The following is a 144,179-nucleotide window of genomic DNA, read 5'->3' as shown; positions in this document are numbered from 1 at the left end:
GACAGCAGACAGGGACCCTCACAGCGGTCAGCTTTCCAGGGACAGCAGCGGTCAGCGGACAAGGACCCTCACAGCAGTCAGCTTTCCAGGTAAGATGCACATTCCCCCCCCCCCCCTTTGCGTCTTATGGAGCGAATGTTGACCAGGACTCCCCCATCCCCCTCACCACTGCTGTGTTAGAATACCGGGCTGGAGTCTTGGCTCTTCTGTGGCAGAAGAGAGGAGTCCGAGTCAGTAGTGCAGCAGCCCCAAGCAGGTCCCAAAGCAGCTGCCCTGTAAAGCGGAGTTCAAGCTGAAAAAAAAAAAAAAAAAACTACAAAAACTGTAGCTGCTGACTTTTAAAATACAGCCACTTACCTGTCCCTCGGTCCAGCAGTGTTCTCACAGCCGGGTGCCACTGCGCATGCGTGAGAAGCGCTGCGCTTTGTGAATGGCCCCGTAGTTTTCTGGGACCTGTCGTGTGTCCCAGAAGACTACAGGGAGGAAGGGAGAGCAACTTACACTTCTGATCACCTAGGTGATCGCAGCGGAAGTGGGAGCGGTACCTGTCAAACTCGGGTACCTGCTCCCCCCCCCCCCGCTCCCCAAAGGTGCACAATCATGCAACATTTTACCCATATAAAATTCTTATTTTTTTCACACAAATAGAGCTTTCTTTTGGTGGTATAAATATAGTGTGATGTTGTGCTGCTAGCAGAAAACAGCAAATATTAAATAAACATCAGTCCATCATTGCTGAACAAACAAGGTGAATGAACTTAACCACTTGCCCTCCAGAGGATTTACCCCCCTTCCTGACCAGGCCATTTTTTTCCCCACAAATTGAACTTTCTTTTGCTGGTATTTGATCGCCTGTGCGTTTTTTATTTTTTGCGCTATAAAAAAAAAAGACTGACAATTTTGAGAAAAAAACAATATTTTTGACTTTTTGCTATTAAACATGTCCAATAAATTTTTTTTAAAAAAACCAAATTTCGTCATAAATATAGGCCAAAATGTATTCTGCTACATGACTTTGCTAAAAATAAATCCCAATACGTGTAAATTAATTGGTTTACGTGAAAGTTCTAGCGTTTTTACAAATGGCGGTATAGATACTGGGATTTTTTTTTTTAATTTTTACTAGTAATGACAGTGATCAGCGACTTATAGTGGGACTGCGCAACTGCAGCGGGCATTCTGACACTGGGGGTAACTGACTTGGTGTCACTGACATCCCCAGTGACACCAATACAGTGATCAGTGCTAATAAAAAGCACTGACACTGTACTAATAGCACTGGGCAGGAAGGAGATAACATGTGGGGTAATCAAAGGGTTAACTGTGTGCTGTTTTACTTTGGGCTGTGTATGTGTGCTTCACTGTAAGCACACTGCTTTGATGGCCAATCGCAGACTGAGCCTCAAGAGCTCAGCTTTCACGCCACGTACCTGATTGGCTGCCTCTCAAGCCAAACTTAGATCAAGCCCCACCCCCTTTTCCTGCCACCTATAAGCTTTGAGTAGGCGTGGCCTGTTTTCTTGCCTTAACAGCCTCGGAGTCCCTGCCCCCTCCTCAATGCTGCAGCTGATGGTGAGGAATTTCTGTATGATCACCCAAACACAACCGCCCTGTAGTTGGCCAATCGCAAATTGAGACTCAAGAGCTCAGCTTACGTGCCATGCACTTGATTGGTTGCCTCTCAAGCCGAACTTTGATCAAGCCCCGCCCCCTTTTCTTCCGCCTATCAGCTTTGAGTAGGCATGGCCTGTTTTCTTGCCTTAACAACCTCGGAGTCCCCGCCCCCTCCCCTACGATGCAGTTGATGGGAAGGAATTTATGTATGACCACTCAAACACAACCGACCTGTAGTTGGCCAATCGCAGACTGAGCTTCAAGAGCTCAGCTTTCACGCCACGTACCTGATTGGCTGCCTCTCAAGCCGAACTTAGATCAAGCCCCGCCCTTTTTTCCTGCCACCTATCAGCTTTAAGTAGGCATGGCCTATTTTTTTCTTACCTTAACAGCCTCAGAGTCCCCACCCCCTCCTCAACGCTGCAGCTGACAGGGAAGAATTTCTGTATGATCACCTGTAGTTGGCCAATCGCAGACTGAGCCTCAAGAGCTCAGCTTTCGTGCCATGCACCTGATTGGTTGCCTCTCAAGCCAAACTTAGATCAGGCCTGCCCCCTTTTCTGCCCCCTATCAACTTTGAGTAGGCATGGCACTTCCCGTGAGGCATTGCTCCTCACACATTCACATGTTCTCAGACACTTTCTGACATGTATGGACAGTACCGAACTGTACGTGTGCTGCACTGTGTATAGTGACATGCATGGCCGGTGTACTGAGCTGTGCGTGTGCTGCACTGTGTATAGTGACATGCATGGATGGTGTACTGAGCTGTACGTGTGCTGCACTGTGTATAGTGACATGCATGGACGGTGTACTGAGCTGTACGTGTGCTGCACTGGGTATAGTGACATGCATGGACAGTGTACTGAGCTGTGCGTGGGCTGCACTGTGTATAGTGACATGCATGGACAGTGTACTGAGCTGTGCGTGTGCTGCACTGTGTATAGTGACATGCATGGACAGTGTACTGAGCTGTACGTGTGCTGCACTGTGTATAGTGACATGCATGGACAGTGTACTGAGCTGTACGTGTGCTGCACTGTGTATAGTGCACAGTGTCAGAATGTCTGCCGCAGTCCCGCTATAAGACGCTGATCACCGCCCAGTCCGAATCGCTAGCTTTCACCTTCTGCAGGGAGATCCATACACGGCGGATCGGTCCCAGTCCTTTTCCCACCTCCGCAATCTCCTCCTTCATACACCCATAGACTAGGATAATCCTCCGTAGCTCCGCCTACCTGTGGAGACTTCTTGCAAGTTTATTGGTCCATCGGCCTGACACTCCATAGCGTGTTGATCCGAGCAGCGCTGGGAACCGACTGACCGCTTCAGAGCCCTGAAAAGCACTGATTGGTTGCTAGGGACTCTTTAGCAACTCATGCCACGTCCCCTACGTGCATGCGGCGTGCTTAGGTCGCGCCTGCCGACGTGGAGAGGGGCCTGGCTATAAACTGGAGTTCCACTTTCGACAGGAATCATGTGACCTCCACTCCACTTTTCTTTTTTTTTTTTTTTTTTAAACGAACTGTAATGTAACAAACAACCAATGGCTGCAGGCTGGAGCTTGACAGGAATCGTTACATTAAAGTTCATTTAAAAAAATTTCGAGTGGAGGTCACATGTTTCCTGTCAATTGGAGATCCAGTTTGCAGCCATTTTTTAACATTGAAGTTAATTAAAGAAGTGGAGTGTAGGTCACATGTTTCCTGAGGAAATTGGAGCTCCAGTATGCAGCCAAACCCCCTTGTCTAATATTCGGCTATTGGACAGCGGCGGTGCAGACATTGCCAGCTATTGGATATTATCCTGTGTCGTTGAAGGGGAGGGAGTGATGTTTGGTCACATGATCGGGCTGTCCTGCAATGGAGGGGTGATGGTGCGGGGTGTGTGTGCTGCTTGCCGTGCCGTGTAGCAGGTTACCTAACACTGGAGGATGGGGTCACCATGTGATTGTACAGTCCGCTCCCCAACCACCGTGCGTGGAGGGGTGTGCCGGCCTAGTGTACATTGCATTGGATGTGTGTGGCGTGTTCATGATTGGAGCGATTTTGCTTTCCCAGGATTCCTCTGTAGCACACGGACTAGGACAACGCCTGTTAGTTTCATGTCTCCATTCACAAAGCATCATTCAGCGTGCCGCTTCCCTATTTCCTGGCTTTGATCACTTGCCTGCCGGGCACTTTACCCCCTTCCCCTTACCAATGTTCAGCTTTCAACACCCTCATACTTTGGCAATTGTGTGGTCATGCAACACTGGACCCAAACGACTTTTTTATAATTTTTTTAGACCGAGCTTTCTTTTGGTGGTATTTATTCACCACTGGGGGGTTTATTTTTTGAAAAACTAAAAAAGACCACAAATTTTGAGGGGAAAAATTTTCTTAGTTTCTATTAAAATGTTTTGTAAACAAGTAATTTTTCTCCTTCACTGATGGGCACTGTTAGGTGGCACTGATTCAACTGTTGGGCACTATTGGCTGCACTGATGGGGCTAGAATAATCACCAGGACACGGATTATACCAGCTCTCCTCACACACTGTCAGCGGAAGGAGAGGACTACTGATAACCACCATTTCCTATTTACCCGGTGATCAGCTGTGATTGGACGCAACTGGTCGCATGGTAAAAGCATCTGTGATTGGCCCATTCCTTAGTTATGTGATCATATATGTCCAAAGGACAAAGCGATCACAGATCGTGCGCGCGGGGTGTGGTTCATGGAGGACGTCCATGGATGCCCTCCCAGAACTAGTCAACCGCGCTGTAGCTGACTTTTGGCAATAGCATGGTTGGGAACTGGTTAATATCATGCCCAGCTTTCCCTTCTATGGAAACAAAACCACTTGCCCTTCAGAAGATTTACTGCGCTACTTCAAATGACAGTTGTGCTGTCACGCAACACTGCATACAAATGGAATTTATATCCTTTTTTTCACACACCGCTTTCTTTTGGTGGTATTTGATCATCGCTGGGTTTATTTTTTTACAACTGAACAATGACTAAAATTAAAAAAGAAGGTTTTTGCTATAAAACATACCCCATAAAAAAATTTGGGGATAAAAAATTCTTAATTTAGGCCAAAATATATTTTGCTACATGTCTTTGGTTAACAAAAATCCCAATAAGTGTATATTGATTGGTTTACATGAAAGTTATAGTGTCTACAAATGGTGATATATATATATATCTTGGAGTATTAATTAACCTCTTCCTTACCACGCTATAGCCGAAAGACGGCTACAGCGCGGTTGTCTAGTTCTGGGACGACGTCCATGGATGTCATTCCAGAACACGCCCCCATACGGACACAGCTGATCATGTGATATGGTAAACGGCCAATCACAGCAGTCTTTTACCATGTGATCAGCTGTGTCCAATGACACAGTAGATCACCAGGTAAATACGGTTGTCGGTTATCGGCTGCACTTTCCTCACATTGTCACAGCATGAGGAAAGTACTGCCGATAACCGGAAAGTGAAGGCACTGATGATCAGGGCCCATCAGTGACACCCAGCAGTGACCTAGCAGTGCCACCCACCTATGCCCTGCAGTGCCGCCTATCAGTGTAGCCTGTCAATGCCTCCTATCTGTGCCACCTCATTAACGCACATCAGTGAAGCAGAATAATTACTTGTTTGCAATATTTTATAATAGAAACAAAGAAAAACGTTTTTTTCAATCTTTTTGCTCTCTGTTTGTTTATAGCGCAAAAAATAAAAACACCCAGCGGTGATTAAATACCACCAAAAAAAAGTTCTATTTGTGTGAAAAAAAAAGATAATTTCATGTGGGTACAGTGTTGCATGACCGCAAAATTGTCAAACTGTGACAACGCTGCAAGCTGAAAATTGGCCTGGGCAGGAAGGGGGCATAAGTGCCCAGTAGACAAGTGGTTAATTTTTTATACTAGTAATGGTGGCAGTCAGTGACTTTGGTGGGCATTCTGGCACTGGGTGAGAACCAACTGCCACTGACATCTCCAGTGACACTAATACAGTAATCAATGCTAATAAAAAGCACTAATACACTGGGCAGGAAGGGGTTAACATCTGGGCCAGTGGTCGGCAAGCCGCGGCTCGCGAGCCACATGCGGCTCTTTACCCAGTCTAATGCGGCTCTTCTGTGTGCCGGGCGCCTGCTCCCCTCCCTCCTCTCGGTCGGCCGCTCCCCTGCCTCCTCTCGGTTGGCAGCCCCAAAAGTCCGCGCGGACCTTTTAATCCGGCTTGCGGATGTGGCTGTCAGGATGTGTGTAGGCGGGGCAGCGTGCCGAACGTGAGGGGAGGGGAGCTAGGCTCCTCTCACAGTCCGCCCTGAAGACCCGAACGGCGCGGGAAGACAGCGAGAGGAACGCAAAAGGTAAGTGAATTGACACGGGGGACTTGGCTTACTAGAAGGGGGGGGGGGAATAGTACTGTGGGGGATGAAATACTATATGAGGGATGAATTACTTTATGAGGGATGAAATACTATATGGGGGGATGAAATACTATATGGGGGATGAATTACTATATCAGGGATGAATTACTATATGAGGGATGAAATACTATATGGGGGGATGAAATACTATATGGGGGGATGAAATACTATATGGGGGGATGAATTACTATATGAGGGATGAAATACTATATGGGGGGATGAAATACTATATGAGGGATGAAATACTATATGGGGGATGAATTACTATATGAGGGATGAATTACTGTATGAGGGATGAAATACTATATGGGGGGATGAAATACTATATGAGGGATGAAATACTATATGAGGGGATGAAATACTATATGGGGGGATGAAATACTATATGGGGGATGAAATACTATATGAGGGATGAAATACTATATGAGGGATGAAATACTATATGAGGGATGAATTACTATATGAGGGATGAAATACTATATGGGGGGATGAAATACTATATGGGGGGATGAAATACTATATGGGGGGATGAAATACTATATGAGGGATGAATTACTATATGAGGGATGAAATACTATATGGGGGGATGAAATACTATATGGGGGGATGAAATACTATATGAGGGATGAATTACTATATGGGGGGATGAAATACTATATGAGGGATGAATTACTATATGAGGGATGAAATACTATATGAGGGATGAAATACTATATGGGGGGATGAAATACTATATGAGGGATGAAATACTATATGGGGGGATGAAATACTATATGAGGGATGAAATACTATATGAGGGATGAATTACTATATGGGGGATGAAATACTATATGAGGGATGAAATACTATATGGGGGATGAAATACTATATGGGGGATGAAATACTATACGGGGGATGAAATACTATACGGGGGATGAAATACTATACGAGGGATGAAATACTATACGGGGGATGAATTGCTATGGGGGATGAATTACTATATGGGGGATGAATTACTATGGGGGATGAATTACTATATGGAGGATGAATTACTATATGGGGGATGAATTACTATATGGGGGATGAATTACTATGGGGGATGAATTACTATGGGGGATGAATTACACTATGGGGGATGAATTACACTATGGGGGATGAATTACTATATGGGGGATGAATTACTATGGGGGATGAATTACTATATGGGAGATGTATTTTCAGTTTTAAAAATGTGGCTCTCAAAATAAATTTCAATCATGGTTTTGGCGAGATTTGGCTCAGTTGAAAAAAAAGGTTGCCCACCACTGATCTGGGCAATCAAAGGGTTAGCTGTGTACTGTTTTGTGCTTACTTTGTGTTGTTTTATTAGGGGCCGTGCTGGTTTTTATCTCCCTGCTTTGATTGGGACTGTCTGTTTGCTGGATGGGGACTGTCTCTGTGCTGGATTTTTGGGGATGTCTCTGCTGGATTGGGCCACCTCTTTGCGGGATTTTAATGAAATTGCCATGTGAAGGAAGGCAGGGTAAACATTTTACCCCCTCTCCATTCCTTTACATGCCCCCTGCTCTTGTCATACACAGACTGATATTTATTGTCCTCAACATAGATGAAGCATACCAAATGAAATCCATTCATTCTAATTATTATTACCACTACTATGCACAATGGGTAAAGCTGTATATAAGTAACAAAAAGAGGGCGCACAGGCCTGGCGTATTACCTTAACCATTAGCCGCCCGGCCAATGGTCGTTTGGCGGCTTCAGATGTGTCTCTTCACTCCGGGGGCACGCCATTTGGCGTGCTCCCGCACATGCGCCGTTTGCGCTAATGCAGAGCAGCGCAGCAGTGCGATCTGTCACCGGCCGTGCACCTCGGACACGGCCGATGACAGATCCGAGATCCGGCTCCCGTTGCTGGTACCATGTGACCTGCTGTGACCAATCACAGCAAGTCACATGACAGTTGTATACAATGGATGGCTTCATTCATGATGCCATCCATTGTATACTAGTGCCTAGCTGTGAATGGTCACAGCTAATCACATGCACATGTCATGTGATTAGCTGTGACCAAATCACAGCTAAGCACAAAAAAACAAAAAAAAAAAAAGCTGAATGAATCGATTTCATTCAAGGTAAATGCTTGCTTATAGCAAAGTAATTCTTTGCCATAAGCAAATTGTGTAAAAAAAAAAAAAAAAAAAATACTGATCACTTCCCCAAAGTAGTACAATGTTACTATGGTAACATTGTACTACTTTGGTCATAGTAAAATATGAAAAAAAATCTTAAACAAATGTAATAAAAAATTAAATATAATAAAAAAAATATATATATATATTTTTTTTTTCATACTGTCACCAGTCAGTGTCCCTGTTAACCACCATGCCAGTTATATGATGACGCTGTACTGCACTGGTGACAGTATGTAAAAAAAAAAAATAGTGAAAATAATTTTTTTAATTTTTTAATTTTCCAAAAAATGACAAAAAAATACAACTTCAAAAAACTCGCCATGCCTCTTATGAAGTACGTCGGACTGTCTACTCTGCAAAAAGGGGTCATTTGTGGGATAGTTGTACTGTTCTGACATTCTTGGACCTCAAGAAATTAGATTGGCTGTCAGTACTTCAGGATTGATCAATATTCAGATCTATACCATAGTTTGTGAACTCTATAACCTTCCTACAAACTAAAAAATACATCCTAATTTGGGTTATTTTCACCAAAGACATGTAGCAGAATACATCTCGGCCTAAATTTATGAAGAACATCTATTTATTTGTAAACTTTTATAACAGAAACAAAGAAAAATGTGTTTTTTTTTTTAAATTTTTGGTCTTTTTTTGTTAATTTAGCAAAAAATAAAAACCCCAGCGGTGATTAAATACCACCAAAAGAAAGCTCTAGCTGTGTGAAGAAAATGATAAAATTTTAGTTTGGGTACAGTGTTGTATGACCGCGCAATTGTCATTCAAACTGTGAGAGCGCTGAAACCTGAAAAATGGCCTGGGCAGGAAGGTGTAAAATTGCACGGTATTGAAACGGTTAAAAATGGGGTTTATTTATAAATTGTAAAATACTCACAAGAGAAATGTAAAATCCGATCAAAATGAGAAACATGTCGCAAGGGATGCAGAGTGGTTCAGGAACCCATATGGTTGGTCTGGTGGGGGACTGTGAACCTCTGGATAGCTGGTGGCTGACGCGTTTCGAGGTTTTACCTCTTCCTCAGAGCCAGTGTGTCACAGTCCCCCACCAGACCACCCATAGGGGTTCCTGAACCACTCTGCATCCCTTGCGACATGTTTCTCATTTTGATCAGATTTTACATTTCTCTTGTGAGTGTTTAACAATTTATAAATAAATCCCATTTTTAAGGTAATGTGCCAGGCCTGTGCACCCTCTTTTTGTTTCTAATATACAGTTCTCTTTGGATTTCCCTGGTCCGTTGAGGGCAGTCCTATTCTCCGATTCATACATTCCCTGCTGATGTCACTCTCTGATGAGCCCACCCTCATGAAAGCATGACAATTCACTACACACTTTCATTTATTCTACAAATAACTGCACTGTTCTTTCACTCTGAATCCTGCTGGCAACAATGTGTTTGTTTGACTTAATTCACCCTGAGACTCTGCTCCACCACACACTTCTGTACTCTGTACTCCTGATCCTGCTGACAACAGCATTATCTAATGGCTTATATAGTTCGCCCTGTGCGTTCTGTTCCAACTATTTGTATTTTTTCCCATTGTTGTATTGAACTATGTCAGCATACTACTGCTTGATGTGTACTGATATCAAAAGGCAGTTTTGGGCCACTACAACTTGTATACTGATGTTTTTTGGTATGTTCCTTTGACCTCCCCTCCTGTTTAGTGCTAGATAGCTCAGTCCCAGCCAGTTTCTTCCATGTTCACACAGTCCAAGTTCTTCACAGAGCCAGGGTTTAGGAACATAATTGTCTTCAAAATGCAGAAAAAGCATTGTCTCCTGCCCTCTACCTAAAACACTTCATAAGGCTCTTCTCATACCATGCAGGTGCAACAGAACGCACACACATTTCCATGTGTTGTAGGTGTATTGTAACACTGAGAGATAGTATAGCAACAAAAAATTCAAAAGAAATGCATGTCTAACAAATGATGCACTGATTTGCATGTTCATGAGGGAAATAAGTATTTGATCCCCTATCATTCAGCAGGATTTCTGGCTCCCATGTGTCTTTCATACAGGTAACAAGCGGAGTTTAGAAGCAGTCTCTGAAATATGCCTCCAACTGAGACCAACAATGGGACATACAGTAATTCCTACTACTGTCATCGATAATGGGACACTATTTCTCCCATTGACACCAACAATGGGGCACTATTCCTCACACTGACACCTGTGATGGGGAACTAATCCTCCCACTGACACCAGTGATGGTGCACTATGCATCCTCCTAATACCAAAGATGTTTACTCCCAGTGACGCCAGGACAATTTCTTCTTCCAATGGCCACAGTCCGGCCCCCTAAAGTCTGGAGGACAATAAACTGGCCCTTTGTTTAGACCCTGCTCTATCCTTATTGGGATATATTCTCTGTATTTTCCTTGTTGCTTTCACATTGGTTAATAACCTGTTCCACCTAGCCTGTTAAAGTTGGGAATGTTTGCCTTTTCTTTTTTTCCCCTTTTTTTGTTTGTTAAAAATTCTGTATACGTTTTGTCCATGTGGCTGCTTTAACTAGATGATTTTGTGCCATTACGCAAGGGTATGCCATTTCTTTTTGTTTTATGCCACTAGGTGTCACTAGTGTGCCCCTGCCATCATGGTTTTCTCCATCCAGTGCAGGGAGGTCAATGGGGAATTCTCCCTGGGCAGGCCCTCTTTCGCACAGCAACATGGGGGGGGACGGCACCAATCTGGCCCCTCCTTTCAGTTCTCGGAGGGAGGTGCACATCCGCCCTCTGTTCACTATACCCCTCATTTTCTATTTTCCAGTGCATTATCTTTGGCATCACTTGAATGAAGAAGGGGCTATTTTCTCTCCAAAAACAGAAGGCCTTTTTATACAAGGAGAGATCCTTCATTAAGACACCAGCTACTGTGACCATATCCATGCCAACTTGTTTATTTGAGCTTGCTCGTAGAATACTTTTTTGCACTTTTATACAATTTTTACACTTTTGTCATTGTTGGGTGTTTTTCATCCTTCCCTTCTTATAGTGTACTAACTGACTTTATTGTACGGGATATGGTTTTTATTCACAGCAGCCCAATATTCATTTTTTAGTATATTGAGACAATGATGTGTGTTTCGCAGTCTTTCCCCTTGGATTTTCTCTTAGCCATTATCAAGTAATATAGGCACTGACCCTTTTAAGATATTATTTTGACGATTTGCTATTTTCGTAAGGTGATGAACTTAAGTTTATGTGTAAAAACTCCCTTATTTTTTTAATTGGGTATTATAATATAAAGAAATATAATTTATGTTTTGAGGTGGTGTCTTTGGCGTAATTTGGCAATGCGGGGGACCCTAGTGTGAGTTTTCAATGGCCCATTCCATCTGGTGTTTTCATCTGGTGACATCAATAGATAGCAATTTTATTCCTTGGTGGCTCCAGACAGATCAATCTACACTTTGGACAGTATGTAATGAGTATATACACAATGCAAAGATTTCAGTATTTGCATGGAATCTTCTTTTTTCATTTACTGTTACATATTGTATTTTAGAAAGGTGATCTACGTCACCACTTTTCTGCAGCTTACCCCTGATGAAAGAATTTGAGATGTTCTGAAACACGTCAGGTATCTTTCTGTCTTTGCTGAATCCAAACTGCTTCCCCATCATCCAAGGGAGGATATGTGTTAATATGTTTTGTATCAACATGTTCAATGTGTAAGATGTACTCAGCCACTATATTGAGTTTTAACTTTTCTTGTCTCTTTATTATGTAATGTCTTAACATTTGTAAAAATAAAACAGTTTTTTTTTTTATACGTATATGGAGTTGCCTAAAAATATGTTTTTGGGAATCAGCTACCTACATGGGTCTTATAGCAGGACAATGACCCAAAGCACACATCAAAAAGCACCCAGAAATCACTGCAGACAAAGTGCTGGAGATTACTGAACTGGCCAGCAATGAGTCCAGATCTCAATCCCATAGAGCACCTGTGGAGAGATCCCAGCACAGCTGTTGGGAAAAGGAACCCTTCCAATCTGAGAGACCTGGAGTAGTTGGCAAAAGAAGAGCACTCCAAAATTCCAGTAGCGAGGTGTAAGAAACTCATTGGTGGTTACAGGAAGCAATTAATTTCAGTTAATTTTCCCTAAGGAGTGTGCTACCAAATAATAAATTGAGGGTGCCAATAATTTTGTCCAGTCCATTTTTCGGGTTTTGCGTGGAATGTGTCAGATTTGGCTTTTTGTTTCTCCACTTTTTTGTGTCATACCAATACAAACAAAAGAAATAAAAATGAGAACGCATAAACATTTCTAATTTCAAACATTTTCTGGGCAAAGTGGTGCATTATCTGACAGAAATGCAGGGGTGCCAATTTTTGGCCATGACTAATACTGGCACTTTTTGTTTAAAAGATTAAATAATTTTTTGCTAGAAAAGTACTTAGAACTCCAAAACATTTTTTTTAGCAGAGAGCCTAGAGAATAAAATGGCAATCATTGAATTTTGTATGTCATGCGGTATTTGCGCAGCAGTTTTTCAAATGCAACTTTTTGCCAAAATACACTTTGGAAAATTGCAAAAAAAAAAAAAAATACAAACCTAATTTTAAAAAAATATAAAAAGACGATGTTACGCCAAGTAAATGGATACTAAACTTGTCACACTTTAAAATTGCCCGTGTATAGGCAACAAATGATGTAAATTTTATTATCCATAGGTGAAGCTTTAAAAGCCTTTACAGGTTACCAATTCCAGGGGGGTCTAGGGCTAGAATTACTGCCCGTGATCTGATGACCGCATTGATACCTCACATGAGTGGGCCAATTGCTGTTTGTGCTCATGCGGGACCAATTGTGCGCGAGCACAGGAGACGCTTTATTTTTTTTCTTCCAATTATAAATTTATTTTTACACTTTTTCTTTAATGTTTTATCACTTTTATTGCTGTCACAAGGAGTGTAAACATCCCTTGTGACATCAATAGACATGTGACAGGTACTCTTTATATGTCATCTGGGGTCAAAAAGACCCCAAATCCCTCCTCTGCACTTAAATGCATTCATAAACACTAAGACTGGCGTTTCTGAATGATTCCTTTTCTGTAATGGTGTTGTTTACATCCGGGTAACCCAGAAGTGTGATGCCATGTCATCGCTTCCAGGTTACCATAGTGGAGACCATATTAAAGCCGATTCCAGCTGCTGGTGGGACAGGAGAGCCCAACCAAGTGGTGGAAGGTGACAGGAGGTAGGGCGCGGTGATTGTTATTATGAAAGCCACCGGTTCTAAAAAAACAATACTGAGATGGCGCTTACAGCTGCAGGCATCACCCGATATACCGACTGAAACCGTAGTAGTATCAAAAAAGGTTCTTGGCCATTTTAACAAGCTCAGTCCTCTAGTCCATTTTCACATTGTAGAAGAGTGATGAATTCAGCTTTGCAGTCAAGTTGGAGAATGACTCTCAGTCTTCACGACCTTCTGGTCACATACACTATATTGCTCAAAGTATTGGGACACCCATGTTGTTCACAGACGCTCTCCATCCAATCTGACAAATCTTAAGCTATTTTGCAAAGAAGAATGGGAAAAAAATGTCACTCTCTAGCTGTGCAAAGCTGGTAGAGACATCCCCAAAAAGACTTTAGGCTGTAATTGCAGTGAAAGGTGGTTCTACAAAGTATTGACTCAGATATTTATTTGTAAAAAAATTTTAAAACCATTTATCATTTTCCTTCCACTTCACCATTATGTGCCACTTTGTGTTGGGCTAGTATATAAAATCCCAATAAAATAAATTTACATTTTTGGTTGTGTAGCAGAAGAAATTAATCCTATTTGTGACTGCTGTAACCTGCTAACTTGCATCTCCTCTGAACCCTGACACTTGCACAGTGAGAGATTTCAGCCTCTCCCTTCTCCTCTCAGACTGTAATAGAGAGCCAATCAAAAGAGCCATTAAAGGAGCCAATGACAGGGACTTTCTCAAGCAGGAGGTGCAGCTGCAAAGCATTGTGGAATATGTAGTCCTGAACAGAAATGGCCTGATAGGCTTATATAGAAATGGAACTGCAAAGACCAGCATGCTTAGTGAGAGCAGAGAGAAGGACTCCATCTTGTTTCTCCTGAGGGGGGGGGGGGGGGCAGTCAGCATGTGGCAAGGTAACAGTCTGGACCTAGCAGAGAAGTGCTTAGGGTCAATTCACAGCATGCTGAGTTATCTGCATCAGTCGGGAACATCCAAACTGAGAGATATGGAGCTACAATACAGAAGCGCTCATCGTGAGGTGACCAGAGGAGGCTGTCATTTCCAGGATGATCGTTTGGGCCTTAGTCACAGGATCTGGTGAGAGGGATTTTGCCCACCGGCAGATGACAGGAACGCTGCACACATACAGAGACATTACACTTGCCCATACTCATCAGGCAGTGGGTTGTGTAGTTGGCCCTGCTAAATAGACACAGTATTTACTATGCTATACAAATACTGCCCCAGGATTACAATTATACTTTACCATAGGAGTTTAAGTGCACCAACAAAAGTGGCTCGCTGAAGATCCCAAGATTCATCCTGTTACCAAGAGACTGACGGCACACGCATGCGTATTCAGGCCTCTATATTGCATGGTGTGTGAGGGGATAGCTGTACCTTGGAAAGTCGCTATTAAGCATCAGTTGGGTATAGTGTTTGACTAACGGGCTTGTGGTGTCGGGGGGGGGGGGGGGGGGGGGGGTTTAGAAGGGAGAAGTCTGACACACCAGAGAGTCATCCTTCTGCTCTAATCCTGCTTGGACATCATAGAGCCAAATTTATGTAAAGGGGTTTAGACCCACTTTGAGGTCACCATTTAAGTGTTTGCCTCTGCTCTTGGGGTTATTCTCAGTTGGAAGCCCCTGAAAGCAGCCTGCATGTAAAAGTGAGTGATATTGCTTTCGGTCTCAGTATTTGCTGTTCTCTTGATTCACCAAACATATACCTGTTGTCAATGTTTATTACTTCCCATAGAGGTCTTACAGTAAAGCTGATCTCTGTGTTTTATTATAAAGTGTGTGCTTTTCATTGGTCCTTGCACTTACACTATTGCCAGGTGTCAGTTCTCAGGGTTGAGAGGCGGCGTGAACAAACTTAAGCAGCCCCTTTGGGAGTATCGCTACAGTTGTAACATGACAAAATGTGGAAAATGTCAAGGGGTATGAATACTTTTTCAAGGCACTATAAGTACCTGTAATAAATAAAGAACACCCACTGGGCAACAGATATGTTTTGTATAAGTTAAAGTTGGACTTCATTGAGGGGTAGTAAACTCATGCATATTTATAATAAAAAAAAACACGCCCAGCAAGTTAAGAGCATAATGCGTTAGTATAAACCACATACTAGCACATTATGAAATACCTCAAAATGAAGCCCTCCAGCGGCACCCTGTCACCACTGCAGAGGCTTCCATCTTTACCCAGTCTTCCTTCCGAGTTCGCGGGCTGCGGCCACTTGAATGTTGGAGCTGCGATGACATCACTCCCACACTATATACAAATTACACCCCCATACTGTATACACATCCGAAAAAGGAATGTTTCGCAAGTGCTACACAAAGAAAAGAGAGAAACAAGGTTGCTGCTAGAACACTAAAAAAGACACACACACATATATATATATACATACATACATACATACACACAGTATATATATATATATATATATATATATATATATATATATACACACACACACACATATTCGCTAGGGGGGCTACAGCAACTGGACATCTAACCACCGCTGGTGGCCATCCTGAATTAATGGTCAGTCATTTTTATTCTATTGCATTACACATTCCCTTATTGGGCTCTCTGTGTGAGTGCCATCATTCGCAGTGCCTGCTTTAAAAGGTGACCCAAGATGGTGATACATACCGAGGGATTCCAGAACCTTAATGCAGATGAAACCAGATGGCGATATGGAGTGTGACCTGACCTGGGAACAGATGACCCATTAATTACCTGAGGACACAGGATTTTTCATATTGCGTGTTAAAAAAAAAAAAACCGCACTTCTGGTGAGTGCGCATTTTTTATTCACTTGGAACACATCTGTCACTCCCGGATCGGATATCCATAGACTAAGAATTGCGATCCTTTGGGATCCACACGTTTACATCTTTATTGGATAATTATCTCACTAAAATCACCACATGGTGATATTTCGTGCACCTGATGTATTATTAAGGATGCAAATATACAGTGGTATATATTTATTAAGTTACACAATATGATTCAGCGCTGCACCTATTTGTCTTGACTTTATGTACACACATCCTTTACACATACACCCCCGTAACAGTCTACATATGACAAGCAGTTAAACAGGCCGTTCATACTGGAAAACCCTCCAATGTGGCTAAATGAAAACATCACTGCAAAGAAAAGTGGGCCAAAATTCCTCCACAGCAGTGGGAAAGACTCATTGCCAGTTATTGCAAATGCTTGACTGCAGTTGCCACCAAGGGTGGCACAACCAGTTCTTTTTTTCCCTTACCAAATAAAAAAAAACATACATACACACCCTTCCCCCTCTATATACACTGACCAGCCATAACATTCTGCAAGTGGGTGGGATATATTAGGCAGCAAGCAAACATGTTATCCCTAAAGTTTGTGTTGACAGAAAGAAAAAAAAAAAAAAAAAAAAAGACAAAAAAATAGACAAGTGTAAAGATTTTAGGGACAAGGACCAAATTGTAATGACAAGGTCAGAACAGCTCCAAACTGCAGCTCTTGTGGCATGTTCCCAGGCTGAAGTGGTCAGGACCAACCAAAAGTAGGCCAAGAAAGGAGAACCGGCCAACCGGTGACAGGGTCATGGAGGTTAGGGTAAAGCTCACTGGTGGAGGTGGGGAGGGAAGGCTCATTGATGGAGTTAGGGGAGGGAAGGGCTCATTGATGGAGGTGGGGGGAGGGAAGGCTCATTGATGGAGGTGGGGGGGAGGGAAGGCTCATTGATCTAGGTGGGGGGGGGAGGGGAGGCTCATTGACACCTTTACCACCGCCCTATAGTAGAAAAACTTCTGTTACAGGGCGACAGGGGTGCGCAAAATCACGCATATATGCGATTTTGAATTTCTGGGTAGGGGCCACGCATGAGCCTTGGCTGCCAATCACCAGCTGGTGATTACTCACTGGCACCCAGTGATCGCTGAGTATTACCGATGAGATAACTGTATGTAAACAGTACAGTTCTCTCCCGTCAGCTCCTGCACACTTTGTATGCATAGCAGAGCCATACAAAGCAGTGTGGTTACAGTGTAAAGCACAGACACAGCACACAGTTAACCCTTTAATCGCCCCACAATATCCCCTTCCTGCCCAGTGTCATTAATAGTGTCAGTGCTTTTTATTGGCACTGATCACCGTATTGATGTCATTGGGGATGTCAGTGACAAAGTCAGTTCCCCCCAGTGTCAGAATGCCCACCACAGTCCCACAATAAGTCACTGATTTCCATTACTAGTAAAAACCCCCAATAAAAAATTTCCAGTAAATATACCACCATTTGTAGACGCTATAACTTTCACGTAAACCAATTAATTTACACGTATTGGGATTATTATTTATTTATTTTTTTTAAAGGAAAGACATGTAGCAGAATAAGTTTTGCCCTAAATTTGACAAAATCTTATTTTAAATTTTATTGGAAGATTAGCAAAAAGTAAATAGTTTTTCTTCTCAAAATTGTTATTTGTTTGTTTATAGCGCAAAAAGTAAAATCCGCACAGGCAATTAAATGCCACCAAAAGAAAGCTTTATTTGTGGGGGGGAAAAAAGTAAACGTCATTTGGGTGCAGCATTGCATGACCACGCAATTGTCAGTTAAAAGTAACAGCACTGCAAAACAAAAAAAAAAATAAAAAAATGGCCTGTCAGGAAGGGGGGGGGGGTAGGGTAAATCCTCTGGAGTGTAAGTAGTTAATGGAGGCAGGGAGGGAAGGCTCATTGGTGGGGGGGGGGGGGTTCATTGATGGAGGTGGGGGAAGCTCACTGAAGGAGGTGGGGAGGGATGGCTGGTCTGTGTAGTCTGATCCAATAGAAGAAGGCAGTCTGGTCTGATGAATTCCAGAATGCTTTGCAGGACCAACGAGTTCGAGGTTATGACTTGGCCTCCAAATTTTCCTTTTATCAATATAAAACAAGCATCTGTGGGATGTGGAAAAACAAGTCAAATCCATGAAGGCCCCACCTCCCAACAGAGTGGATGTAAAGCAGAGGAGTCAACCTCAATTTAATCATGGGCCTCATCAGCATTATGGTTGCCATCAAAGGGCCATCCGTGGGCTAGGTCTACTCTCCATTACATCACAGTGAACCCCCCTCTCCTTATGCTGCTGCTGGGAGTGGAGCTGGGAAGGAGAAAGTACAGGGTCTAGCAGAGGGCTGCAGTCAGTTGAATGCTGAGATCAAGGGAGGCAGAGATGAGGAGCTGCCCAGAGAGGTGCAGGAACTGTAGTTCTGTCCCCCTCTCTGCTGTGAGCTGAGGGGGGGGGGGGGGGGGGTACCGAGCCTCATTGCAACTACATGGAGAAGCCCAGGACTTTGTGGAGTTCTGTCATCCTCTGTTACCGACTGCTGAGACAAAATGAGGGATGAGATGAGGGGCATGCTGCAGCTGCAGGAGAGGTGCAAAGGCCACATGCAATGGCTTGGTGGGCTGGATTTGGCCCATGGGCATTGTGTTTGACACGTAACCTAAAGGATCAGCTGCTGCTGTCTTGGTGCTAGATACCACAACATACTTTCAGAGATCTAGTGGAGTCCATGGTGAGATTGGTTAGGAACAGGGGACCTACCCAATATTATGTGGGTCGTCATAGTGTTATGGCTGATCAGTGTAGTTGGAGTGAAGAGCTGCTGGAGGCATTGTAGCTAATGTAATGGATAATTAGAAGAGATATAGCAGTGCTGGGCAACAAGTGACCAAAGAACTGCACAATAGCAGTGTGATTACTTGCTTTGAGGCTCATTGCATTATTATGGTGGATTAACCTCTTTCCGTTTGGCCCACAGGCGGATAGGAGCAGCACCAATGCGGGTGGACATTTCTAAACATCTCCCCGCATCCATTGCCTGAGAGTGTGCAGAGGCGTGATCTGCGCCCACTGTGAACACAGAATGCTGTACCGAGCTGCTGTGGGCGATCTCAATTCCCTGTGGTTGCGGATTGTCCAATCCGCGATCACATGAACAGTAGTAAACAATGTCACTTCCTGACATTGTTGTTTGTGATCATTCAAAGAGCTCACAAGTCATAAAGACCACATGGTACAAGGCCATTCACAGCAGCCTTGTACCATGTGATGAGCTGTGACCAATCACAGCTCTCACAGTGACTCTCAATGGCTGCAGGCAAGGCAGCTGTTAGCAACCACAGGGCCCCATTACAGCCAACCTGAACAGGGCCCTTCCACCCCCCCCCCCCCCAAAAAAAGTTTACTGTGCTTCAGTTTTTGAATGAACACAGTGAGCGATCAGTACCAATCACTCATTGTGGAAACAAGGGAAAGACAAATGTGTATGAACTTTATAGGCACATACTCAACACAAGCACTTATTCAAAATCGTATTTATTTATCATATTTAAAGCATATATAAAAATTACACAAAACATTTAGGATTGTTGTGAATTGTGGAGCAGGATAAGTTCCACCCACTAACAGTACAGCTATTGGATGTTGAGGCAACGTAGGTAGTACTAGCTCAAAGACTTCCCATATATATCCCCAACTTGTGCTCCTTATCCACCATATATTCAGTGCTCTACACATTTCACGACCAACAGTTGCTTCTTCAGGAGGTTATATCATTAAAATCGCCAACGGCCGTACTTAGAGGACCCCACTGGGTGGCAACTGAAATTATATACACAATTACATATTCTACGCATGTGAAAGATGTTCTACCAAACGAACACCTGCCCTGGCACATCATAGCATTCACTCGGCACTTCAAGAAATAACAGATTCCAGCTGCAATATTCTTACACTGTCAAAACCTCCAATTTTATTGTTACATGACACAGGAGGATATATCTTATAGTCATTACAATCTGCATAATAACACCAATAATAATGTGAGCATTACAGCATGAAAGACATCATTTGACAACATCACAACACAGAATTAATAGATTACCAAAGCTATGTGAAGGTGGGAAGGAACAGATCCCATTGGAACCATACTGCACAGGGGGTCACAGGGAAGCCATAAACGTGACCAATCGATGAGCCCATATACCCTTGGCAAGAGTCCCAGCATCAGAGTGTCCTCTGTCACTAGGGGGCTCCCAATCGATCCTGTTTAAACTCCTGGCTTCTAAACCATTTTCCCGGTAGCTTTTCCGAAGTGGGTGGGCACCACACCCACTCTAGGAGGAGCTAGCAGAAAGGTTCTGTGAGGATAAACAGTCATGCCCAGCCACCATATTGAATCAACATTGTTATCTAAAAATTCACACTTTTGCTTCAGATCAGCTTCTTATCTACCCTAAACGTAAAGATTTCTAACTTCTCAAGCAAGTAGACATTTCTGAACAGGTTCTTATCTTCTAATGTGACATTACTAGATGTCATAAACACGTTCAATCCCACAAACAAGTTCTTATTCTTGCTCTAAGCAGTCTAATGTCTTGTGATTTGATGGTGACTCGGTTCCTTTAGCCTAGAGAAATGACATCAGTCCTGGCATCTGGGCAGCGATTCTTTATTGTAAAAAATTACCCAAGAACAAAAAAGGGTCCAAGGCCAAACACATTTCATAGGCATTACAAGGTCTGTTGAAGCACAAAGAAAGGGGGGGGCCTTCATGGACTAACCAGAGCTATCTGTCCACTACCTTCAACTTTCCAGAGAGGCTATATTTACATAATTGAATTGAGCCAAGAAAAAAAATAAAATGTCTGTTGGACTTAAAATTCTGTATTGTCACCCTCACAGAAAAGGATATGTCAGCATAACTCAGCCTAGTAAGTCTTCCCTTCTATACAGCCTTTTTTGGTTGAAAAATACACTATTTTTTTTACAGAAGAAAAAAAAACCGGGGTACATTCCACCCAGTTCCAAGCATACGATAAATACATTCACTCAGCAGTGTGATGCCCAACATGTGGGGAGCAAAAAATTCCGTGAACCATCACATCATGCATGACGCCGCTTACACCAAGACAGTTTGTGGCCCCCTAAGGCTCCACCAGAGTACCTAGTGGTGCAATGTCAGACGTACAGTGCCCAAGTTATACCAGTCCCACACGGCCTACATCATGCTGTAACACAACTTTAGCATGCAAAAACATTACCAAATGAACACAAAATTCAATAAGCAGCAGGTGTGATTGGGGGGGGGTAGGAGAGAGAGCTGAAGGAGAAACAGTTCACAGGCCCGTAACTTTATTGAAAAGGACAAAAGACATGCAAGGGAGAGCACGGGAAGGGGAAATGCAATCTTACAGTTTGCAACCATAATATACCATTACATTAGGATTTAACAAACTCTGATCCAGCTTGTAACCTCCTCAATCTAGGGCTTTCCAGCTTCCCCAGTGATGGGTACAAAATAAGTTAATCACTCATTGTGTTTATTCAGGAAAGAAAAGGCTTGGTAGATGTGACATTTACTGGACCCTTCCTCCGCTCTCCATCCTGAAGGATCCTGTTGTGTGCTTGCAGTTGCCGGTGGAAAGGAGAGGAGGGAAGGCAGCAGTACTGCTGGGGTGGGAGCACACAGAGGGGTACTGGGCAGCAGGGGGAAATGTATGGTACAGAGGGAGGGTGATGGGTGCAGCCAGAGGGGCAATTACTGGAAATGGTCCACTGTACGTCTATGCAGTAGCTGAAAGCCAGCAGGAGAGAGGAGAAGCTTTCAGCTGCTGCAGAGAGCCATTCATCGGTTCCAGTAATTAACCCCCCCCCCCCCCACCACCGTGCCGATCACTCTCCCTGCCCACATCTGATTCACCCAGCTGCCTGGGCCCTGTACAGGAGGACTGGTGGTACCCCCTTATCCACAGCCCTGGCTGCAGGAATGCAACCAGAGGAGACAGCATGGCTGTAAAAGCAATTACAGTGTACACAAGAAAAAAAAAAAAAAAAAAAAAAAAAAAAAAAGCTAAAAATGTAATTTGGGTATAGTGTTGCACAAGTGATTAGCATTCAAAATGTGAGCGCAAAATTGACCTGGGCAGGAAGGAAGTTAAAGTGTCCAGATTTGAAGTGGTTAAAGTGTTATTATACAGGATTTATATAGCGCCAACAGTTTGCTCAGCGCTTTACAATATAACAGGAGACAAAACAGCAACAATACAGTTCAATACAAGAGGGAAAGGAGGGCCCTGATATTTGGAACTTACAATCCAAGAGGGAGGGGCTAGTGGTACAAAAGGTAACAACTGTGGGGGATAGACTGATTGGAGAAAGAAGATTTGGTTATTAGCTGAAGGCAGGATAGGCTTCCCTTAAGAGATTAGTTTTAAGAGAAGGCCTGAAAGTGAGCAACGTAGACAGTAGTCGGATATATTGGAGTAGAGAGTTCCAGAGAAGGGGTGTTCTGTATTCGTACAGGACATCTAGCCATTGCACACAATGCAGTTTAATCCTCCAGGGAGCTTTTTTTACGTTAATAAGAGCTCACTTACATCACTATCACTGCGTTTGCAGTATATTTTTAGAATCCTTCCCCCCATTTTGTTTTCTTCTGCATTGCTTTTAAATGTTTGTATGCTTTAATGCATGTTTGCAGTGCGTTCCAGTGTGAAAACATGCAGCATGCTGTACATCTTTTAAAGGATCCAATGATGTAAACTTGGCTCATTAGAATACAATTACTCTGGAATATGCGTTTGCTTCATTTATCCACTTCCCTGCCTCCCTATAGCACAGCGGTTCTCAACCTGGGGGTCGCGACCCCTTTGGGGGTCGAACGACCATTTCCCAGGGGTCGCCTAAGACCATCGGAAAACACATATTTCTGATGGTCTTAGGAACCGAGACACCGCTGCCGTCTCCGGCGATGTGTGGGCGGGATGATATGCTGCCCCTGTCACCGCCTCCTCGCCGCTGATTGGCCACCGGAGCTGTAGCTCAGGAGAGGCACACAGGCGGCCAATCACCGGCGAGAAGGTGGAGCTTGGAGAGGAGGAGCCGAGCGGCAGCGGGCGGAGATCGAAGAAGATCGAGGGAGCTGTAGGAACGAGTGAAGAGAGAGGCCAGAGAAGGAAGACAGCTGACAGGTAAGTGCAAATTTTGCTGCTGCAGCCAGGTATGCAGGCTGTAGATGGGAGAGGGAGAGAGCGAGCCCAGGCTGGAGCAGGAGTCAGCAAGGTAAGTATCATTGGTGTCAGTGGGAGGGATAGTGCCCCATCATTTGTGTCACTGACACCAACGATGGGGCACTATTCCTCCCCCCACTGACACCAACGATGGGGCACTATTCCTCCCCCCACTGACACCAACGATGGGGCACTATTCCTCCCCCCACTGACACCAACGATGGGGCACTATTCCTCCCCCCACTGACACCAACGATGGGGCACTATTCCTCCCCCCACTGACACCAACGATGGGGCACTATTCCTCCCCCCACTGACACCAACGATGGGGCACTATTCCTCCCCCCACTGACACCAACGATGGGGCGCTATTCCTCCCCCCACTGACACCAACGATGGGGCGCTATTCCTCCCCCCACTGACACCAACGATGGGGCGCTATTCCTCCCCCCACTGACACCAACGATGGGGCGCTATTCCTCCCCCCACTGACACCAACGATGGGGCGCTATTCGTCCTCCCACTGACACCAGTGATGGGGCGCTATTCGTCCTCCCACTGACACCAGTGATGGGGCGCTAGTCCTCCCACTGACATCAGTGATGGGGCGCTAGTCCTCCCACTGACATCAGTGATGGGGCGCTAGTCCTCCCACTGACATCAGTGATGGGGCGCTAGTCCTCCCACTGACATCAGTGATGGGGCGCTAGTCCTCCCACTGACATCAGTGATGGGGCGCTAGTCCTCCCACTGACATCAGTGATGGGGCGCTAGTCCTCCCACTGCAAAATTAGATTTATGAAGTAGCAACGAAAATAATTTTATGGTTGGGGGTCACCACAACATGAGGAACTGTATTAAGGGGTCGCGGCATTAGAAAGGTTGAGAACCACTGCTATAGCAGAACTACTGCTACAGGGTGGCAGGGCTGAGCAATATCATGTACACACACACACACACACACACACACACACACACACACACTTTTGTATTTCCGGGCATGGGGCATGCAAGTGCGCAGCCATTGGTGGCTACAGCTGTCAGTCATCGGGTCCAGGATGGAGATTTCCCACTGGCACCCAGTGATTGCTAAGGAACAGTGAAAAGGGGAAGAGACCTGTATGTAAAAAAAACACAGATCTCTTCCTTGTCAGCATGAACAGGCTGCTTTGTAAATTTATGACAATTTGATTTTTAAAATTTTTTTTACTGGATAAGTTTTTTTCAAAATTGGCAGTCTTAGTTTATAATTATATATATATATATAAAAAAAAAAGTAAATTTAATTTAGGTGCAGCATTGCATGACTGCAACTTGTCAGTTAAAATAACAGCATCATATCACAACAAAATGGTCCGGTCAGAAGGGGGGGGGGGGGGGGGTGGCGGGGGCAAATCCTCTGGAAGGCAAGTGGCTAATAGCTCCAGGCCATTTCTGGCACTTGGTTTGCATTTTAAAATCAGTATTTGATGCTAGAAATAGGTCTTTAGAACACTTTTTTTTAAATCCGAGGCTCTAGAGAATTGGTGGTTTTTGCTTTTTTTTTTTTTACATCACACGTTATTTGTGCAGTGGTTTTTTGCAAAATATTTTATTGCAAAAAAAACAATACATAACCCAATTTTTTTTGCAAAATATAAAAAAGTTTAGTCCTAGTAAATCGATACCAAATATGTCATGCTTAAAATTTGCACATGCCTGTGCAACAGCAACGAATGGAGTAAATATTATTCATAGGCGATGCTTTAAAAGCCTTTACAGGTTTCCACTTTAGATTTACAGAGTGGGCCTGGTGCATGAGGGACCGACGCGTGCAATCGCCTATGCGCAAGAGCACAGGGAGAGTAATTTATTTTTAAGTCACATTTTTTAAATATTTTTACACCGTTACTTTTTTTTTTAAATCCCTTTTATTGCTGTCACAAGCAAATGTAAACATCTCCTGTGGCAGCAATAGCCACATGACAGGTACTCCGTTCTGGAGGGATCTGGGGTCTTTAAGACCGCAGATCCCTCCTTGCACTTAAAAAGCATTCAAAACTCCAAGATCAGTGTTTTTGAATGCTTTCAGAATCTTTAAAATTGTGCCGAAAGTTTCCAAGTAAACCAAAAGTGATGTCAGGTCATCACTTCCAGTTTACAATCAAAAGACATGCCAGCTGGTTGCTTAGGGCTCCTGGTGGGATGGGAGATCCCAAGAGAACGGCAGGAGGCAGCAGGAAGGAAGAGAAGTCCCCTCTCACTGCTTGTACAAGCAATTGAATGGCTAGTAGTTGTCTGTTTATTTTATTTTTTTGTCAGCTCTTTTGTACACACACAAACCTGACTGCATCTGCTGTAAACAAACCCCAACAGAAGACTCACTATTGACTTCATTGGGCGACTTTTTTTTATAACTTCCTCTAAAAAAAAAAAAAAAAAAAAAAAAAAAATTAGACTTCACCTTTGGATGTCCACTTTCCAAGAAGAGGCCATTTTGGGGGTGTTTGCACTGTTGCCCCCATCTAAGAGGATTTTTTTTTTTTTTTTTTTACCAGTCAGGGAAATGGCTCTCTTCTAAATCTCAGAACTTTCACAGAGTGAATCATAAATACCAATGTTATTTTTTCACCAAACACATTCAGAAGAATACATTAAATATATGTAGACAGATTATCGATTTCCAATATTTCATCATAGAAAGTCAGGGAAATAATTTCAGTCTCTTCCCTTTATATAGAAAAAAAATATGACATCCCACCAAGAGAAAGCTCTGTCTGTATACAATGATATCCAATGAATCAAGGTGCAGGGATATATGGTGGAGTAATTGTCCTACATAGGAATGGTCTGCTAATGGAGGAGTATTACAGGCTGGTACAGAATATATAGTATATGACCAGAAATAGGTGCTGCCCCCCCGACTGATATGTTGTGAATCCAGCCTCACAACCCCACAATAAAAACAGACTGTTTCAAAGCAGCAGAGAAATTCAAATTTTCAAACATGTCAGTCATAGTGATGGAACCACAGGTTAGGCAGCCCTTAGCACCTGCAGCTCAGATTGTGACTGACCTTTGAAGGAGGAAGCGATTGCACTTTGTCTTCAGCATTGCTCATCATTCAATGGTTCCTCACAATAAACAAACCAGAGTTCATTTTCTGGTCAGAATCTAGAAGGAACCTGCATAGCTGAGAGCCGGACTTCCAATGGAGGACCGCCAACCAGCCGCACAGCCCCTGATTAATACCTACAAAAAAAGGGGTGGGCATGGGGCAATGAGGCACCAATTCAAGAAAAAGAAAATTGGTCCTCTGACCACCAACAAAGAACCAACACAGGAGAGAGTGGGTCCCTCAGAGGACCACCAACCAGCCTCACAGCCCCAGATTAATGCCTCATAAAGGATGTGTACAGCCAATTAGGTGGGGGGGCTTGGGGAAGCTCCAGGCAGATTACTGCCCATTCAACCAAAAACCAAGAAAGACACTGATAGTAAGTATAATAGAGAAATATAATGCATGTCACCCATATCTATACACTGGGGTCACTGCTATATACACCTAGAGGGGTCACTGCATAGAGTAGGGAAATGTTAGGACCCCTGTCAGGTCCCCATTAGGGAGACTCACCCTCTCCATGTGTCCTGATCACCAATATCACCAGGATGGAAAAGTGATGGAAGATCCACCCAGGCAGGAATAGAGGGACATCTGATGGGGACAAGGCTTCTAATGACAACTGAAAACAAAATGCCTGAAGCTCCCCACCCTTCCTTTTTTTCCCCCTTTTCTAGATACCTAGGGTATCTATTTTTTCCCTCCATTATCCAGAAAATGCTATCCGGTGTGCTCCAACCGCTAGGCACTGCTGCTTGGAGGGTGGAGCAAGATGACCTTCACCTTCTGAGGTCTAGGTTTCACTCTCCACCTCCTAGTGACTCTGTACCTTCCAGTTTGTGCCATCTTGTTGGTATGTACATGTTGGCTATGTTCCCCTACATATGTCTCCCACCACAATGCAGGACATGTTTGCTGTGGAGGCTACGGCTAGTGCATGGTATTGTGCTGGAATTTAGTCTACTCTTTTAGACGTCCTTTATCTTTGTTCATGATTCACACTTTACTGTGAATGGATATTAAGCATAGTCTGTCATGTCATACGGCTATATTTTGCTGCATACCTTAAAGAATTAGAAAAAAAAAAAAAAAAAGGAAAGGAACAAGAAAAGTAAATGCTGGCACTCATCTGTGGGCTTATAAATCTTCCTTATTTGACGCCTGGGTAAAAGTCAGATGCCACAATGCAGACATGTTTCAGCCACAAGCAGCCTTTCTAATAGCAAGTTGGACAATGGGTTGGCTTCATTATTTATAACCTCCCACCTAAAAAGTGAAATCCATCCCAGGTGGATTATAAGTGATGAGCCAAACACAGTGAAAACATATTACCACACAATCCAATCAGTAGCCACATAGCATAAATATCTAAAAACAAAACGTTTTATGTCTGCCTAAGGCTAGGCTCACACCTGTGTATTTTGCAGTGTGCTTTCAGATTAGCAGAAAATGCACTACATTCCATTTAACCCCTTGGCCTCCCAGCCCTTTAAGGGTTTCAGAAGCCAGGAGGTGGGGCAGGGTTTAGGGTCATGTGACTGCCGTGACACTGTCACACGATTGGGAAAGGTCCTGATTGAAAGAGGGGATCGGGACCTTCCCGTCATTACTGGACATGTGTGCTGGGAGTGTGCAGGGCGTGCTCTCTCAGCACACATGTTCTTTTGTAATAGAACGTAAATGTGTGGCCGCTCAGCGTCTAGGCCCAGACGCCAGGAGGCCGCACATTTGCGTTCGGCCAGCGGGAAGAGGTTAACATGATTTCCTATGGGTCACGTTCATATCTGTGCGGTTTCAACAGGTGCGCTTTTATTTATTACTACTTTATGGGACATGGTGCTCGCTTATATACCCACTTTCCTTTTTCTATGAGATATTGTATCAGGTCAGAGGTGACAGGTATGATGTGTAAAGGAGATTCACAGACCTGACAGGCAGTCCAACTGTAAACTCAAAGGATTGCACATGGCAGGCTGACAGTGCTGCTGCCCCCATCTTTGCCATTCCCATCATTGTCACTGGGAGTAGTCATGTGGACTGTCATGTTCTGGACTCTCTATGGAGGCTGCAGAAGCAGAAGAATATTCCCTCTATTTCATCATAGCGTGTCTAGAACAGGGTTACTCAACCTTTTGAAGAGCGAGGGCTACTTACGTGATTTGGTAGCCAGTCGCAGGCCATAATGAAATGGTTCAGAATGTTGAAAGTTTTATTTTGAATAGCATAACGAACATTTTCCTCCTGTAGCCACTGAATGCCAGCAGGAGGGAGAAGAGGTGAAGTCATCTTTCAGAGGTTGCCAGAGAAAAAGAGTGGATCAATTTGTGTATATGCCACCCCCGCAGCCCATCCCGTCAGAGTGCAAAACAGAACGTGACAGGGAGACTGCATGGGCCCCCTGGAGCATAGGGCAGGGGTCACCATTGGGACCCCTAATGCTACAGCAATGGTTGGGTGGTGATAAAAACATGTCAACTATGGGGTTTTACTGCTCCCCAAACCACAAATGTAAACAAGCCCTTACTGTCCTGAGCCGCCTAAAAGGCTACTTTCACACTGCAGATTGTTTGCAGGTTAGCTGAGCGTTGACAGACTTCTATATCTTTCAGGTGTGGTGCATTCAGGAGTCCTGGTGCACGTTCAGAAAGCGCAGCAAACCTGCCAAATATAAGAAGTCTATGGCTCAATGCAGCCAACCCGCAGGAAAGCCTCAGGTGCACTGCACTATACCCATGGATCATTGTGAAAGCCGCCTAAAAGTTAAATTCCTTTATTAGGTACAAATATTCCCATTGCAAAAATCACACAGTGTGAGTGATACACTGACCTTTCCTTTTCCAGCTTTTGCTGGCACAGCTCTCCAGACTGCTAGAAAGGTTCTAGATGAAGCTGCCAGTGCCAGCTTGATGCACTCTGATGCTCTGGGAAGGTGGGTCAACAAACCTAGATCGTGATCAACGGGTTGCTGACCCCAGGCATGCACTTCCCTGGTTTGAGGTCGAGGGCCACAGGTTGAGAAACCATGGTCTACAACACAGCTGACCACAGGATTCATCCCCCTGCTCTGTATTGTTCAATGATATCATTTTAATGAGGCCACTACATATGTCTATAGAGCATTACCAAAGCCCTTGTACAACTGCTGAGATAAAACCAATATAGAATATTGGAATGATTATTAATTAGGACAAGTACGAGATGATGGGATTACAACACAAGCATACTAAGCAGAAAGCACAGCCTGCCTAAATGTAGCAGATTGGTGGTCTTTAATCACCAGGATCTCAGCACAGTGAGACGACATTAGGATTTCTAATAGTTTGGTGGCCACATGGTTATTTGGGGTGAAATTTTTAAATTCTCTCTGAAGAACTTTAAAAACTTACATTAGTCCTGGCACAGAAAGCCATGCACTGACAATGAACTCCCATGGCCCAGAATCCCCACATTGCCTTGTATAGAATTCCCGTAGAGAAGATAATTTCCGAACATGGATGACATTCACTTACATATGTAACTTCAATAAAATGTGTAAAATAGCAGGAATTAAAAATAGTTTTTTTTCCTAGAAAAAAAGAAAGTCCTTGGGACATTTACAGCAGTCCCATCCAGCAGTGCCATGAAGGATGACTCATACAGACTATCATTGAAAATATTCACTTTCCATAAAGAACTTGGACCAGGGGGCTTTGGGATGGTGGTGTTGGCCTCCCATTACGCCTTTCAACAGAAACTGCCCGTGAAGATCATTAAAAAGCAAATGCTACTGCAATGATCCCAGTACATGGACTACAGAGCGTCAAATACCAGTAAAATACAGAAACACTCGGTATATTACCCATCTATTTGGAACATTCCAGACAGAGGTAAGTCTTTATCTTCCAGCTTTTTCATCCTATTCTTGTACTGCACGCTCCCCTACTGACCCAGACCCCCTAAAATTACAACTTTTTGAAAACAAAAAACCTAGTATTGTGATCAAAATAGTCCAGCCATGGCAGCCTACGTATTGCTCTAGTTTTCCCAATCCCTTGAAGGAAGATTCCACATTGCACTATCTGCGGATGTTGGTGACTTTGTATAGTCTTCCACAAAGTAAAATCTTACTCATCTCTAATGTAACATTTATCTTATTTTCATACAAGCTCATCTGTTCTTTGTCTTGGAATTCCTGAGTGGAGGGGGATCTTCAGAAACTATAAAAATAAAAAAACAGCTTCAGCTCCACTTGACTGCAACATCATAAGGCAAGTCCAATGACAGGGCTGTGATGGAATCGGGGGTGGCTGACCACTGAGCACAGGCAGCGACACAGCCAGGCCCATCCATCCATATTCCTATGTACTATAGGGAGGGAAGTCACCTTTACCTTTTATTGGGCTGTAATGATTTTGAATTTATATTTTTTTCTTTTTCGCCTTCAGGATTCATCACTACTGAGATTCATTGTGGCCTGCAATTCCTGCATGCTGATGGGGGTCATGCACGGGTAAATAATGGATTAGCTGACTAACACTCACATGTTGGCTTCTGGTATATTTTATTGAATCGGGAAGCCTTTCCCCCAGAATTCCCAGTTGTGTCATCTCCTGTAAACTCATTCCATCCGCTGCAGAAGCCTCCCTGCTTATGCCATATTCTGCTTAATGTAGGATTTATACAAATACAGCAAGAGGCGTGAGCTCCTCATAATATAGAAGGTGGGTGGAGCTGGGAACCCAGAAACAGATCTTCCTGTAGTCGTATATAAAAATGAGGCGATGTCCACCCATCAATGTTCATTCTTTGTATAGATATACATTTGCATCTTGTCTCTAATAAAATGTGGGATATGCAGAGCTTACTGTTCACTTTTCTTCTTAGAGATATCAATCCTGAAAACATTCTCTAGAACCATGTCGAGCACATCAGAATTGCTTGGCTGAGATGGAAGCCTTCGGGTCGTCTCTCCCCACTTTTTTTTTCCCCAGGACTAATTTTATCAGAACACATGCTAAGGTGGAGGAGCCTAAGCATGACACTGAGCAGGAGCTCAAGGTGAGAGCTCCCAGTCACCCCCATAGTCCCTCTGAAAGGAAAAAAATGCTTGGGAGATCGTTACCGAGACCTACTCGACCCGCATTGCAGTCCCCCTGGAGGAGTGAGCGCCCCGCAGACCCCATTGTGTGGGATCTGGAGCCGAAGTGGAGGAGGAGAGTGAGATTCCTGTCAGCCAGAGAGGAGAGCTGGACCTAGCTGGAACTCATTGGGCATCGGGTGGTCACGTGGTCTGCCGAAAAGGAGAACTGGGAGGTGGATAAGCCAGGCGGCCGGCTTGTTAAACAGAGAATGGAATCACAGCTCTCTCCTCTCGTCTGGGACTGCTGAAGCCAGGGATTTGGAGGAGAACATACTCTGGGTGCCCCCCCCTAATAATTTCGATCACTAGGAGGGACGATTGAAGCCAGCAACCCCCAGGAGAAAGTATTCGACAAGTGGAAGGAGCTAAGAGGGTGAGAGCAACAGGAGTATTGGGATTTGTGCATTTTGGAATGCTGTATTGAACTGTGTTTTAAAATATGAGGGAGGGGGGGGGGGGGGGGGGGTGTTCACCTAGGGGGTCTTATGAGAAAAACAGCATTGTAGAATGCTCTTGATTATCCTTGGGAACAGCCAATAGCAGTCAAAATATAGAAGGGGGAAGATAAGAAAAAAAAAAAAAAAAAAGGGTAGTGGATACAGAGAATTCCAAAACAAGCGAAAATTTCACAAATGCTTACTAAAAACAGAAAATGTTCAAGGGTCTTGAAAATGGCGAAATTACAGAAAGATCTGGGGCAGGTGTCATCAAGCGTAGAGGACACGGAAGAAAAATTGGATAAGCATGCTCAAGTTATACTAAACTTAGAAAGAAAAAAAAAAAAAAAAAAAAACCAGTTGAAGGAAATGAGGAAGGAGTCCTTGCAAGCACATATTACAATCATACAGAAAGGAAAAGATGGAACCCAATGTTCTAGTTATAGACCTACAGTTGTGTTCAAAATAATAGCAGACAGACATCACTAACCTGATCACTGTTTTTTGGTAGAAATATTTCTACATGGCAAATAATTTACTAGCAGGTGTAGAGTAATAGAAATCCAACAGACCCAACAGTCATGACATGCATGCTGCTGATTCTGTGTAATTGAAAGGGGCATGTTCAAAATAGCAGTGTGGAGTTCTATTAGTGAGGTCATTCATGCTTTGAAAAACAGGTGGCAATTATTGCCCTTATTTGAAAGGAAGTAAGGCAGCAAATGTACATGCTGGTTACAGTGCATTTCTCTGAAATGAGGAAAATGGGTAGTTTCAGACAGACATTGTTCAGAAGAACAGTGTACCTTGATTAAAAAGTTGATTGGAGAGGGGAAAAACAAAGAAGTGCAGAAAATGATAGGCTACTCAGCTAAAATGATCGCAAATGCTTTAAAATGGCAACCAAAACCTGAAAGAAAGCGAAAAAAAGCTACCATTCGGATGGAATAGCCAAAATGGCAAGGACTCAGCCAACAATCAATGGGGAGGGGCTCTGACGTCACCACTCCCAGTCTGCTTCTATACAGCGAGTACAGCTAGTGTATGGTGCACACAAGGAGATATGCATTAAGGCTTGTTTTAATTATTAAAATGTGAGTGCAATACAATGGCTATGCAATCAAGTGTTTTATAAGGGTAAAGCACTATCTTTTGTTCTTTTTTTGGCATTATATGTGTGGAGACTCCTGGAGTGGATCTAGGAGGATTATTCCCCTTGGAGGTGAGGAGGAAATATCCATCCATCCACAGATCTGCATAGGATAGTAATGAGAGGAGAGACACCAGGTTGATAAAATCAGGAAATCACACTGTGAACACATTCAAAGAAGGTGGTGAACATCAGTGCACATTTTATCCTTTTAGGATAAACAGCTTGTTTAGCCTGTATTTTTGGGCTAAGAATGGAGGGGAGCGCATAATTGAGCTTCATATATACCGCAATCATCTATATGTTGGGAGTGAATTCACCTATTTGTACCCATCTCTCAGAAAAGGAGGATTTCACTTTATTATTGATATTGGACACATAATGTTATTACACTAAATATTTCTCTATATCCTAAAGGGATCATTCAAGTAATTTTGTGTACTGTTTGGATAATTATAAGGACTTACACTGTTTTTATAGTTTACATCCATATAGGAGCACAGCAGTTATTTGTTTTTATATAGATTCTGACACTATTTATGAGTTGGTGTGAAGTGTTTGCGAACCTATTTGTGCATTTATAATAAGGCGATTTAATTTTTATTATTTTTGATTCGGCACATTAATTTTTTTATATTTCACCTATTTAAAGAAATTCACCATATTAGCTCACGAATAATAATTAGCATTTGATTGACACAGACTCAGCCAACAATCAGCTCCAGGAAGATCAAAGAAGGTCTAAAGTTATCTGTGAGTACTGTTACAATTAGAAGACACCTATGTGAAGCTATGAAGGGGGGGGGGGGGGGGGGGGAACAAAAACAAAAACACAAAAAACACACACACACACACACACACGTGCTGAAGAGGTTTCGATTTGCCAAAGAGCACACTGACTGGCCTAAAGAGAAATGGCGCAACATTTTGTGGACTGATGAAAGAAAGATTGTTCTTTTTGGGTCTAGTGGCCGGAGACAGTTTGTCAGACGACCCCCAAACACTGAATTCAAGCCACTGTACACTGTGAAGACAGTGAAGCATGGTTGCACAAGCATCATGATATGGGGATGGTTCCCATACTACGGTGTTGGGCCTATTTATCGCATACCAGGGATCATGGATCAGTTTGAATACATCAGAATACTTGAAGAGGTCATGCTGCCTTATGCTGAAAAGGAATTGCCCTTGAAATGGGTGTTCCAACAAGACAATGACCCCAAACACCAATAAACGTGCAACATCTTGGTTCCAGACCAACAAGATTGACGTTATGGAGTGGCCAGCCCAATCCCCGGATCTTAATCCAATAGAAAACTTGTGGGGTGAAATCAAAAATGCAGTTTGAGGCAAAACCAAGAAATAGAGAAGAACTGTGGAATGTAGTCCAATCATCCTGGGCTGGAATACCTGTTCACAGGTGCCAGAAGTTGGTTGACTCCATGCAACTCAGATGTACAGCAGTTCTCAGAAACAGTGCTTCTACAACTAAATATTAAGTGATTCAAAAGGAAAGCAAAATCTTCAAACATTTCAGTTTATATAGTGAATGTGAGTTTGTCAAGAATACAAAAACACTGCTATTTTTTAACAGTCTAATATTCACTTTTCCTCAATTTTTTTTTTTTTTTTTTTTAGAGGAACAAAACACAAATTTGATATATTTTTCTTCATGTCTTCATTTGGAATAGAATGTAGTGTTCCCAATGCATTTGTGTGTATGGAAATAAAAGCTATTAGAAGGATTGAGCTTTATTCACTTTTTTCAACACACTGCTATTTTAAACACAACTGTATATTACTATTAACAACACCCTAAACTATATGCAAAAGTATTGGCAAATAGGTTGAAAACCCTAATGCCGGAATGGATTCATATTGATCAGGTGGGTTTTGTCCTGGGAAGGGAGGGTAGGGACAACAGATTAAGATCACTGCTTATTCAAAAGAAGCAAGCGAGGAAAAGTTCCGGCCCTGCTATTGTCAGTAGATGCAGAGAAGGCACTTGATAGGCTTGACTGGGGGTATATGCTGGATACGTTGGAGGTCGTGGGGATAGGTCCTAGAATGAGAGAATAGATAAGGAAACTATATAGCCAACCCTCTGCTGCAAGAAAGGTTAATTGAGAGTTATCAGAATTTTTTAGGATGTATAATGGACAAAGCAGGGATGCCCATTGTCACCTTTGCCGTTTGTATTTCTGGAATCTCTCCTAGCAATAAGGAAAAAAAGTATAGATATAAAAAAGGATGCAGATAGGAGAGGTGGAGCACAAGGTGGCAACATGCGCTGATGATATTCTGTTCTATGTGGTTAACCCCAGGATAACATTGCCTAATCTAATGAAAATTAAAGAGTATGGCGAGTTGTCAAAATTAATCCAACTAAAACTGAGATTTTAACATGAATATATCCAACAGTGAGAAGAAAAATATTAAAGAGAATTTCCCTTTTCATGGAAGGAAAAGGCGTTAAAATATCTGGGAATAAACTTAACCGCATCCTCAAAAAAAATCTATACAAAGCAAAAAATTATATCCCACTACTAAAATGAGATCAAGGATGAATTAAGGAAATTAATGTCAGGAGCATTATCTTGGATAGGACCAAAAAAATTTGATAAAAATGGTAAATTGTTCCAAAAATGTTATATAAAAATTCCACATGCTGCCTATACAGCTCCCTGAAAAGAATTTAAAAAAAAACAAACAAACACAAAAAACACACCACCATAGAATAAGCTATTAAGTTCTATGATGATGATATATGATAGTGAATCATTAGTGTACAAAATGTTGAAATTTGAAAGAGAAAAAAAAAAAAAAAAAAAGTCACTGGGTCCACAAGGATCAGAGGATGGGTAGGTACACCTGGTTGCACGGCTCCAGAGGCAAGATTCATGATGTCCTGATATTAGACTTTATTGTAATGTTTATTACGGGATATGGAGAGGCCATAAAGGGAGCTTCCCTTTCATTTAATGGAGAATTCCTCCACTGGAGCCCTGGTTGCTTTCAGGTCTCTAGGCCTATATCCAACAAAAAGTTGGGAAGGTCTGAAAGTTGCTTTTGGGTTTAATACCGATTTAACCTCAACCTCCAATACTCCCATCTCCACCTTTGTTTGAAGTCTCTTGAGCACAATTTTAGGACTCCAGGAGTCTTCATAAATCACATATGTCAGCCTAGAGTCCTTTTCTTTGCCTGGCCTTTTTCTCCCCTTATTACTGCTTTGGAGTGATAGTAAATAAGATGTTGTTGGTGTGCACAAGTTGAAGAAAATCACCAAGAATCTCATTATGCAGGTGGCAAGGATGTTCACCTCCATGATGACATAGATATGGTAAGTATACTCAGCTTTTATAGACCTTGTTAGGAGGAGTTCAGGAAACATGATTGCACATTTCTACCGGCACACATTCATGTGAGTCATAGTGATAATTTTAGCACACTGACTGCTTAGGGGAATGATCCATCTATACTTATAGCCCCCCTAAGCAGTCTTAGTGTTGTCATAAGGAAAGCAACAGCCTTTTGTGTCCCTTTAGCATTAGAAGAGTCTTAGACATTACACCATCAAAATAATAATCCTATTAGAGGATGGGTAGGGAAAGCAGCAGCCCTTATGTCCCCAAATATTACATTGCAGAGGTTGTGTATGACTTTAGTTCACATTCTATATAGTTCCTTTGAAAAGCCAACTGCACATACAGAAAATCTGGGCCATTTCACACAGTGCATAGACTAGTTTTTCTGCATTGGAAGAATGCCAGTCACCGCTCACACTGAAATGCAGCTTGGATCTGTGCTGCAAATACCTGCAATAAAAGTGCAGACATGCTGAATTTTACTGCAGCATTCCAAGCCAGATCGCTGTCACTGTACAGCACACCACACTGCTGTACAGTGGACATAAATGAAGTGTCACTTTGTACACAAATAAATTATCCCCCCCCCCAAAGGCAGCTGTGATGTGATGAAATGTGCACCACACCACTCACTACTGCCAGAACAGATGGCTGCCGGACACTGAACCACTGTGCTTTAGCGTGCGACAACTTTGTTACTGTGTGAATGGGCCCTTCGATTTCTGGAGACAGCATAGGGAACTCCCCAGGGGCTGCCATTGGTGAAGGAAAAAAAAAAAATTCTGGCAGTTGTAGAATAGATCATTTTTATACATTCATAACAATTCAGTGTTAACTCTATTGTGTTCAATTATAAACAAAATACTAAGTTTTCCTTTAAAACCTCCTATAAGCCAACAAGACAAATCCAATCAGAACACAGTAGCGGGTTTAGAAGCAAAAATCAAAGAAGCTGAAATATGCTACTGTCAGAATCCAATATTACAATGGAGAGTTCTGTTGGGCACATAGTGATTGTTCTGTGTTTCTGATCACATGGCTTCTTTACATATCCCCCTGATGAAGTCACGTGACCCGGTGACGTAACGCATAGGGGAGGGGCTCTGACATCACGACGTTGTCTTGGACACAGCACAGCACGCATAGCAGAAACTGCAGGACAGGCTGAAACTGCCTTACTCTGAAGCCCATGCTAAAAACTCTGTATGGAACTTGCAGCAGCAAATAAAGCCTTAATTTTAAAAGGATAAAGCATTATGATGGTTTTGTTGCTTCATACAATCATCCTGTGATATATTGGAGAGAAATCAGTATAGGAGGAAGGAGACCTTTCAAAGGAAAAGCGAAATATCTATCCAGCCATCAAATCCTGATCAGCAGCAGGCATAATCACTCCAGAGATCCCAGGTGGATTAAGATCGAGCATAATCATCCCATTTGCCATCAGGAATATCCTAAGCTGGATCATCCCAGCAGTCCTATAAAAAGGACAAAAAGCTAGTTTTGCCTTTTTATAAGGCAAAACCTGAGGTGAGCGCATAATAAAATCACACTGCACGTAGATTATGGGAGCGGCGTTGCACCATCATAAATTTAAATTGAAAGAGGACTATCTATGAGCACTTTATATTGTTTTTATCACTATTTACTATTGTCACCAGCACAGTATGCGGTATTTATTTATGATGTTATAAGCAGAAGATAATTGTATTTTATACACTAGATATAAGTATATCTTTTTTTTTTTTTTTTTTTTTTACTTTGGATTGTCATTTGAAATAGTGAATATTGGAATTATTTATACACAGGAGCACGGCCCAATTTATTCATTTGATTTTCTCACAAAACACTGTCTAATGAGTAGGTGTGAGTGCCAGCGAACCACAGGTGTATCATATATTGTTTTGTTTGTCAAATTAATGGTAATAGTTTAGACAAACACCATAGTAGCTCACAAGTACACTCATTTATTTCTTTACAGCTGTCGAGATCAGGACACACGGGCAAAACTAGTATGTGACAGACAACACCCATTTTTCAAGACGATTGACTGAACTGTGGTGGAACAAGGAAAGTCACCCCCAGCATTTACACCATAACTGGTAAGTATATGAATAAGGGAGGGGTCCATTTATGTTGGGGGAAGGGGAGATTTTCAGCAACATCTAAGATGAAATGTTGTACAAAATGCTCACGTTTGGTCCAGGGAACTTGTCCGAATTCTGTTTATTATTGCTGATAATTACTGTGTATGTGTACCCCCTGCCCCCCCAAAAGGTGCCAATCTTTAACAGGGAGTGGGGGACAAAGCCTTAAAGCAGAACTTCCCTTTTGGGTGGAGCTCCACTTTAATTGGCAAAATATCCAATGCACGGTCTTTATGTGAGAACCTTAAAAATCCTAGAGTGATGACTCAGGTACAATCCAATCCCCTTAGGGCAGTGGTCGGCAAATCGCAGCTTGCGAGCCACATGTGTCTTTGGCCTCTTGAGTGTGGCTCTTCTACAAAATACCACGTGCAGGCACGCACACAGTGCGATTGAAACTTTGTGGCCCATGTGCAGAAGTTGGTTTTCGGCCTGGGCGAGTCTATTTTGAAGAAGTGGCATTAGAAGTGGGGTGTTGGTCGGTCGGGCGACACGGCGCAGGCGGGCCGTGGGATACGCAGTGTGTGGGAGCCGCTCGATTCATGCACGAGTTGAGTGAGCCAGTCAGTCTCATTGTGCAGTGGTTAGTGCTAGTCGCGTCTGGAAATCGTGAGTGGGTGACAAAAAAACAAAAAAAAAAAACACAACTACTCGAAATATAAAGTTACTTGTATTTTTCCAACCAGCTGCAAATCCTACAGGTATGTGTCATCAATTTAAGAATTGTAATCATTTTGTGTTGGTGGCTTTATTATAATAAAATGAAACCTTTTTTTTGGTGCCCTGTTTGACATGGCTACAAGAAGCAAAGAAAAAACGAGACGAAAACCGTGCATTTAAAAAGTTGAACGGACCGAGACTTTCGCATTTATTCAAAACTTAAATAAAATTCCGACCAGTCTTATTTGTTAGGAAAAATTGGCGCATAACAAGAAATCAAATTTGGAGAGAGACACTTTAGAACTAAAACACGTCATTTAGTACTAAAATATCCTGTTGGTGATAGGTGGCACTGATAGGCAGCTCAGATGGGCACTGATATGTGGCATTGATGTACACTGGCACGAGGCACTGACAGGGGACACTGCTGGGGCTACACTGATCATCAGGGCCCTGATGATCAGTGTACATGTCCCCTCCGCAGAAAGCAGATTACCAGCTCTCCTCTCGAGCTGTCAGCGTGACAGATGAAATGGAGAGTACGCAAATCTTCTGCTGCATAACAAGATAGGTTGGTTATCAAGAGGAAACGTTTAGAAACATTTTGCTTCCTTAACAGAAATTAAGCATTTCTCCTTGAGAAGGTGTTCACTATCCAAAACGAACGAACGAACGATCAGTGGATCCAAAAATTTTATTTCATGGTAGACGTTACGTCTCATCTAAATCAGCTTAATTGTAAACTAGAGGGGAAAGGAAACAAAATTTTTTCGATGTTAGAAGAAGTTATTTCATTCAAAAACAAATTCATTTTGCTCAAGATTTTGAAAGAAAAAAAAAAAAAAAAAAACTTTGATTCACTTTCCAAGCCTGTTGAAACATTGCCAAGAAAATGAATTCTAATATTGATATTTGCGATTTCAAAACACCACTTTTAAATATATGAGGGAAGCTTTTCTCAACAGGTTTCAGGAATTCAGAAACAGCAAAGAGACGTTCGCCTTTGTTAAACAAAACAAAAAAAAAAGGAATTGTGGAGTTCGAAATTTGAACGTTTGTGTCGATATAGAAATATTGGAAAAAAAAAAAACAAATGTGAACTTAGTTCACAGCACACGTGATCTGCTTTGAAAGACCTGGAGAAGGAAGATGTTGATTTTTAACACCTGGAATAGTATCCCTGACTCAATCAACTAAAACAAAAAAAAAACAAAAAAAAAAAAAAAAAAAAAAAAAAAAAAACACACAACACACTAGCGTTTGCTGTTTTCCTTATTCGGGTCTACATATTTATGCAAACAATTTTCAAACATGAACCTTATCAAGCGTAAATTGAGAAGTCATCTTATTGAGGAGAACCTGGAATTGTGCCTAAAATTAAAAAACATACTAACCTGACTCACCCAAACTTTCCAAGGAGATGCAAGGCCATTGTTCACATTAGTTTTTGTCAGTCATTGTCATGATTTAATTTTATGGATATTGTAAGGAATTTAATTTTATCACTAAATATCGTTATTAAGTATGATATCAAGATTTATTCAAAACGTACCTATAGTTTAAGTCTTAAAAAAAAAAAAACTTAAAGTTTAAGTTAATTTTAGGAAACGGAGTGAAAGATGTAGTGTCAAGGACTGAGAAAGGTATGTTGAGATGGTTTGGACAGAGGATGAACGAAAGGAGATAGACGAAACAAGTATAAAGACGAGTGTGGATGGGAGAGTTGGAAGGGGTCAACCTCAGCAAACATACCTCAATCAGATTGAGGACGTTTTTAGCAAAGGCCAGCTTAGGAGTACCCAAAGTTAACAATGTACCTCCTATAGTGCAAGTTTAAAAAAAATGCAGCTCTCAAGGAATTTCAATCGTACTGTTGATATTTGGCTCTGTTGACTAATGAGTTTGCCGCACCCACTGCCTTAGGGGGATCAGGAAGGAATGGTTCTCCCCTTTGGAGAGCATCTCCCTCTGAATCACCTGAAGGTTTAGGGGACTGAAAAGGCTGCACCTCTGTATTGGAGATCGGTCATTTTTATGTTCCGATTCCTCAAAGGAGGTGTACATTATAATGCAAGAGGTGGAAGGATTCAGGAGAGCTTTACACGCAGGTCGCAGAGTTCAGGAGTGCATTACGCACAGGGATCAGGATTATGCTATGCACAGGGATCAGGGTTAAGCCCCTTCTCAACTGACCTCACCTGCACCCCACATGGAGTTCCACCATGTTCAGATAGAGATCCCCAGGTTAGCAAATTCCTGGTGGCCTAATGTATAAGGCACTGGCCTCTTAAGCTAGGGACTGTGGGATCAAGTCCCACCTGGGGGCATATCTTGCTTGTCTCATACCAGGAAGAGGGGAGGATGAAGAATTAAACCATCCAGTAGAAGGAGATCTACCACTCAGTGCTTCATGTGTCAGTCCTAGAAGTTCCCTTTCCTGATGCCTTAATATACACTACTATTGTCAATGGCTGCAATCTGAGTAATTTTGACTTGCCCATGTCTTGTACCAGGCAGGGACTGGTGTTTTACCACACTGTCAGTCGCTGGTCATAGCAAGGATGTACAGAATACAATTGCTTTCTATGTGCCCTGTTCACACTGCAGCCCAGGGCTGAGACATGCTGCATTTCATTGCAGGGTACCATACAGGATCGCATGGCACACCCCACTGCTAACCAGTGACATGAATGAAGCATCATTTCTGTGCACTTCAAAGTTTTTTTTTTTTTTAGAAAGTTGTATGATTTACTGAATAGTGCACCACACCACCCCCTGTAACAGTCAGAATTCCTCTGATCCTAATCACACCGTACAGGACAGTCATCTTATTCATACACCATGGAACGTCCCCAAGCAATGAATACCAGGATGGGAAACTAGGCAAAATGGAACTGGTCTAAGAAATACCAGGGTTATACCCCCATTTTACAGCTCTTCTGTTGAGACCAGGACACAGGCAAAGCTGGTACATGACATTAGACAGCACCCATTTTTCAAGACGACTGACTGGAGCGCGGTAGAAAAAGGAAAGTCGCCCCCAGCATTTACACCAAAACCAGTACATATATGAATAAGGGAGGGGTCCATGGATGATTGGGGGCGGGGGGGAGATTTTCAGTAACATCCAAGGTGTATTTTTGTACAGAATTTGCACGTTTGGTCACATGGTCCGGGGACTCGTCTAAATGAATTCTGTTTATTATTGGTGATAATTACTGTGTGTCAGGTGCACAGCTTAAATTTTACTTGGCGATTGTGCCAGGAACACATTTCCTGTCCTGGGGTGACAACACTGACTTACTGCATCTATGGAGAAGAAGTGTTGTCACCCTAGCCTGATTAGAACTGCAAACACCTTCACCTCTCCTTATCTCCATTACACAGAGGATTGCTTTTTAGTTCACATTAAAAAAAAAAAAACCTGAGAAAGTGGATAACACAGATCTCAGCTCAGGGCACAGAAACTTATAAGGTCACTTGATTTCTGACAGGATTAACAAGTATTTTTCTGTACCTGCAAATGTATTTAGCCTGAAAGAAGCAAAGAAAATGAATGCAGCCTCCACACCTAAAAATTATCTGGAAGAGATGACATTTCTATTCTTGGGATTGGTAATGCTTCTGACCACTAGAGGGAGCAGGGGATGAATGATCACTCTTGGGATAAGGTGCTGCACATGGGGGGGTTGGGGCCATCAAGCTGTCACCATTTTCTGTGTCAATCAGAAATATTGATGAATGTCCTTTTATCTTTCCAGACTTTGAAGGAACTGGAAGATTGTAGTATGCAGATGGAGAAATTTATGGCCGATAAAGTCCAAGGGATTCCGATAAAGGAGGACCAGAAGAACTTCAAAGACCGCAAAAAATCCTTAACGGGGAGCAGGGGACAGAGCATTAAAGCAGAACTTCCCTTTTGGCTGGAGCGCCACCTTAACCCACCCAGTTAACAGCTCTTGTCGAGACCAGGACACACAGGCAAAGCTGGTACATGACATCAGACAGCACCCACAAAGCCTTAAAGCAGAACTTCCCTTTTGGGTGGAGCTCCACTTTAAAAAGCAAAATATCCGATGCATTGTCTTGATGTGAGAACCTTACAAACACTAAACTGATAACTCAAGGATAATCCGATTGCCTTAGGGGATATGGAAGGAATTGTCCTCCCTTTTGGAGACCATCTGACCAGGTGGGGGGGCTGCCTTCCTCTGAATCATCAGAAGGTTTAGGGGTCTGAAAAGGAAGCACCTCTGAGGAATCAGAGCAGAATACTGACAGATCAATACAAAAGTGCATTATAATGCACGGGGTGGATGGATTCAGGAGTGCACGATTATGCTATGCACAGGCCTCAGGGTTAAGCCCCTTCTCAGCTCTGACCTCACCTGCAGCCCACATGGAGTTCCACCATGTTCAGATAGAGATCGCCAGGTTAACAAATCCCTGGTGGCCTAATGGATAAGGCACTAGCCTCCTAAGCCAGGGACTGTGGGCTCAAGACCCACCTGGGGTCATATCTTGCTTGTCTCTTATACCAGGAAGAGGGGAGGATGGAGAATTAAACCATCCAGAGGAAGGAGATCTACCTCTCTGTGCTTCATGCATCAGTCCTAGAAGTTCCCTTTCCTGACGCCTTAATACACAGTACTATTGTCAGTGGCTGCAATCTGAGTAATTTTGACTTTCCCATGTCTTGTACCATATTACAGAAATTACAGGTAAACTTATTCATATACCATGGGTTAAAGGTTTGGACCTTCGGATGATTGGACACTAGAAAGCTTTTCAGGACACGCCCCCCCCCTTATAACCCTACCCCACAGTTTAGTAGCAAGCCATATAGAGTAACTAAGGAATAGAATTGAAGGGTGTACTGTACTCCAAAAGGGCTAATTCACACTATAGGCAGTGACTGGTGTTTTACCACACTGTCAGTTGCTGATCATAGCAAGGACATACAGAATACAATTGCTTTCTATGTGCCCTGTTCACACTGCACTGCAGCCCAGAGCTGAGACATGCTGCATTTTATCGCAGGGTACCATACAGGATCGCATGGCACACCACACTGCTATAAATAAAGCATCATTTCTGTGCACTTCAAATAAAGTTTTTGTTGTAGAAAAAGTATGATTTACTGAAAAGGGCACCACACCGCCCCCTGTAATAGAATGCAAAGCTGATGGTGACGTGAACATCTGTTTGTTCTTTTTAAAATTCAGCCCAAGATCAGTCAGAATTTCTCTGATCCTAATCACATCGTACAGGATACAGGGATCTTATGCAAACACCATTGGACATCCCCAAGCAATGAATACCAGGGTAGCCAACAACTAGGCAAACTGAACTGGCCTAGAGAAATTGGGGCATAAGCTCTTGTAAGCAAGCCCCGTATTCACTGTGCAATGGTAGGTTCTGAAGTGGGGTGCCCCTTGTGAGGTGCCACAGAAAGGACAAACAGGGAATCTGTATAAGGTTAGTAGATTTTAGGTACACTTTGTTGGCTCTGATTAGGTCAGACAATGTAGAGCGATTTGCTTTGGATGCTTGGGAGCTGGGCACAAGATGGCAGAGCAATGTCCTCATTTTAAACTCTGAATCCACCTTTGGAAGAAAAGATAGTCTGGAGTGTAACACAACCTTGTCGTTATGAAGGATTAGGAAAGGCTCTTTACAGGAAAGAATCACCAATTCAGAAACACCTCTGACAGACATTTTAGAGACCAAAAAGGCCCATTTGCTGGCAAGAATCTCTAAGAGGATATCCCTGTTGGATTCAGAGGGGCAGTGAGAACCAAATGAAGGTCTCAGGGTGCTGCAAAGGGGGCCAATACAGAAACACCTGGAATAAAAGTTTTTACAAGAAAATGCAAAGCCAAAAAAGGTCTGACAGGATGGATAAGGCAGAAAGCAGCGCATTTAGGGTAAACTGACTACGCTCACATTGGGCTCAGGTAAGATTTCCAAGTACAGGAAGACATTTTCCTGCCTTTAGCAGGTAGGAGACTCCAACTCAAAACACTCCTCTATCCTTAAGACCTGGATTTCGAAAGCCATGCTGGTAAAGCCAGAGACTGAAGCAGGATGGAATAGAGAACCATGGGATAGCAGATCTGGCCGGTTGGGAAGAGGTCAGGGGTCGTGTGTGCCAGGTTCTTCGGGCGAAGAATGCTAGTCTCTGTACTTTCTGGAGCCGGTGAGGTAGAATGCCAAGTGAAGGGAAGGAACAAATGAACCGAAATGGAGACCCCGGGAGAACTAGAGCATCCAATGCCACAGCTAGAGGATGCCTCATTCTGGGTACACACAGAGGGAGTTTGCTGTTGTATCTGGAAGCACCACATCTAGAGTCCCCCACTTCTGATGGAACACATCTAGAAGAGAACATTCCCCCAGTCCAAGATATGCGATTGTTAATGCCAAAGAATTCCATCCTCCACTAATAAGCCCACTGACACGAAGAGCAGGTTATGCTAAAAGCTGAGAACACTTTGATTTATATTAACCCTCCCAATACCAGCATGCATCTCCATAACACTGGAGGGAAAGAAAAAAAAAAAATTGCTTTAAACCACTTCAAAACTGCCACCCCCCCCCCCTTCATGTGCAGGCCAAAATTTTCAGCTCTCAGTACTGTGGTACTTTGAACAACAATTGCAAAGACATGCAACACTGTACCCATATGAAGTACATCACTTTTTTCCCCCACACAAAGAGCTTTTTGGTGGTATTTGAGCAAACAAACAAAAACAAACCCAGTGGTGATCATTTAGCAAAAAAAAAAAACAAAACAAAACAACCCCACAAACAACCCTATTTCCGTTATACAATTCTGCAAATAAAATTGCTCTTTATAGGTTTAAGCGAAAATGTATTAAGCTCCATTTCTTTGGTGAAAATAACTAAAATAATTTTTTTAAAATATAGTTGGTAGGAAAGTTATAGAGTCCACAAACTATGATATGTATTCCTGGAAAAAAAAAAAAAGTTAAACCTGATGCAGATGACCGATCTCATTTCTTGCGGCCCCAAAATGCCAAGACAGTACAAATCCCCCACATTTGAGGACAGTACAAATACCAAATGACACTTTTGGAAAGTGGACAGGTATTTAGGAGGCATGGCAAGTTTTATGACGTTGGGAAAAAAAAAAAAAAAAAAAACCCCCACACAAGAATTTATACATTTTTTTTTCCATACTGTGACCAGAGCAATATAATGTTACCATAGTAACATTGTACTATGGGGAGGTGTTTTTTACCACACACTATGATCGCTTATAGCAGTGTATCTCACTACTATAAACAAGCATTTTTACGAAATAAAATGGATTAATTAAACATGTATTGCCATTAGCAGTGATTGGCCCTGTCTGTACCATGTGATCACTGTGACCAATCTCAGCTAGCAACACAACTGTACACAATGAATAGTATGAATCAAAGCCATTCATGGTTTACCACTGTCATGTGATCTGCTGTGGTCACAGCGATCACATGGTATTGGCAGTAGACTGTATTGTGCATCCAGTGTGTCCTGTGGACACAGCGGATGACAAATTGCACACAGAGCCTGTATGAGGTGCATTCTGGGAAGGACATCCTCCCAGAATAGGGCTCCCATCTGGCAACCCCTGGGTACCTTTCCTCACCCTCTTTTCCACTCACTATAGTTTTTTTCTGCAACTAATCTTACCCACAGAGCTTTCTCCATCCCCACACAGTTGACTCTGTACTATAGCACACAAGGAAAGCCTATAGATAGTTGCATGGCTCTTGTATGGTGTGACGGGAGTGACTTTTGGGGGTGGGGGGGGACCTCTGTATCATCTCCCCAAATCATTATGTTTAACCCACCCTGTGCCTGTTTAAGGGGTACAGGGTGTGTATGTGAATGTCTCAGTCTTGTGTATAGTTGTGTTCCTTTGTCTAGGCCACATGGCTGTCCATGGTTTGTTTGCCATGTGCTACCCCCCCTTCCCCCCCATTGTGCTGTGTCTTCCTGTCCAGCCAACTATTATGGGATGTACCGTTTGTGTATTGGTGTGGGGGTTGGTCAATGTCCTTTGCCATGTGCTTCATCCCATTGTTCTGTGTCTTGGTGGGATGGGGAGGGGTGATGATTTATTTCCTTTTCTTGGTTGTGTTTCCCCGCCCTCTGTATATATCCTGTGTTTTGTGTTAAAATAAAAAGAGTTGGCCTCCTGTTTTAAGAAGAGCTGGGTGGTGTCTATTTCCTGAGGGATTTCAAGGCTGTGGTCCGTGGATGGTGTTCGGACAGCGGAAGCTGCAGGATAACGAAATATACCCAAGTGCGGTCGGGTACCGGTTCCGTTACATATGGATTATACCTTGTACTGACTGTGCTATCCTGTCATAACAAATTGTTCTATACCTCCCTGCACATTTCCTTACATAGACCAACTCTTCAATAAATATTTTGAACATGAAAAATAAAGGTTGGGTTGCTTCTGTGTGCATCCTGGTTCCCACCTATTTTAGCAAGTGATGCCATCATAATTCATAGCAGTATCTCCAGTGTGATTTTGAGGTGTCCACAGAAATGATCCTCAGGCTGGAGGTAGCGTTGTGCTGGGGGGACACCGGGGTCCTTCTGTGCATGTCCCCTGAGGAAGAGTCTCCCCTCATTATCAGATGTGGAGATGAGGGAGTAGAGGAAGATTGAGACAAATATTCGGAATGCACTTCATTCTCTCCGCCCATCACTGCCTTCCTGACATTCCACTTTCATCTTATCCCTGGAATTAAAGGTTTAGAAAATCACAGGGTACATGATTCTAGGTCATCAATTCAATCATTGGATATTATATACAGGGATCAGAAAGTTCATCCACAGTACTGACAGGTTGATGGCTTTGTTTATAAACATAGGGTTAGCACTAAGGGTAGGGTTACTATTATGGTTAGTGTCAGCAGTACGATAATTATGGTTAGCAATAGGAGTGGGGTTACCATTAGGCTTGGCAATAGTGCTAGGAGTAGAACTAACATTAGGATGGAGTTTTAACACTAGGGGTAGGGTTACCATTAGGGCTAGTGTTAGGGATAGGATTATCATTGGGCTTTACATTAGTACTAGGAGCAATGATACATTAGAGTTAGGGTTACACATACTAGGGATAGGGTTGGTTACCATTAGGGTTAGCGTCAGCAGTAGGGTCACCATAAGCGTTAGTGTCAGCAGTAGGGTTAGTGTCAGCATTAGGGTTTGTCATGTTTCACACGACTGTCATGAGAGTTTTCTATATCTAGTCTCTGCGCCCCCCCCCCCCCCCCCCCCATTTGGTTTAGTTAATGTTGTATAGATAGCCCTCAGCCCTTCCCAGGAATGCATTGCAGCAAGCCTCATGGCATTGAGCAGAAACAAAATGATCTTTTGACCTATGGAATTTCATTGTAAGATTCTCTCAGTTTATGGAATAAACTTCACAAGATGTCACTCATTGAGTCACTGACTGTGGTATCCAACTGTTGTTGAAGTTATTGCTCTCTCATCACAACTGTAAGTTACAGAGATTGCACTATCAATGCTTAGATTGGAGAGACAGAACAGTCAAAAGATCAGTGGAATGCTTCTTATGCACCTGGCTAATCAAAAGGAACAGTGAACTGCCTTCATAGGAATCCTTGCTAGCTAGAATACACAGTGAGATGTTACATGGATACTGGATATAACAGCTATAGAGAGTGCAGCCACCTCTACACAAGTCTGTATGCCTTTAAGTATATCCCAGCATAACACTCAGTGTCAGGACAAATTGATGTGAATGTTTTACAACCGCATGTTTATACACTACCACACAACTCTTGCCTGTGAACTTATAAGAAAAAAATAAAAAAATAAATCTTCCTGCAGCCATTGCCTAGGAAACCTGCTCACCCACAGAAAAATTGATACATTTCTCTGTAAACTCTATCAACCTCTCTCCTTGCCAACATGTTTCAGGAAAGTAATATACAGTCTGGGGAAACACACAACCACAATCAGAGCTTCATCCACAGCAGGACTTAAATAAAAGAGAAATGCTTAAGAAATTCAACCTGGAAAGTGCAAGAGAATTTTAATACTGATAAAGAATTGCTGTTTAAGATTAATGACTTATGGTCTAATACTGTTAAATGCATGTCTGCTCTCTCCCAACAATCTCATGAGCCAATACAACTAGAGGGCGCTATCCAGCAATTGAATGTTGCTTATGAGAATCAAAGACTTAAATATATTGCTTTGTTAAAGCGGTACAACTCTCAAGGGTCATTGGAAGAATTAATGAGTTTTGAGGAGCTCAATATTGAGAGACAATTTAGTGGTGTGAACAAAGACAAAAAGGCAGGAGGTGAGAATAGCTCAGCTCCATGAATCCAGATCTTATCGCTCTGCGTCTACTAGATGCTCCTCAAGATCTTCCAAATCCCTACAATCAAGATCGACAGTAACTAATAAAAGCCCGTGCGGATGCTGAAAATTCAAGTAGCTTTCACCCAAAAGAAAGCAGAAAGAGGCTCATGCTGCAGAAAGAGGTTCAGGCTACGTAAGAAAGCAGAAATGGAGGCTCAGGCCACACATCAGAAAGAAAGCAGAAGTTTTGGAAAACCGACGTGAGCATGGTACAGCCATGGCAAGGTTAAGGGTCTTAGAACAAGCCACTAGTGAAAACAAAAACACAGTTCCAGACACTCAGCTGTGTCTCAGATTCTTCACACACCTCTCCAGAACGTCAACTCCCTGTCACAGCAGCCAAACTACTCCATCAAAGTCTCTTCTCTGCACCTACTGTACATAAAGACCATTTGCACTTATATCCTCCAATACATCAGACTGCAGCATCTCAGCTAGCTGCAGACACTGGTGTGTATTTAATAGACCGTCCATCATACATTGGCACCGACAGAATACCTCCTAGCAAACGCACAACTCTACAAACCAACATACCAATGGACTTTAAGCCAGTTCCGGCCCTGAAAGCCTTAACAGCAACATATGTTCCCAAATTACTCCACATAAGTACACCAACCGTCACAACCAACTCTGTTCCTCCTGCAGTCATGAGAAGGGAGGAGAACCTAAAATCGCCAGTGTCCAATACATAAACCACATCCACTTAAGAAATCATCAGCTTCAGAAAGAAAACCCTCCAAGAACATAAAAAGGAACTTTTGAAGCAATTTGGGGTTTGCTACAAATGCTGTGCCTCTACAGAACACATTGCAAAGGACTGTAAAGCAATAAATGTATAGAGTGACAGTGATGACCATGTGCAAGCTCGTCATCAATTTTAGCACAACTCTACTACGCTCACAATCTTCCTGAGGCAAAGCAAGGCGGGGAGCGCCCAGATCAAGCAGCAACTACCACCCCAGTGTTCTCTACATGCACAGAGGTCTGTGGAGAAGGATTCTGTGACAAATCCTGTGCAAAGATATGCTTGGTCTGTGTATACCCCAAAGGTCAACCTGAAAAGGCCATAAGACTGTATACTATTCTGGATGATCAGAGTAACAGATCTCTTGCAAGAACAGTTTTTTTGAACTGTTGAACATAACTGGAGATGCTCTGCCTTATACTCCGAGTACTTGTTTCGGCACTACAGAAGTCTTAGGTAGGAGAGCCAGTGGTCTTGTAGTTGCTCCTCTGAATGACAATGTGGAAATATCTTTGCCCACTATCACAGAGTGCAACCAGATTCCAAGCATCAAAGATGAGATCCCTACTCCTGAAGCCACTTTTCACCACTCTCACTTAAAGCACAAAGCCAACCAAATACCAGCCCTTGATGAAAGTGCCGATATCCTGCTGTTACTTGGTAGAGACATCCTAAGGGTGCACAAAGTTAGTCATCAAATCAACGGTCCACACAATGCACCATATGCTCAGCGTCTGGATCTAGAATGGTCATCATAGGCAATGTCTGCCTAGACAAAAACACAGGAGGTCCTACTCAGTCTCTTCCTTTAAAAACATATTTCCTGTCCAATGGACGAACAACTTGTTCTGCACAACGACCACACAAATATATTGTGAAAGACTGGGGGGGGGGGGGGGGGGGGGGGGGAGAAGAGGGAAAAAAAAAAAAAAAAAAAAAAAAAAAAAAAAAAAAAAAAAAATCGGCAACAGTGTTTGAGGTAACCACTAAAGACAATGAGTTGGCAGCTACCATAGGAGACAAAGAATTCTTGAAAACCATGAGTAAAGAGTTCTACCCAGATGATTCCAACAGTTGCACCATTTTGTACCCCAAGAAAGACTACCAAACAGGGTACATGCAGAATCAGTTTGTTTCTTTAAATCACAGTTTGAACCAGAAGCCTGAGATGAAAAAGCACTTCGTGGACTTTATGCAGAAGGTGTTTGAGAGAGATCATGCTGAGCCTGCACCTCCTCTTATGGAAGGAGAAGAATGTTGGATCTACCATGCTTTGGTGTCTACCATCCTCGCAAACCTGATCAGATTAGGGTGGTCTTGACTCAAGTGCTCGTCATGAAGGTGTCTCCTTCAATGTCAATCTTCTGACTGGACCTAACCTGAACAACCTCATAGGAGTTTTACTTCGCTTCAGACAAGAGCCAATTGCTGTTATGGCCGACATTCAGCAGATGTTCCACTGTCCGTGAAGACTACAGAAACTTCCTCAGGTTCCAATGGTACTGCAATAATGATGTCAACGATGAAGTCATAGACTATCGAATGAAGGTATATATGTTTTCGATAACAGTCCTCCTGCAGTAGCAATTTGTGGACTGAGGAAAACAGCTCAAGAAGGTGAGAAAGAATTTGGATCTGATGCAAGAGAGTTCGTCGAAAGGAATTTCTATGCAGACTGACTCAAATCTCTGCCCAAGAAGAAGCTATTGACCTTACTAGAACCTGGAACATGCTTGCCACTGCAAACTTCACAAAATCATCTCTAACAGCAGCAAGGTCATTATAGCCTTTCCTACTGATGACCATGCTGTCAGTTTGAAGAAATTCCAACTAGGATCTGACCTTTGTTACACAAGGCAGTCTTGAAATGTGAACGTGTCTTAACATTCCAAAGCAATCCAAGTATCAGCCTGTGACAAGCCCTTCACAAAGCGAGGAGTATGGTCTACACTAAACAGCATTTATGATCAGTTAGGTTTCATTACACTTTTCAGGGTAAAGATTCTGCTCAGACAACTTACTTCTGAAAAGGTCAGACTGGGATACCACCTTACTCAAGGAGAAACAAAGGTGGGAATCCTGGAAACAGTCTCTAAAAGCATTAGAATAACTCCAGATAAATCACACTTACACACAAGCATCCTTAAAGAATGCCACCAGAAGAAAGATTCATGTCTTCTCTATGCCTAAACAATGGCACTACGTTTCCACCATCCTTAACCCTGCTGACTGCAGCAGTCGTGAAGTACCTACTACTGCATTTATAAAAAGGAACTAGTACTTCTTTTGCCCAAAGAGGAAGACAAGTGATCAACCGGATTTAAAAAAGGGAGGTTAGAAGGAATTGTGCATGTTGCTGCCTTCCCCTCTGAATATGGATTTCCCTGTCTCAGCCTGGACTTTGAGACCAACATCTGCAAGTATTATGCTAAATGTTTGCATTGTTCTCTTTTGTTCCTCCCTTCCCACTTGTTTTGCAGATGTTCCTGGAAAGAATCTTCATTATTTTGGACTTGAACTAAAGTTTATTATAATAGAAATCATAGATTGACAGGGAGTGTCATGTTTCACATTACTGTCATATGCCTTTAAGAGTTTTCTTGTCTCTGCCACTCCCTTTCCTTTGGTTTAGTTAATGTTGTATAGATAGCCCTCCCCCTTTCCCAGGAATGCATTGCAGCAAGCCTCATGGCATGGAGCAGAAACAATATGATCTTTTGACTTATGGAATTTCATTGTTGTAAGGTTCTCTCAGTTTAAGAATAAACTTCACAAGAGGTCATTCTCATTAAGTCAATGACTGTGGTATTGAACTGAGGTTGAAGTTATCGCTATCACAACTAAGTTACAGAGATCACACTATCAATGCTTAGATTGGAGAGACAGAACAGGGTTACCATTAGCAGTAGAGTCACCATAAGAGATAGTGTCAGCAGCAGGGTTACCATTAGGGTTAGTGGTAGCAGTAAGGCCACCATGAGGCTTGGCATTAGTGCTAGGATCAGGGTTGCCATTAAAGATGGTGTGTTAACACAAAGGGTAAGGTCACCATTAGGATTAGTGTTAGAGTTAGTGGTAGGATTGCATTAGGGTTAGGATTATTGGGCTTAGCGTTAGTGCTGGGAGTAAAGTTACCATTAGGATAGGCGTTTTAGCACTATAGAACATTTAAGAAATTATTTTCGATCCTGCCAAAAATGCAGTGCCTCTGTAGCTTCCTGTGGACATCACTGATATCTAAAATATTATAAGCTCTCAGATAACTTCATGTGAGAATGGGAGGTGTTTGTAGTTCATATCTGAAGAACAATCGAAGGACAAAAGATACAACATAACAGGAAGATATCCAGTGTCTCAGGAGTTTTCTGGCAGAAAAAAAAAAAACAAAAAAACAAAAAACCACCACTCCTAAATATTGTACAAAATGCTCTATATGAGAGTTTGTCTGAAGGGAACTGGCATTTTTTTTTTTTTTTTAAGCCCATGCGTTAACAGAGGGAATTAAATTATTTTTAAAATCTGTTTTAACACAAATACATTACAGGGCATATGAGTCTACAGGGTGACAGAACAGAATAAATATGTACTTACAGCTGATATATAAAGTCTGCATACCCCTGTTAAAATGTCACGTTTCTGTGATGAAAAAAAAGCCAAAAAGATAAATAATTTCAGAACTTTTCACCTTTAAATGTGACCTATAAACTGTACAACTCAGTTGAACAACAAAACTGAAATCTTTAAAGTGGAGGGAAGTAAAAATACAAAACTAAAATATGATGGTTGCAAAAGTGTGCACACCGTCTTATAACCGAGGATGTAGCTGTGTTCAGAATTAAGCAATCACATTCAAAAGAATGGTTAATAGGAGTCAGTACATACCTGCTATCATTTAAAGTGCTTCTGATGAACCCCAAATAAAGTTCAGTTCTAGTAGGTCTTTCCTGACATTTTCCGGTACATGGAAGATAAAAAAAAATCAAGGATCTCTAAAACACCTGGAGAAATGGACCATATGCACAGGACAGTTAGCAAGATGTCTAGTAGAGGGCACACTAGGTGTACCCAAGCACTGCAGATATCTATTGTGTGTCTGCACTTCTATCAATCTAGAACAGGGATCTCCAAGCTATGGCCCATGGCTAGGGTCAGTGGTGTATCATCAATGTACACAGATTGAGGTCAGCACACGCTGCTTATGGTCTGTTTGACCTGATTGGGACCCTGATGTAAGGGGGGCTCTGATGGGGACCTGATGTAAGGGGGGGCTCTGATTTATAAAATGTTTGTCGCACAAATATTTGTAAAATACGTGATCTAAAATTCCCCATCCACATGTCTTGTGTGCACTGCACAGTATAACAATATAAACTCCACCAAATACTGAAAATTAAAAATTGAAATCCTGTGGAGGTAAACAAACGTCTCAACCTTCAAGGAAAAGCGAAGGAAAGTCTCAAAAAATAATTTGAACTTATTGCTTAAAGTTTTTTTTTTTTTTTTAAAAAGGTCTCCGCCTGCAGTTGGATGTGCACATAAAGCTCCACATTGTTGAAAAACACAGTCTCCATAGAGACCCGCTGCGCTCTCACCTTCCATATTTGACCGAATACCACTCAGGTCTGAAATCAGCCTTTGTAGTCCAGATGCCAGCCCTGTGGGACCCCAACATCCCCCAATCTCCTAGATCAATAATCCTCCATTCCAGGATATGCTGAGAAATAAGCAAAAACAGAGCTTCCAGTTCAAATAAATTATGAGTCTCCCCCCAACCAATAAACTCAAATACTCCACCTAAAACTGTATTCTGAGTTCTAAGGGTTCAGTATAGCTCAGGAATGTATGCATTATACATGTTACCATTATGGGGTAATAGGTCACTTTAAGATACAGACCCATCCATAACATTCTGACTGTATACAATCTACAGTATATTCTACAGGTTGTTTGAAAGTGCCAAATACATGGAAATTCTGTAAGTGCAATTTTATGTGGTTTATTCAAATAAAACAGTAGAACTCTATGATAGTTTCCTGATCATTCCTACTGCATATCTCTGTGGTGGAGAGCACAAATGGTCACCTGGTATATTGGAAGGTCCCCTTCTGTCGGGAGGATCCTAACAGAGTGGATACTCATCCCAGCCGTTCACAGGAGGCTAATCCATTGCAGGGGCTTGAGGAAGGCAAGCACCCAAAAAGCACTTATGACCCACCTAAGCACAGGGGGCAATATATTGCAGTGAAAGGTTCTGGAGGGGGAGCATGAGTGACAGCACGGAGCACAAATTACCTGCTATAGTCACCAGCTATATCACCAAGTCACCATTGTATTTAAGATGTGGAAGGAGTTTTGTAGTACCGGGACTTTATAAAGACAAACTGACATATTGGAGTTTTGGAGATTGACCTTTTGAAGGACATTCTTTAGCACAAATTTCCAGTGTGATGTATTAGGGGGAAGGTGAACTGTAGCCCCTTAAAAATGTATATATTTGCATTTTAGGTTCTTTGTCACGATTTATTTTTTTTATTTTTCATAGCGTGCTATATGGACAGCCTCACTGAGGAGGGAGGTGCATAGTAGAACGATACATTTGTTATTGATACACATTCATCTTTTTAGAGATGTGACTACACATTCACTCATTGAGGAGGGAAGTGGTGTATTGTACCACATCACACAAACTCAATCACATTTATTTTCAGAGTGGGGTTCACATCCATTTATAATAATATTTTTTTCAGTTATAGGAGTGGCAGCACAGCATTCCAATTGATTTATTATGACACCCACTTGTGTTAGTTGCTAGTAGCAGCCTACAGATCCTACGACTCCTGCTGTGCAGGGTTTCTCACTATATTATTAACCCAGGCCTTGAAATTTCTACTCGCATTTGGCAAGTGGAAATAATGTGGGGGAAAGTGTGTGCTGACACTCTGCACAAGACAGGAGACAGGCAGCAGTACACTGGGCTGTATATTATTCCACAGCGAGGGAGTGGGCAGGGCAATGAGCTCCACTGACTGACAAATTCTAGAGCAGTGGGTAGGCTCCACTTCGGTGTATGGGGACAAGATGGGTGTGACTTGGCATGCAGTGGCCACTTTGATCCCGAGAATCAGATTCCGGGACCCCAACACTTCACCCCACATGGCACTGCTGTTCCAGGAGTGGAAGGAGGGATGAGGAGCCCAGGTACTCGGGGAGAGGATGGAGGACACTCCACTCAGATGGATGACAGCCACTAACACAAGTAAGAACCTCTCCAGGGCCCCAAACTATGGATCTTTGTGCTGGCACACACCATCATTGTGTGGGGACTCAGCATTTGTATCAGTGTTTGAATTGTACCTCAAAATCGATATCGGGGGAAGAAAAAAAACAAAAAAACAAAACAAAAAAAAAAAAAAACCACCACGACAATGCCCCATCGTTGGGGTCAGTGGGAGGAATGGTGCCCCAGTGTTGGGGTCCCTATTGATGTAAAGCACTTTTCCGTTTACATTGTTGTTGTTACTATTTATTTTTGTAACTTGTGAATAAAATGTTTATTAGTGTAATTTAACCGCTTTCCTGCCACCCTATAGCAGAAATCCTGCTACAGGGCAGGATTGCACAAAATACATACACACGATTTTGCATTTCTGGGTAGGGGGCGTGCACAGGCCACATTTTCCTGATGCCATTCCTGGTACCCCAAAAAAAAGAGGTGTCTGTAGCAGACACAGAATTAGAGAGGACACCCGATTTAAGTTAACTTTTTTGTCTGAGTATAGATCTAGGCTTGTCCCAAGCAGATTTGAAACTATTTACGTTGATTGGCTCACTACCACTGCTGGAAGTTTTTTCCAAGCATCAACTACTTTCAGTAAAATACTCAGATTAGTTTTGAACTTTCCTCCAGTTAGTTTAAGGTCATGTCCCCATGTTCTTGATTTTGGTTGTGTGTTGAAAATACTGCCCTCCTGAACCTTATTCACCCCCCCCCCCTTGATGTGTTTAAAGGTTTCAATCATGTCTCCCCTTCAGACTGTACATGTTAAGTTTCTGAAGTCGCTCTTGATTGGTAACAATGGTGAAAGGTCTGGGGGATAAAACCTATCTCATCAATATTTTTGTAAGGGAGGTCTCCAGAACTAAACACAGCATTCTAAAAAAGGAGGTCTAGCTAAAGATCTATATAAGAGAATCAGGACCTCCTTCCTCCTGCTGGTTGGTGACCCTACTAGTGATACATCCTAGAATTGTATTTGCTTTCCCCACTGCCTGGCCACACGGTTTGCTCATTTTGCAATCATCTGAAAGAAGTAGCCCCAAAGCCTCCTCCTCTGAAGTGCTGGCCAACAATGTACCCCCAATGTTGTACTCAAGGGTTTCTTTTTCCCTAGGTGCATTATTTTACATTTAGAAACAACTTCAGTTTCCACTTTTTTGACCAATCTTTCAGCAATGCCAAATCATGTCCCATGTTAGGCACCTCCAAGGATATCAACCTTATTGCACACCTTTATGTCATCAGCAAAAAGACATACCTGATCACTTACAGTCAGGTCCATAAATATTGGGACATCAACACAATTCTAACATTTTTGGCTCTATACACCACCACAATGGATTTGAAACGAAACAAACAAGATGTGCTTTAACTGCAGACTGTCAGCTTTAATTTGAGGGTATTTACATCCAAATCAGGTGAACGGTGTAGGAATTACAACAGTTTGCATATGTGCCTCCCACTTGTTAAGGGACCAAAAGTAATGGGACAATTGGCTTCTCAGCTGTTCCATGGCCAGGTGTGTGTTATTCCCTCATTATCCCAATTACAATGAGCAGATAAAAGGTCCAGAGTTCATTTCAAGTGTGCTATTTGCATTTGGAATCTGTTGCTGTCAACTCTCAAGATGAGATCCAAAGAGCTGTCACTATCATTAGGCTGAAAAAACAAAACAAACCCATCAGAGAGATAGCAAAAACGTTAGGCGTGGCCAAAACAACTGTTGGAACATTCTTAAAAAGAAGGAACGCACCGGTGAGCTCAGCAACACCAAAAGACCTGGAAGACATCGGAAAACTAGTGGATGACCGAAGAATTCTTTCCCTGATGAAGAAAAAACACCCTTCACAACAGTTGGCCAGATCAAGAACACTCTCCAGGAGTTAGGTGTATGTATGTCAAAGTCAACAATCAAGAGAAGACTTCACTAGAGTGAATACAGAGGGTTCACCACAAGATGTAAATCATTGGTGAGCCTCAAAAACAGGAAGGCCAGATTAGAGTTTGCCAAACGACATCTAAAAAAAGCCTTCACAGTTCTGGAACATCCTATGGACAGATGAGACCAAGATCAACTTGTACCAGAGTGATGGGAAGAGAAGAGTATGGAGAAGGAAAGGAACGGCTCATGATCCTAAGCATACCACCTCATCAGTGAAGCATGGTGGTGGTAGTGTCATGGCGTGGGCATGTATGGCTGCCAATGGAACTGGTTCTCTTGTATTTATTGATGTGACTGCTGACAAAAGCAGCAGGATGAATTCTGAAGTGTTTTGGGCAATATTATCTGCTCATATTCAGCCAAATGCTTCACAACTCATTGGACGCCGCTTCACAGTGCAGATGGACAATGACCCAAAACATACTGCAAAAGCAACCAAAGAGTTTAAGGGAAAGAAGTGGAATGTTATGCAATGGCCAAGTAAATCACCTGACCTGAATCTGATTGAGCATGCATTTCACTTACTGAAGACAAAACTGAAGGGAAAATGCCCCAAGAACAAGCAGGAACTGAAGACAGTTGCAGTAGAGGCCTGGCAGAGCATCACCAGAGATGAAACCCAGCATCTGGTGATGTCTATGCGTTCCAGACTTTAGGCTGTAATTGACTGCAAAGGATTTGCAACCAAGTACTAAAAAGTGAAAGTTTGATTTATGATTATTCTGTCCCATTACTTTTGGTCCCTTAACAAGTGGGAGGCACATATGCAAACTGTTGTAATTCCTACACCGTTCACCTGGTTTGGATGTAAATACCCTCAAATTAAAGCTGACAGTCTGCAGTTAAAGCACATCTTGTGCGTTTAATTTCAAATCCATTGTGGCGTTTAGAGCCCTGGACCTGACTGTATATGCACAGGTAAGACCTCCGAAAATGTAACAATACACCCTACCTGTTGAAGATCCTGTCCAAAAAACAGAAAATCCTTCTGTACAGAACACACATCATTCTGGGACAAATCATTTGTGGGGCACGACAACATCAACATTGCACTGTTCACTAGCTTTTTTGACAATTATAAAAGTCGTGTTTTTTTTTTTTTCCCCTCTCTCCTAACAGTAGAACCAGGTAAACAGCTAACTTGCTTTGACACTTCACATGATTTCCTAAAGAAACACCACTTACAAACAAGAAGACGACTTCTATTTTTAGGAGCCTTATCCACAACACTTGCCTGGAATGGAACCTCAGGGTCTCAAAAGATGTTAAGTAGTCAGGAAACTGGCTATCGCATTGAGAGACCCTAAAATTGTAAGCCCAAAGTTTCTTTAAAAAAAATAAAAATAAAATAAAAGTTGATAAATTAAAAATCCAAAAATAGTTTTATCGAGTCGCTATTTTAATTGTTAACCATTGTTGTTTACTTTGCAGGAACGCCATTCAACTGCAGCATTAATCTGTTTATTCTGACAGCAACAGGGTGTGCTCTCATAATATATCTCATTATGTGCAGCACTGCTGGATGAGATGTTTTTCATCCACAGTTAAAAAAAAAAAAAAAAAAAAAAAAAAGAACATACATGTCCAAGCATGGGGGCCTGACGTGGCCAGTGGGTGGATCGCTCCTATGCTTCAGCATATATTTAAATTTTTTTTTAGATATTTCTTCATCCACATTGAACAATGTGGATAGAGAAATCTGTTTTCACGAGCTGAGCGAAATGAAAGAGCGTTTCATTAGAAACATTAGAAGTGGGTGGATGCAGGGCAGTATATTCTAAGGCTGGGTATAACACTTTTTCTGGCAAAGATTTCTTCAGCCCACAGGCTGCATTTAAACAAAAAAAAAAAAAAAAGGGAAAAAACCCATAACATATATGCCCAACAAGGACCAGCGACGCACTGGTAAGGATAGGTGATGAGTAATAGATCATAGATCATACTAACACAGACATACAAAGCCATTCATAACGCTGCCCCAGACTACCTCACCGACCAGATACCCAAATACCACCCAACACGTACTCTTTGCTCCTCACAAGACCTCCTACTTTCTAGCTCCCTGGTCTCCTCCCAAGCCCGACTGCAGGACTTCCCCCATCCTCTGGAACTCACTACCCCAATCCATCAGACTCACCTACCCTCCTCACCTTTGGCACACCCTGAAAACCCATCTCTTGAGGGAAGCCTACCCCGTCCTCACCTAACAGCCGATCTCCTCCACTCCATCCCCCACAGCCACTTCCTCCTGTACCACTACCCCCTCCCTCCTAGATTGTAAGCTCGAAAGAGCAGGGCCCTTGACCCCCTCATGTTTTGTTACTGTATTGTAACATGTTCTGTCCCCCACTATAATGTACAGCGCTGAGCAAACCTTTTAGCTCTATATGAATACTGTATAATATTACCTTTCTAGACGCCCTTCCCCCAATCATGGAGGAGCTATAGATCAGACACAATTCCCCCAATCACAGAGGATGTGTAATTCAATTTCCTATCCTCCAATCACAGACATCTATAGATCACTAACCCCTCACCCAGTTATGAGGGGGGGGGGGGAGGAATCTATGGATCAGAAACCTCTCCCCCAATCACAGGGGAGCTATAGATCAGACACCCCCTCCCCCAGTCACAGAAGATCAATAGATCACACCCCCCTCCCCCAATCACAGGATATCTAAAGATCACACCTTCCCCAACTACTTATCGAGAACCTATAGATCAGTCACCACTTCCCCAATCAAATAATCTATAGATTACATACCCCTCCTCCATTCACCAGATCCAAATATGTCCTCCTGTGGAGGATGAGCTGTGGGGAGGGAGAGGGGCAGACAATCCCCAGAAATGGCCCCCCTACCTTACCTGGTGTTCCTCCAACAGAGCCTGCAATGTACAGAGAGGAAGAGTCAGAGGATGGCTAGGACACCAGGGGGGGTTAGACATGACAGGGTGGGGGAGGAATTGACATGATGGGGTGGGGGACAGATATGATGAGGGGGAAAGGAGGACAGACATGACACAGAACACACAGCGAAGGTAGAAGAGTTCAGAAGATGACAGGAGGTGACAGAGCAATCTTCTCCCAGATCTGGATGGAGAATATTCAGGGGACATCTGTGGACCCCTCAATTCTGTGCAGAATTTGGGGTGCAGCAATCAGGTCATGCAGCTGGAAGTAGAGGGGTCAGAGTGCAGAAAGGGTCCCACAGAGGAACCACTATGGGGACCCACACAGATACCCCACAGGGGGCAGACACTATGGATAGACCCCTCCCCCATCTCTAGGAACAGATACCCCCAGAGGGATATCCATCTTTATCTACCTCTCGGGGATGGGGGGCTAACGCTCTGTAGAGATGGGGGAGGGATCAGCAGTCTCCACCCCCTGTAGGGTAAGTACCATCATTCTGCCCCTTGGGGGGGGTGTTATCTGTCCCTCTAGATGGTAAAGTAAAGGTGTCAGTAGTCTTCACCCCCTGTGGGGTAAGTACCATCATTCTGCCCCAGGGGGGAATCTGTCCCTCTAGATGGAGTAGGGATCAGTAGTCTCCACCCCGTGGGGTATTATCATTCTGCCCCCGGGGGGGGGGGGGTATCTGTTCCTCTAGATGGGGGAAGGGGTCAGTAGTCTCCACCCCCTGGGGGGTAAGTGCCATCATTTTTGCCCGTCTGTTCCTATAGACGGTGGAGGGGTCAGATTCCCCCCCGGCGATAGGCAGTGCCGTTCCCCCGATGGGGTAGGTACACAAGGGGTCGGTCGGTACCTGGGCGGCTCTTCGGCACCATCCGCTCCGCAGGAATCAGGAAGTAGAGCTCGGTATGGGGACAGACCGGGCACCGCGCGCGCACCACCTTCCATGCCGCCGCCTTCTCCCGGACGCAACTGACCTTCTACCTGGCCCAAGACGACAGCGCTGCACTTTAAGCCTCCCGCAACCTCCCCGCCGGCCAATGACAGGTGAAGGGAGGGGTTTCACTATCATTATTGTAATGCTGGGACACTGCGCTCCTCCCACCGCTGGGGGTCGCTCTGCTCTTTCTCCGCCCATTGCCTTCAGTGCAGGAAGGTGGGGAAGCGGCTTTGCTCAGGCTGTCTTTAGCCCCTCGTCTTGTGCTGTTGTCATTGGCAGCAACCGGCGCTGAGAAGTCTGGTGTCCCTCCTGTATAAGGACTACAGCTAAACTTCCGGTATGCCTTCTTCTCTGTTATCCTCCTAGTCCTGTACTGCAGCATAGAGACAGCTGGGCTACACAATGTCCTGAGTCCAGCTCCTGCCTGGGGCAGTACATGGGGGCACTACATGGGGACACTACATGGGGACTTCATCTCCTTTCTGTTGAGGAAGATTCATTTGGATCTGTATAGACACCAGTTTGTACAGTACAGGTGACAGATATGTAAAGCGATAGTAAACCATAGAAAGTGAAAAAAAAGGGTAATATCATAATAATTATTATTATACAGGATTTATATAGCGCCAACAGTTTGCTCAACACTTTATAATGTGCATCTCATACTAGCCCACTATGAATGAAGCCCTCCAGCAGCACGCTGTCACCACCCACAGGGCTTCCATCTTCACCCGGTCTTCCTTCAAGGTTTGTGGGCTCTGGCCGTCTGACTAGGCGAGCCGCGATGATGTCACTCCTGCGTGCTGGGCATGGCACAGAGCTCAGGTATGCTATTCCTTCAGAGCACATAAGTCGATGACGACTCCGGCTGCTGCTAGCTGGAACATCTCCTTTACGGTGCATGTTTACCACTTGCCCTCCAGAGGATTCCCCCCCTTCCTGACCAGGCCATTTTTTGCGATATGGCGCTGCGTTATTTTAACTGACAATTGCGCGGTCATGCAACGCTGCACCCAAATGAAAGTTACTTCCATTTTTTTCCCACGGATTGAGCTTTCTTTCGGTGGTATTAGATTACCTGTGTTTTTTTAATTTTTTGCCCTATTAAACAAAAAAATACAATTTTGAGAAAAAAACAATAATTTTGACTTTTTGCTATTAAACATGTCCAGTAAAAAAATTTTCAAAACTCAAATTTCATCATAAATTTAAGCCATGCAAAGCAGTGTGCACGAGCTGACAGGGATGAGAACTGTTTTGTTTACAAACTGTTCTCCTCCCTGTTGGAGATCCTCAGCAATCACCAGGCAGGACCCGGTGATTGACAGCCGTGGCCGCGAATGGCAGAGCAGAGCACTGGTTAAAGCTTGTAGGAGGAGTTTTCTTTCTGCTCTAGGATACAGGACCCCTGATCTCTGTCTGGACAGCGCTGATTGGCCCTGTGCTGATCACATGCACTCTCCCAAGAAAAAAAAAACCCCTCTCTAGCAATACACACCAAACTGAGCATGTGCAAAGTGACTCCACACGATATGTCTTATCAGGAGATAAGAGGGAGACACTGGAGGAAGGGGAGGATCAGAGAAGTTAGGGTCAAACAGCGTTTTTAAACATTGCAGAGGATTAACTCCTTAGGTTCCACAGTGAGTATAACAAGCGTGCTTTACTGCATATACAGATTTTACTGTTGTGGGTTTAGTAACACTTTAAAGCCTGGTTCATACTAATGAGGTTTTTTTAGTGCTTTTTGCAGAAATGCACTGCAGTCCATTAAACATGGTTTCCTATGGGACACATTCACATCTATGCTTTTTTAAGCCACTGTATTTTTGGAAATGGTCAGGGACCATTTTTAAATGCAAAACATTGCGTTTTTGGTTCAATAGACGTCAGTGGAGACACTGCAGAAAACACATGTAGTGTGTTTTTTTTTTTTTGTTTATACATTTTTGACACGGTTTGCATTTTTTATTCTGTCCAGCAACAAATTGGCCCCCCCAAAAATGCAAAATGCATCAATAAACGTGTAAAAAAAGGCGCATGCAAAACGGACAAAACGCATACTGCATTGGTGTGAAGCAGACGTTACACAGAAGATATTCTTTCCTGATGTTCCTTCACTAAAGTCAATCAGACAATATATAGAGCTGCAGAATTTATTGGGGATACAGAAAAGAACCCCGTAAACCCCAGTGCAGTCACACATTCCTTCTGCAACTAAGCAGCCAGCACTGAGACAGAACAAACTGAATACAAAAAAGCTTCCTGTTTACTCATTGATGTTGTGCAATGTAAATGATTGTGTGAATTTGTCAGAGCAACAGCTGCTTTCAAAGGTCAGGAAGCTAAACACCTGTGTGATTGGACAGCGATGGAAGCAGCCCTTCCTGGACTCACCACAGTACCAGACACTAGTTTCTGGCAGTGAACTGGATTCATTTAATCACCCCAGAACTAGCAGGATACACATAAGGCTGCTTCCATCAGAGGCTCATTACACAGGTGTTTGCATTTCAATAGATTCTGTCCAAGAAATAGGGACGTTTAAAGCAGAAACCAACATAGATCAACTTTGTTTTTACCATAATGTTCTGCTCCAGGTCTCTGAAATATTGCCATTCCACCTCCGGGTCCTGGTTTTATGGCAGTTAATCCTCACCAACCAAAATACTCCAAAAAAATATGTGCACCGCACTCCGATATCTTTCACCTTTTGACATTTTTCACCCTCTGTAGGGCTTACTCACTAACGTGTCAGAGGGCTGGTGATGGGACATCTTTTGAAATAAATGAGTGGATGATACTGAAGTGCAGGGCATAGATAACACTGTTCAACAAATTTTTATTTTTTGCCAGTTTTGGAAACAAAAGGATCCATTTCTTAATGAATTTCACATTCTGAGTTCAAATATAACAATGAAATTTGTCAATTGGCTCTAGTTTTTCTGTAAACGGAAAGTTTTCTACTATAGGCGTAATGACTACATAATGCACAATAATTATATAGATAGATGTCTTTCCACAAATATAAAGCAAGTGATATTGACTACATAACAAACCCTAATGGCATAATATATTGCATAGGATTACCAAGAAAAATTATAGCCATAAGCTAAGTTGAATCATTTTAATACTTAGGATTCTCACTAGTTTTGTCTTCAGTTTGTGTCGGTTTTGCTTCTCTTGGCTTTTCTCTTGTATTCGAGGAAAGGGCTATCTCTTACAACTGCACGTGACTACACGCTTCAGGTTCTTCCTCACTTGACTCAACCACAAAGGATTCTGGTGCTTTAGGAATTGGTAGCTCCTCTCCATGAGGAACTGGACGTATTGCCGATGGAATATTTGGATAGTGCACAGATAACATTTTCTTCTTATTTAGCCCTTTTACAATTGGAGGCACCATACAAAAGTAACAATTACTAACATGATCTGTTGGCTCTCTCCAAATCATTGGCACAGCGAAAGGCATAGATGCCTTTTTTCCATTCAACCATTGCTCCAGTGCCGTCCCACAAGAATTGCAGCATATATGTGGTGCCCAGCTCTTGTCCTGGTCTCCTATCTTGCAGCCAAAATACAAGTTGTAGGCTTTCTTAATCATTCCTGTTATCCTCCTTTTTTGTGAGATAAAAGTTATTTCACCGCAGATATAGCAGAAATTATCTGCTTTATTCACACAAGTTCGAGGCATTACTGAGTAGCCTATATAAGCATAAAACGAAATGTAAAGACGCTGTCCAACTACAATCAGCTACAGATACTACAGCTTTTATGCAGTGAAGTGATGCAATTAAAGGCTAATATTGCATCATCTCAGTATACATGCAATTTTCTTTTGGTCACCAGTATCAATTGCGCAATATGCAGCTGAAGTTGCATCATAATTTTGAATGGCTTACGTCATTAGATGGGTGAATATATCATGGAAACTAGAGCCAATCAACATTTTTTAGGGTCATTTTCGTTTTCAGCACCCCAAAATTATGTAAGATTAGCTAATTTTATGCCCAAAACTTTTTACCTGTTGAACAGTGATAATCATTGTTTAACATATAGGATCAGGTTTGGATGTTATATTGAGGTTAAGACCTCATTACTGTCAGTGGCGTCCCGAGGCAGGTAAGGGGGGTGCGCACTGCACGGGGTGACACCTACCACACGGGGTGACACCAGAGGCGCTCCACAAAAAGGTACGTTGTAAAGCAAGCCGACAATTCCCGCAGGATGGATCTGATCCATTCTACGGGGATCGTCGGCTTTCTTTAAAACTTACCTTTCTGTGGAGCGGGTCCGGTGTCAACCCGTATAACTTGCATGCTGACGATCCCTGCAGGATGGATGGGATCTGCGGATTGGGGAGTATAATGGATCGGACTCCGATCCATTATGTTCAATCCGCAGATCTGAACCATCCTGCGGGGATCGTCGGCATGCAACCTATACGGGATGACACCGGACCCGCTCCACGGAAAGATAAGTTGTAAAGAAAGCCGACGATCCCCGCAGGATGGATCAGATCCATTCTACGGGGATCGTCGGCTTTCTTTACAACTTACCTGTCTGTGGAGCGGGTCCAGTGTCAACCCGTATAAGTTGCATGCCGACGATCCCCGCAGGATGGTTGGGATCTGTGGATTGGAGAGCATAATGGATCGGACTGCGATCCATTATGTTCAATCCGCAGATCCAAACCATCCTGCGGGGATCGTTGGAGTGGGTGTCACCAAGTGTTACTGCACTGCGTGACACCAACCCTAGGGACGCCCCTGACTACTGTAATATCAAAGTGGCAGATTACGGCAATAAAATATATGGGAGATTAATTGTTTTTAAAGGTGCAGATTCCAGGGTTGTGATCCTCCAGCTACTCGATGGGTTGATGACCTGGAAAAATCAGGCAGAGAGAAGTCCAAAAGGTATGAGCTCCTGCACCTCATGCTTGTTCCAGGTCAGAGACTCACCAGGTATTAAAGACAGGGTAAGGGTTAGTTTGCACAAACAAAACCAGTCAACAGTGGCAGCTCCTGTGTTTCAATAGTGACAGTTTCCCTTTAAGAATAGCACATGATCTACATTTGTTTCCAGTGGCAGAGCTCTTTAGATCTGTTTTCTGATCTCTGATTACCATGTAATGTAATATATTTGTTTCCCAGGCACTATGTGGAAGCCCTTTATTTTCCTGTGTTCAGTGGTGTTACGCGTTCTTGGTGCTAGCATCGACCATTACCAACCCGAACAGGTTCACCTGTCCTACACTGGTAAGTACCATCCATACAGCTGGCAGATGCCAAAAATAATGCTTTAAAACCGTGCTGTGCGTGGCAATAGTCAGCCAAAGAGGTTTTGTTTAGTGCACGTTACAAAATGAGAGTTTAAAGCAACTTTTTTGCTTTGAAAATGTTTTCAAAAGGTTTCCTGCAAAAGAACACTTATTATTATTAGACACTGAAAAATAAAGAAATCCCTCACAAGAAAAAAACTACCCGGATTTTAGAGGTACCACACCAAGTTATAATAAAAACTCACATCTTTATTAAACAAATATTTATTACAAGAATATTAAAAAGGTTGTAGTTCAAAAGATCAAAACATGAGAGTACTGTTTAAAAACATATGCAGTTATGCATTATTGCAGTAGTTGAGGGTCATATTCCAACCTGGACAATAGGAATATCTCATGTAAATATCACTGATGCATTTCGCTGAACAAAGCCCACTTCCTGGCATACATTTCTAAGGTTACAAATAAAGCCACAATGAGCATCAATACAACAAGGTCAAATAGATCTTACAATCAATACAATACATATCCAATGTATATATAGTACCTGCAGTTAAAGCTCACATTACATGTAGCTTGTGCCCAGAATTAAAGAACTATAGTCGCCACAAAAAGGGTGAAACCCAACCATTAACAAAGGATTGAAGATATATGATACAAAAAGTGAACAAACAGGTATCCTATAAAAATAATAATAAAAAATGGTAGATAAAGAAATAGAGGGAGAAGGGGACTTTGAAAAAGCTTACATACTAGTATATGAGATCTCCAAACATGGAGACCCCCTTCAGGTGATGGGCTATAAAACACTAAAAAGTACTATATAATGGGGGCTTTTACATAATCATTGCTGTAATAGCCCAGGGACCTCTGATCTACACCCCTACTGCCCACATGTTATTATTATTATACAGGATGTTTATAGTGAAAGCAGTTTCTGCAGTGTTTTACAGCATGAAGGCAGCTAGCTATGGGGGCATCTGCTGCTCCGTTCACGGATCCGTGGCTTGGCCCCACTCCTCTCTCTCCTCATTGGCTGACTGGCTGTGATTGACAGCAGTGGGAGCCAATGGCTCCTGCTTGCTGTCTCAGCCAATAAGGAGGCAGAAACCCGGATCAGCCGAGGCTGTCATTCACATCGCTGGATTGCGATAAGGCTCAGGTAAGTATTAAGGGACCTGGGGGAGCTGCTGCACGCAAAAGATTTTTTACCTTCATGCATAGAATTCAACCCTAGAGCCTTTAGAGCCAGTTTAATCTCAGTATAAATACAGTTGATCTGTGAAGCCCTCAGAGGTTTGTTAGAGAACATTAATGAACAAACAGCATCATGAAGGCCAAGCAACACACCAGACAAGTCAGGGATAAAGTTGTGGAGAAGTTTAAGACAGGGTTAGGTTATAAAAAAAATATCCCAAGCTTTGAACATCTCACGGAACACTATTCAGTCCATCATCGAAAAATGGAAAGAGTATGGCACAACTGCAAACCTACCAAGACATGGCCGTCCACCTAAACTGACAGGCTGGGCAATGAGAGCAAAAATCAAAGAAGCAGCCAAGAGGCCCATGGTAACTCTGCAGGAGCTGCAGAGATCCACAGGTCAGGCAGGAGAATCTGTTCTCAGGACAACTATCAGTCATGCACTCCACAAATCTGGCCTTTATGGAAGAGTGGCAAGAAGAAAGCCATTGTTGAAAGAAAGCCATAAGAAGTCCCATTTGCAGTTTGCGAGAAGCCATGTGGGGGACACAGCAAAGATGTGGAAGAAGGTGGTGGTGGTCAGATGAGACCAAAATTGAACTTTTTGGCCTACAAGCAAAACGCTATGTGTGGTGGAAAGCTAACACTGCACATCACCCTGAACACACCATCCCCACCTTGAAACATGGCGGTGGCAGCATCATGTTGTGGGGATGCTTTTCTTCAGCAGGGACAGGGAAGCTGGTCAGAGTTGATGGGAAGATGGATGGAGCCAAATACAGGGTGATCTTAAAAGAAAACCTGTTAGTCTGCAAAAGACTTGAGACTGGGGGGGGTTCACCTTCCAGCAGGACATCAACCCTAAACATACAGCCAGAGCTACAATGTAATACAATCAAAGCATGTGCATGTGTTAGAATGGCCCAGTCAAAGTCCAGACCTAAGTCCAATTGAGAATCTGTGGCAAGACTTGGAAATTGCTGTTCAGACACTCTCCATCCAATCTGACAGAACTTGAACTATTTTGCAAAGAAGAATGGGCAAAATTTTCACTCTCTAGATGTGCAAAGCTGGTAGAGACATCCCCAAAAAGACTTGCAGCTGTAATTGCAGAGAAAGGTGGTTCTACAAAGTATTGCCTCCGGGGGGCTGAATACAAATGTACGACATACTTTTCACATATTTATTTGTAAAACAAAATTTTGAAAATCATTTATAATTTTCCTTCCACTTCACAATTATGTGCCACTTTGTGTTGGTCTATCACATAAAATCCCAATAAAATACATTTACGATTTTAGTTGTACCATGACAAAATGTGGAAAATTTCAAGGGGTATGAATACTTCTTCAAGGCACTGTATAGTCAGAGCCGTGCTGTGAGTTGAAAGTTCTGGTTTATCTGTATGGCATGCATTTATAATTATTCATATATACTGTTAATTCCACTAGTGACCCATCGACACCAACTTTATGGTTCATCTCACAATTCCGCAATTGCTAGAACTGGCAGTGGGGGAAGATTTCCTGGCCAGGGTCACAGGCTACAGTAAAGACCCAATGGTTTATCAGATCCTTCTTCACTGTAGGTAGCTGAATTAGACAACTATCCATTTAAACACAACTCTACCTCCCCAGGACTCTTACCCCTTCTTTAAACCCTCTCTTCAACAATTCTCATGTCCCCTTTCTAAGCTGACCATACACAAAGTGAATTTTGGCGGAAGGAGAAACCGCTGCTGAAACTTTTTTTTTTTTTAAACCTTAATGCATAGAATGCATTAGGGCTTGTTTACACTTGCTTCAAAATGTGGCATTGGACACGCTTTTTTAAAGCACTCTGAATACCAGTCAAAGCACCTGTCACTAAATAAAAAGGTTACCTTACAGTCTTGCTCACACATTGCATTTGCTTTGCTTCAAAAAGTATACCTCATGTTGCTTTCATGGTGCTTCAAAGCATCTCTAAAGCCTTCATAAAATCCTATGGCAAAGCTCGCTAACAGCACCTGCAGCTTTCAAGGGGCTTTTATTCAGCTTTAGCTTTGCTTTGTTTTGGGGGTATTGCAGGTATGAGATATCCCAGGATGCACTGGGAAACCAATAAGCAAACCAAAAAAATGGCATCAGCAGTCACTTCTGGTTTATGTGTATATATTGTGGGAGGGCTTGGTGCAGATGTCACATCTGGTGTGCAGCAGGGAGCAGCAGGAAAGTGAGCGGGGTCCGGACTGGAGCGGAGCAACTGGCAGACGGCGCACATAGTGAACAACATGGAAATGCTAAAGCGGAAGCCCTGGACCCTATGAATACGTGCATAGCACGGAACGCGTCAGTGTGGCTATAACAACTGGATGTCTAGCCATTGCTGGTGGCCATCCTGAATACTATATAGTCAGTGTTTTTTACTCACTTTTACTACTGTTATTTTACCGAATTAGATGGAATAAAGTTCCCTACAGAGTCACACTATGTGGTCTCCTTTATTGGCCTCTCTTTACGAGGGTCTGCTTTAAAGGTGACCCTAGAAGGTGACACGCTTCAAGGACCCCTGAACACCCCATGTAGATGTGACCAGATGGTGTATAGGATCCTGACCTGACCTTGGGAAGCAGTTGACCTGATTAATACCTGATGAGACAGGCTATATCTCACACGTGCGTTTTTGCGAGTGCGCTATTTACTTACTTCGGTTTACCATCTACCACCTAGGATCAGCTTTCCCCGCATGTTTATCTGGATCATACGGCATCCTCACGTGGGCTATTACATTTGGGACATTTATACACTGAGATCACCGAATGGTGACACCTCATTTTCTCACTATATATATATGCCTATTTTATGACATCTATTTATGTTGCATATTTCGTTTTAGCGCTGCACCTTTGTATGATTGTGGAAGGTGATCAGGGACCAGAGAGAAAGGACTGAGCAGCAAAGGATCAGCAGAGCTGGCAGACCAGAGCAAGAGATATTAGCAATGTCAATGTGGTGCGCAGCATGGGAGCAATATAGCGAGAGGTGAGCGAGGAACAGAAAGAGAGTAGGATCAGCAAACCAGAGGATCAGCAGAGCTGGGGGTTACTACTGAGCTAGGATCAGCAAAGCTGGGGGTACTACTGAATGGGGCATCAAGAGAGCTGGGATACTAATGAGCAGTGGATCTGCTGAACAAGGGTAGTAGTAAGCTGGAGATCTACTGAAGTAGGGTACCAATTCTGAACAAGGGTACTAAGCAGCTGGGGATCTGTAGAGTGGAGGTACTACTGAGCCGGAGTCCTACTGGGCCCCTTTTAAAATAAATAGAAAAATCAACACACACAGGGTATCTGCCAAGCCTCATTAAAGCTTCAAAAAGCATTACTGAAGCATCACCGTAGCATCAAAAAAACATACTAAAGGGGCTTTAATGTGTGTTGAAGTCGAAGCATGTGTAAATGAGCCCTTATTTAGTGAATGGGCTGTTGATCCCTCCTGCATAACATCATTTGAAAAATTGAAGGAGACAGACTCAATATTGTTGGCTGAACAGTGACTTCATCATTTCGGATGCAGCCGCTGCCAGGGTATTTTGTCAGTCAGTGGCATCAGTTGTCAGACTATAATAGCTGCAGCAGGAAATTTGATCACCTCACCTGTTTAGCATGGAATAGGGTAAGGTATTGGATTTTTTTTTTTTTTTACGCTCAGCCCCTAGCTGAGAGCTGGTGGGGAATATGATGCATACAAAATTTTAGACTTACATTTTTGTTTTTGTATAGTTGCACTTTGTATATAATCTATATCAATCAATTTATTTCTTACAGGCCAGCCAGCATCTATAACAGTGACCTGGACGACCTTCAGTTGGACTCCATCTATGGTAGAGTTCAGTCCTCTTCCAGGACCACCTTTATTTAACCTCACAGCTTATGGTGAGACAACCTTATTCGTGGATGGAGGACCGATGAAGCGGAAAATGTATATCCATCGGGTTACCCTGAAGAACCTGATTCCTAGCCAGAGATATGGTGAGACCTGGGCCCTTCTTAGACACCGTGGTGCTTGAGGCACTTTTGTATGATGATGCCTCTTTGTACAAGCTCTGCCCCTTGTGTCACTATTACTTAAAGCAGAGCTCCAGTTATTTGATTTTTTTTTACCATGCAGTGGGGCTGTGCCCCCGCTGCATGGATCAGCTGCTAATTTTTTTCTAGGGGTGAGGACTAAGCTTATACCTGACCCACTGATCCTGCAGAAAACTACGCTCCCCCATGGACTGTTCCTGTCTGTGGAACACGTGCATGTGGGGTGGTGGGAAGGAGCCGCAGGAGCCCGAAAGGACCGGTCTTCTGTGGGGAGATTGGACAGGGGAGGTGAGTATATCTTCGGTGTCCTCTCCCCTAAAACATATCGAACATTTAACCCGTACAGTTGCGGGCACAGCAGGATTTCTGCTAAAAAGGAAAAGTACAGCCACAGCTCTTTTGGCTGCACTTCTGTGGATCACAGGAGTGCAGTTTGTTCTGCACTCCTGTGACTCGTTTTCAGCTAATGTCACTCAGCTGCTCCAGGGTGGGGAAAGATCCCTACTTTAAAGTTGAAATCCACTCGAGTCAGGAGCAGCGCCTGGCTCAGCCTTTCAGCGATCCGCTGAGAGCCTGAGCTAGCCGATCCCTCGCTCTCCACAGCCCAGCGCTACAGTGAGCGGAGCAACTGTGAGAACTCAACAGTCATGTGATCGCTGAGTTCTCACCCTTCTCCAGCTAGGTAAGTATAATTTAAAAAAAAAATAACATTTCCCATACTTTTAAGTGTAAAAGTGCTGCACAGTTGGAAGCACCATGAGGTCTACTTTATACTTCATATAGACCACTAAATAAGGGTAATGAGAAATGGGTTCATGTTTCTTGAACCGTAAGGAGTCTTGTGACTATTTTGAACATCTCTTTTTCCCTGCAGTTCATTTTCTGAATTAAATAACAAAGGAGGCCTTAAGAAAAGCAAAATAAGGAACAAGCTATCAGAGTGTAAATTTCAAGTCTTTGTGCTGCCCCATAAAACTCTGGCCCACAAGTGTCATTATAGTAAATACAGCTGTAGTAGACACATACTCACAATCTGCCCTATTGCTGCCTTTACCCATATTCCATAGAATACATTTGCCTAAACCTTCATCAGGATCTTATATGGGTAAAATCTGTGGGGGGGACAAAAAGACAAACGTTGACCCCTCTGCTACCTGAGTGAGTAGGGCACATCTGTTTTTAAGAACATTGCCTTGCTGCCATTTATTCCATTTTTTTCTTTGTTTCTCAGTTTACCACTGTGGCAGTTCACTTGGCTGGAGTCCTCAGTTTTATTTCCGGGCCCTTCGTAATGACCCATCATGGGGCCCACACTTGGCTGTGTTTGGAGATATGGGGAATGAGAATGCGAAGTCACTATCTCGGCTCCAGAAGGAAACCCAGATGGACATGTATGACGCCATACTCCATGTGGGTAAGTAAGATTTGGGGGGTTTTCATGAAGGTGTGTGGGGAGCTGTGTCTGTAGAGTGCAGTAGACTATGAACATGGAGTGTAGCAGATTGTGAGAATAGGAATCAGTGGGCTGTACAGGGGATAATGTAGAAGAATGGGGTCAATTGTCAGGGCAGATGTAGAGAGGACTTTGAGTGTAGAGTGCAGTAGACATTTAGAGGAAAAAAAATTAATACTGATCAGGAGCAGATTTAAGCCTTCTGTGCACCTAGGACAGCTGGGACGCCATTCTCCCCCCATTCTGCAGTTGACTGTATTGTTCACGCTATAACTTTTTAAAGACTAACATCACGTTTTGGAACATGTTATGCTTTACACATGTATTTACTCTGGTCCTGGGATCCTGACAAAACTGTCAGGATTCCCCAAGATGCCTAACTGGCAGCTGGCTCAGCCTCTCAGCGCGCTGTGTGAGCCTGAGCCAGCTGCTCCCATCCCCTCCACATCCCAATGCTCCAGTGAGGGGGGCAGAGCAGAGAGCCAGTGACTAACCGTTACCGCTGTCTGCTTAGAGTGGACCCAGCAGAAGAAAACACACAGAGGCGGATTGTGGTGAACTGAGTATATATTGAAACATTTCAACAAGATACAATCAGGTCTGGTGGGGGAGCACAGCCATCTGGAGCCAAATGCAAAACTCACAGCAGTGGTCCAGAGCGATGCTGACAGTGTCTGCAAGGAGATGTGGAAGAGCGGCCTGGTTGGTCCAACCTAAATGGGAAGCTACTGTGGTGAGGAAGGCATGTCCCTGCACTTTCCCTATTCCTCTGGAACTTTTCTCTGCTGCTAAATGCTTCTTTAGCAAGTGATGAACCTGTCCCCACTCTAGCCACTTGCAGAATGCATACCAATTCAGGGGGGCAGGGACTTAAATAAGCTCTGTCCTCACCCAACATGATCATAGGCTCACTAGGGAACCAGCGTCCAATCAGACAGTTGCTCCCACAGGAAATGATAAAGGAACTATGTTCCCCAGGACATCCTTTCCCTGCTGCACTGCCGCTTTGGGTAGAGTGCCACCTACAGTGGGGAGTACAGACTGCACCTGCCTACAAGCGGTCTTTGGTCACTCAGTTCTCGATTATTGCTGCAGCCATCTACAGTAGGTGAGTATAAATGTTTTTTTTTTTCAGTTCCTGCACTTCTCTTTTAAGCTTCACAATAGGTGCCATAGGTGCCAGAATGAAGTAACTTCTGTGAGCATGCAAGGGAGTTTATCCTGGGCCAGCCAATCAAAATGGCTGAAGACCCCAGACCTAGAAGAAGACTAGGTAAGAATGTCAGTGCTAGTGACACACCAAAGAGGAAGAATGTGGAGGAGGGCACTTTAGGTGGCAAGTCTTCCACTGTATGCAAGTATGCTGTTCATATGGACCTATGCGTTCGGTTCTGCTTTAAAGCTGCAACAAGGAGAGGCTGGCCAAGCAACACACAAAGCACATATGTAAAGCACACTACTGTGCTTTGTAAATCTGTGTTTTGTGGTTTGTTTTTTTTAACAGAAGTCTGGCCATGTAAAAGGCTACACTGCTTTATATAAGCCCCAGTCTGGCCATGTAAAAGGCTACACTGCCTTATAAAAAGCCCCCAATGGCGTTGTCAGTGTAGAGTGCAGTAGAGTGTAAGTGACATGTACAATGGAGTGTCTATGACGAATATTGTCTAGTGTATTCAATAATGGGTGATGTTAATGCATATCCCGTATTATATAGAATGCTTTGTATAGTAGATCTTGTATCAGCTGTATGATTCAGTTTTCCAACGTGGGTCATGTATATGCATCAACTCTTTTTTTTTTTTTTTTTTTTTATTATCTTTCTTATGCAGGCGATTTTGCATATGATATGGATAAGGTAAAATATGTTCATGTTTTAATATTTCCCATTGCCCAGCCATTATGCAATGAACAAGCTTTTACAATTACCATCCACTATACTCTTGTTGTTTCCTGTGCTATACTTCTCTTATTGCTGTCATGTCTGTCATTTTCACCTATTTATTATTTCATGTGTGCCACAAAGGGTTAGGGTAATATGTTAATGCTTTGTAAATAAAAAAATAATAATAGCTGCATTATTAATGATAAAAAAATCAACAGTCATCTTCTTTCTTAAAGGATAATGCTCAGGTGGGTGACGAGTTTATGCGCCAGATTGAGTCAGTGGCTGCCTATGTTCCCTATATGACCTGTCCTGGAAACCATGAAGAGGCCTAGTAAGTGCGATTTCTTGTTTCCAGAAGTGACATTTAGTGAAATGCAGACCTGTCCTTTGTTTAACATGGTACTGTTTTGACTATTTGTTCTGCAGCACAAAAAATATAATTATTTTGAACAGTAAATCTTCCAATTCTTAAAACCTAGTTACACCCTTATGATTTATTAATGTAATAGAGCCAGACAGCATATACAGTAATAAATCTAAGCTTTTATACAAAACAAAAAGTTTTATTGCTAAGAAGTTGACAGATTTGGCCCAAAGGCCACATAATAGCTGATCACAAGTTATGTACATAGAGACACTAGAGTTCGTTCTGTTGCTCTTTTAAACTGATAAGCATTGTAGCAAAGGGTAAATACCCCACGCTGTATCAATTTTGGATAGTCGGACCGCCGCTCTCTCACATAAAGCATTGTCCCAGATTTCCTGCAATCCAACCCGACTCCCCTGAACAGTGCGTTAATAAACAGTGCTTCTCATGTAGTGAGACTGCTGTTGATTTATACACTGTTCAAGGCTAGAGATGCTGTCCAAAGCTCCAGATTGCTTCAGCATAGGGTATTTTAACTCTGGTTGCAATACAGCAATTGTGAGGATTCAATTAGGTCAGTAGTAACCCCCTTCTCTGCTGATCCTCCTGTCTCTTTGGTCCCCTCTCACCACCTGCTGCATTGCTCGCATGCCTCACAACATGTGACATCTGCTAGTTTCTCCTGCTCCGGTCCCCCAGCTCTGCTGATCCTCTGCTGCTCAGTCCTCTGTCTCTCTGGTCCCCACTCGCCTTCCGCTATAGTGTTCCCACATTGTATACAGTGGGGCAAAAAAGTATTTAGTCAGCCACTAATTGTGCAAGTTTTCCCACTTAAAAAGATGAGAGAGGCCTGTAATTGGCATCATAGGTAGACCTCAACTATGAGAGACAAAATGAGAAAAAAAATCCAGACAATCACATTGGCTGATTTGGAAAGAATTTATTTGCAAATTATGGTGGAAAATAAGTATTTGGTCAATATCAAAAGTTCATCTCAATACTTTGTTATATATCCTTTGGCAATGACAGAGGTCAAACGTTTCCTGTAAGTCTTCACAAGGTTGGCACACACTGTTGCTGGTATGTTGGCCCATTTCTCCATGCAGATCTCCTCTAGAGCAGTGATGTTTTGGGGCTGTTGCTGGGCAACACGGACTTTCAACTCCCTCCAAAGGTTTTCTATGGGGTTGAGATCTGGAGACTGGCTAGGCCACTCCAGGACCTTGAAATGCTTCTTACGAAGCCACACCTTCGTTGCCCCGGCGGTATGTTTGGGATCATTGTCATGTTGGAAGACTCAGCCACGTTTCAGCTTCAATGCTCTTGCTGATGGAAGGAGGTTTGCACTCAAAATCGCAGGATACATGGCCCCATTCATTCTGTCCTGTACATGGATCAGTCGTCCTGGTCCCTTTGTGGAGAAACAGCCCCAAAGCATGATGTTGCCACCCCCATGCTTTACAGTAGGTATGGTGTTCTTTGGATGCAACTCAGCATTCTCTCTCCTCCAAACACGACGAGTTGTGTTTCTACCAAACAGTTCTATTTTGGTTTCATCTGACCATATGACATTCTCCCAATCCTCTTCTGGATCATCCAAATGCTCTCTAGCAAACTTCAGATGGGCCCGCACATGTACTGGCTTAAGCAGGGGGACACGTCTGGCACTGCAGGATCTGAGTCCCTGGCGGCGTAGTGTGTTACTAATGGTAGCCTTTGTTACGTTGGTCCCAGCTCTCTGCAGGTCATTCACTAGGTCCCCCCCGTGTGGTCCTGGGATTTTTGCTCACTGTTCTTGTGATCATTTTGACCCCACGGGGTGAGATCTTGCGTGGAGCCCCAGATTGAGGGAGATTATCAGTGGTCTTGTATGTCTTCCATTTTCTAATTATTGCTCCCACAGTTGACTTGTTAACACCAAGCTGCTTGCCTATTGCAGATTCAGTCTTCCCAGCCTAGTGCAGGTCTACAAATTTGTTTCTGGTGTCCTTCGACAGCTCTTTGGTCTTCACTATAGTGGAGTTTGGAGTGTGACTGTTTGAGGTTGTGGACAGGTGTCTTTTATACTGATAAGTTCAAACAGGTGCCATTGATACAGGTAATGAGTGCAGGACAGAGGAGCCTCTTAAAGAAGAAGGTACAGGTCTGTGAGAGCCAGAAATCTTGCTTGTTTGTAGGTGACCAAATACTTATTTTCCACCATAATTTGCAAATAAATTCTTTCCAAATCAGCCAATGTGATTGTCTGGATTTTTTTTCTAATTTTGTCTCTCATAGTTGAGGTCTACCTATGATGCCAATTACAGGCCTCTCTCATCTTTTTAAGTGGGAGAACTTGCACAATTGGTGGCTGACTAAATACTTTTTTGCCCCACTGTACCATGTGCGCTGTCTGCTAGTTTCTCTGCTCCAGTCTGGACCCCGTTTACCTTCCTACTGCTCCACGCTGCACACCATAGATGTGACGTTTGCTCCAGACACTTCCAGAATATATACACATAAGAACCAGAAGTGACTTCTGATGACGTCATTCTGATTCACTTGTTGGTTTCCCAGTGCATCCTGGGATATCTCATACCAGCAATTCCCCCAAAACTAAGTGAAGCTAAAGCTGAATAGCCTCTCAAAAGCTGCAGGTGCTGTTAGTGAGCATTGTGATAGACTGTGGAGGCTTTGGAAATGCTTTGAAGCACCATGAAAGCAACATGAGGTATAATATTTGAAGTGAAGCAAACGCAATGTGTGACCAGGACTGTAAGGTAACCATTTTATTATGTGACAGGAGCTTTGATTGGCATTCAGAGTGCTTTAAAAACGAGTGTCAAATTACACATTTTGAAGCAAGTATAAAGGAGTCCTAATACATTCTATGCATTATGGTAAAAAAAATACTTTCAGCAGCTGTTTCTTGCTCCTCCCTTCCCCAAGTACTTCCCTGGGTATTGCATCGATCCAGCACTGTGCCCATCTGCAGGTCTTCTCTCCCGTCTTTCACAGGCTTGGCTGAGAGTAGCAGGAGCCATGGGCTCCTGCTGCTGTCTATCAAAGCCAGTGAAGGGGCAGAGTTGAGCCGGGCTGTGTGTGTATATAGACACACACAGCCGAGCTTTGGAGTGAGCCTGCACAATTATCACCATAGGAAGCGGTTTCCTATGGTGGCACAGGGAGAAGAGGAGGAGCCCAGATTGCCTCCGGGGGACCACAGAAGAGGAAGATCGGGGGTGTTCTACCAGTGCACAGAGCAGGTAAGTATACCATATACTGTATGTTATTTAAGAAAACTAAAATTTTTACTTTACAATCACTTTAAAAGATCTGACAATAGCCTATTAAAACAGCAGTTTTTGTCACCTTTTTGTTTTTCAGCAACTTTTCCAATTATCGCATGCGGTTCACCATGCCAGGAGACACAGAGGGCCTGTGGTACAGGTAGGGAAACACTAGGTAGAAATGACACATTGATGCATGAAATTAACATGTGACCTTAAAGAATATGTAAACCCAACATTTCATATTCCTGATATACGCCTGCAGTATTATGTACTTGTATGAAAAAAAGTCTCCTATTCTTTCTACTGTTTCCTTTGTGTGAAATGCCTGGTGATCCTGCCAGTTCCTGTGCTTTCCTATTAAAAACTCACTATACTAGGCACGAGAGCACAGTGTGGTTAGTTCTGTAGCTGTGCTGGGAACTCAGCCTGCTCTCCTCCAATGGTCAGACTACTTGTGCTGACACCCCCCCTTCCCTACACAGCCATTTAGGAAGATCAGTGTACCGCTGTTACCCCTCTCCAAGTTCTCTGTTCTCAGTTGCATAAGGAACTTAGATGGTATGTGATCACTTATAAAACAGGGGGAAAAAAGGTATATAAAAGGTTTATTTTTATCTATACACGTTTTGCCATTCATTTCTATTTTAAACTGAATTGGTTGTTTTACAAGGTGAGGCTTTACATATACTTTAACATTTATACATCATTCTCTCTCCAGCTGGGATCTTGGACCTGCTCATATTATCTCGTTCTCTACAGAGGTTTATTTCTACCTGAAATATGGCGAAGAATTGGTGGCAAAGCAGTTTAACTGGCTACAAAGGGATCTTCAGGTTAGATGCACAGTGTTGGTCTTCAGTCTCCATCCATGTCATAGATTATAGTCTTGTTTTTACAATGCGTACTTTCTGGATCATGCTTTGAGTAGACGTGTATGGATTGTTTTTGAAGAATAAAGATATCTTTTAGTGTAACTTTAAAGGCACATTCAGGTCAGATGCAATAATATTTTTCAATTTAGAACTCAACTCCAGCCACAACTTTTGATTTGTTTAGGGTGCAGCAGGGCAGAGTCTTTATTGCCATCTGTAGCCCTATTGTGCTCCTGTTCAAAACTGTGAGTGTTCGGCTACTGAACGCTGGTTTCTATGGAGAATAGTAACTTCTCATCACTAATAGCTCTCAATGCAGCCTTGACTTTACAAAATACCAATTCTTGGCCCTGATGAAGGGAGACTTTTGTAGCTCCAGAAACGTGTTGGCCATAGTGGAAATTTTCTAGTGGCTTGGTTCTTCTGTCATTTCTTATCTTTGAGTAGTGTAGTCAGTCTTCACAGCAAAGGTGAAGTACTATTACTGTTAGATGTATTACCATGATCTGGGCCAAATATCCTCTAATTAGGGCTGGATTACCGTCACTTGAGCCTGTAGGCACCCAAGCCTTTGGTGCCCAAAGCATAAATATGTGATAAATAATGTTCAACCTTCCTCTTTTTTAGGAGGCCACCAGCAAGGCTCGTCGTTCTGAGCGCCCATGGATCATAACAATGGCTCACCGTCCTATGTATTGCACCAATTTTAACAGTGATGACTGTGCCCAAGTTAACAGCACGGTGAGTGGAATATCCAAGCTTTTTAGAAGTCACAATTCCAGGAGGCCATGAACCTGGACATTTTCCTCCACCTTCCCAGATTGATTTGAGTTCAGAACATCTATCAGGTTTTTCTCTTTCAAATTATTATTGAAATGTTTTAAGGAACACAGTGTGGAACACAGTAACAGTTGTACGTTAAGTAAAGGAATCATCTCTCAGGTTTTTATTGCTGTCTGTGCCCCCATTAGGGAGATTCACCCTCTTTGTTTCCCATGTTTACTATTATTACTGAGAGGGAAAATCCCAAATTTGTGGCTGTCACCAGAACAGGAATAGAGAGGAAAACCTTCCAATGGGTACACTGGTGACAACCAAGGATTCCTTCACTTTGAAGGGACTTCCTTTCGCCTCCTGTTTTGAAGGGAAATTTCATTGAAGGGACACAGATTGGAAAAAAAATGGACAGGGGTCATAACCCTCCCTCAGTCTATCGAAAATTAAAAAGCTTTCTCTTTAGTTCTATTTTAAAGGACTATCTAAATGGTTACAAATTGAATGGATCGTTAAAGCAAGGGTACATACGGATGGAAATTCAGTAGTTTCAGCAGGGACCAGACGAATTTTGATCTGTGTGTATGTGTGGCCCTTTCTGTTTTGCCAGAAACCAGGCATTTGATCGATCCTGCTGGGAAACCTTCTTCAAACAGTGGCTTGCAGCCAATTGGTTGCAGCACTGATCAGTGTATTCTGACAGTGGAGAGTTCCCGCTTTCAGAAAACAATGTCCCGGTCAGGGTGAATCCTTCATCAACATTGCTTGTGTGGATGGAAGAATTATTTTTTTTTTTAATTCAGCCAGAAGGCTGAACAAAAAAAACAGTTTATGCATCCAGTTTTAGGTAGGACATAGTCCAAAAGAGATTTAACAGCTGAAGGTGTAACCAACTTGTTCACAACATCACATGTGTGAAAAACAATTGGCATCCAACCTATTAGCAATGGAGAAAGTCTTTTTATTTTTGTTGTGAATATTCTGACACCATGAATTTTATGGAGTACAATGTCTCAGGGCCCAATCACACCAGTGGGCTTGCATTTTTGCCTGTATAACATAATTACTCTGGAATGTGTTGTGTAAGGCTAATGCAATGCACTATTACAACACATCACAGTGTTTACTTATTTTTTTCACATCAAAGGTATCAAAAAAACACATTTAACTTTGTGAACCATTGACTTTACAGACATGCTGCATTTTTATGGAATGCACACCATTGCCCGTGTATGGTGTTATCAGGGTATAAAAAAAACAATTGTTTACTATGTGCCCTTGCGCTGAGCCTCAGTGCACCTGGTGTGAACAAGCCTTCAAAGTTTGTGTAAAAAAAGATGTATCTTAGTGAATTGAATTAGGCCTCATGCACACTGGGAGTTTAGAACTGGTTCATGTTGTTCCATTGTTTAGCTGCAGGAAGAAGGCACAGATGTTCCATTCAGCCCTGCTGCTGGCAACCTCTCAAACACTATGAGAGGATGACCACTGCTGTGGCTGGATGGGACTTTGTGATGTACAAACATTTAGGGCAGAATGTGTTAAGAATGCTAGAAGTCTGTCCCTGGGAACATGTTGCCCTAAAGGTTTGTATCACTAGGTTTCACAGTCCAGTCCCATCTAGCCACAGCAGTTGTCAGCCTCTCATAGAGTTTGTCAGGTTGCCGACCGTGGGACAAGATGGGACACCTGTGCTCTCTTCCTGCCACTGAATGCTTGATCCCCATGTGCCGGTGTTAAGTGCGCATGGGGACTTAAACAAAAGTTCTGCAGGTGCTTTGGATTATGTGGGAATTATGTTGCATATCATTATATTTCTGAGTTACCTTTTCTCTTGTACGTCATATTGTCTCCATTGCTGATAAGTTATCTTGCTGTGTGTGCTCTGTTTTTCAGACACGTACTGGGCTACCAGGAGGCCAGTATGCACTGGAGGATTTGTTCTATAAATATGGTAGGTGCCGCTTGATTTAAAACATCACCTATTTAATATAGCCTCTATAAGTGTGCTAGTATAAATCAGTCTAAAAATTACATAATTCTATAAACCAAAATGTGAATGTAAATGCAATACAATGTAAATAGTCTAACACAGTGTTTCTCAACCTTTTTTTCACTCAAGGCACCTTTTAAAATTATGGACAGTCCTAAAGGCACCCTTTAAAATCATGGACAGTCTTGAGGCACCCCATTTTAAAATGGGGTGCCTCTAGAGCAGTGGTTCTTAACCTTGTTGGAGGTACTGAACCCCACCAGTTTCATATGCGCATTCACCGAACCCTTCTTAATTGGAAAAATAAAATATGATTTTTAAAATTAAAAACATAGGTATATATTTAGGTATATATTTATACATAGGTGCACAAAATGAACAAAACCGTTAAGAACAAAGAACAAAACCATTAAAACATGATTTTCACACAAAACAAAAACATAATAATGAATATTTACTGCACGAATCATATGAGTCGGGTGTGGGTCTTCACCTCCGCCGAACCCGCGAGACTGACTCACCGAACCCCTGGGGTTCGATCGAACCCAGGTTAAGAACCACTGCTCTAGAGTCTCTAGACTGCCCAAAATGTTAAAAGGGCACCCCATTCTAAAATGTGAAAAACTATTCTAATAGTTTTATATACCGCAGCAACAGCCACACACATAGGACACCCAACATTGGAGGTGATTTATTCTTCCAAAGAAAATACACTTTTGCACACTGGTACTGACTAGTATTTCAGTGTTCCTGTTCCCCCTCAGTTTTTCTCCATCACTGAGCTAATGTGACCCCAGCTCTGATGGAGAGGGGTAGGGGAGGGTCAAGCTAGAATGCTGTGCAGGCAGCTGATATCCTCCTTATCCACTGATGATGTCACTGGTTGTCAGGCCGCCGGCTAGAAGGTCGTAATGGTGCACAATGGAAACCTCTGGCTTTGTGTAGCTAAAAGACAGGCTTGTTCCACCCACTGGATTGTATACAAGTTTGGGGCAATTTTTAGACATTTTGCCAAGGCACCCCTGAAGAAACCCCAAGGCACCCTAGGGTGCCTGGGCACCCTGGTTGAGAAAGGCTGGTCTAACATTTCTTCCAGTCATTCCACCATCAGGTTATATGAGACACCTTCAGTGCACTACTACAACCAAAGTGATTACAGTGTTACACTGCTGCTTACCAGGATGAAGGATCTCAATAACATGAGATCTACACTCGCTTGGCTATCTAACAGCTACGGTATAATTCTGGCCCAGCAACCACCAACCAATGTCCAGATGGAAAGCCAGTATACACAACACCTCTTTGGCTCCCCAACACCCAGCAATTACCAATGAGATAAAGAAGCAGGGCAAAACTCATAGTGTAGTAATAAAGGTTCCAAGTTTATTTAAATACAGAGCTGCTCACAATATACAGAACCTGCAGGCATCTGCATTAAGGACATTTGTATCTGAAAGTAGAACATCACCGTGACTCTTGCTGATGCACGTGATGACACCATGGATCAGAGGCACTGCCTCTTTGTTCTCAACAGGCATCATCAGGGAAAGGAGGCCTCCTTTTCCAGAGGTGGACTCCGGAATCACGGCACCATTTTACTTTTATTCTATGGTGTCATTCACCATTTTTACCAATCGAAATGCATTGGATTAACCTTCAGAACACTTGAATTATTTTTGGTGTCAATTCAGGAAGGTACTGGAAATGCTTCTATTTAGGTCCATGCTGACCTGATAGAAACATTTAGACTGTGACCCCCCCCTGATCTGCCTCATCTTTAAAGATTCATATTCTATATGCCATTCTGACTCTACCATCTGCACTTTATAGCAGATATTGGGATTGTTTCAGATTAGGCAAAGCTTTTGTAATCTTTAGTTATCCATTTCCTAGTGTAGTCTCATTACTGTTCTTAGCTGGCAAAGGTAGAATTTAATGTGGTCATCTACTGCTGTAGGGCCTGAAGCCTCTGTAAGGTGCCATGTTTTATGTATTTAGAGGTAACCTGGTGATGCAATTGTTGTAATGAATGGTTGTTGACTTCCTGTCAGGTTGAACAAGTCTACCTATTCCTCTCTAACCTGCTGAATGTAAGTCCATTACCAGACAAAATTTTGTTATTTTGTTATCGGTAGAGCAGGAAGGGGTATATTGCTTTCTGTGTTCTATTGGGGAAATTTCCCCTTATACCCTGTCATAGCAGGAAGTGGTGGAAAATCACTCTGATGGGACAAAAACCCTTTTTAAGAACAGCAAGGAAGAATTAAAACAATGTTTAAGGGTCAATGCACACTGGCTTAAATGACGCCATTGCTTTTGGATTAAAAAACGCAAATTTTGAGTATTTTTTTGTACTAGCATTTATCAGTTTTTAGGAGCATTTAGTGATCTTTTCTGCCAGAAAACCGCTCTCAAAAACGAAAACAGAAGGGTTTTTCTGCCTCTAAACACTGAGCTTAAAATATGCCTCTAAATGACCTAATGTGCATGGGCATATGGGATAACATTAGTTGCTTCTACAGGCAAAACGCTAAACTCCTCCAGGAGCAGTGTTTTTTTTTTTTTTAAGCCAGTGTGCATGGACCCTTTCTGTTGTCTATGGCTTCCTGTCCCAGTGACCACTGCACCCCACATTTCTTGTATAGGCATTACAGGGACAGGAAGCAGCCAAGATTATGCACCTTTCACATGCCAATGTTTGGTCAACAACTGAACTTCTTCATTACGTTTTGAAATTCTTTACGCTTTGAGCTACAGCCACAATTCATGGTTTGGCTGTTTGCTGAAAGCAGGTTTACCTGATAAAGTGGACACTGATTCCCAGTCTGCAGTGCAGGAACAGAACAGGTATGCATTTAAAGATAATCAGTTACCTGTGCCTCTACTTTCAGGGGTGGATCTGGAAATCTGGGCACATGAACATTCCTTTGAGAGGCTCTGGCCTGTGTATAACCGCAGGGTAAGTACACCAAACTTCAGTTCTGAGCCCATAGTACAGCAATTCTTAACTAGGGTTCCTCTAGAGATTGCTATAGGGTTGCTGAGCTGTGGTTGATTGACCTCCCATTTGATGGTAACTGCATAGTTCCCAGTCCAATGCCGCTTGGCAGGGCCAGTGTCATAACATGATTTTTTTTTTTTAGCTATCTGTATGGGTGGCATTCTGACCACCACTGTAAGAGGGGGGCATTCTCCCCACTTTAAGGGGCATTCTTCCCACTGACCACCAATGTAAGAAGCATTTTTATCCATTGACCACCAATGTAAGGGGCATTCTTCCGACTGACCACCAATGTAAGAGGCAATTTTACCCAATGACCACCAATACAAGGAGCATCCTTCCCCCTAACCACCAATGTAAGTGGCATCCTCCCCGCTAACTACCAATGTAAGGGGCATCCTTCCCCCTAACCACCAATGTAAGGGGCATTCCTCACAGTGACCACCAATGTAAGGGGCATTCCTCACAGTGACCACCAATGAATTATTTTATCAGGGATTCCATAAGTCCTAATAATTATTCCACAGGTTTCTCTGCAATAAAGAGGTTGTGAAAGGCATGTCAATGTACTAGGGCAGCCTATTTCATATATAGAACTAGAAAATACATTGGGCTTGATAAACTATTCGTAGCACAGAGACAGGAAAATTATGTGCAAAATTTTCATTCAAAATTTGACTTTAGATTCAGAATACTTTATTAATCCCAAAAGGAAACTATTAATTATGACATCAATTTATCTGTTATGCCATTTTTTTTTATAGCTATACCTTCATATTCTTGGTCTGATTATTTGTTTATGTCTGAAATGTTCATGAGCGATCTGATGGCTCCTCATTCATTCCCTGTGCGACCTGATCCTCAGGGGGTAAAATATATATATTTTTTTACAGTATACCGTCATATTCTTGGTCTGATTATTTGTTTGTACCTCAAATGTTCATGGGTGACCAACCTGCATACAAACTGTTTTACATGTTTTTATATTACTATATCCTTTCTGTGTATAAAACTTTAATAAACTCAGATTGAAGATAAATTATGTATTATGTATAGTGACTAAGGTTTATAAGGAGTGCTGTGCCACCTACTGCTTCATGCACTAATGCACTCATTCTACGCCCCAAAAATCTTCTCAATTATAAGTCATGCAAATTGTGACATTTCTGTGAAATCTTTCAAATATGGATTTTCCTATTTCTAATGCATATGTCGCACTCAACAGGAACATGCACTGTGAATTATTGTTTTATTTGTTCCACTGGTTAAGGATGTTGTACCGCTGATAGTTTATCAGACCCATCATGTTGCCAGTCCAGTGAAACTCCACCCAGTAAGTCACACGCTTTATCCAAGCCCCCTCAAAGTTTTGGTGGCTGTCACCTCCACGTCCAGTCGAACACAAGATAAGTTCTTCAAATAATGATTCTATCCATTTATATATTGTAGCTCCAAATATATCCAAAGAGCTTAAAGCAGAACTACAGTGTATCCGAGCGCCACAAAACAAAAGCATTATTTAATTCAGTTTTAATATTCAAAGCAAACTCACTCATCCATCAATGTCTCTCCATGCTTTATTTTGCTGAGAAATCACTTCAGAAAACAACCTCTAGCATTTCTGGCTGAGACCATCTTGAGTTAAGGCAGATGATTCATGGAGCAATTACTTCCTGGAATCCATCTGCCCTTAGCTCAGATATATAGGCAAGAGGGTGTGCTTAGCTGAGAAAACGCCTCCTCCTCTCCTGAAGACTCCTGGGATGTATGACATCATATGCCTAGGCATGGAACCTAGAAAGTAACTAAGGAAATGTAAAAAACTGCTTAAAACAGGTACATATGATATACAGTACATTCCTATGTTTTTACTAATGCTAGCAGCATAAAGATTTAAAATAGTCAATGTTGCTTGAGAGAGTGAAGTTCCACTTTAACAGACTATTTAGATCAGGTTGTTACTCCTGCCGTATTAATCAAAAAACATTCTAGGATCAATATTAAAGTGAGCCTTCACTTGAATGTAAAAGTACCGTCTCAAAAGTACCGTACAAAAGTAGCATCCCAGGAGGCTGCAGGACCAGTCTCACTGCGCGATGCAATCTCACACATGCACAGTGAGGAGCCAGCTGTGCTCCATCAGGAAGTCACAACCTGCTCCCATATCCAAGATGGTGGAGCCGGGAACCAACAGCAGTGAGAATTGTCTACAGTACTGGACTCCATGGACTGGTAAATACCTTATTTTTAAAAGTGAGCAACTATATGGGTGGGTGTGCCCAAAGTTGATCATTTGCAGATAATCACTCCATGAGCACGACCGTGAACAGCTGGGGGAGCTGTCAGCCTCCTATTGCTTTCAATGGGGCTACTCTGTCACAGCTTATCATCGGGAACCCCCCCCAATAGATCTCCCACTTCTAAACGCAGATGGTCCTATTTGCAAGGGTGAATGGAACCCTAGACCTCTTGCATGCAAAGAAATGGAACCTTTCTGTTTTGCCCATTGCAGCTATTCCAGCTGTCATTTTGCTGTTGCAGGTTAGAAATGTTAACATCCAGTTGGTTGTTGTGGGTGACACAGATTCCTCTGGTTTCTGCATAAATTATCCAGTGAATACAAAAGATCTAATTCTGGTGTATTTTTGGTTGCAGGTGTATAATGGATCCATTGATGCCCCATACACCAATCCCCGGGCTCCTGTCCACATAACCACAGGATCTGCTGTGAGTAAAATATAGACATGATAATGACAAATACATTACTAATATATTGTAGGAATACAGCAGTAAACGTCCCATACACTCAATAGCAATTTATTTTTTATTAGGCTTCAATTACATATATAAAAGCTACAGATGTTTTACACACTTCCTGCCTTTAAAGTGACACTAAATTATATCCTTCCTCTCCAAAACTAACCCATACTCATCCACTACTTAAAGGGGGCTTGTAGTCTATTTTTTTTATTATTTCATTTTTTACTGTGTTTTTCTGCCTCCTTGCAATGTCCTATGTGAGCCCTTGAACCTCTCATTTTCCTCCTCACCTAGTTTGGAGTGGGTAGTGCACGTTAGTGGTCATGTGCACTGCTCTAAGTACAATACAAATCCCAGAGAATATAGACCATTCTGAGGGCAAGCAAGGGAAGGTGGCTATATTCTTACATACAGTGGAACAAAAGTAGCCACCCTCTAATATTCACAGCAGCAGAAAAAAAAGGAATTGGGGATTTGTGCAGGGATATATTTCCAGTTTTCTGAAAATTCCCTTTTCAGTGGGCCTAATCAGAGGAAAGAATCAAAGTACCACACATGCACCACAGTCAGGACTGGTAGCTGCATACAGTCTGCTTGAACCTGGATGGGTGGATGTATTACTTTTAGGGCTCATTTGCATTGCTTTAAAATCTGGCAACTAGCAGATGGCACACATGGTACGCAATGTGGGAATGTTATAAGGGAAGGTGAGTGGGGACTGGAAAGAGAGGACTGAGCGATGGAGGATCAGCAGAGCTGGGGGTTACTATTGAGTGGAGGATCAGCAGAGCTGGGGGTTACTATTGAGTGGAGGATCAGCAGAGCTGAGGGTTACTATTGAGTGGGGGATCAGCAGAGCTGGGGGTTACTACTGAGTGGGGTATTAGCAGAGCTGAGGGTTACCAATGAGTGGGAGATCAGCAGAGCTTGGGGTTACTACTGAGTGAGGCATCAACAGAGCTAGGGGTAACTACTGAACGGTGTTTTAGAAGAGCTGGGAGTAACTACTGAGTGGGGCATCAGCAGAGCTGGGATCTGCTGAATGAGGGTACCAATGAGCTGGGGATCTGCTAAGCAGGGGTATTCCTGAGCTTGGAGTACTACTGAGCTGAGATTCACAGTCTGGTTTAAGGTTAGATGTTTAGTGTAGAATGGATGAGGCGAGCAAACTGGCAAACTTTACAAGGCATTCAAGAGAATCTCCATAAACCATGTTAATGCATCATGCTGTGTATTTGTTCACGGTTTTCATCCAAGGGCTGTAATGAGAGGCTTGATCCATTCTTTCCTCTACACCGGGAGTGGAGTGCAGTAAGGATTGAAGATTATGGCTATACTCGGATCCACGTTGCCAATAAGACTCACATACACATTCAACAAGTGTCCGATGATCAGGTATGTGCATGTGTTAGTGTTTCTACATGGGGGTACAAATGATGGGCTCTACATGAAGTGATCATAACAACTAAAGACGTACAAGATGCATAAACCAATCCTACTTGACATAGCAGCCTACATTACCATTTATGACCCACTTCTCTGCCATTTTCTATAAGACCACTGGGGGACGTGGAGTCATTGAGACTGAAGCATGATGTCTTTGTAGCACTTTTGCTGAGGTTTATAATAAAATTAGATCTTCTTAAAGCATAAAAATGTTAATATATTGCATCTTACCTTCTTTTTAAAGTTTCTTTTGCTGTATTTCCACCTTTAATAGCACACTTCCTGCCCCTGGGTAGCTCTAGCACTTCTTCACTATATCATTGAAGGTTGCCACCCTGAACTCCTGATATGGACTACAACCATGTCCTTATCTCTTCATCTCAATAGCATGGGGGGCAGGGCTATTGGTAGTTTTCAAAAGATAACTAGAACAGAAGTTAACCTTCAGAAAGTGACAAAGGACCAGCAAGATTGACAAGTATTTTCTGTACTTGTTGAAAGTGTCACTAGCTGCAAAAAAAGATGCCTAATACAGCCACCACCTATATTAATGTCTGTTAGGCTGTTATATGTTACATTTTGTTACAAGCGTAATTAAACTCGAATTTTTGAAAAATCACTGACAAGCAGGACTTTTATAGCAATAGAAGAGACTCGCAGCTTCCGTTCTCTTTCTTTCTCGCAATCCGAGCAGAAGCCCCCCCTCCCCCTTTGCCCTCAGTCTTACGGGACACATCACAGGTTTCAGGAGGCTGCAGGACCATACACAAAGCACAGCGCAGCTCTCGCACATGTGCAGGGGGAAGCCAACTGTGAAGCTGCAAGGAGTCACAGCTGGCTTCCCGTAGTGAACATGCTGACGCCTTGGACCCAAACTAAAATTAAGTGGACAGGCCCATTCTGTAGAGAGGGTCCTCACTTCTCTCCAAGTGTACACTATTGGCCACAGAGGCTCTGGCATTTGACCATTTAATGACAAGGTGCATAGCTTAGGCCTGGTTCACACCTATGCATAATGCAGTGTTTCTCAACTCCAGTCCTCATGGACCCCCAACAGGTCATGTTTTCAGGATTTCCCTCAGATGAAACAGCTGTGGTAATTACTAAGGCAGTGAAACTGATCAAATCACCTGTGCAAAATAATGGAAATCCTGAAAACATGACCTGGTGGGGGTCCATGAGGACTGGAGTTCAGAAACACTGGCATAATGCAATATGCTGTGGAAAAAACGTCCCTGAACCTTTCCAAAAACGCAGTGGCTGAAAACACATAGATGTGAATATGTCCCATAGGAAACCATGTTCAATGGACTGTAGTGCATTTTTGCAAAAAGCACTAAAAAATGCATAGGTGTGAACCAGGCCTTGGTACCCATTCGGACAGGGCTTAATCCTGACTGGTGGCACATCAAGGCTCTGTATTCGCCAGGTACAAGGGAAACCAGATTAAGATTTAGAGATGGTAAAAGGCTAATGCTACCTTTTGCAACATGTTACATGTCACACCCATGTTGCTAAGCAAACTTCCCCAAAAGAATGCATTGGTTCTCTCACCCCACAGCAGCTGTCATTTTGTAAATAGGCTCCACCCACACAGACACTTGATTAATTCACAGAGATCTGTGAATTAATGAAATACAAGTCCCATGTGCCACTGTAGCAGACAAACTTGTAGTTTTTAATGGAACACGAGTGCAGTGATCGCTGTACTCTTAGTCCATTGACTCTTCCTCCAGCTTTCCAATTGACAGACTGTACCTTGGTATGGACAGGAAGCTGGGGAAAGAGCCTATGGGAACCTGGCGTTGCACCCTCAATCCACTGGTCACAGGTGCAATGAACTTAGCCTTTAAAAGGACATATGGGAATTTTCATTGCTCACCTGATTTTCAAGGTGTGGGCTTTCATTCTAAGGCCACATTCACAGTTGCGAATGGGGCCGGCACCAATTACATGCGAGAACCCCAGAAGGGGTTCCCCACAATTAGCTGGGGGAGGCAGCTCCATTGAAAGCAATGGAAGCCTAACAGCTTCCGCAGCTAATGGTGGCATGGAGCGGCCACCTGCAAGTGATTGGTGTTGGATGCAGACAGTCTGCAGTGGGGTTCTCGTATATAATCAGTCCCACTCTCAAGTGTAAATGTGGCTTTATGCTTGTGTAGGCTCCAATCACACTTATGCAGTTTGCTTTTTGTCTATTTTGCAGTGCTTATTGCTGTTTGTTTTGTGTTTTTCTACACACGTTTTAACCGTGTTATGCATTTTTGTTCATTTTTTTTTTTTGCTGGGCAGAATCGAAACACACAAAAATGCATTACCACGCATTTCAGCAGATTCTCTATTGAAATCTATTTTAGCAAAAATGCTGCTTTTTGCTTAAAAAAAAAAGTCTGTGACCCTTTCCAAAAAAGCAGCAGCAGTTTAAAAAAGCGTAGATGTGAGCATGTTCCATAGGAAACCATGTTAAGTGGACTGTACTACGTTTCTGCAAAAAGCAATAAAAAACACATTGGTGTGAATGGAGCCTAAGTCACTGAACTGCAGCAATCTAGTGTGTATGTGAGATTGAGACACTTGATATGCACGTTTATTTCTAATATGCAGCTAATTAGGCAGAGATAAATATGACAGCCCCTGGGCCACAAATTAGCAGTGACAGATTGTGTATCCCTGTCTTGATACGTTTCTTTTGAACAATATTAGTTTTTCATGTTAAAGTTGTTGTAAACCCTAATATATATAATTTTAGTTGCATGTAATCTTTTTCTGTTTTCCCCTAGGATGGAGAGATCGTGGATGATATATGGCTGATTAAAGACAAGAGCTAAAAATACAGAGATTTCTGGCTAATAGCAAACCAGACAAGGCTCTAAATACAAATCCAGCCTTCTAAATCCCTGATGTCCAACCTGCGGCCATTTGGGACTAGGGCCCTCAGGGGACCCTGCAGACTTTAGTCTGTATTTATCTTACCTAGATGCTTCTTAAGGGCCAATTCACACTGACTTGCGCTATAATTTATGGAAAATGCATGTCCATTTCTATCACGTTTTAACATGCACTGACCTTTGTTGACATGCATACACAGCGTTATGGTGTGAATAGTACAAATTGGAAACCATTGTTTTTCAGATGTTCTTCCATTGATCTGTGTTTTACAGCTGCTCTAAAATGTAGATCAACGCACTGGTGTGAAGGCCCCCAAGCCAGTGAAGGAAAAATATTCTGTATACCAGCTTCTAGTAGTTAAATGATTTTTTTTCTTTTATAATGGATCTTGCTGGGAGAAATTCCAAATGTGGCTTAAAAGAGAAGTATGGCCAAAGTTTTTCTGGCCATACTTCTCTCCTGGGTCACAGAAGTGCATTTATTTCTGCATTCCTGTGATCCAGTTTCAGCTCACATCACAGAGCCCGCTCAGTCTCTGGATGTATCCCAACATTATTGTCAGAATCCACCCAGGTAACTGACCGGCTGCTGGCTCAGCCTTTCAGCGTGCTGCTGAGAGCCTGGGACAGCTGCTCCCACCCCCTCCACACCCTGGCGCTCCAGAGAGCACCGGGGGGGGGGGGGCAGAGCAGAAAGCGATGACTGACAGTCATTGCTCTCTGCTTAGTGAAGACTGAGAACTGAGTGATCAGCAATCATGTGATTGCTCAGTTCTCAGTCTTACAGATGGCAGGAGACAGCTTCAGCATCGGATCGATGCTGCAGCCATCAAGGCAAACATGTATGTTTGAGTTTTCCAATCCCACACTCCTTGAAATAATTTTTAAGATGGCTGCAGGAAACAGAAATGGGGAAGCAATGAAGCTGTAATAGCATTGATCTCTAGTCTCACATAATGTCTCCACGCTGTGAATGTCTCCTGAAGCATATCCCCAGTCTCCAACAACTCCCATAGAATGCAGGCAGTCTTTGACCATCTCCTGTTGCATGTATGCAGTCCTAAAGGTCTTCAAAGCATTACATTCACTAAATATTGGGTGGTGATGTTTGGGATCATACTTGAGGCCCTCTGTACCAAGAAAATTAACCATCACTGTTCTATATCAATCAGTGTGATTCATCCCCAGAATGATGTCTCTTACTTTCTACCTCTCAGGAACGATCACATATGCTATGTGTACTAAACTCGTACAAAAAAAAATAAATATATATATATATATTTGTGTTCAAAATAGCAGTATGTTGAAAAAAGTGAATAAAGCTCTTTGCTCTTTTGCAAATTGTAACCTCTTCAGCACGTCTTTTTTCCAACAGTGGGACTTTGCGGGGGCTTCTTGCAGATAGCTTGGCTTCACATAGGTGTCTTCTATTTGTAACAGTACTCACAGGGAACTTTACACCTTCTTTGATCTTCCTGGAGCTGATTGTTGGCTATTGCCATTTTGGCTATTCTTCTATCCATTCGAATGGTAGTTTTTCGCTTTCTTCCACGTCTTTCAGGTTTTGGTTGCCATTTTAAAGCATTTGCAATCATTTTAGCTGAGCAGCCTATCATTTTCTGCACTTCTTTATATGTTTTCCCCTCTCCAATTAACTTTTTAATCAAGGTACGCTGTTCTTCTGAACAATGTCTGGAACGACCCGTTTTCCTCAGAATTTCAGAGAGAAATGCACTGTAACCAGCATGTACAACATTTGCTGCCTTCCTTCCTTAAATATGGGCAATAATTGGAACCTGTTTTTCAAAGAATGAGTGACCTCACTAATAGAACTCCACACTGCTATTATTTTGAACATGCCCCTTTCAATTAGTGATTCAATTACACAGAATCAGCAGCATGCATGTCATGACTGTTGGGTCTGTTGGATTTCTATTACTCTACTACACCTGCTAGTAAATTATTTGCCATGTAGAAATATCATTTCTACCAAAAACAGTGATTGATCAGGTTAGTGATGTCTGACTGCTAATATTATGAACACAACTGTATATATATATATTTTAGTAATCTCAGACTGGAAGCACTATAAGCCACCGAGAACATCAACATACTGTAGGACTTGTACACTTGGTTGGGATCAGGTTAGCAGTTTTATTTTTCTGCAAAGAAGAGAGAATGCTATGATCAGTATTCGCAGCTCAAGGAGTGTCTGGGTCAACTAAACCAGCAGGATCTGTTTCCGTTGGCAGAAACCCCAGTTGTCATTGCAGGCCTACTTTATGGATGAAACAGACAGTCAATGCCTTAATAAACTATTTAAAGGGGATTTCCACAAACTGGAATATCCCTCTGTGCCTGGGACCCCTCCCTGTAGTAACACAGCGGGCCCTATTTATAAAGAACTGGCCAGTTACTATTTTTACTGATTGCCTGGTAATTCACCACCAAAATTGTAAGGTATTTAAAAAGCAGCGGCCATAGCTCTGGTGAATTTATTTAAAAAAAGAAAAAAAAAAGAGGAAACTGTGAAAAATAAATAAACTAAGCAGATTCTAAAAATGTATTATGCAGATGATAGCTAGATGGATTCATATATTTATGGAAGTTATAAACTTAATGTTTTTTTTTTTTTTACTTTTTATCATGATTACATAATTGGTTTAAATGATTTTATCTTCTTGATCCCCAGCTTTAATTCCCAAATCCATTGTTGGGTACCGGAGGAAAAGCTAGATACCAGGAGGCGAAACCTACTATACAAAAGGCCTCGTCCTCTTAACTCCCACCCACCTGGAGCAAGATCCCTTCATACTTTTCAACAGTTCCTTCTAATAGTGGCCAAAAAAAGCTTTGATAAATTATGGATTTCTTCCGATAGAAATAATTTATCTATAGTTGATTGATATGCTATATGCAGAGAAGTGGATTTTGATCAACATTTATTTATTTTAGTTAAGGTGCAATCATAACTTATGATCACAAGTTCTCACATCTCATCTCTGTTTCCACCGTGTAATCTCATTACCGGATCAATTGAGTTACGATCAAAGTAATTCACAGTGCTGCCGATCGATAGAAAGCAATCGATAATTTTTGAGTTTGATTGAATTCAATCTAAATTGATCATAAGGGAAGGTATGACTATCCAATTGTTTGTGGATTCAATCATTTTTATCGAATCGCACATCGTTTGGATAGTGAAATGGAAACGTCTGTGTCCACCATAGGAGCTAACTGGCCACTGAGGCTCTCACACTGGTTTGTTGAATGGTTTTGTCAATGTTATATAGCACTTCTGCCTTGCCGCACTGAGGTCTCTGGTTCAAATCAGGACACCAATGAATTCTGGTCAAGACACTATCTGCATGGAGTTTGCATGTTCTCCCTGTGCACTCTGCTTTCCAAAGACATGCTGGTTGGGTAATTAGCACCTAAGTTGGCCCTAGTATGTGTGTGCAGGTCCTATTTTGTATGAATGTGAGATAGGAGTCTTAGACTGTAAGCTCCTTGAGGGCAGGGACTAATGTGAATAAAAAGTATGTAAAGCACTGCATAAATGATAATTTGGAGGTTTGTAGCAGAAGGCTCTGAACTGGACAATAAGTTAACTGTAAATATATTTTTAATATGTAATGACCACATGATCAAAATGTTTTATTACAACGTAAAAAAAAAATATGTTTTGCAACTGTGTAAATAAAATGTATGTATATTTTTGTGTGTGTGTTGACACTTCTTTCTAGCTTTGTTAATACTTGCCTAATTATTGGAGCTCATTCACATCACATTGTGTGTTAAAATCACTTCTCTATGTGTCTATGTGAAATGATTATGTTGACCTGTCAATCATTTCTTGAAATACAAAGACATTTCTTTTTATTTTGGGAGCAGTAAAGTAGTACCTCTTATTAGAATTCCCCATCCTTATTATCTCGTCAACCAAATCTAAAATAGATTCCATTGTCCTAATGGAAAAAAACTGCCCTTGCATTTGATCACCACTTTCAGACAGTGTTGCGTGTACCTATAGGGCACAGGTGTCAAACTGGTGGCCCTCCAGTTGTTGCAAAAATACAAGTCCCATGAGGCATTGCAAGATTGACAGTTACAAGCATGATTCTCCAAGGCAAAGGCATGATGGGATTTGTAGTTCTACGACAGCTGGAGGGCCGCCAGTTTGACACCTCTGCTATAGGGGGTACAACTTGTACTGTCACGTAGGCAGTGGGCTCTCTGCATCAACAGGTGAATGTAGGCCCTAAAGATGGCAGAGGTGCAGGGGCTAAGGCTTACTATACAATCTGAGAAATCAAGAAAAAAAGAAAGGTTGTTCAAGAATGTCCCATCAGTATCAAAGTTACACTAAATTCATAAAAACGTATATTTTATTATAAAAAGTCATATAACACAGTGGCTAAATGGTTAGCACTTCTGCCTGGCAGTACTAGGGTCGTTCGTTCGAATCCCAGCCACGGCACCACCTGCCTGGAGTTTGCATTTTCTCCCTGTGCCTGCGTGGGTTTCCTTGGGGTACTCCGGTTTCCTCCCACACTCCAAAGACATGCTGGTAGGTTACTTGGATCCTGTCTAAATTGGCCCTAATATGTGTATGAATGTAAATTAGGGACCTTAGATTGTACACCTCTTGAGGGTTAGGGACTGATGTGAATGTACAATATATACAGTGGGGCAAAAAAGTTTTAGTCAGCCACCAATTGTGCAAGTTCTCCCACTTAAAAAGATGAGAGAGGCCTGTAATTGGCATCATAGGTAGACCTCAACTATGAGAGACAAAATAAGTAAAAAAATCCAGACAATCACATTGGCTGATTTGGAAAGAATTTATTTGCAAATTATGGTGAAAAATAAGTATTTGGTCAATATCAAAAGTTCATCTCAATACTTTGTTATATATCCTTTGTTGGCAATGACAGAGGTCAAACGTTTCCTGTAAGTCTTCACAAGGTTGGCACACACTGTTGCTGGTATGTTGGCCCATTCCCCCATGCAGATCTCCTCTAGAGCAGTGATGTTTTGGGGCTGTCGCTGGGCAACACGGACTTTCAACTCCCTCCAAAGGTTTTCTATGGGGTTGAGATCTGGAGACTGGCTAGGCCACTCCAGGACCTTGAAATGCTTCTTACGAAGCCACTCCTTCATTGCCCAGGCGGTATGTTTGGGATCATTGTCATTTTGGAAGACCCAGCCACGTTTCATCTTCAATGCCCTTGCTGATGGAAGGAGGTTTGCACTCAAAATCTCACGATACATGGCCCCATTCATTCTGTCCTGTACATGGATCAGTCGTCCTGGTCCTTTGTGGAGAAACAGCCCCAAAGCATGATGTTGCCACCCCCATGCTTCACAGTAGGTATGGTGTTCTTTGGATGCAACTCAGCATTCTCTCTCTTCCAAACACGACGAGTTGTGTTTCTACCAAACAGTTCTATTTTGGTTTCATCTGACCATATGACATTCTCCCAATCCTCTTCTGGATCATCCAAATGCTTTCTAGCAAACTTCAGACGGGCCCGGACATGTACTGGCTTAAGCAGGGGGACACGTCTGGCACTGCAGGATCTGAGTCCCTGACGGTGTAGTGTGTTACTGATGGTAGCCTTTGTTACGTTGGTCCCAGCTCTCTGCAGGTCATTCACTAGGTCCCCCCCGTGTGGTCCTGGGATTTTTGCTCACCGTTCTTGACCCCACGGGATGAGATCTTGCGTGGAGCCCCAGATCGAGGGAGATTATCAGTGGTCTTGTATGTCTTCCATTTTCTAATTATTGCTCCCACAGTTGATTTGTTCACACCAAGCTGCTTGCCTATTGCAGATTCAGTCTTCCCAGCCTGGTGCAGGTCTACAATTTTGTTTCTGGTGTCCTTCGACAGCTCTTTGGTCTTCACCATAGTGGAGTTTGGAGTGTGACTGTTTGAGGTTGTGAACAGGTGTCTTTTATACTGATAACAAGTTCAAACAGGTGCCATTGATACAGGTAATGAGCGCAGGACAGAGGAGCCTCTTAAAGAAGAAGGTACAGGTCTGTGAGAGCCAGAAATCTTGCTTGTTTGTAGGTGACCAAATACTTATTTTCCACCATAATTTGCAAATAAATTCTTTCCAAATCAGCTAATGTGATTGTCTGGATTTTTTTTCTCATTTTGTCTCTCATAGTTGAGGTCTACCTATGATGCCAATTACAGGCCTCTCTCATCTTTTTAAGTGGGAGAACTTGCACAATTGGTGGCTGACTAAATACTTTTTTGCCCCACTGTATATGTAAAGTCCTGCGTAAATTGACGGCGCTATATAAGTACCTGAAATAAATAAATATAAATCACAAGTCCAGGATGATATCACCATCTATAGATTTTTTTTTAGGTATAAAAGTAGCAAATGGCAAATGTCATCTATCCACAGTCAATGTGTTTTGCGGTCGTTGCAGCTTCTTCACATTTTCAAACTACAGATGCGCAAACGAATGCAAAACTTGTTGACTTTTTGGATAGATAACAATTGCCATTTGCTACTTCTATACCTAAAAAGTATCTATAGATGGTGATATCATCCTGGATTTGTGATTTATATGACTTTTATAACAAAATAGACTTCTTCTCCAGGCCTGACAGCCTGTTTTCTAGTGTCCCAGCAGGGGGTCTCCTTAAAGCAGAGTACCAATCGCCTCATTTGGGGAGGGGTGTTTAGGCGGGGACTCAGGCTATGACCAAATCCCTCACCCGTTTATACCATGGCCAATAACCTTCCCTAGGTACATGTAGCAGCCTAGCCACTGGTAGATTAATATGTAGAATGATATCCTGAACGTCCAGACATCAAATATCACACATCTTACCGTTCCAGATAACGACATATTGCTTTCTACTCTCGTGTAGGTGCCACATAGGGGTGTAATGTGTCAGGTGACCCGTATTAAACTGACCTATCTGAATATATGCTTTGTTTTATTGTACCTTGTTCCTGTCGGGATTTATGAATTTGTATGAAAAAGTGGTTTCAAGTGGGATATATGTTTTACTGCCATTCTGGAATGCTTTTCATGTCCAGTGACGGATGAATTTATAGCTTTATGATCAGGCCAAGGCAAGGGTCTGACAGACATCATGGAACCAGCTAATTTGGTTTATAACCATGATGCATATTCAGCTGTGTCCTGTGCACTCCTGAACTCAGCACACACACAGACCACTTTCCTTGCAAGAGGAGGAAGGCTGTAGGGAGGGAGAATGATATTTGCAGAGTGTGATACAAGATGGTAGATCTTTAACAAAATGGTTGTCCGCGTCCATATCTGTGTGCACAATTATCACAAGCTCCGCTCAAATACTTACCTGAGCTCCATCTTGATCCAGCACTGTGCCTGCACTCTCTCTTTCCTCACTGGATTCAGTAAAAGCAGCAGGAGCCATTATCGTCCAATCACAGAGAGACACAAACCCTCCAATCACAGAGCTGCACAGACTCTCCAATCTGTAGTGACTTTTGAAATTATGTATCAAAAACATGACTTTATTTCAACAACAACCCAGCCTAGCCGCCCGTTAAGGGTTAACTCTTTTTGGTTGAAAATTCAAAGGACCCTCCAACTCAGACATGCAAATAATGGGTGAAGTGAGCTTTTTCCAAGACAATAGACTGACTGACTATCAACAGGTAGTTTAAGACCGGACAATTGTAAGGTTTAAATTGGAGACTATGAGAATAGCTAAAGTGTGGATATGTCAACAAATACTGTTTATATATTGGGGTTGAGTGAAGAAGTCTACAAAAGTTAAATAGACAGTCAAATAGGACTTCGACCTTCAAACATTAAGTCATAACACATGAACAATAATGAGACGGAAACTCAACTGGTTGAAAGTTTGCCCAGAACCTTGCAGAGTGAACCAACAAACCTCTCGATCTGTCACAATATGCTATTATCCACTAAAGTTGAAAGTATAAATGGTTGTTTACTCTGACTCCCACACAATAGCCAGGTAAACAGAGGGTCTTTCCTACCCATGGGAATGTTGGTTCTAAAACAAAAAGGTTAAATTCAGGACATATAAGGCTAAGAACTGGATATATCTACCCACAGAGATATTACCAAAGAACATAGTATCAATGGATGTTATAAAGAATATGTTTCACACACAAGATATTCAGCAGAATGGGGATTGTATATCACTAAATTGAGTATGGAGATGAGAAAAAGTAAGATATATTGTGAATTAGCAGCAGTTGTATGTCTTACCAGGAAACAAATGCTTTCACACAAGTTTGTATCTCAGAAAGATGAATAACTGAATATACACATATATTCCATGGTTCCTATTTAGAATATTATAGGTATGGTCACCTATATATATATCTGAATAAGACGTATATTTAATACCTGAAATCACCTTGAGTTCCACCCAAGGTGCGAGTCATCATAAATACTCAAATTGTTCTATGAGCTCTGACTGCCACTTAGTAGACAGGTGAGAGATAGCTTAAGTACATACATTTCTCAACCAGCCAATCAAAAAGCCTGGTGGGAGGGTCTCTTAGAACAATAGTTTAGATGGTATAAAAACCCATGCACCTCATTTATAAAAAAAACCCTCATTGAAAAAAAACCTCACTGAAGAACCTCACTGAAAAACAGCAAAGAGAGACAAGCTGAAGGAAATCTGACGAAGCTGAAATCCATCTGAAGAGCTACTGATTAACTCTTTTCAAACTTCTAAAAACTTTACTAAATTTCTAAATCTCTGTACCTCTAACTTCCTACATTTTCCTACACTATTGAACTATATCTCACTTCCCCCTGTGGTCATCCCTGAAGGCGTACCATTGCCAGCTGAATCCACTGGAAAGTGTCATAGTCTGAATTCCGGGTGTGGTGAGACTGTTCATGTAATTTTGCATTGCATATTTTCTCTGTTGTGTAGAGTAATAAGAATTACCTTAGTGTATAACAACTGTATTGGGTGGTTATATATATATAGAGAGATCCCGTATTACTGTTAGATATTGTTGGTGTCATATTACAACATTTACATAATTCATAAATTATTAAATATTAATAATTAGAGTATAATTTATCAGGGAATATCTTCTTCCATTGCTATGGCCACGTGATGAGAGAAAATAACCTCTGAAATACTCTAAAATTATTAGTTATTAATAAATTTAATTTTTAATCATTATCATCTAGAAGATTGTTATATTGTTTCCCATTATTTAGAAACATTATATTGTGTATGATATTGGTAGGGTATATCTTTGATTGTGTGTACCAGTATTCATTCATCACCAGTCTTTTGCGTTTTGTGTTAATATATATGTAATTTTTGTACATAAATAAATTTTTATATTTATCTATTATAAGGCAAATTTTATGTGTATGGTACGAAATCATACTGGCTAAAAGAATTCAAGGTATAATAATAAGTGGTGATCAAATTGTCAAGGTGTCCAAATTATTGGTTTACTAAATATTTGCCGTATTTTAACGGCTGGAGGCACTGTAATATTTCATCTAAGGGAAAGGGACACCACCCTTCATAAATAGAATAAATGCTTACATAAACCACCACAAATCACAGAGCAGCACAAACTGTACAATCACAGAGAGGCACAAACCATCCAATCGTAGAGCGGCCCAGACCGTCCAATCGCAGAGCGGCCCAGACCGTCCAATCGCAGAGCGGCCCAGACCGTCCAATCGCAGAGAGACACAGACCGTCCAATCGCAGAGCGGCACAGACCGTCCAATCACAGAGCGGCACAGACCGTCCAATCATAGACCATCCAATCACAGAGAGAAACAGACCGTCCAATCACAGAGTGGCACAGACCGTCCAATTACAGAGAGACAGAGACCCTCCAATCACAGAGGGACACAGACCGTCCAATCACAGAGCGGCTCAGAATGTCCAATCACAGAGCGGCACAGACCGTCCAATCACAGAGCGGCACAGACCGCCCAATCACAGAGCGGCACAGACCGCCCAATCACAGAGAGAAACAGAGCGTCCAATCACAGAGAGACAGAGACCCTCCAATCACAGAGTGGCACAGACCATCCAATCACAGAGCGGCTCAGAACGTCCAATCACAGAGCAGCCCAGACCGTCCAATCACAGGTCGGCACAGACTGTCCAATCACAGGTCGGCACAGACAGTCCAATCACAGAGCAGAACACACCATCCAATCACAGAGCGTGCCAGACCGTCCAATCACATAGCAGCCAAGACAGTCCAATCACAGAGCGGCACAGACCGACCAATCACAGAGCGGCACAGACCGTTCAATCACAGAGTGGCACAGACCGTCTAATTACAGAGAGACACAGACCCTCCAATCAAAGACCATCCAATCACAGATAGACACAGACCCTCCAATCACAGGTCGGTACAGACCGACCAATCACAGAGCGGCACAGACCGCCCAATCACAGAGCAGCACAGACTGTCCAATCACAGATAGACACAGACCGTCTAATTACAGAGAGACACAGACCGCCCAATCACAGAGCGGCCCAGAATGTCCAATCACAGAGCAGACCATACCGTCCAATCACAGAGAGACGCAGACCGTCCAATCACAGATAGACACAGACCATTCAATCACAGAGCGGCACAGACCGTCCATTCACAGAGCGGCATAGACCGTCCATTCACAGAGCGGCTCAGACCCTCCAATCATACAGCGGAACATACCATCCAATCACAAAGCGGCCCAGACTGTCCAATCCCAGAGCGACACAGACCATTCAATCACAGAGCGGCACAGACACTCTACACCAGGGGTCCTCAAACGACGGCCCACGAGCCACATGCGGCCCGCCGAGGCCATTTTTTTCGACCCACCGGCAGGATTGTATTTTCTGCGAGAAAGTGACACTAAGTACAGGGGGCTGCTGTACCTTACCTGGCTCCGGTCCCAGTCCCACGACGATCCAGTCCAGGAAGCACTGCTCCTTCATTCACTCCGGCCACTCCCACACTCCTGCTTGGCTCTGCCTCCTCACCGGTGATTGGGCGCCAGAACTGTAGCTCAGGAAAGGCACACAGGCAGCCAATCACCTGCGAGGAGGCGCAGCCGAGCGGCCCCGCGAACTTCGAGTGAGGGAGAGGGGCGGAGTGAAGGACAGCTGACAGGTAAGTGTGCCGTGCTGATGGTGCTGCTGCAACCAGGCATGCTGGCTGCAGCAGCACCATGCTGGAACAGGGGTCAGCAAGTTAAGTCATTGGTGTCAGTGGGAGGAATAGAGCCCCATCATTGGTGTCACTGACACCAATGATGGGGTTCTATTCCTCCCCCACTGACACCAACGATGGGGCACTATTCCTCCCACTGACACCAACGATGGAGCACTATTCCTCCCACTGACACCAACGATGGGGCACTATTCCTCCCCCCACTGACACCAATGATGGGGTACTATTCCTCCCACTGACACCAACGATGGGGCACTATTCCTCCCACTGACACCAACGATGGAGCACTATTCCTCCCACTGACACCAACGATGGGGCACTATTCCTCCCCCCACTGACACCAATGATGGGGTACTATTCCTCCCCCCACTGACACCAATGATCGGGTACTATTCCTCCCACTGACACCAACGATGGGGCACTATTCCTTCCCCCACTGACACCAACGATGGGGCACTATTCCTCCCCCCACTGACACCAATGATGGGGCACTATTCCTCCCACTGACACCAACGATGGGGCACTATTCCTCCCCCCACTGACACCAATGATGGGGCACTATTCCTCCCACTGTCACCAAAGATGGGGCACTATTCCTCCCACTGACACCAATGATGGGGCACTATTCCTCCCACTGACACCAATGATGAGGCACTATTCCTCCCACTGACACCAATGATGGGGCACTATTCCGCTCCATAAAACACGCTTGGGGGGAAATGTCTGTGCATCTTATGGAGCGGCTGGCCCAGTATTCCCGCCGCTGCTGTATATCCGCAATCTCTCGTCATCTCCTGTACTGTGTCTGCATTTGTTCATACTTTTTTTTTTTTTTAAACTATAGACCAGCCCTCCAACGGTCTGAGGGACAGTGAACTGGCCCCCTGTTTAAAAAGTTTGAGGACCCCTGCTCTAAACAAAGGTTGGCACAGACCATCCAATCACAGATCAGAGCAGACCAGACCAGACCGTCCAACCACAGAAAGACACAGGCCGTCCAATCACAGAGTGGCACAGAATGTTCAATCTCAAGAGAAACAGACCGTCCAATCACAGAGCGGCACAGACCGTCTAATCGCAGAGAGACACATACCCTCCAATCACAGAGCGGCACAAACCGAAAAATCACAGGTCGGCACAGACCCACCAATCACAGAGCGGACCATACCGTCCAATCACAGAGAGACACAGACCATCCAATCATAAATAGGCCCAGACCATCCAATCACAGAGAGAAACAGACCGTCCAATCACAGATACACACCGACCGTCCAATCACAGAGCGGCCCAGACCGTCCTTTCACAGAGCGGCACATACCGTCCAATCACAGAGAGACACAGACCGTCCAATCAAAGGTTGGTACAGACTGTCCAATCAAAGATCAGCACAGATCGTCCAATCACAGAGTGACACAGACCGTGCAATCACAGGTCAGCAAAGACCGTCCAATCACAGAGCGGCACAGACCCTCCAATCACAGAGCGGCACATAGCGTTGAATCTCAGAGCGGCGCAGACCATCCAATCACAGAGAGACGCAGACCTTCCAATCACAGAGCGGCGCAGACTGCAAATCACAGAGTGGCACAGACCGACCAATCACAGAGTGGCACAGACCGACCAATCACAGAGTTGCCCAGACCGTCCAATCACAGAGCGGCACAGACTGTCCAATCACAGGTCGGCACAAACCGTCCAATCACAGAGTGGCACAGACTATCCAATCATAGAACAGAACATACCGTCCAATCACAGAGCGGCCCAGACCGTCCAATCACAGAGAGACACAGACCCTCCAATTACAGAGAGACACAGATCCTTCAATCACAGAACGGCACAGACACTCTAATCAAAGGTTGGCACAGACCATCCAATCACAGGTCGGCACAGACCATCCAATCACAGAGCGGCACAGACCCTGCAATCATAGAGCAGAACAAACCGTCCAATCCCACAGTGACACAGACCGATCTATCACAGAGTGGCACAGACCGTCCAATCATAGAGAGACACAGACCCACCAATCACAGAAAGACACAGATCCTTCAATCACAGAGCAGCACAGACACTCTAACCAAAGGTTGGCACAGACCGTCCAATCACAGAGTGGCACAGACCGTCCAATCACAGAGCGGCACAAACTGTCCAATCACAGGTTGGCACAAACCGTCCAATCACAGAGCAGCACAGACCCTCCAATCATAGAACAGAACATACCGTTCAATCACACAGTGGCACAGACCGTCCAATCACAGAAAGACACAGACCGTCAAATCACAGAGTGGCCCAGACCGTTCAATCACAGAGCGGCTCAGAACGTTCAATCACAGAGATGCAGACCGTCCAATCACAGAGAGACACAGACCCTCCAATCAAAGGTCGGCACCGACCGTCCAATCACAGAGCTGCCCAGACCGTCCAATTACAGGTCGGCACAGACAGTCCAATCACAGAGCGGCACAGACCGACCAATCACAGAGCAGCACAGACCGTTCAATCACAGAGCGGCACAGACCGTCTAATTACAGAGAGACACAGACCCTCCAATCACAGGTCGGTACAGACCGACCAATCACAGAGCGGCCCAGACCGTCCAATCGCAGAGAGACACAGACCGTCCAATCGCAGAGAGACACAGACCGTCCAATCACAGAGCGGCACAGACCGTCCAATCATAGACCATCCAATCACAGAGAGAAACAGACCGTCCAATTACAGAGAGACAGAGACCCTCCAATCACAGAGGGACACAGACCGTCCAATCACAAAGCGGCACAGACCCTCTAATCAAAGGTTGGCAAAAACCGTCCAATCACAGAGCGGCACAGACTGTCCAATCACAGAGAGACACAGACCGTTCAATCACAGAGCGGCACAGACCGTCCAATTACAGAGAGTCATAGACCGTCCAATTACACAGAGACACAGACCGTCTAATCACAGAGCGGCACAGACCGTCCAATCACAGAGCGGCTCAGAATGTCCAATCACAGAGCGGCACAGACCGTCCAATCACAGAGCGGCACAGACCGCCCAATCACAGAGAGAAACAGACCGTCCAATCACAGAGTGGCACAGACCTCCAATCACAGAGAGACAGAGACCCTCCAATCACAGAGTGGCACAGACCATCCAATCACAGAGCGGCTCAGAACGTCCAATCACAGAGCAGCCCAGACCGTCCAATCACAGGTCGGCACAGACTGTCCAATCACAGGTCGGCACAGACAGTCCAATCACAGAGCAGAACACACCATCCAATCACATAGCAGCCAAGACCGTCCAATCACAGAGCGGTACAGACCGTCCAATCACAGAGCGGCACAGACCGTTCAATCACAGAGTGGCACAGACCGTCTAATTACAGAGAGAAACAGACCCTCCAATCAAAGACCATCCAATCACAGATAGACACAGACCCTCCAATCACAGGTCGGTACAGACCGACCAAACACAGAGCGGCACAGACCGTTCAATCACAGAGCGGCCTAGACCGCCCAATCACAGAGCAGCACAGACTGTCCAATCACAGATAGACACAGACCGTCTAATTACAGAGAGACACAGACCGCCCAATCACAGAGCGGCACACACCCTCCAATCACAGAGCGGCCCAGAATGTCCAATCACAGAGCAGACCATACCGTCCAATCACAGAGAGACGCAGACCGTCCAATCACAGATAGACACAGACCATTCAATCACAGAGCGGCACAGACCGTCCATTCACAGAGCGGCATAGACCGTCCAATCACAGAGCGGCTCAGACCCTCCAATCATACAGCGGAACATACCATCCAATCACAAAGCGGCCCAGACTGTCCAATCCCAGAGCGACACAGACCATTCAATCACAGAGCGGCACAGACACTCTACACCAGGGGTCCTCAAACTACGGCCCACGAGCCACATGCGGCCCGCCGAGGCCATTTTTTTCGACCCACCGGCAGGATTGTATTTTCTGCGAGAAAGTGACACTAAGTACAGGGGGCTGCTGTACCTTACCTGGCTCCGGTCCCAGTCCCACGACGATCCAGTCCAGGAAGCACTGCTCCTTCATTCACTCCGGCCACTCCCACACTCCTGCTTGGCTCTGCCTCCTCACCGGTGATTGGGCGCCAGAACTGTAGCTCAGGAAAGGCACACAGGCAGCCAATCACCTGCGAGGAGGCGCAGCCGAGCGCCCCGCGAACTTCGAGTGAGGGAGAGGGGCGGAGTGAAGGACAGCTGACAGGTAAGTGTGCCGTGCTGATGGTGCTGCTGCAACCAGGCATGCTGGCTGCAGCAGCACCATGCTGGAACAGGGGTCAGCAAGTTAAGTCATTGGTGTCATTGGGAGGAATAGAGCCCCATCATTGGTGTCACTGACACCAATGATGGGGTTCTATTCCTCCCCCACTGACACCAACGATGGGGCACTATTCCTCCCACTGACACCAACGATGGAGCACTATTCCTCCCACTGACACCAACGATGGGGCACTATTCCTCCCCACACTGACACCAATGATGGGGTACTATTCCTCCCCCCACTGACACCAATGATGGGGTACTATTCCTCCCACTGACACCAATGATGGGGCACTATTCCTCCCACTGACACCAACGATGGGGCACTATTCCTTCCCCCACTGACACCAACGATGGGGCACTATTCCTCCCCCCACTGACACCAATGATGGGGCACTATTCCTCCCACTGACACCAACGATGGGGCACTATTCCTCCCCCCACTGACACCAATGATGGGGCACTATTCCTCCCACTGTCACCAAAGATGGGGCACTATTCCTCCCACTGATACCAATGATGGGGCACTATTCCTCCCACTGACACCAATGATGGGGCACTATTCCTCCCACTGACACCAATGATGGGGCACTATTCCGCTCCATAAAACACGCTTAGGGGGAAATGTCTGTGCATCTTATGGAGCGGCTGGCCCAGTATTCCCGCCGCTGCTGTATATCCGCAATCTCTCGTCATCTCCTGTACTGTGTCTGCATTTGTTCATACTTTTTTTTTTTTTTTTTTTTAAACTATAGTCCAGCCCTCCAACGGTCTGAGGGACAGTGAACTGGCCCCCTGTTTAAAAAGTTTGAGGACCCCTGCTCTAAACAAAGGTTGGCACAGACCATCCAATCACAGATCAGAGCAGACCAGACCAGACCGTCAAACCACAGAAAGACACAGGCCGTCCAATCACAGAGTGGCACAGAATGTTCAATCTCAAGAGAAACAGACCGTCCAATCACAGAGCGGCACAGACCGTCCAATCACAGAAAGACACAGACCGTCTAATCGCAGAGAGACACATACCCTCCAATCACAGAGCGGCACAAGCCGAAAAATCACAGGTCGGCACAGACCCACCAATCACAGAGCGGACCATACCGTCCAATCACAGAGAGACACAGACCATCCAATCATAAATAGGCCCAGACCATCCAATCACAGAGAGAAACAGACCGTCCAATCACAGATACACACCGACCGTCCAATCACAGAGAGACACAGACCGTCCAATCACAGAGAGACACAGACCGTCCAATCAAAGGTTGGTACAGACTGTCCAATCAAAGATCAGCACAGATCGTCCAATCACAGAGTGACACAGACCGTGCAATCACTGGTCAGCAAAGACCGTCCAATCACAGAGCGGCACAGACCCTCCAATCACAGAGCGGCGCAGACCATCCAATCACAGAGAGACGCAGACCTTCCAATCACAGAGCGGCGCAGACTGCAAATCACAGAGTGGCACAGACCGACCAATCACAGAGTGGCACAGACCGTCCAATCGCAGGTCATCCCATACCGTCCAATCACAGACAGACACAAACCATCAAATCACAGAGTTGCCCAGACTGTCCAATCACAGGTCGGCACAAACCGTCCAATCACAGAGTGGCACAGACCATCCAATCATAGAACAGAACATACCGTCCAATCACAGAGAGACACAGACCCTCCAATTACAGAGAGACACAGATCCTTCAATCACAGAACGGCACAGACACTCTAATCAAAGGTTGGCACAGACCGTCCAATCACAGAGCGGCACAGACCATCCAATCACAGGTCGGCACAGACCATCCAATCACAGGTCGGCACAGACCATCCAATCACAGAGCGGCACAGACCATCCAATCATAGAGCGGAACAAACCGTCCAATCCCACAGTGACACAGACCGATCTATCACAGAGTGGCACAGACCGTCCAATCATAGAGAGACACAGACCCACCAATCACAGAGAGACACAGATCCTTCAATCACAGAGCAGCACAGACACTCTAACCAAAGGTTGGCACAGACCGTCCAATCACAGAGTGGCACAGACCGTCCAATCACAGAGTGGCACAGACCGTCCAATCACAGAAAGACACAGACCGTCCAATCACAGAGCGGCTCAGAACGTCCAATCACAGAGATGCAGACCGTCCAATCACAGAGAGACACAGACCCTCCAATCAAAGGTCGGCACCGACCGTCCAATCACAGAGCTGCCCAGACCGTCCAATCACAGGTCGGCACAGACAGTCCAATCACAGAGCGGCACAGACCGACCAATCACAAAGCAGCACAGACCGTTCAATCACAGAGCGGCACAGACCGTCTAATTACAGAGAGACACAGACCCTCCAATCAAAGACCGTCCAATCACAGATAGACACAGACCCTCCAATCACAGGTCGGTACAGACCGACCAATCACAGAGCGGCACAGACCGTTCAATCACAGAGACACTCAGACCGTCTAATCACAGAGCGGCCTAGATCGCCCAATCACAAAGCAGCACAGACTGTCCAATTACAGAGAGGCACAGACCGCCCAGTCACAGAGAGACGCAGACTGTCCAATCACAGAGGGACGCAGACCATCCAATCACAGAGCGGCCCAGAATGTCCAATCACAGAGCAGACCATACCGTCCAATCACAGATAGACACAGACCATCCAATCACAGGTCGGCACAGACCCTCCAATCATACAGCGGAACATACCATCCAATCACAGAGCGGCACAGACCGTCCAATCACAGAGCGGCACAGACCGTCCAATCACAGAAAGACACAGACCGTCCAATCACAAAGCGGCCCAGAATGTCCAATCCCAGAGCGACACAGACTATTCAATCACAGAGCGGCACAGACACTCTACACCAGGGGTCCTCAAACCACGCCCACGAGCCACATGCGGCCCGCCGAGGCCATTTTTTTCAGCCCACCGGCAGGATTGTATTTTCTGCGAGGAAGGGACACTAAGTACAGGGGGCTGCTGTACCTTACCTGGCTCCGGTCCCAGTCCCACGACGATCCAGTCCAGGAAGCACTGCTCCTTCATTCACTCCGGCCACTCCCTCACTCCTGCTGCTTGGCTCCGCCTCCTCACCGGTGATTGGGCGCCAGAACTGTAGCTCAGGAAAGGCACACAGGCAGCCAATCACCTGCGAGGAGGCGCAGCCGAGCGGCCCCGCGAACTTCGAGTGAGGGAGAGGGGCGGAGTGAAGGACAGCTGACAGGTAAGTGTGGCGTGCTGATGGTGCTGCTGCAACCAGGTATGCTGGCTGCAGCAGCACAATGCTGGAAAAGGGGTCAGCAAGTTAAGCGTCATTGGTGTCAGTGGGAGGAATAGAGCCCCATCATTGGTGTCACTGACACCAATGATGGGGCTCTATTCCTCCCCCACTGACACCAATGATGGGGCACTATTCCTCCCCCCACTGACACCAACGATGGGGCACTATTCCTCCCCCCACTGACACCAACGATGGGGCACTATTCCTCCCCCCACTGACACCAACGATGGGGCACTATTCATCCCACTGACACCAACGATGGGGCACTATTCCTCCCACTGACACCAACGATGGGGCACTATTCCTCCCCCCACTGACACCAACGATGGGGCACTATTCCTCCCCCCACTGACACCAACGATGGGGCACTATTCCTCCCCCCACTGACACCAATGATGGGGTACTATTCCTCCCACTGACACCAATGATGGGGCACTGTTCCTCCCACTGACACCAACGATGGGGCACTATTCCTCCCACTGACACCAATGATGGGGCACTATTCCTCCCACTGACACCAATGATGGGGCACTATTCCTCCCCCCACTGACACCAATGATGGGGCACTATTCCTCCCACTGTCACCAAAGATGGGGCACTATTCCTCCCACTGAGACCAATGATGGGGCACTGTCTGTGCATCTTATGGAGCGGCTGGCCCAGTATTCCCGCCGCTGCTGTATATCCGCAATCTCTGGTCATCTCCTGTACTGTGTCTGCATTTGTTCATACTTTTTTTTTTTTTAAACTATAGACCAGCCCTCCAACGGTCTGAGGGACAGTGAACTGGCCCCCTGTTTAAAAAGTTTGAGGACCCCTGCTCTAAACAAAGGTTGGCACAGACCATCCAATCACAGAGCAGACCAGACCATCCAATCACAGAAAGACACAGGCCGTCCAATCACAGAGTGGCACAGAATGTTCAATCTCAAGAGAAACAGACCGTCCAATCACAGAGCGGCACAGACTGTCCAATCACAGGTCGGCACAAACCGTCCAATCACAGAGCGGCACAGACTGTCCAATCACAGAAAGACATAGACCGTCCAATCGCAGAGAGAGACACATACCCTCCAATCACAGAGCGGCACAGACCGAAAAATCACACTTTCGGCACAGACCGTCCAATCACAGAGCGGACCATACCGTCCAATCACAGAGAGACACAGACCGTCAAATCACAGAGCGGCCAAGACCGTCCAATCACAGAGCGGCACACACCCTTCAATCACAGGTCCGCCCAGACTGTCCAATCACAGAGCGGCACACACCCTTCAAATCACAGGTCCGCACAGACTGTCCAATCACAGAGCAGACCATACCGTCCAATCACAGAGAGATACAGACCGTCTAATCACAGAGCTGCACAGACCGTCCAATCACAGAGCGACATAGACCGCCCAATCACAAAGCGACAGAGACCGTCCAATCACAGGTCGGCACAGACCGTCCAATCAGAAAGCGGCAAAGACCCTCCAATTACAGAGAGACACAGACCATCCAATCACAGAGCGGACCATACCGTCCAATCACAGAGCTGTTCTCCGGAACTTTCAATGGACTGAGGATAGTGCTGGGCCACTGAGAGGGCCCCAACCTCAGCTGACTGTTTACAATGATTGGATCCACCTCCACTCCACCTCTCCTCCATTCCACGTCCACCTCTCTTCCAACTCCTCTCCATCCCACCTCTCCTCCACCTCTCTGTATTTAGCAGTTTATATGTAGTAAAATAATGTAATTTCCATGTTGTGTGTACTGTGGGAGACCAGATATAGTGAATGCAGGGTCCGGGGAGACCAGATATAGTGAATGCAGGGTCCTGGGAGACCAGATATAGTGAATGCAGGGTCCTGGGAGACCAGATATAGTGAATGCAGGGTCCTGGGAGACCAGATATAGTGAATGCAGGGTCCGGGGTTTAGTAACACTTTATTGCATACTCTGCATTAAGGTAAAAGACCCTCCAATCACAGAGAGACACAGACCGTCCAATCACAAAGTGGCCCATACAGTCCAATCACAGAGTGACACAAACCGTCCAATCACAGAGTGGCCCAGACCGTTCATTCACATGACACACACACCGTCCAATCACAGAGCAGCACAGACAGTCCAATCACAGAAAGACAGACCCTCCAATCACAGGTCGGCAGAGACCGTCCAATGGAAGGTCGGCACAGACCGTCCAATCACAGAGCGGCCCAGACCAGACCGTCCAATCAAAGGTCGGCACAGACCGTCCAATCACAGAGAATCACAGACCATCCAATCACAGAGCGGCCCTGACCGTCCAATCCCACAGTGACACAGACCCTTCAATCACAGAGCTGAACAAACACTCTAATCAAAGGTTGAAACAGACCGTCCAATCACAGAGTGGCACAGACCATTCAATCACAAGAGACACAAACCGTCCAATCACAGGTCTGATAAACCGACCAATGACAAAAGACACAGACCGTCCAATCACAGGTCGGCACAGACAGTCAAATCACAGAGCGGCAAAGACCGTCCAATCACAGAGCGGCCAATAACGTTCAATCACAGAGCGGCACAGACCTTCCAATCACAGGTCGGCAGAGACTGTGCAATCACAGAACGGCACATACCGTCCAATCACAGAGAGATACAGACCGTCCAATTACAGGTCGGCACAGACCGTCCAATCACAATGTAGAACAGACCGTCCAATCACAGAGCGGCCAATACCGTCCAATCAAAGGTCAGCACAGACCCTCCAATCATAGAGCGGAACATACCGTCCAATCCCAGAGTGGCACAGACCGTTCTATCACAGAGAGACGCAGACCATCCAATCACAGAGAGACGCAGACCCCCAAACCCAGGTCGGTACAGACCGTCCAATCAAAGGTCGGCACAGACCGTCCAATCACAGAGTGGCACAGACCGTCCAATCACAGAGCGGCACAGACCCTCCAATCATACAGCGGACCATACTGTCCAATCACAGAGCAGCCCAGACCGTCCAATCCCACAGTGACACAGACCCTTCAATCACAGAGCTGCGCAGACACTCTAATCAAAGGTTGAAACAGACTGTCCAATCACAGAGTGGCACAGACCGTTCAATCACAAGAGACACAATCCGTCCAATCACAGGTCTGATAAACCGTCCAATCACAGAGTGGCACAGACCCTCCAATCATAGAACAGACAATACCGTCCAATCACAGAGCGGCACAGACCGTCCAATCACAGAGACACAGACCCTCCAATAACAGTGCGGCACAGACCGTCTAATCACAGAGAGACACAGACCGTCCAATTACAGAGAGACACAGACAGTAAAATCACAGAGCGGCACAGACCGTCCAATCACAGAGCGGCAGAGACCGTCCAATCACAGGACGGCACATAGCGTCAAATCTCAAAGCGGCACAGACCGTCCAATTACAGGACGTCACAGACCTTCCAATCACAGAGCGGACCATACCGTCCAATCACAGAGCTGTTCTCCGAGACTTTCATGGGACTGAGGATAGTGCTGGGCCACTGAGAGGGCCCCTACCTCGGCCAACTGTTTACAATGAATGGATCCACCTCACCTCCATTCCACTCCACCTCTTCTCCATCTTTCCTCCACCCCACCTCTCCTCCATCTTTCCTCCACTCCACCTCTCCTCCATCTTTCCTCCACCCCACCTCACTTCAACTCCAACTTTCCTCCACCTCTCGGTATTTAGCAGTTTATATGTAGTAAAATAATGTCATTTCCATGTTGTGTGTACTGTGGGAGACCAGATATAGTGAATGCAGGGTCCTGGGAGACCAGATATAGTGAATGCAGGGTCCTGGGAGAGCAGATATAGTGAATGCAGGGTCCTGGGAGACCAGATATAGTGAATGCAGGGTCCTGGGAGACCAGATATAGTGAATGCAGGGTCCTGGGAGAGCAGATATAGTGAATGCAGGGTCCTGGGAGACCAGATATAGTGAATGCAGGGTCCTGGGAGACCAGATATAGTGAATGCCGGGTCCTGGGTTTAGTAACACTTTATTGCATACTCTGCATTAAGGTAAAAGACCCTCCAATCACAGAGAGACACAGACCGTCCAATCACAGAGTGGCCCATACAGTCCAATCACAGAGTGGCCCAGACCGTTCATTCACATGACACACACACCGTCCAATCACAGAGCAGCACAGACAGTCCAATCACAGAAAGACAGACCCTCCAATCACAGGTCGGCAGAGACCGTCCAATCACAGAGCGGCCCAGACCATCCAATCACAAAAGACACAGACAGTCCAATAACAGAGCAGAACAGACTTTCCAATCACAGAGCGGCAAAGACCGTCCATTCACAGAGCGGCCAATACCAGCTAATCACAGAGCGGCACAGACCGTCCAATCACAGAGCGGCACAGACCGTCCAATCACAGAGCGGCACAGACCGTCCAATCACAGAGCGGCGCAGACCGTTCAATCACAAAGCGGCCCAGAATGTCCAATCACAGAGCGGACCATACCGTCCAATCACAGAGCGGCACAGACAGTCCAATCACAGAGCGGCAAAGACAGTCCAATCATAGAGCGGAACATACCGTCCAATCACAGAGCGGCACAGACCGTCCAATCACAGAGAGACACAGACCCTTCAATCATAGAGCAGCACAGACCCTTCAATCACAGAGCGGCACAGACACTCTAAACAAAGGTTGGCACAGACCGTGCTATCACAGAGAGAAACAGACTGTCCAATCACAGAGCGGCCCGGCCCAGACCGTCCAATCACAGAGACACAGACCCTCCAATCACAGAGCGGCACAGATCGTCCAATGACAGAGTGGCAGAGACCCTACAATCACAGAGCGGAGCATATCGTCCAATCACAGAGAGAAACACCCCAACCAATCAGAGAGCGGCCTAGACCATCCAATCACACAGAGACACAGACCACCAAATCACAGAGCGGCACAGACCGTCCAATTACAGAGAGACACAGACCGTCCAATTACAGAGAGAAAGAGACTGTCCAATCAAAGGTCGGCACAGACCATCCAATCACAGAGCAGACCGTACTGTCCAATCACAGATAGACACAGACCATCTAATTACAGAGTTGCCCAGACCGTCCAATCACAAAGCGGCACAGATCGTCCAATCACAAGACACACAGACCGTCGAATCACAGAGCGGCACAGACAGTCCAATCACAGATATACACAGACCAACTAATCAGAGAGTGTCCCATACCGTCCCATCACAGATAGACACAGACTATCCAATCACAGGTCGACACAGACCCTCCAATCACAGAGCGGCGCAGACAGGCAAAACACAGAGCGGCGCAGACCACCCAATCACAGAGCGACATAGACCATCCAATCACACAGCGACGTAGACCGTCCAATCACAGTGTGGCACAGACCGTCCAATCACAGAGAGACACAGACCGACCAATCACAGAGTTGCCCAGACTATCCAATCACAGAGCGGCACAGATCGTCAAATCACAGAGAGACAGAGACCGTCCAATCACAGAGCAGACCATACTGTCCAATCACAGATAGACACAGACCGTCTAATTATAGAGTTGCCCAGACCGTCACAGAGCGGCGCTGACCACCCAATCACAGAGCGACGTAGACCGTCCAATCACAGTGTGGCACAGACCGTCCAATCACAGAGAGACACAGACCGACCAATCACAGAGTTGCCCAGACCATCCAATCACAGAGCGGCACAGATCGTCAAATCACACAGAGACAGAGACCGTCCAATCACAAAGCGACAGAGACCGTCCAATCACAGAGCGGCACAGACTGTCCAATCACATAGCGGCATAGACCATTCAATCACATAAAGACACAGACCACCCAATCACAGAGTGGCCCAGACTGTCCAATCACAGAGCGGCACATACTGTCCAATCACAGAGCGGACTAGACCATCCTGTTACACAGACCGTCCAATCACAGAGCGGCACAGACCGCCCAATCACAGGTCGGCACAGACCGTCCAATCACAGAGCGGACCATACCGGCCCCAACCTCGGCTGACTGTTTACAATAAATGGATCCACCTCCACTCCAGGTCACCTCCACCTCTTGGTATTTAACAGTTTATATGTAGTAAAATAATGTCATTTCCATGTTGTGTGTACTGTGGGAGACCAGATATAGTGAATGCAGGGTCCTGGGAGACCAGATATAGTGAATGCAGGGTCCGGGGAGACCAGATATAGTGAATGCAGGGTCCGGGGAGACCAGATATAGTGAATGCCGGGTCCGGGGTTTAGTAACACTTTATTACATACTCTGCATTAAGGTAAAAGACCCTCCAATCACAGAGAGACACAGACCGTCCAATCACAGAGCTGTTCTCCGGGACTTTCAATGGACTGAGGACAGTGCTGGGACACTGAGAGGGTCCCAACCTCCGCCGACTGTTTACTATGATTGGATCCACCTCTCCTCCACCTCTCGGTATTTAGCAGTTTATATGTAGTAAAATAATGTCATTTCCATGTTGTGTGTACTGTGGGAGACCAGATATAGTGAATGCAGGGTCCTGGGAGACCAGATATAGTGAATGCAGGGTCCGGGGAGACCAGATATAGTGAATGCAGGGTCCTGGGTTTAGTAACACTTTATTGCATACTCTGCATTAAGGTAACAGACTTTCTATTGTCAGCCCCCCCCATATACTTACCTGAGCCCCATCTTGATCCAGCTCTGAGCCTGAGTGTAGCAGTGCTGCTTTCTCTCTCTCCTCACTGGACTCAGTAAAAACAGCAGAAGCCATTGACTCCTGCTGCTGTCAATCAAATACAGTGATGGGGGGGAGGCTGAGTCGCATTGTGTGTGTCTATAGACACATACAGCATGGCTCAGGATCGAGCCCGCAAGTGTGCCCCATAGGAAGCAGCATCTCATGGTGGTACACAGAGAAGAGGAGGGGCAGGAGCACTGGAGGGGGACCCAAGAAGAGGAGGATCGGGGTTGCTCTTTGTAATACCATTGCACAAGGCTGGTAAGTATAATGTGTAAAGCATGCTTGTTATACTCACTGTGGAACCTAAGGGGTTAATCTTCCACAGTGTGTGAAAAAAGGCTGTTTGATCCTGTCTTCTCTGATCCTCCCCTTCTTGTACTTCCCAGGACAACATGGTGCCCAGGGCTGGAAGACGTAGAAGAGACGGGGGGCTGAGACAGTTCAGGTAATGGAGAGGGAGGGGCGGAGGGAGCGGCAGGTCAGTGGTGTCGGGCTGCGTCCTGTGCTGTTTTGTCCTGACTGGGACTGTGAGGTGAAGGGTGTCCCGGGGAGGGTTGGGGGGGGACCCGTGTGTGTCACTCTTCATATGGCAGTCATTACACATTTCATATGGCTGTCACCGGTCCGTGGTTCCAAGGATTGCAGTGTGCTCAAGTATGGAGTGTGGGCTGTACTCCGGGACTGTCCATGCACTGAGGATAGTGCTGGACCACCGAGACCCTCCAATCACAGGTTGGCACAGTCCGTCCAATCACAGAGCGGCACACACCCTCCAATCACAGAGCGGCCCAGAATGTCCAATCACAGAGAGACACAGACCCTCCAATAACAGGTCGGTACAGACCGTCCAATCACAGAGCGGCTCAGACCGTCTAATCACAAGAGACACAGACAGACAATTAGAGAGAGACGCAGACCGTCCAATCACAGGTCAGCACAGACCGTCAAATCACAAAGCGGCACAGACCCTCCAATCACAGAGCGGCACAGACCGTTCAATCACAGAAAGACACAGACCGTCCAATCACAGAGCTGCACAGACAGTCTAATCAAAGGTTGGCACATTCCGTCCAATAACAGAAAGACACATATTGACCAATCACAGAGCGGCCCAGACCGTCCAATCATAGAGCGGACAATACCGTCCAATCACAGATAGACACAGACCGTCCAATCACAGAAATACACAGACCCTCTAATCAAAGGTTGGCAAAAACTGTCCAATCACAGAGCGGCCCAGAACGTCCAATCACAGAGCGGCCCAGAACGTCCAATCACAGAGAGACACAGACCGTCCAATCACAGAGCGGCAGAGACCATCCAATCATAGGATGGCACAGACCGTCCAATCACAGAGCGGCGCAGACCGCCCAATCACAGAGGGACGCAGACCGTCCAATCGCAGGTCGGCACAGACCGTCCAATCACAGAGAGACACAGACCGGCCAATCACAGGACGGCACAGACTGTCCAATCACAGAGCTGTTCTCCGGAACTTTCAATGGACTGAGGATAGTGCTGGGCCACTGAGAGGGCCCCAACCTCAGCCGACTGTTTACAATGAATGGATCCACCTCATCTCCACCTCCACTCCACCTCACCTCCACATCTCCTCCACCTCTCCTCAACCTCCACTCCGCCTCTAATCCATTCCACGTCCACCTCTCTGCCACCTCCTCTCTACCCCACCTTTCCTCCACCTCACCTCAACCTCCTCTCCTCTCCTCCACTCCATCCCACCTTTCCTCCACCTCACCTCTCCTCCACCTCTCTGTATTTAGTAGTTTGTATGTACTAAAATAATGTCATTTCCATGTCGTGTGTACTGTGGGAGACCAGATATAGTGAATGCAGGGTCCTGGGAGACCAGATATAGTGAATGCAGGGTCCTGGGAGAAGAGATATAGTGAATGCAGGGTCCGGGGTTTAGTAACACTTTATTGCATACTCTGTATTCAGGTAAAAGACCCTCCCAATCACAGAGCGGCACAGACCGTCCAAACACAGAGCAGAATAGACCGTCCAATCACAGAGCGGCACAGACCATCCAATCACAGGGAAACACAGACCGTCCAATCACAGAGAGACACAGACACTGTAATCACCGAGCGACGTAGACCGTCCAATCACATTGTGGCACAGACTTCCAATCACAGAGAGACACAGACCGACCAATCACAGAGAGACTCAGGCTGTAAAATCACAAAGCGACAGAGACGTCCAATCACAGATAGACACAGACCGTCTAATTACAGAGTTGCACAGACCGTCCAATCACAGAGCGGCACAGACCATCCAGTCACAAGACACATAGACCCTCCAATCACAGAGCGGCACAGACCCTCCAATCACAGGGCGGCATTAACCCTGCAATCACAGATAGACACAGACTGTCCAATCACAGAGAGACACAGACCGTACAATCACAGAATGGCACAGACCGTCCAATCACACAGTGGCATAGACTGTCCAATTATAAGTCGCCACAGACCGTCCAATCAAACGTCGGCACAGACCGTCCAATCAAAGACTGGCCCTGACCGTCCAATCACAGAGCGGCACAAACAGTCTAATCACAGAGCAGACAATACCGTCCAATCACAGAGCGGACCATACCGGCCCCAACCTCGGCTGACTGTTTACAATGAATGGATCCACCTCATCTCCACCTCCACTCCAGGTCACCTCCACATCTCCTTCACCCCACCCCATCTCACCTCACCTCACCTCAACCTCAACCTCCACTGCACCTCTTCTCCACCTCTCGGTATTTAGCAGTTTATATGTACTTAAATAATTGCAGATATAGTGAATGCAGGGTCCTGGGAGACCAGATATAGTGAATGCCGGGTCCTGGGAGACCAGATATAGTGAATGCCGGGTCCGGGGTTTAGTAACACTTTATTGCATACTCTGCATTAAGGTAACAGACCGTCCAATCAAATAGCGTCACAGAGCTGCACAGACCGTCCAATCACAGAACAGCCCAATGACAGATAGACACTGACCATCCTATCACCGTCCGATCGCAGAGGGACCCAGACCGTCCAATCACAGAGAGACACAGACCACACAGACCGTCCAATCACAGAGCGGCATAGACCCTCCAATCTCAGAGAGACACAGACCGTCCAATAACAGAGCTGTTCTCCGGGACTTTCAATGGACTGAGGATAGTTCTGGGCTACTGAGAGGGCCCCATCCTCGGCCGACTGTTTACAATGATTGGATCCACCTCACCTCCACCTCCACTCCAGCTCACCTCAACCTCCATTCCACGTCCACCTCTCTTCCACCTCCTCTCCACCCCACCTTTCCTCCACCTCCCCTCCACCTTACCTCAACCCCACCTCTCCTCCACGTCACCTCTTTTCCACCTAATCTCCAACTCTTCTCCACTCCTCCAACCCACTTCTCGGTATTTAGCAGTTTATATGTACTAAAATAATGTCATTTCCATGTTGTGTGTACTGTGGGAGACCAGATATAGTGAATGCAGGGTCCGGGGTTTAGTAACACTTTATTGCATACTCTGCATTCAGGTAAAAGACCCTCCAATCACAGAGCGGCCCAGACCGTCCAATCACAGATAGAAACCGACTTTCCAATCACAAAAAGACATACACCGTCCAATCAGAGAGACACAGATCAACCAATCACATAGCGGCCCAGACCGTCCAATCAAAGAACAGACCATACCGCCCAATGACAGACACTGACCGTCAAATCACATAGTTGCACAGAACGTCCAATCACAGAGAGGCATGGACCGCAAAATCACAGAGCGGCACTGACCGTCCAATCACAGTTAGGCACAGACCATTCAATCACAGAGTAGCACAGACTGTCCAATCACAGAGCGGCACAGCGTCCAATCTCAGAACGGCACAGACCATCCAATCACAGCTGCACAGACCGTCCAATCACAGAGAGACGCAGACCGTCCACTCACAGAGAGACACAGAGACACATACCCTCCAATCACAGGTCGCCTCAGACTGTCCAATCAAAGTTCAGCACAGACCGTCCAATCACAGAGCGGCACAGACGGTCCAATCACAGAGAGAAACAGACAGTCTAATCAGAAAGCGGCCCATACCGTTCAATCACAGAGAGACACAGACCGTCCAATCAAAGAGAGACAGAGACCGTCCAATCACAGAGTGGCACAGACCTTCCAATCACAGAGAGACACAGACCGTCCAATCACAGAGCGGCACAGACCGTCCAATCACAGAGCAGCACAGACCATCAAATTACAGAGAGACACAGACAGTCCAATCACAGTGCGGCACAGACCGTACACTCACAGAGCGGCCAATCACAGAGAGACACAGACCGTCCAATCAAAGAGAGACACAGACCAACCAATCACAGAGTGGAACAGACCGTCCAATCACAGAGCGGCCCAGAATGTCCAATCACAAAGCAGAAGTTGGAGTTAGGCTGCTTCTTTGGAAAGGCTGGGAACCTGAAATCTGCAAAAGAAAGCTGCCCTTCTTCTGTTGCGTACAAGTTTACACATTTGCTTGAGGGAATGACATTATTGTCTGTATTGCTACTCTGGAACTGAAGTTTTCTTAAATTTCTTGGAAGTGACATTCCGCCCACAGTAGTGGAGAGGAGTATAAATGAGACCATCAAGCTAGACGTCCTTACCCTTTATGAATAAGTCAGGTGACGAAATGCGTCAAAGGGAAGTGACGTTATGACGCGCAGCACAACCGGAAGTTGTCAGATGGCCATCATTAATCCTTGAATCCTCATACAAAGATACAGGAAGAGCGCTCCTGAGGATCTACAGAGGGTCTGGCTGTGTTTATTTCATTTTATTTTTTGTTTTATGCTATTTGATGAACTATTATCATTAAAGTTTGCTTTTATGAAGAACGTTGTATTGCTGAGTTCTGGTGGCAATATCCTGGGATAAGCGCTTGCAGAGAAACATTGTTGAATATATCTTTAGGGACTATACCATTACAGCCTGGCTAGTGGCAATAAGTGAATTGATATCTGGATGGAGAATCTATGTCCCACTTGCCGAATCTACAAAGTGGTCTCTTGATTGGGATTTACATGCTGGTTTATGTTGCATTTCTGGTAATGGTATATTATCCATTAGACGTGGACACTTTCACGGTTTGACACTGCATGCAAGTGTTACCAATATTTTCACACTTCTATTCACCTTTCTTTATCACATGTGATTTAGTGTGATTCACATGCGTGTGGTTCAGTGTGATTCACATGCGTGTGGTTCAGTGTGATTCACATGCGTTTGCAGTGTTGTTCGCTTGATTCCATGCATTTATGGTATTACACTATGTGAGTTCTCTTTTCTTGAGGTTCGATCTCCAAGAATAATTGGGATTATCACTTTGCTGGAACACCACCCTGTGGACTGCTCTTTCGAGGATTCTTTATATATAAGTTTTGGACATTATATTTTGGATATTATATTTTGGACATTATTATTACTTAGTATGTATTTGTCATATAGTGTTTATTAGCACTTTATATATCTCAATCACAAAGCAGACCATACCGTCCAATCACAGAGCGGCGCAGACTGTCCAATAACAGAGAGTCATAGACCGTCCAATCACAGAGCAGCCAAGACCGTCCAATCACAGAGAGTCATAGACCGTCCAATCACAGAGAGATACAAACCCTCCAATCACAGACCGTCCAATCACAGAGTGGACCATACCGTCTAATCACAGAAAGGCAAAGCCCAACCAATCACAAATTGGCCCAGACCATCCAATCACAGAGAGACGCAGACAGGCCAATCACAGAGAGACACAGACTGTCTAATTACAGAGTTGCCCAGACCGTCCAATCACAGAGAGACACAGTCTGTCCAATCACAGAGAGGAACACACCATCAAATCACAGAGCGGCCCAGACCAACCAATCACAGAGCGGCACAGACCGTCCAATCACAGATAAACACAGACCGTCCAATCACAGAGCAGCACAGACCATCAAATTACAGAGAGACACAGACAGTCCAATCACAGAGCGGCACAGACCGTCCACTCACAGAGCGGCCAATCACAGAGAGATAAAGACCGTCCAATCAGAGAGCGGACCATACCGTCCAATCACAGAGAGACACAGACCAGCGCAGACAGGCCAATCACAAAGAGACGCAGACCGTCCAATCACAGAGCAGCGCAGACCGCCCAATCACAGAGAGACACAGACCGACAAATCACAGAGTTGCCCAGACCGTGCAATTACAGAGTGGCCAAGACCGTCCAATCACAGAGAGACACAGAAAGTCCAATTACAGAGAGATGCAGACCGTCCAATCACAGAGCGGCACAGACCGTCCAATCACAGAGCGGCACAGACCGACCAATCACAGAGCGGCACAGAAAGTCCAATTACAGAGAGATGCAGACCGTCCAATCACAGAGCGGCCAAAACCGTCCAATCACAGAGCGGCGTAGACAGGCAAATCACAAAGAGACGCACACCGTCCAATCACAGAGCGGCGTAGACAGGCCAATCACAAAGAGACGCACACCGTCCAATCACAGAGCAGCGTACACCGTCCAATCACAGACCGACCAATCACAGAGTTGCCCAGACCGTTAAATCACAGAGCGGCACAGACCGTCCAATTGTGGCCCATACTGTCCAATCACAGATAGACACCGACCGCCCAATCACAGAGTGGCACAGACCGTCCAATTACAGAGAGATGCAGACCGTCCAATCACAGAGTGGCACAGACCGCCCAGTCACAGAGAGACACAGACCATCCAATCACACAGCAGACCATACCATCCAATCACAGAGCGGCCAAGACCGTCCAATCATAGAACAGAACATACCGTCCAATCACAGAGCGGCACAGACCGTCCAATCACAGAAAGACACAGACTGTCCAATTATAGAACGGCGCAGACAGTCCAATCACAGAGCGACACAAACTGTCCAATCACAGAGCTGCCCAGACCGTCCAATCACAGAGTGGCAGAGACCGTCCAATCACAGAGAGACACAGACCGTCCAATTACAGAGCGGCGCAGACCGTCCAATCAGAGAGAGACACAGACCGTCCAATCACAGAGCGGCCCAGACCGTCCAATTACAGAGAGATGCAGACCGTCCAATCACAGAGAGACACAGACCGTCCAATCACAAGACACACAGACCGTCCAATCACAGAGCGTCCAATACCGTCCAATCACAGAGCGGCGCAGACAGGCCAATCACAGAGCAGCGCAGTCCGCCCAGTCACAGAGCGACACAAACCGTCCAATCACAGAGTTACACAGACCGACCAATCAAAGAGTTGCCCAGACCGTCTAATTACAGAGTGGCCAAGACCGTCCAATCACAGGGAGACACAGACTGATCAATCACAGAGCGGCACAAACAGTCCAATTACAGAGAGATGCAGACCGTCCAATCACAGAGCGGCGCAGACAGGCCAATGACAAAGAGACGCAGACCGTCCAATCACAGTGAAGCGCAGACTGCCCAATCACAGAGCGGCACAGAAAGTCCAATTACAGAGAGATGCAGACCGGCCAATCACAGAGCGGCCAATCACAGAGCGTTCCATAAATCCAATCACAGAGCGGCGTAGACAGGCCAATCACAAAGAGACACAGACCGTCCAATCACAGAGTGACACAGACCGACCAATCACAGAGCGGCACAGACCGTCCAATTGTGGCCCATACTGTCCAATCACAGAGCAGCGCAGACTGTGCAATCACAGAGTGACACCAACCGCCCAATCACAGAGTGGCACAGACCGTCCAATTACAGAGAGATGCAGACCGTCCAATCACAGAGCGGCCAAGACTGTCCAATTACAAAGCGACACAGAACGTCCAATCACAGAGTGGCCCAGACCGTCCAATCACAGAGCGGCACAGACCGCCCAGTTACAGAGAGACAAAGACCATCACAGAACGGCACAGACTGTCCAATCACAGAGAGATGTAGACCGTCCAATCACAGAGCAGCCCAGACCGTCCAATCACAGAGCGGCACAGACCCTCCAATCATAGAGCGGCCCAGACCCTCCAATCACAGAGAGACACAGACCATTCAATCACAGAACGGCCCAGACCGTTCATTCACACGGCGGCACAGACCCTCCAATCACAGGTCGGCACAGAACGTCCTAACACAGAGTGGCCCAGATCGTCCAATCACAGAGCGGCACAGACCACCCAGTTACAAAGAGACACAGACCGTCCATTCACATAGCGGCCCAGACCGTCCAATCACAGAGAGAAATAGACCGTCCAATCACAGAGAGACACAGACCGTCCAATCACAGGTCGGCACAGAACGTCCAATCACAGAGAGACACAGACCGTCCAATCACAGAGCGGCACAGACCTTCCAATCACAGGTCGGCAGAGACCGTCCAATCACAGAGCGGCCCAGACCGTCCAATCACAGAGCGGCCAAGACCGTCCAATCACAGAGAGGCATAGACCCTCCAAACACAGAGAGACACAGACCGTCCAATCACAGAGCGGCACAGACCCTCCAATCATAGAGCGGCCCAGACCGTCCAATCACAGAGAGGCATAGACCCTCCAAACACAGAGAGACACAGACCGTCCAATCACAGGTCGGCACAGAACGTCCAATCACAGAGAGACACAGACCGTCCAATCACAGAGCGGCACAGACCTTCCAATCACAGGTCGGCAGAGACCGTCCAATCACAGAGAGGCATAGACCCTCCAATCACATAGCGGCCCAGACTGTCCAATCACAGAGCTGCACAGACCGTCCAATTTTACCACAGGAGGAGAGTCACTTCCCATCACTTGAAGCTATTGTGTGATCACTGGCATTGCATCATATTGCTTGGAGTTGAACACCACGGCATAGTGTTATGAATGTTTTGTGTTATCTAATTTCCTCACATTCCTATCAGTGAGTGGCTCTGGGGGACACGTTTGATTATTTAAAGAAATAAATCTTAATAATACTTTGTTTGGTCACCTTTTTTGCATGCATAGATGTGTGACATGTTACTGTGTTAGTTTTTCATATATATGTTATTCACATTATACTGTATGTCTAGCGCTGCACTAATTGTTTATACAGTTGCAAGAAAAAGTATGTGAACCCCTTGGGATTACGTGGAGTTTTGCATGAATTGGGCATAAAATGTGCTCTGAACATCATCTAAGTCACAATAGAAGAACACAGTCTGCTGAACATAATACTACACAAACATTAGATGTTGCCATGGTTTAATTGCACATAACATGTAAACATTCACAGTGCAGGGAGGAAAAAGTATGTGAACCTTTGGACTTAATAACTGGTTGACCCTCCTTTGGCAGCAATAACCTCAACCAAACGTTTCCTGTAGTTGCAGATCAGACCTGCACAACGATCTGGAGTAATTTTGGACCACTCCCCTTTACAAAACTGTTTCAGTGTAGCAATATTCTTGGGATGTCTGGTGTGAATCGCTCTCTTAAAGTCACGCCACAGCATTTCAATCGGGTTGAGGTCAGGACTCTGACTGGGCCACTCCAGAAGGCGTATTCTGTGCTGTTGCAGCCATTGTTTTGTTGAATTACTTGTATGCTTTGGGTCATTGTCCTGTTGCATCACCCATCCTCTGCGGAGCTTCAGTTGGCGGACAGATGGTCGTACGTTTTCCTGCAAAATGTCTTGATAAACTCTGGAATTCATTTTCCCATCAATGACAACAATCCGTCCAGGCCCTGAGGCAGCAAAGCAGCCCCAAACCATGATGCACCCTCTGCCATGTTTTACAGTGGGGATGAGGTTTTGATGTTGGTGTGCTGTGCCTTTTTTTCTCCACACATAGTGTTGTGTGTTCTCCCCAAACAACTCAATCTTGGTTTCATCTGTCCACAGTATATTTTGCCAGTAGTGCTGTGGAACATCCAGGTGCTCTTTTGCAAACTTCAAACGTGCTGCAATATTCTTTTTGGACAGCAATGGCTTCCTCCGTGGTGTCCTCCCATGTACTCCATTCTTGTTTAATGTTTTCCTTATTGTAGATGTGTCAACAAAAATGTTAGCATGTGCCAGAGATTTCTGTAGGTCTTTAGCTGACACTCTGGGATTCTTCTTTACCTCATGCAGCATTCTGTGCTGTGCTCTTGCAGTCATTTTTACAGGACGACCATGCCTAGGGAGAGTAGCAACAGTGCTAAACTTTCTCCATTTGTAGACAGTCTGTCTTACCGTGGACACATGAACATCAAGGCTTTTGGAGATACTTTTGTAACCCTTTCCAGCTTCATGCAAGTCAACAATTCTTGATCGTAGGTCTTCTGAGAGCTCTTTTCTGCGAGGCATGGTTCACATCAGACAGCGCTTCTTGAAACCAGTAAACCCAAAACAGGTGTGTGTTTTTTAAGGGCAGAACAGCTATCAGCAACACATCCAATATCATCACACTGATTGGAGTCAAGGTTGGCTCACTCCTGGCTCCAATTAGCTCTGGGAGAAGTCATTAAGCTAGGGCCTCACATACTTTTTCCTCCCTGCACTGTGAATGTTTATATGTTATGTGCAATTAAACCATGGCAACATCTAATGTTTGTATAGTATTATGTTCAGCAGACTATGTTCTTCTATTGTTGTGACTTAGGTGACGTTCAGAGCACAGTTTATGCCCAATTCATGCAAAACTCCACGTAATCCCAAGGGGTTCACATACTTTTTCTTGCAACTGTATGTGATTGTATTATTACTGTTGGGTACCAGTCTGAGTGCTAGCGACTCTTTGATTGGTATAGGGACTCCATTGGGCACAGGAGGACTACGTATTATTATACTATTGTATTTACAGACCGTCCAATCACAGAGCAGCGAAAACCGTCCAATCACAAAGCGGCACAGTCTGTCAAATTGCAGAGCGGCCAACAACGACCAATCACAGAGCAACACAACTGTCCAATCACAGAGCGGCACAGACCCTCCAATCACAGAGCAGACCAGACCATCCAATCACACAGCAGACCACACCGTCCAATCACAGAGCGGCCCAGACCGTCCAATCAGAGAGCGGCCCAGACTGCCCAATCACAGAGAAACACAGACCGTTCAAACACAAAGCGACAGAGACCGTCCAATCACAGGTCGGCACAAACCGTCCAATCAGAGAGCGGAACAGACCGTCCAACCATAGAGCGGCACAGACCCTCCAATTACAGAGAGATGCAGATCGTCCAATCACAGAGCTGTTCTCTGAGACTTTCAATGAACAGAAGATAGTGCTGGGCCACTGAGAGGGCCCCAACCTCGGCTGACTGTTTACAATGAATGGATCCACCTCATCTCCACCACTCGGTATTTAGAAGTTTATATGTACTAAAAAAATGTCATTTCCATGTTGTGTGTACTGTGGGAGACCAGATATAGTGAATGCCGGGTCCGGGGTTTAGTAACACTTTATTGCATACTCTGCATTAAGGTAAAAGACCCTCCAATCACAGAGAGACACAGACTGTCCAATCATAGAGCGACCCATACCGTCCAATCACAAATAGACACCGACCGTCCAATCACAGAGCAGGCACAGACCGTCCAATCACAGAGCGGCACAGACTGTCAAATCACAGAGCGGCCCAGACCGTCCTATCACGGTATTTAGTAGTTTGTATGTACTAAAATAATGTTATTTCCATGTTGTGTGTACTGTGGGAGACCAGATATAGTGAATGCAGGGTCCTGGGAGACCAGATATAGTGAATGCAGGGTCCGGGGAGACCATATATAGTGAATGCAGGGTCCTGGGAGACCAGATATAGTGAATGCAGGGTCCTGGGTTTACTAACACTTTATTGCATACTCTGCATTCAGGTAAAAGACCCTCCAATCACAGAGAGACATAGACCGTTCAATCACAGAGCAGACCAGACCATCCAATCACACAGCAGACCATACCGTCCAATCACAGAGCGGCACAGACCGTCCAATCAAAGGACAGCACAGACCGTCCAATCAAAGAGCGGCCCAGACCGTCCTTTCACAGATAGACACAGACCGTCCAATCACAGGTCGGCACAGACCGTCCAAACACATAACAGAATAGACTGTCCAATCACAGATAGACACAGACTGTCTAATCACTGAGCGGCACAGACCGTCCAGTCACAGAGTGGCACAGACCGTCCAATCACAGAGCGGCTGAGACCCTCCAATCACAGGTCGGCACAGACCGTCCAGTCACAGGTCGGCACAGACCGTCCAATCACATGTCGGCACAGACTTTCCAATCACAGAGTGGACCATACCATCCAATCACAGATTGACACAGACCGTCTAATTACAGAGCTGTTCTCCGGGATTTCCAATGGACTGAGGACTGTGCTGGGCCACTGAGAGGGTCCCAACCTCAGCCGACTGTTTACAATGATTGGATCCACCTCATCTCCACCTCACCTCCATTCCACGTCCACCACTCTTCCAACTCCTCTCCATCCCACCTTTCCTCCACCTCACCTCAACAACACTTCTCCTCCACTCCACCTCACCTCCAACTTTCCTTCACCTCACCTCCACTCCACAACCCCACTTCTCCTCCACCTCTCGGTATTTAGATGTTTATATGTAGTAAAATAATGTCATTTCCATGTTGTGTGTACTGTGGGAGACCAGATATAGTGAATGCAGGGTCCTGGGAGATCAGATATAGTGAATGCAGGGTCCTGGGAGACCAGATATAGTGAATGCAGGGTCCTGGGAGACCAGATATAGTGAATGCAGGGTCCTGGGAGACCAGATATAGTGAATGCCGGGTCCGGGGAGACCAGATATAGTGAATGCAGAGTCCTGGGTTTAGTAACACTTTAATGCATACTCTGCATTAAGGCAAAAGACCCTCCAATCACAGAGAGACACAGACCGTCCAATCACAGAGCTGTTCTCCGAGACTTTCAATGGACTGAGGATAGTGCTGGGCTACTGAGAGGGCCCCATCCTCGGCCGACTGTTTACAATGATTGGATCCACCTCATCTCCACCTCCATTCCACGTCCACCTCTCTTCCACCTCCTCTCCACCCCACCTCCCCTCCACCTTACCTCCACCTTACCTCAACCTCCACCCCACCTCTCCTCCACGTCACCTCTTTTCCACCTAATCTCCAACTCTCCTCCACTCCACCACCCTACTTCTCTGTATTTAGCAGTTTATATGTACTAAAAAAAATGTCATTTCCATGTTGTGTGTACTGTGGGAGACCAGATATAGTGCATGCAGGGTCCTGGGAGACCAGATATAGTGAATGCAGGGTCCTGGGTTTAGTAACACTTTATTGCATACTCTGCATTCAGGTAAAAGACCGTCCAATCACAGATAGAAACCGACCTTCCAATCACAAAGACACAGACCGTCCAATCACAGAGCAGCACAAACCGTCCAATCACAGAGCGGACCATTTCGTCCAATCAGAGAGACACAGATCAACCAATCACATAGCGGCCCACACCGTCCAATCACAGAACTGACCATACCGCCCAATGACAGATAGACACTGACCGTCAAATCACATAGTTGCACAGAACGTCCAATCACAGAGCGGCACGGACCGTCCAATCACAGAGAGGCATGGACCACAAAATCACAGAGCGGCACTGACCGTCCAATCACAGTTCAGCACAGACCGTACAAACACAGTTAGGCACAGACTGTCCAATCACAGAGCGGCACAGACCATCCAATCACAGCTGCACAGACCGTCCAATCACAGAGAGACGCAGACCGTCCACTCACAGAGAGACACATACCCTCCAATCACAGGTCGCCTCAGACTGTCCAATCAAAGTTCAGCACAGACCGTCCAATCACAGAGCGGCACAGACGGTCCAATCACAGAGAGAAACAGACCGTCTAATTAGAAAGCGGCCCATACCGTTCAATCACAGAGAGACACAGAGCGTCCAATCAAAGAGAGACACAGACAATCAAAGAGAGACACAGACCAACCAATCACAGAGTGGAACAGACCGTCCAATCACAGAGCAGCACTGACCGTCCAATCACAGAGCGGCCCAGAATGTCCAATCACAAAGCAGAAGCTGGAGTTAGGCTGCTTCTTTGGAAAGGCTGGGAACCTGAAATCTGCAAAAGAAAGCTGCCCTTCTTCTGTTGCGTACAAGTTTACACATTTGCTTGAGGGAATGACATTATTGTCTGTATTGCTACTCTGGAACTGAAGTTTTCTTAAATTTCTTGGAAGTGACATTCCGCCCACAGTAGTGGAGAGGAGTATAAATGAGACCATCAAGCTAGACGTCCTTATCCTTTATGAATAAGTCAGGTGACGAAACGCGTCAAAGAGAAGTGACGTTACGACGCGCAGCACAACCGGAAGTTGTCAGACGGCCATCATTAATCCTTGAATCCTCATACAAAGATACAGGAAGAGCGCTCCTGAGGATCTACAGAGGGCAATAAGTGAATTGATATCTGGATGGAGAATCTATGTCCCACTTGCCGAATCTACAAAGTGGTCTCTTGATTGGGATTTACATGCTGGTTTATGTTGCATTTCTGGTAATGGTATATTATCCATTAGACGTGGACACTTTCACGGTTTGACACTGCATGCAAGTGTTACCCATATTTTCACACTTCTATTCACCTTTCTTTATCACATGTGGTTTAGTGTGATTCACATGCGTGTGGTTCAGTGTGATTCACATGCGTGTGGTTCAGTGTGATTCACATGCGTTTGCAGTGTTGTTCGCTTGATTCCATGCATTTATGGTATTACACTATGTGAGTTCTCTTTTCTCGAGGTTCGATCTCCAAGAATAATTGGGATTATCACTTTGCTGGAACACCACCCTGTGGACTGCTCTTTCGAGGATTCTTTATATATAAGTTTTGGACATTATATTTTGGATATTATATTTTGGACATTATTATTACTTAATATGTATTTGTCATATAGTGTTTATTAGCACTTTATATATCTCAATCACAAAGCAGACCATACCGTCCAATCACAGAGCGGCGCAGACTGTCCAATAACAGAGAGTCATAGACCGTCCAATCACAGAGCAGCCAAGACTGTCCAAAAACAGAGAGTCATAGACCGTCCAATCACAGAGAGATACAAACCCTCCAATCACAGACCGTCCAATCACAGAGTGGACCATACCGTCTAATCACAGAAAGACAAAGCCCAACCAATCACAGATTGGCCCAGACCGTCCAATCACAGAGAGACACAGACCGTCCAATCACAGAGAGACACAGTCCGTCCAATCACAGAGAGACAGAGACCCTCCAATTACAGAGCGGCCCAGACCATCCAATCACAGATAAACACAGACCGTCCAATCACAGAGCAGCACAGACCATCAAATCACAGAGAGACACAGACCGTCCACTCACAGAGCAGCCAATCACAGAGAGATAAAGACCGTCCAATCAGAGAGCGGACCACACCGTCCAATCACAGAGCGGCGCAGACAGGCCAATCACAAAGAGACGCAGACCGTCCAATCACAGAGCAGCGCCGACCGCCCAATCACAGAGAGACACAGACCGACAAATCACACAGTTGCCCAGACCGTGCAATTACAGAGTGGCCAAGACCGTCCAATCACAGAGAGACACAGACCGACCAATCACAGAGCGGCACAGAAAGTCTAATTACAGAGAGATGCAGACCGTCCAATCACAGAGTTGCCCAGACCGTCCAATTACAGAGAGATGCAGACCGTCCAATCACAGAGCGGCCAAAACCGTCCAATCACAGAGCGTCCCATTAAGTCAAATCACAGAGCGGCGTAGACATGCCAATCAAAAAGAGGCGCAGACTGTCCAATCACAGAGCGGCACAGACCGTCCAATCACAGAAAGACACAGACTGTCCAATTACAGAACGGCGCAGACCGTCCAGTCACAGAGCGGCGCATAAAGTCCAATCACAGAGCTGCCCAGACCGTCCAATCACAGAGTGGCAGAGACCGTCCAATCACAGAGAGACACAGACCATCCAATTACAGAGCAGTGCAGACCGTCCAATCAGAGAGAGACACAGACCGTCCAATTACAGAGCGGCCCAGACCGTCCTATCACAGAGCGGGCGATACCGTCCAATCACAGAGCGGCACAGACCGTCCAATTACAGAGAGACGCAGACCGTCTAATTACAGAGTTGCCCAGACCGTCCAATCACAAGACACACAGACCATCCAATCACAGAGCGGCACAGAGAGTCCAATCACAGAGAGACACAGACCGTCCAATCACAGAGCGGCCAATAACAGAGAGATAAAGACCGTCCAATCACAGAGAGACACAGACCGTCCAATCACAGAGCGGCCAATCACAGAGAGATAAAGACCGTCCAATCACAGAGCGGTCCAGACCATCCAATCACACAGCAGACCATATCGTCCAATCGCAGAGCGGCACAGACCGGCCATTCACAGACAGGCCCGGACCATCAAATCAGAGAGCGGAACAAACAGTCCAATCACAGGGCGGCACAGACCGTCCTATCACAGGGCGGTACAGACTGTCCAATCACAGAGAGACACAGACCCTCCATTCACGGAGCGGCACAGACACTCTAATCAAAGGTTGGTACGGACCGTACAATCACAGAGCAGCACAGACCCTCCAATCATACAGCGTCACAGACCGTCCAATCACAAAGCGGCACAGACCGTCCAATCACAAAGCGGCCAAGGCTATCCAATCACAGAGAAACACAGACCGACCAATCACAGAGCGGCACAGACCCTACAATCACAGAGCGTCCCATACCGTCCAATCACAGATAGACACAGACTGTCCAATCATAGTGCGACACAGACCAGAGAGTGGCGCAGACAGGCCAATTACAGAGAGACACAGGCCGTCCAAAAACAGAGAGACACAGACCCTCAAATCACAGAGTGGCACAGACCCTCCAATCACGAATCGACACAGACCGTCCAATCACAGAGCTGTTCTCCGGAACTTTCAATGGACTGAGGACAGTGCTGGGCCACTGAGAGGCCCCAACCTCGGCCGACTGTTTACATTAAATGGATCCACCTCCACTCCAGCTCACCTCCACATCTCCTCCACCCCACCTCAACCTCCACTCCACTCCAACTTTCCTCCACTCCACCTCTCCTCCACCTCTCGGTATTTAGCAGTTTATATGTAGTAAAATAATGTCATTTCCATGTTGTGTGTACTGTGGGAGACCAGATATAGTGAATGCAGGGTCCTGGGAGACCAGATATAGTGAATGCAGGGTCCTGGGAGACCAGATATAGTGAATGCAGGGTCCTGGGAGACCAGATATAGTGAATGCAGGGTCCGGGGTTTAGTAACACTTTATTGCATACTCTGCATTAAGGTCACAGAACGTCCAATCACAGAGCGGAACAGACCCTCCAATCACAGAAAGACACAGACCGTCATATCACAGAACGGCCCATACCGTCCAATCAAAGATAGACACCGAAAGTCCAATCACAGAGCAGACCAGACCATCCAATCACACAGCAGACCATACCGTTCAATCACAGAGCGGCCCAGACCATCCTTTCACAGAGAGACACAGACCGTCCAATCACAGAACGGCACAGACCATTCAATCAAACAGCAGACCATACTGTCTAATCACAGAGCGGAACAGACCCTCAAATCAAAGAAAGACACAGACCGTCATATCACAGAACGGCCCATACCGTCCAATCACACAGCAGACCATACTGTCAATCACAGAGCGGCACAGCCCGTCCAATCACAGACAAGCCCGGACCATCCAATCAGAGAGCGGCACAGACCGTCAAATCACAGGGCGGCACAGAACGTCCAATCAAAGGGCGCAACAGAACGTCCAATCACAGAGCAGACAAGACCATCCAATCACACAGCAGACCATACCGTCCAATTACAAACTGGCCCGGACTATACAATCAGAGAGCGGCACAGACCTTCCAATCACAGAGCGGCCCAGATCGTCCTATCGCAGAGAGACACAGACCGGCCAATCACAGAGCGGCACAGAACGTCCAATCACAGAACGGCACAGACCGCCCAATCACAGAGTGGCACGGACCGCAAAATCACAGAGCGGCACAGACCGTCCAATCACAGAGCAGCACAGACTGTCCAATCACAGAGCAGAACATAGCGTCCAATCTCAGAGCAGCACAGATCGTCCAATCACAAAGAAAAACAGACCGTGCAATCACAGAGATGCACAGACCGTCCAATCACAGAGAGACGCAGACCGTCCAATCACAGAGCGGCACAGTCCCTCCAATCATAGAGTGGCCCATATCATCCAATCACGAATAGACACAGACCGTCCAATCGCAGGGCAGCCCAGACCACCAATCATAGAGCGGCCCAGACCGTCCAATCACAGAGAGACACAGACTTTCTAATCACAGAGTGGCCCAGACCGTCCAATCAGAGAACGACACAGACCGTCCAATCACACAGCGGTACAGACCGTCCAATCACAGAGTGGCACAGACCCTCCAATCACAGAGAGACACAGACCGTCAAATCACAGAGCGGCACAGACCATCCAATCACAGAGCGGCCAATCACAGGTCCGCCCAGACCGTCCAATCACAGAGCGGCACACACCCTTCAATCACAGAGCGGCACAAACCCTTCAAATCACAGGTCCGCACAGAATGTCCAATCACAGAGCAGACCATACCGTCCAATCACAGATAGATACAGACCGTCTAATCACAGAGCTGCACAGACCGTCCAATCACAGAGCGACATAGACCGCCCAATCACAAAGCTACAGAGACCGTCCAATCACAGGTCGGCACAGACCATCCAATCAGAGAGCGGCACAGACCCTCCAATTACAGAGAGACACAGACCATCCAATCACAGAGCGGACCATACCGTCCAATCACAGAGCTGTTCTCCGAGACTTTCAATGGACTGAGGATAGTGCTGGGCCACTGAGAGGGCCCCAACCTCAGCCGACTGTTTACAATGATTGGATCCACCTCACCTCCACCTCTCCTCCACCTTTCGGTATTTAGCAGTTTATATGTAGTAAAATAATGTCATTTCCATGTTGTGTGTACTGTGGGAGACCAGATATAGTGAATGCAGGGTCCGGGGAGACCAGATATAGTGAATGCAGGGTCCGGGGAGACCAGATATAGTGAATGCAGGGTCCGGGGTTTAGTAACACTTTATTGCATACTCTGTATTCAGGTAAAAGACCCTCCAATCACAGAGCGGCACAGACCCTCCAATCACAGATAGACACCGACCGTTCAATCACAGAGCGGCACAGACCATCCAATCAGAGAGCGGAACAGACAGTCCAATCACAAGACGGCACAGACCGTCCAATCAAAGGGCGGCACAGAGCGTCGACTCAAAGGGCGGCACAGACCGTCCAATCAAAGGGCCGCACAGACCGTTCTTTCATAGAGAGACACAGACCCTCCAATCACAGAGCTGCACAGACACTTTAATCAAAGGTTGGCACATTCCGACCAATCACAGAGCGGCCCAGACCGTCCAATCACAGAGAGACACAGACCGTCCAATCACAGAGCTGCACAGACCATCCAATCACAGAGGGACACAGACCATCCAATCACAGAGGGACACAGACCCTCTAATCAAAGGTTGTCAAAAACTGTCCAATCACAGAGCGGCGCAGACCGTCCAATCACAGAGCGGCAGAGACCGTCCAATCACTGGACGGCACAGACCGTCCAATCACAGAGAGACACAGACTGTCCAATCACAGAGCGGCGCAGACCGCCCAATCACAGAGGGACGAAGACCGTCTAATCGCAGAGCGGTACAGACCGTCCAATCGCAGAGCGGCACAGACCGGCCAATCGCAGAGCGGCACAGACCGGCCAATCGCAGAGCGGCACAGACCGGCCAATCGCAGAGCTGTTCTCTGGAACTTTCAATGGACTGAGGATAGTGCTGGGCCACTGAGAGGGCCCCAACCTCAGCCGACTGTTTACAATAAATGGATCCACCTCTCCTCAACCTCCACTCCAGCTCACCTCCACATCTCCTCCACCTCTCCTCAACCTCCACTCCGCCTCTAATCCATTCCACGTCCACCTCTCTGCCACCTCCTCTCTACCCCACCTTTACTCCACCTCACCTCAACCTCCTCTCCTCTCCTCCACTCCATCCCACCTTTCCTCCACCTCACCTCTCCTCCACCTCTCGGTATTTAGCAGTTTATATGTACTAAAATAATGTCATTTCCATGTTGTGTGTACTGTGGGAGACCAGATATAGTGAATGCAGGGTCCTGGGAGACCAGATATAGTGAATGCAGGGTCCTGGGAGACCAGATATAGTGAATGCAGGGTCCGGGGTTTATTAACACTTTATTGCATACTCTGTATTCAGGTAAAAGACCCTCCAATCACAGAGCGGCACAGACCCTCCAATCAGATAGACACCGACCGTCCAATCACAGAGCGGCACAGACCATCCAATCAGAGAGCGGATCAGACAGTCCAATCACAAGACGGCACAGACCGTCCAATCAAAGGGCGGCACAGACCGTTGAATCAAAGGGCGGCACAGACCGTCCTTTCATAGAGAGACACAGACCGTCCAATCACAGAGCGGCACAGACCGTCCAAACACAGAGCAGAATAGACCGTCCAATCACAGAGCGGCACAGACCGTCCAAACACAGAGCAGAATAGACCGTCCAATCACAGTGCGGCACAGACCGTCCAATCACAGGTCGACACAGACCCTCCAATCACAGAGCGGCGCAGACAGGCCAATCACAGAGAGACACAGACCGTTGAATCACAGAGCGGCGCAGATCGCCCAATCACAGAGTGATGTAGACCGTCCAATCACAGAGTGATGTAGACCGTCCAATCACAGTGTGGCACAGATCGATCAATCACATTGTGGCACAGACCGACCAATCACAGAGTTGCCCAGGCTGTCCAATCACAGAGCGGCACAGACCGTCCAATCAAAGAGAGACTTAGACTGTAAAATCACAAAGCGACAGAGACGTCCAATCACAGAGTGGCACAGACCATCCAGTCACAAGACACACAGACCCTCCAATCACAGAGCGGCACAGACCCACCAATCACAGATAGACACAGACTGTCCAATCACAGAGAGACACAGACCGTCCAATCACAGAATGGCACAGACCGTCCAAACACACAGTGGCATAGACGTTCCAATCACAGGGCGGCACAGACCTTCCAATCACAGAGAGACACAGACCGTCCAATCACAGAGCGGCACAAACCCTCCAATCACAGGTCGGCACAGACAGTCTAATCATAGAGCGGAACAGACCATCCAATCACAGAGCGGCACAGGCCGTCCAATCACAGAGTAGACCATACCGGCCCCAACCTCAGCTGACTGTTTACAATGAATAGATCCACCTCATCTCCACCTCCACTCCAGGTCACCTCCACATCTCCTCCACCTCACCTCACCTCAACCTCCACTCCACCTCTTCTCCACCTCTCGGTATTTAGCAGTTTATATGTACTTAAATAATTGCAGATATAGTGAATGCAGGGTCCTGGGAGACCAGATATAGTGAATGCCGGGTCCTGGGAGACCAGATATAGTGAATGCCGGGACCTGGGAGACCAGATATAGTGAATGCCGGGTCCGGGGTTTAGTAACACTTTATTGCATACTCTGCATTAAGGTAAAAGACCCTCCAATCACAGATAGAAACCGACCTTACAATCACAAAAAGACACAGACCGTCCAATCACAGAGCGGACCATTTCGTCCAATCAGATAGACACAGACCGTCCAATCACAGAGCGGCACAGACCTCTCTAATACAGAGAGACACAAACCGTCCAGTCACAGAGCTACACAGACCGTCCAATCACAGAACAGCCCAATGACAGATAGACACTGACCGTCCAATCACAGAGAGACACAGACCGTCCAAACACAGAGTGGCCCAGACCGTCCAATCACAGAGCGGCCCAGACCGTCCAATCACAGAGCGGCATAGACCCTCCAATCACAGAGAGACACAGACCGTCCAATCACAGAGCGGCACAGACCGTCAAATCACAGAGCGGCACAGACCGTCAAATCACAGAGCGGCACAGACCGTCCAATCACAGAGCGGCACAGACCGACCAATCACAGAGCGGCCAAAACCGTCCAATCACAGAACAGACCATCCGCCCAATGACAGATAGACACTGGCCGTCAAATCACAGAGCGGCACAGAACATCCAATCACAGAGTGGCACAGACCGTTCAATCACAGAGCAGCACAGACCGTCCAATCACAGAGCGGACCATACCGTCCAATCACAGAGAGACACAGCCCGACCAATCACAGATTGGCCCAGACCGTCCAATTACAGAGAGACACAGACCGTCCAATCACCGAGCGGCGCAGACAGGCCAATCACAGAGACACAGACCGTCCAATCACAGAGCGGCACAGATCGTCCAATCACAAGACACACAGACCGTTCAATAACGTCCAATCACAGATAGACACAGACTGTCCAACCATAGAGAGACACAGGTTGGCACAGACCCTCCAATCACAGAGAGATACAGACCTTAAAATCACAGAGTGGCCAAGACCGCCCAATCACAAAGAGACACATACCGCCCAATCACAAAGCGACAGAGACCATCCAATCACAGGTCGGCACAGACCGTTCAATCACAGAGCAGACCATACTGTCCAATCACAGAGAGACACAGTCTGTCCAATCACAGAGCGGCCCAGACCGTCAAATCACAGAGCGTCACAGATCGTCCAATCACAGAGTGGCACAGACCTCTCAATTACAGAGAGACACAGACCGACCAATCACATAGCAGCCAAAACCAGATATAGTGAATGCAGGGTCCTGGGAGACCAGATATAGTGAATGCAGGGTCCGGGGTTTAGTAACACTTTATTGCATACTCTGCATTAAGGTAAAAGACCCTCCAATCACAGAGAGACAAAGACCGTCCAATCACAGTTCGGCACAAACCGTCCAATCACAGATAGGCACAGACCGTTCAATCACAGAGCGGCACAGACCGTCCAATCGCAGAACGGCACAGACCATCCAATCACAGAGAGAAAAAGACCATCCAATCACAGAGAGACGCTGACCGTCCAATCAAAGGTCGGCACAAACAGTCCAATCACAGAGCGGCACAGACCTTCCAATCACAGAGCGGCACAGACCTTCCAATCACAGAGAGACACAGACCGTCCTATCACAGAGAGACACAGACCGTCCTATCACAGAGAGACACAGATCGTCCCATCGCAGAGCGGTCCAGACTATCCAATCACAGAGAGAAAAAGACCATCCAATCACAGAGAGACGCTGACCGTCCAATCAAAGGTCGGCACAAACAGTCCAATCACAGAGCGGCACAGACCTTCCAATCACAGAGCGGCACAGACCTTCCAATCACAGAGAGACACAGACCGTCCTATCACAGAGAGACACAGACCGTCCTATCACAGAGAGACACAGATCGTCCCATCGCAGAGCGGTCCAGACCATCCACTCACAGAGAGGCACAGACCGTCCAATCCCATAGAGGCCCAAACCGTTCAACCAGAGTGCTGCAGAGACCGTCCATTCACAGGGCGGCACAGACCGTCCAATCACAGAGAGAAACAGACCATCCAGTCACAGAGCGCCCCAGACCGTCCAATCACAGAACAGACTATACCGCCCAATGACAGATAGACACTGACCTTCCAATCACAGAGCGGCCCAGACCGTCCTATCACAGAGAGACACAGACCGTCCTATCACAGAGAGACACAGATCGTCCCATTGCAGAGCGGTCCAGACCATCCACTCACAGAGAGGCACAGACCGTCCAATCCCATAGAGGCCCAAACCGTTCAACCAGAGTGCTGCAGAGACCGTCCATTCACAGGGCGGCTCAGACCGTCCATTCACAAGGCGGCATAGACCGTCCAATCACAGGGCGGCACAAACCGTCCAATCACAGAGCGGCACAGACCGTCAAATCACAGAGTGGACCATACCGGCCCCAACCTCGGCTAACTGTTTACAATGAATGGATACACCTCATCTCCACCTCCACTCCAGTTCACCTCCACCTCTCCTCCTCCTCGGTATTTAGTAGTTTGTATGTACTAAAATAATGTCATTTCCATGTTGTGTGTACTGTGGGAGACCAGATATAGTGAATGCAGGGTCCGGGGAGACCAGATATAGTGAATGCAGGGTCCTGGGAGACCAGGTATAGTGAATGCAGGGTCCTGGGAGACCAGATATAGTGAATGCAGGGTCCGAGGTTTAGTAACACTTTATTGCATACTCTGCATTAAGGTAAAAGACCCTCCAATCACAGAGAGACACAGACCGTCCAATCACAAAAAAGCACAGACCCTCCAATCACAGATAGACACTGACCGTCCAATCACAGAGCAGACCATACCGTCCAATCACAGAGCGGTACAGACCGTCCAATCACAGGTCGGCACAGACCGTCCAAACACAGAAAAGAATAGACCGTCCAATCACAGATAGACACAGACCGTCCAATCACAGAGCGGCTGAGACCCTCCAGTCACAGAGCGGCACAGGCCGTCCACTTACAGAGAGACACGGACAGTCCAATCACAGGTCGGCACAGACCGTCCAATCACAGAGTGACACAAACCGTCCAAT

The 144,179-nt window shown here is 45.0% G+C and overlaps 1 protein-coding gene and 1 long non-coding RNA gene across 3 annotated transcripts; both read left to right on the top strand.

Annotated features, from left to right (window-relative positions):
• The first annotated feature begins 31,048 nt into the window (after window positions 1–31,048).
• On the top strand, window positions 31,049–44,606 carry LOC149460215 (uncharacterized). Its single transcript, XR_016313099.1, has 4 exons — window positions 31,049–31,090; window positions 31,465–32,093; window positions 38,657–38,777; window positions 43,244–44,606. It is a non-coding gene; the product is annotated as an uncharacterized LOC149460215 (long non-coding RNA).
• Window positions 44,607–56,714: 12,108 nt separating this feature from the next.
• ACP7 (acid phosphatase 7, tartrate resistant (putative)) lies at window positions 56,715–97,705 on the top strand. Of its 2 annotated transcripts, none has more exons than XM_089679791.1 (14): window positions 56,715–56,902; window positions 67,876–67,980; window positions 73,015–73,218; window positions 74,507–74,689; window positions 76,558–76,583; window positions 76,847–76,944; window positions 80,347–80,409; window positions 80,971–81,085; window positions 81,752–81,865; window positions 83,795–83,852; window positions 86,783–86,850; window positions 89,548–89,619; window positions 90,910–91,047; window positions 93,879–97,705. In XM_089679791.1, the coding sequence occupies exons 1-14, from the start codon at window positions 56,860–56,862 to the stop codon at window positions 93,924–93,926; spliced, it is 1,335 nt and encodes a 444-aa protein (XP_089535917.1). In that variant the 5' UTR covers window positions 56,715–56,859; the 3' UTR covers window positions 93,927–97,705. The 2 variants fall into 2 exon arrangements, with proteins under 2 accessions (XP_089535917.1, XP_089535918.1); XM_089679792.1 differs by lacking the exon at window positions 56,715–56,902 and adding an exon at window positions 62,922–63,056.
• The last annotated feature ends 46,474 nt before the right edge of the window (window positions 97,706–144,179 follow it).

The sequence above is a fragment of the Staurois parvus genome, unplaced genomic scaffold, assembly GCF_062004578.1.
Source record: "Staurois parvus isolate SC_StPar_1 unplaced genomic scaffold, SC_StPar_1.0 ptg000232l, whole genome shotgun sequence".
Classification (NCBI taxonomy): Eukaryota; Metazoa; Chordata; class Amphibia; order Anura; family Ranidae; genus Staurois; species Staurois parvus.
Note: the sequence above shows the minus strand (reverse complement) of the source record. Positions and strands in the feature narration are given on the sequence as shown.

Coding starts and splice junctions, on each gene's coding strand:
- ACP7 (XM_089679791.1), top strand. CDS start 56,860: ATGGAGGACACTCCACTCAGATGGATGACAGCCACTAACACAA. Junction 73,219..74,506: donor GATTCCTAGCCAGAGATATG/GTGAGACCTGGG, acceptor TTTGTTTCTCAG/TTTACCACTGTGGCAGTTCA. Junction 76,945..80,346: donor GGAAACCATGAAGAGGCCTA/GTAAGTGCGATT, acceptor TTTGTTTTTCAG/CAACTTTTCCAATTATCGCA.